The 121,896-nt window shown below is 45.4% G+C and overlaps 1 protein-coding gene across 9 annotated transcripts; it reads left to right on the forward strand.

The window, feature by feature from the left end:
- The first annotated feature begins 63,330 nt into the window (after nucleotides 1-63,330).
- PELI1 (pellino E3 ubiquitin protein ligase 1) lies at nucleotides 63,331-109,622 on the forward strand. Of its 9 annotated transcripts, none has more exons than XM_074817294.1 (10): nucleotides 63,331-63,755; nucleotides 64,420-64,471; nucleotides 76,853-76,933; nucleotides 77,051-77,215; nucleotides 100,635-100,779; nucleotides 101,884-102,013; nucleotides 103,591-103,692; nucleotides 105,691-105,888; nucleotides 105,997-106,185; nucleotides 107,146-109,622. In XM_074817294.1, exons 4-10 carry the CDS (start codon nucleotides 77,161-77,163, stop codon nucleotides 107,710-107,712), a joined length of 1,386 nt encoding a protein of 461 aa, XP_074673395.1. In that variant the 5' UTR covers nucleotides 63,331-63,755; nucleotides 64,420-64,471; nucleotides 76,853-76,933; nucleotides 77,051-77,160; the 3' UTR covers nucleotides 107,713-109,622. The 9 variants fall into 9 exon arrangements, with proteins under 9 accessions (XP_074673395.1, XP_074673396.1, XP_074673392.1 ...); XM_074817295.1 differs by having other exon boundaries at nucleotides 64,420-64,467; nucleotides 76,872-76,933; XM_074817291.1 differs by lacking the exon at nucleotides 76,853-76,933.
- Nucleotides 109,623-121,896: the final 12,274 nt, after the last annotated feature.

Here is a 121,896-nt window from a genome sequence, read left to right on the forward strand (position 1 = left end):
GCGGGACAGCGGGACAGCCCGGCCCAGCCCTCGCCCTGCCCTCCCCCAGGCTGCGAGCAGCAGCAGAGGGAGGCTCCCTGTCCCGCAGAATCACGTCCAGCGGCCGCTGCCCAGCGGGTGTCCTTGCTCGTCCGGGTGACATCCGTCCTCCCTTGGGGTGCCCAACCTGCAGGGGGACGCTCAGGGAACAAGGGAGCACGGCTCCTCCGGGCTCTGGCCGAGGAGCAGGGACCCATCTGCCCGGCTCTGGGGACAGAGCTCAGGCAGGCAGCACCTCGAGTGCTCAGCACTGTCGAAGGGTCCCGAGCGCTCAGCTCTCTCCTGCTGCAGCGTGATGGGCACCGATTTCCTCTGGCCAAAGGGCAGCAGCAACAGCATCCTCAGTTGTGCAGACGTGCCGGTCCAGGAGAAAAGAAGGCCCTCCCTGTCCTTCGTTCCCAAACTCACCTGGTGAGCGGCAAAGTCCCCCTCCATTGGTAGATGGGGCTGTTGGAGGGCCTTGCTTGGGATCAGCCTGCAAGAACCAGGCTGCGCTTAGAGAGCATCCCCGCGGCGGAAAGGGCCACCGGCGAGCGGCCACCCGGCACCAGCAGCCTGAGGGCGGCAGAGCGGGGACCCTCTGCCCTCCTGGGCTCTCTGCCTCACGCGGCAGGTTTCCTCCCAGCACCACCAGCGGGGACATGCGGCGTTCCTGGTGGCTCCCCAACCCTCTTTGCGCCCGGGGTGGCACTGCGGGACCCTCCGTCCCCCCTGCACAGGCTCACCCCACTCGCTGCACATCCCTGGCACCCCGGCACAGCCAGAGGCGGGTGAAAGGCAGCCGTTCTCACCTCTGCCTGGCCCTCCATCAGCCTCTCCAGGCTCCTGACGCTGAATGTCTTCCACTGGGCAGGAGAGAAAGAGTGGAAGGAGGTGAGCAGCGATGCCTCTGCTGCTCAGCTGGAGGGCCAGCGCTCGGGGACAGTGGCCAGACTCGAGAGACACTCACGGCATGGCGTTGGCTCAGCTCCTTCTGCAGGAGTTTGATGGACGGGACGCTGGTCACTCGGGCTCCCGTGGCTCCTTCGGGCGTCCTGTGCACCGGCAAGGGACAGGGAGAGAGCTGGCTGAGCCCCAAGCTACCTCTTGTCCCTTGTCAGGCAGCTCTGCCTGAGAGCTGCCCGCAGCCACAGCGGCAGCTCTTCCCATCTGGGGAGCTGTGTTCCCCCATCCGGCCACGCCTGAAGCACCCCCCTAGCTTACCCCAGCAGCTTGCCCAGCCACAGCTGCTTCAGTGCCCGGGAGCTGCAGAAAGAGAGGAGAACCAGCGTCAGGCCCCGCTGCCCCCCAGCCCCTGGGCCCCTGCACAGCCTTGCCCCTTGGGAAGGGCAGAGGGGCAGCACGAGGCCCCGTGGGGCAGGACAGGGGTGCTGCCCAAGCCCTGGCTCCCTGTGTGCTGCCAGAGCAGTTGCTCCTGCCCTTCCCTTCTGGGGACCAAAAGGTGACCAGGGGATGCAGGATGTGGAAACGCACCCCCATCCCTCCCTGCCGGCGTGCTGCCCGCTCCCTGCCCAGGCTCTGCACGGAGGGCAGAGGCCATTCACAGGGTGGCGTGGGCACGGTTGGGACCTTCTCCTGCCCGGCTGTGGGACGTGGCACCACGACTCACCCGAAAGTGGCAACACAGGTGCCGCTGGGCCAGATGAGGATGATGGAGGTCCTGTCCTCGTCGCTGCCTTCCTCCTCCTCCTCCTCTTTGACGTCCCCCGCTGCCTCCTTCCCGCTGCTCAGCACCCACAGCTGGTCCAGGGCCAGGCGGAGCTGTGGGCGCAGGGTGGTGCCACGTCTGCGGAGAAGAGAGACAGGCAGTGAGCTGGAGGTGGCCGCCTTGGGGTGCCCCCGGGCAGAGCCCTGCCCCCCACCTGCCCCTGTGTGGTGGTTTAGGCCCTGCCGGGACCCGAGACGACATTGCCGCTGCCCCTCCCCTACCCTCCGACCGGAACGGGGCAGGGAGTGAAATACAAACCCCGGGGCTGAGATGAGGAGAGGTTTAATACAACAGTGCAACAGCAACAAACCGAACAACAACAAGAACGATAACAATAACAGTAATAACAATAAACAGAACAAGGGATATACTGATACAGCAGTGAGGAGAGCGACCCCACACCACGCGTTTACCAACTGAGTAATCCCACACCACTGAGGGATCTTCTGAGAGGCCGGGTAAGGTAGACAATTGCTCAACCTCCTCCAGGGCAGCTATACCAAAGGCCCACCAGTACTCTCTTGGGTCTTTAAAGTACGCTCTCCTCAGGTAATCTGTACCTAGGATGCACGGGACATCTGGGCCAGTCACAATGGGGTGCTTATGCCAGTCTTTCCCAGTTAAGCTTACTTCAGCTTCTAATAGGGTCAGCTGTTGGGATCCCCCTGTCACTCCGGAGATACAGATGGGTTCAACCCCACTGTAGTTTGATGGCATCAGGGCGCACTGTGCGCCAGTATCTACCAAGGCCTTATATTCTTGTGTGTCTGATGTGCCAGGCCATCGGATCCACACCGTCCAGTAAATCCGATTATCCCTTTCCTCCACCTGGCTGGAGGCAGGGCCCCTCTAATCCTGCTCACCATCACTCACTTGATCTAAGAGTGACTCCTGCAAGAATGACTCACTTGTCCCCTCAAGAAGGTCAAGCATAATGTTGGCCATTCTATTCTGTCTGGGGGATTTCCGACTGGACACTGGAGCTGCGTCTCTCTTGGAAGACTCCCCTTTCATGGTGGTCTTCCCTTTCAGCTGCTGTACTCGTGCAGCTAGGGCTGGAGTGGGCTGTCCATCCCACCTCCTCATGCTTTCTCCATGGTCGCGGAGGAAGAACCACAGGGTGCCCCGTGGTGTGTCCCTTCCACTGCCCTTCTCTTGGGTGGGGAAGTGCCTGCTTCTAATGGCTGAGACATCGGCCCGTGCAGGTGGAATGTAGGACATGTCCTCTTCCACTTTCTGGAGCCTCTGAGACAGTTCCCTTACAGCTGAAACCCAGGCATGTTGGGAGGAAGGGAGATTTCCCTCATATTGCCAGAGCTGGCCAGCCACTTCATCCACTGTCTGAGTCTGGGTGTCTCGCCACCAGTACGCTACTGCTAGTGCTTTGGAATGTGCCTCTGGTGCACTTTGCAGGAACTTCCGCCACATCAGCTGTGTGCGAGGGGCCTGATCTGGATCTGTGGGTCATCATTCAGATCCCCATAAACCATGTCAAACACAGCCAGTTCCCTGAGGTTCTGAATGCCTTTCTCCATGTTGGTCCACTTGCCTAACCGACATAGAACATCATCCTTGTAGGGGCACCTCTCCCTTACACTGAGCAGGAGTCGCCTCCAAAGGCTGAGGGTTTGAGCCTGTTTCCCTATGGCCTTGTCAATACCAGCCTCCCTGGCTAAAGGTCCCAGCTGCTTGGCCTCTCTCCCCTCCAATTCCAAACCAGCAGCTCCACTATCCCAGCATCGGAGCAGCCAGGTGCAAATTTGCTCGCCTGGAAGGCGGCTAAAATCCTTCCGCGTATCTCGCAACTCACTGAGGGATAGAGATCGGATGGTTACCTCCGGCTCTTCCTCCTGCTCTCGTGATGGGCCTGGTTCATCATCACCCTGTACACTGCGAGGGGATTTTTTGGTATATTTGGTTTTCCGTATCGGGGCGACTCATACTGGCACTGCCTGTCCCCCTGGCCCAGCTGCTGTGCTGGTGGAGGCAGCTGGTACTGGCACTGCCTGTCCCCCTGGCCCAGCTGCTGTACCAGCAGGTTCACTTTCAGATCCTGCAGCCCTTTCTCCCCCTTGAGGGCAGTGAGCAGTGTTAAAGATGACACGGTAGGCATGGGCAAGCCCCCAGCACATCGCAACGAGTTGTGTCTCCCGGGGTTTGTCAGATTGGCAACACACCTTTTCCAAACACTCCACCAGTTTATCAGGACTCTGCACTTGTTTGGGAGTGAGATCCCAAAGCGTTGGGGGTGACCACTGACTCAGGCACTTGCCCATCTTTTCCCACACACCTTGCCATTTATAGCTATCTGCCCTCGGGGCAGGTTTCCGGGTGGTGCCATTATTGGAGAAGTACCGCATGGCCCAGAACAAGATCTGGCAGACATTCAGAAAGCGCTGTGCCGCAAACACACTGGCCTGGGTGCTCCAAGGATAGCTAAAACTCTCAAAAACCGAGAGCATCTCTTCCCCTGGCTCACCCACAGAGGGGGTGAGACCCCTAACGAAAGCCCAGGCAGCAAACAGCTACCGGTTCCCCCCCACAAGCAGTGATGCAAGCACATTATAAGCAGTCAGTAGCCAGTATAGCAAAATAAAACCCTTGACACATTTTCCACCGATAACAAACACCAGCACTGGGAACACACAGGGGATATAAGGATTAATCCAGCCCCACCACGCAAGCAAGTTGGCCAGCACTGCAAATGTTCCTTATCAAACAAATACAAATAAAAACAGAAAAATGGCACCTAACAGATGGCTCTAACACACCTTCTCCTTTTGTCCTTATCTCAACCCTCTCGTGCCACACGTTGGGCGCCAAAAAGGCTGTGGTGGTTTAGGCCCTGCCGGGACCCGAGACCACGCTGCTGCTGCCCCTCCCCCACCCACCGACTGGAACGGGGCAGGGAGTGAAATACAAACCCCGGGGCTGAGATAAGGAGAGGTTTGATACAACAGTGCAACAGCAACAAACCGAACAACAACAATAACAATGGCAATAACAGTAATAACAATAAACAGAACAAGGGATATACAGATACAGCAGTGAGGGAAGCGACCCCACCCCACGCGTTTACCAATCTTCCCGCGCTTGGGCGCCAGGACCTGACGTCAGCATGGTATTGAATAACCCGGCTAGAGCTCCCTCCCCACTGCTGGGGAAACTTAACCCTATCCTGGCTAAACCAGGACACTTGGGATGGACATTGGTGCATCCAGCACCAAGGCCCCAGGGCCTGGGGCTGGTGCCAGAGTGTCCCTGGCCTGGTGGCAGGGCCAGGGATGGGGGAAAGGCAGTGGGGCTCTGAGGGTCTTACCGCAACTTGGCGATGACCAGTTCCTCCTGGAGGAGGAGAAGGCGCCTCTCGCTCCTCCTGCGGCCCCGGGTCAGCCGCACGTCTGTGCTCAGCACCGCCTCGGCGTCGGTGAGAGCCTCCCTGCGGAGCAGAGAGCGGTGGGCATGAGAAAGGCCGCGGCTGCGGGGCCCGGCCGTGCCCACCCATCCCCGAGCCGCAGGGGGGATCCTACCTGGAGTGCCAGCAGCAGTTGGCCTGGCCCATCCTGCCCGGGACAGGAGGACCCTCGCTCTGCACCGCTCTGGGATGCGGCCCAGCCGGTCACAGCGAGGATGGGAAGCGGGGTGCCGGTGCCGGGGAGTGCTGCTCGGCCAGAGCCTGCCTCCTGCCAGCGCTGCTCCGTGCCAGCACAGCCCCCTGCTGCCGGCTCTGGTGGCTGCTGGCTCCAAAATGGCCGCCTCTGGGAGGCCAACTGAAAGTGGGCGGGGCCTCGTGCTGGGGGTTCTCTCCAGCATGGCCCTGGCTGTCTTGCGCTGGGGAGCCCAGAGCAGGACAGAGCAGAGGGGAAGGACGCCCTCCCTCCACCTGCTGCCAGTGGTTTGCCTGCTGCAGCCCGGGATGCACTTAGCCCCCGTTGCCCCAGGGGTACTTTGCTGGCTCCAAGTTGCTCAACTTCGGGTCCACCATGACCCCAGGGCTCTGCACAGCTGCTTTCCAGCTGGGTCTCCCCCAGCACATACGGCTCCAAAGGCTTCTTCCTGCCCAGGTCCAGCACTTTGCTCTTCCCTCTTCCCCTTCTTCAACGACAGCAGGCACCTGGCAGCCCCTTTCTCCAGCCTGTCAAGGGCCCTCTGGTTGGCAACACAACTCCTGGCTGCAGGAGCCTCTCCTCCCGGTCGTGTGCCTTCTGCAAGCTGTCTGAGGGTGTGCTCTGCCCCGTCATCCGCATCACTGAATGTGGACAGCGCGTGCATCGTGCGGCGCACGGCTTTCTCACAGAATGATCAGAAATTGAGGGGGAAGATCCACTTGTGTGTGTGTGTGTGTGTATTATAAATACGGTGCTTCTCCCTGTCATCCCTTCAAGCCATTAAAAGGTGTACAGGCTCTCTCGTTTTTTATTTGAATGTCACACCCCTTGGTAGTACTGACCTTACGTGCAACGTTGTATCAGGCTGTACTCTTGCCTAGGCTGTTAGATAGTAGGTAGCCTAGAGTAGTAGAGAGCAGATGATCTGCATCTGCATTAATGGTGCTAACACCAGTGATGGGAGGTTGCATCTAGCTGTTCAGCCAAAGGGTAAAAATCAGAGGTGTCTGTTGAACTCAGTGGGCAATTGACTGAATTCAGCACGTTCCAAAAAGAAAAGGTACAGGAGAAAGGCATATTCCGTCTTGACTGTTACAATGCAGGTTTTAGGAGGTATGAAGATAAACCCTGCATGCCCCTCCGCCCACCCCCTTCCAAGAGAAAGGACTAGAGAAAAAAGATGCAACTTCTAGAGCAATGGGGCTTTTAATAGCCAAGTAAATTTCCCTGTATCATGCCCATTCAATGAGCTACTTTGTCTGACACTCTGCCTTACTCGGTACCAGCATAAGACTCTTCCCAGAAAAATTAGACAAACAAAAAAATTGCTGTACAGCCAGTTGCCTCTGTTACACTATGGAAGATGCAGAATTCCTCCCTGACCCACAGCTTTCCACCTACAACCAAAACCGTAGTGAAGTTTTCCTCCATTTCAAATGGGCGCTGATGGCTCTTCCCCAGGGAAAGCCTTTCCTCTGTCACTCTGGGGGCATAGCTGCTCATAGGCAAGGCAAGCCCCGAGCCTCACGCACCATCCGAGGCCACCACCGCCCTCCTGTAGCCGTGAGCAAGATCTCAAACTCCTTTTCCGCTGCAGGAGAAGAGTTGTTAATAGAAGCGGATGCACGTGGCACAGTCTGTCCCAGAAGAGTCACAGCTGTTCAAAGCTTTCCGTGCCCTGGGTTGGTGGTTGTCAGGACCAGCTCCTGCGTCAGCTTGCACCGAGGCTGGCGACAGCTGTATTTCATGCAGGTAACTCAGGTTTAACCCTTTGTCCCCTGAGCATCCGCACAGCTCCAGCAGCATCGCAAGTCACAGTGGGCCGCGCTGGAGCAGCCTGCTCCGCTGGACTTGTGGCAAGTGTTGCGTCTGCATCCCTGCCCTTCTGTTCTCCCTGTAGGGTCCTGGTCAATACGACAAGCTGCTCTCCCTGGAAATGACCATCGTGGCGAAAGACAGACTCCACTGTGAGCCATGACCTTCACCCACCGAGCAGCCAGCACAGCCAGGGACACGTCTGTGCGAAAGGCCCTCCCCGTGGCAGAAAGGGGATCCATAGTCAGCTTTGGATGGCGTGTGTCTGGTGTAACTGTTGATACTGCGCGATGCCTTGATTAAAATAGGAGCGATGAAGAGAGTTCAAAACCTGCCCTTTTCAGGAAAAATGCAGGAAATCAGAGTCTTTGCAGGAAAAATGCAGGAAACCGGCATCTTTTGGCTATTTTACACTCCAACCAGAAAGATTGTGGGCCCGTGTTTTGCTGATTAGGAATACCAATTAAACTCAGACACCAGAGTGAAGAGAGCAGGCGTATTTTACTGGAAATAACTAAATAACGTAACAGAATAATACAGAAAACATACAGTAAGGAAAGACACAATAGTGCACTTAAACAAATAGGAAAATACAGGGTCATGCATCAAATCATTACTACCTGAGGGAGAGAACAGTGATTAAGAAAGATCCATCACCACTTGCACCCGTTCCCATCATCCAGACCCGCAGTGGCTGGGCAGCCCCGGTTACAGCGAGGATTTGGAGAGCCTGTCCCGGCAAGTGGGAAATCCTACGCGGTGCGTCCACCCGTAGGTGAGGCTTCCAAAGTCGCTGTGAGCGGGTCCAGCCTTATATAGCCCAAAATCAGCAAGCCAGAATAGCTGGCACCTTTGTTTTGAGCGGAACATCTGGTTTCACTCTCACATTAGATTCCCCCGGAGCCTGGCCAGGGCTCAAGGGAGAAGCTAAGGGAGTTTCCCTGCTTATCTAATTTATTTATGTTCTTTTTAGAACAAGGCCACACATCTGGTCCCAAGGCCGGACAGCTGGCTTCATGGCCTTGTTAACTTACCTCTATGCCAAGAAGAAGAAAGATACATTCAGGATAGACATGTTTCCATTACATTCATCATCAGTAAGGAGTGTATGATATCTAAGCTACATCTTTCATTAATGACCATACATATTTCGTTAATGACTACATACTAAGTTAGCAGCTTTGGCTCGGGGCCTGTTGTCCAGGCTTCAATACTTCAACACTTTAGCACTTTTTACATCAGGATAGGCGGTTTGTTATAACCTAGTACAATACCTACTAGCACAATGGTTATCAGATACAAAATATACAGGATTCATCTATAGGTCAACTCTGGCTTGGGCCTATTGTCCAAGCCTTAGCACTTCAGCCCGGTGGTTAACGCTTTAAGGGAAGTTCAGCACGTTGGGAAAAGGGATGGAAGACCACTCTTCTGGACACTGTCTGGACTGGGCTAGGCTGGGGTTGGAGAGCCTGGGAGGGTCTCTGGGGTCCCAGCTTTCCCGCAGTGCTGACTGTGGTGGCTGCTGCCTGTTCTTTCCTGCAGTGCTGACTGCACCCATCTGGTGGGGCTGTCCTTGGGAAGGGCACCAGAGCTGAAAAAGGCCCTGGTGGAGGGGCGGGGAGAAGCTCTTCTCCAGAGATTTGCCAGAAACTCTCCAGAGCATCCCTTTTCCAGCCCATGAGATGCTCTGTGTGACAAGGGACGGTGCCCGTTAATCCAATATATGTCAGGTCCTGCAGGGCCCCACCAGGACCATTTGACCTACCCATCCTCCCGCTGCAACTGCAGGGTCTGGAGGTCTCAGGTAGGTCTCCTGACATATCCCACAGCCGCAGTCGAGCTCTCATGCCTCAGTGTGTGCTTGCAGGGCATGTTTCCTTCCCACTAGCAAGGGCTGAATTTCAATTAAATGCCTCTGGGTGATCCAGAGCTAAGCAAACCTTTTTTTATGTGTCACATTTCTTTGCAGTTCCTGTCTGTGATTTGTCTCCTGCATGGGACCTGAGGGCACAAGCTGACCTAGTCTGGAAACTGAACCCTCTCTCTCCAGGCAACTCCAGTTCCCAGCTTTTTCCTTTGGCTTTTACAGCCTGATATTCTCCACCACCATCTTCTACCTGTTGTACAGTGAGTGTCTATCACATCTATTAGTACAGTTGCACAGCACTTGAAAAAAATGCTGATAAAGAAGAAGGACAGAGAAAAAGAAAAGTTCTATTTTGAAAGAAATCCATTTTTGACCTCCTGCAGCTACCTGTGGATGAAAAACATGGGGAAAAATTTCAGGTCAGCCACAATACTTGGTTTCATCTCTGAGCTTGTAATTGTCTGGCTGTTCTGGATTGTCTTACAGTGAAAGAAGATTTTTAAATTAAAACCAGCTTCCAACTCCCCTAGAAATGATTTTTGGTTTATTTTGATGACATCAAACTTAGAATGGTTTTAGACACCTTGACTAATTTTCCTCTAAATTAAAGAATAGAAAAAAAAAATCACGACATCACAAAAGCCTTTGATGTCACTATAAATATATCCTCTTCCACACAGGCAACAAGAAAGAGAAGTTTATCCCATTTTACTGGTTATGTCAGCCATTGAAGAGCTGAGTACTGCAGTTTCCTTTCTGGTTTGTGTCAATAAGGAACCAGAAGAGCAGGCAGCGAAGTCAAGGGACCACTAAGGGACCTGACTGGGATGAGAGGAGGAACCTGCTGTCAAATTCACAATTGAGCATGGGCTTTCTAAATGTGAGCCCAGGAGGGAAACCAGAACACTGGCCTTTCTCTTCTAGCTGTCAACTTTGAGGACTCTTTATGTTTCTCTATAAGGGATACCACAGCTCAGTACCATGTTGTGTTAGCATCAGATAGCAGTCCACAAGTTATTTATGGAACAGATGGCAAACAGCTTATTCCCTGCTCATGTCCTCCCGGTAGCCGTGGCTTTACAGGGCTCCACCACATTTCCCAGCCCTGGGTGCTACCAGGACAGCTGGGAATCCATCTCCAAAAGCCCACCCTGTCACTGGAGTGTTTCAGGGCAGCACTGTGCCCCCACAGCTGTGCCAGTACAACCAAACCCTTTAGAGATACACCCCACTGGGGGAAGAGAGAAAGACTCTGTCTTCCAGGGTTGGGGACAGCCCTGAGTTAACCTCAAATCCACCATCACCCCAGTGCCACATGTTTAACACTGTCTCCATTCATCAGCTCTGTCTGGCTCCTCTCTCCTCACAGCAAGGCAACTGATGGAGGTCAGTGGCCCAGCAAGTTACAGACCACAGCAAAAAGGAGTCCTCAGCCACTCCACTATCTCTTAGCAGGGTGCATGATGGATTAAAAACTTATTCTTCTGACAAGGATTGTAATGAGAAGAGAAAATAGCATTGCATGAATCCATTCCTCTGACAAAGATTGCAATGAAAAAGACGGGAACTTTCACCATTGCTGTGTTAGTGCTGCAGATCTGTCCTCCTTGCTCTTGTCAGTATTAATGAAGAGAAAGAAAATAACAGCTGCATCTTCTTTGGAGTAAGACAGATTTCTGGTTTGTTTTGTCATGAAGGAAGTGTAAATATCTACAGATTTCTTCCCACAGAACTGTGGAAAAGCTCCTGCAGAACAGCTGAAAGTCACTGATGTACTAGCAAGACAAAGAAAATACAAACTCCAAAGAGAAGCTACGCAGCACAGATCAAACTTACCTAAGAAGCACTGTTTGCCAGAGACGCACTTTTCTGATTGCTCTGTGATGTCATAAAATTATATGATTCAGTGAGTGATGTCATCTTTCCCTGTTGTTTCCCTGCTTGGATTGTGGAGCTGGCATCTCTCTTGCTTTCTGCAGTTCTCTTCCCATCACCATAGCTCGTTACAGACCACAAGTTACAACTGCAGCTGAGTGCTCAGCCACCTCCTCTGCCCCTGTTCGTCCCCTTCCACCACAGAAGCTGCAGGCACAAGGCCTGCCTGTGACTTCATCCAAGCTGTAGCAAGACCCAACTTGTGGCCAGAGGGACTGTAATGCTTTTACCACAGGGACTGTAATGCTTTTACCACAACAGTCGTGAGAGCTGAGACTAGCAATGGCACTCCAGGGTGTAGTAAGAACACTAGATATAGAAGAAAATAAAGACAGAAAGTGTGATGACAAGATGTGAATCCAGAATGAGAAGAATGAAAGCTAGTAGGCATCCCTACCTTTCCCCCATCTCTATGTCTCCTGTGAAACATACCCAGTTTCAGACAGCACCCAAGACACAATATATTGTAGAAACAGTGTTACACAGTTGATGATATGGGCTCCTACTCCTTATTGTCAGTTTTCAAAAAAGGCAGCTTGTTTTTCTAGCTATCAGACTATTTCAAAAGGCTTGTAAAAATCTGTCTGTGCCTGCCTGGACACACCCAGAAGCCTTGACTCTTCAATTTCAGGGAAAAACTGGAAAACATGGCCAAAGTCAGTACAACCTTTCCTGAAGTACAGACAGATTTCAGAGAAGCCAGATCCTGCTGCTGTACAAATACCTCCTCCAGACTGAAGAGATATCAAGACAGGACTCTGGGCTGCGATCAAGAAGCAACAGCACATGGGGAGTGGAGTGATACTGGTATAAATAAAGGAAAGCCCATCCTGAAGCAGTCTAAGGGAGCAGTGCCAGACAAAACTCATCTAAGAGCAGGTGTGTGGGCTGGAAACCCTTACTGCTCCAGAAAGGATATCATTCTCTCATGGAAAGCTGCCCTGTTCAGGCTCCATGACACCTTGGTTCTGCTTCAGCCTCAGACTTATTTTACAGTTCTGGGGCAGCATGTCCTGTGTGATCATCTGCTTAGTTTCCTTTTCCAATTCATTAAAATCCACAAGGCATTTGATCATTTCCACACGCTGGTCAGTATCCAAAGCACCCAATAACACCAGGAAACCTTGATCTCTTCATTGACTAATACCTTCTGGTTCAACATTGCAAACTGAAACACACAATGTTGGAGTTGCAAAATGTTGTCATTCAAAACTATACAATCAGGATTTGCAAAACTTTGACATGAGTTTGGCATGTGCTAGCATGTGATGCCACCAAAACCTGGGATTAGGTTGATACTCCTATCGAGTTTGTATAACTACACCACCTTCCAGGATAAACCATCTCAGAGCATCCAGGTGTTTGTCACAGCTTACACCCCAGCAAAATAAGACCTATTTCTGTTCATCAAGACTGTATACCCCTGTCCTGCCAATTCTTCTACCAAGAAAGAGAGTATCTTGCCTTTGTCATTAGGCAAAGGTGAAAGGATGATTTTATGTTCTGTGAGGGTCTATTCAGAGATTGCCTGTCGATTATATCAGAAATTATAGATCTATTTTTATCTTTAGCTCTGCTATCACATCCCCATGAACACCCTGGACTGTCACTTTGTCTCATTACCTCGGTGGTAAATCAGGGCTGCAGATACCCCCACTCCAGTGGCACTTCAGCTCATTGCAGACCAAGAGCACAGAAAGAAGCAGGCGAGCTGCTCGCTCAGAGGAAGACACTCCACTGGTGGCAGGAACACAGACAGGCTTTGCGCATCGGGCATTGTGCTTCAGGGTCCATGGGTGCCAGGGACCAGCACAAGCAGGGAAGGCCAGGGGGACTCCAGCGCTGGTCATGGCCTCACCAACAAGGTACAGTCCCACGAGCGAGGGGGGTCCATCAACAGCCCCAGACACAGTGAGGGGACAAACTGGGACTAGGGTCCCTGCAGGGAGCCCTGTCTGGAGCAGGAGATGGGGTAGGAAACAAGGCTATAATGTATGTAGGAGGGATCCCTCCAGGAGGCAGAGGGACCAGGGACCCAGGCCTGAGTTTAAATGGGCTCCTGGCCAGGGTACATGGCTGGAGGTCCCTGCTCGGGACCATTAAGGCCTATTAGTGCCCTCAGGGCTCTGACAGTAGGAAAAGAAATAAATATTTCTGTAAACAGAGGCTCAAAACTTCAGTTATACAGGGAGGAAAGCAAACACTGCAGCACTGGCAGAATGACACATCAGACATCCCTCCAGAGACAGGAAATCCAAACCTGTGACACTCCTTGACTTCAGTTCCTAAAGCAGAGTCATGCGCAGCATCCGGGCACAGGTGGGAAAGACAATTGGGGGCTGGAACTAGATGATCTTTAAAGGTCCCTTCCAACCCAAACCATTCTACGATTCTACAAGCTGTCAGACAGGAAGAGTAGGCAGGAGCAATGCCAACAGATCCAGGAATATGCTTCTGATTATAGGTTGCCCAGCAGAAGTGGCCCAAATTTGCCTGAGTCTTGAGCCAGCTGGTTTCTGCGGGAGCCCTTGGACCTCTGGGCTTTGGTCCTTTAAAACAAGAAAGAGTAGTAATCGTCACCAGTGCTGAATTGCTTGCCTATCAGCTGTAGTTTGCAAAAGAACTGTGAGAGGCAGGCAATATCCATGAGGCTAAATTCGGGTCAGGACTACATGCAGGAATTACTGCCACTTTCCAGCCTTGCACAGGTACTGAGCACAAGGCTGCCTGTCCATTCAGTGATGTATGGGGCAGAGGTGGGCCCTGGATGCTGAGGGAGAGGTGAGACAAGTGTAATGAGATGTTTCTCATGGCAAAACCTGATGTAGAAAGTCAGAGCAATTGTTCCCAAGCTCTCTTGTCTAACAGCTTGTTGCTGCTGCTGCTCTAGACCTGGGAAAAGCCAGATATGCATCCAACAGCTTGTCCGTCTCACCCCTATCATCAGTGTACCGAAAGTTACCACATGACCTTCTGCCATGCAATCAAAATGGTGCTGTGGCCACATACCACCTTTGAAACATGTAACACCAGCCAGCCCACAATTCCTGCATACACCTTCCAACCAAAACCAGGCAGGGGCAGCAGTCTTCCCCCAAAGTCTCTCAAGTGTGATTCACTAGCAAGCTATTTTGGTGCTCAGAACATACCTTTTTGCAAAAGTTTTTGATGACCAAACTCCAGATAGGCACTGTTTTTTACAAGCACCGAATCTTTCATGGTCATTGTTTCTTCTCCAGGAGGCCACCAGACTTGAGGTCCCCCAAGACTTAGGCCTTCTTTCCCAATTCTGCTCAGGTCCAGCACTGCGGCAAAGGCTGGTGGCTTTAAGAGACTTCCCAGCTGTGTGGATTGCCTGGGAGAGACGCTGAACACAGGGGACTGTGGGTGGGAGTCTCTTGCACACTGGTTTGCAGGCAGTCTGTGACACGTCCTAGAGAAAGGCTGCTCTTCTCAGGTTTGCATTAAAACCCACACATGGGGCAAGCTGGCTGAACAGCCATCATCTACAGGTGGATGGGACAGTTCAGTGGCTCCCTTTCTAACCATACTTTTTGGACGTAAACCCACAAGTCAGAGCAACAGCTAAAGGCAGGTTCCCATCTCCTCCTGGGAATGGGGCAGTCTTTGCAATACTCTGACCCCATCTGCACCCAGTCTACTGAGAAATGTGGAAACTCATCCCTTCCAGAGGACTTCCACTGACGGTTTGCTTAGGGACTTATCAAATCTACATAACTACATGAATACCAATTCACCTTTAATATATATTGCACTGTTCATGTCTATTGATGAAAGAGGATATGGAACAATACCAGGTAATGAATATACTGAACTGAGCAGTAGATATATCTGGAATGTATAACTAGATTCTGCTTTGACTGTTCAATATTTCTGCACAAGCATGGGAGTGCAGTATGCATTCACCATGTACAATAGAACTAATACCAAGAACTGTCTGTTTGCAACATTTGTTACCTCTGGAGAATTTAAAAATTGAGTGAAGGGAAATGTACTTTTTGTTTGTAGAGTGTCAGCTGAGTCTTTATGAATTTCAAAAGCTCAGACACAGGCAGGACCTGAACTATCGCATCTCCTGCCTGTTTCTATACCTTGTTCCTTTCTTCAGAAGTCAGATTCTTCTTTCTTCCTTTGTGGCTGTTGACCTCCTCCACTGTTGCTGATGTGAGTTGCATCAGCAAGAAAGCTTTGAATGCACCAGCATGGAGCTCGGATAGCCAAACACTCAAACCATGATACCTGTAGGATACAAGTGCCCGGCAAGAAATAGTTTGCTCCATGCAAGTGTGCATCAATCATGATACCTTGTTTTCTTTGGTTTTCAGATGTTCTTTTTTAAAACAATGAGCTTTTTGTCCTTTGGACAAAAAAAAAATAAAAAAAATGTTCCTCTGTTATGAAAACAGAGTATTTCCTAAGCAGCTTCCACTTAGCTGGAAAGCTATTTACCACTGAGCAGTATTTAGATGGTCATCTGTCCTACTCAGCCAGAGAGCTCATGGCCTGGGTTTTTCATGAGCTGCTCAAGCACAGCAGTTACAGAAAGAAAATTTGCTGCCATCTCTCACTGACCCCAGGAAGGAGGATGAACTAACAGGCTCCACTTGCTGTGCCTTCCCTCCTGTGAGACAGAGGTGGGGAGAAGCATATCTGGGGAGGACGCCAAAGCAGTACTTCCCACCCCCCAGCCTGAGGAAAGGGTGAAGAGGAGGCTTTGTAAGTCATGCTCACAGGAGGATAAAGAGAAAAAGGAGAGAGGATGAGTGGGACCAAGGGCACTCTGTCCTTGGAACAAGCACCTCAGTGCCTTTAAAGACTCCAGGGAACCTCAGTGGGGCTTGTATCAGTTTTGCACTACCACCACCAACCTGAAGTACTAGGGACTCTTCTGCAGTTGTCTCAATTTGGATGAGGCACTAACACGTCAGGCAGTGCTGAGCATGGCCAAAGTAAGATCAGGCTTGATGCTAAAAACCCTGCGTAGCAGTCTGGTTCCTGCTCTCTTCCCTGACCTTTGTCTCTCGCCTTCATACTGCCAACCACAAACCCACAAGATGGGTGCTCTGCTGCACACTCACCTGTGAGCAACACATGCCAATCTAATAGAAATAAGAAACATCACTTTGCCTATGGATTTGGATCTGGTCATTTAAGAACCCAAGGTACCAGTATTTGGGAAAAACAAACAAACGAACAAGGAAACTTAAAGACAGCCATGTAATAGTGGGGCTCTAGGAATCCTGAGTAAACCGTCTAGTATCAGACACAGGGAACCAGCCATCAGCTCTGTGGCAAAAAGTGCAGGGAGCTTCTGGCATCCTTATATCCTGAATGCTGCAAATTCCAAAGTGAAAACAGCCCATACTTGCAGAGGGCTTTGAAATGCTCTTTTTTATTTCCATGCACTTGTGCTAAGTGATTTTACTCTTTAAGATAATGGCTATTCATCCCAACACTACTTTGTAAAAATCCAGTCATAGGAGGCAATCTTCTTATCTCCTAGGATACATGGGTTTTGTTTGAATATGATAAGGCTACAGAGAAATTAATTTATTCTCTTGACATAGTCTCTCCTTCTGTGTATGTACGTGCATATATATATGAATGTATGTATTTTTAGCTAATGAAACAAAAAGTACAAACTTAGTTTAAAAATTCAGCTAACAGCATTATATGGTTTTATGCAGAGACAGAGCTTTTCAGTTCCTGCTAATTAGCCTATCTCTGACTCTGATGGAGTTTAAACTGGCTGAAAATCTAGCCCAAAAAGTGGCATTTAATTTTCTAACTTAATTTCAAGCTACAAATGAGACTCTTACGTTAGGTGATTTAATTTTATTTTAAAATGCTAAAGAAGTATTAACAAGTCGTGTTTTCCAAAATTTGTGGCTGCAAAAGTTCCTGAGACAAGGAGGTCTGGTTTTATCTTGATTCCTTCAGGCTTTGCTTCTTAAAGGTAATCAAAAAAAAGAGAAAAAAGACACAGGGAAATTAACCTATTGAGGATAAAGCTTGAAGTGAAAATGAACTAACAGCAAATGCCACAGCAAATAAGTGGTCTGGCAAAGAAACTGTCAAAATTGACTTCTACAGATCCTCAGATTAAAAAAAAAAAAGACAATTTTTTCATCCTTACCTATTTTTTCTCTGTCATCCACATGGTGTTCCATTGTGACCCAAAGTTATACCTCTCAAAAGCTAGACAAAATAACATATTTCCCTAACTTCCACAAAGGTTTCTCCAACCTTGGAGCTGCCAAGTAATCCTGTTCTCAGTATTAGATAAATCTGGAAGTTTAAATACTTGAAATCATACAGTTCACCACGATTTTGTTGCAAAACTTCAAACTGCACGAAATCTCCAAAACCCTCTGGTAACAGACCAATAGAGGGGAGTGTGGACCCACCAAGACCTGAGTGCTTGGTTCTGTGTATGTGTTTAGTAGAGACCGTATCTTCCTCTAAATAGACAGGAAAATCATGATGGATCCAAGGATTTCATACCCCAGCATCGGGGTTGGAGGCTTGGAGGCACCAGTCACAGATACACTTTTCAGAAATACAAAGTTTGAAACCAAAGCCTCCTTCCCAACAGGAGGCTGGTTCAAACAACACCAAACAAAACCTCTGTCTCAGTTCCTGCAGTAAAGAGCAACCAGCTTTATGATTGCTGTGGGGACCTACAGGTGCAGCTCCCTTCCCAGAAGTATTTTTAGCACTTCCTAAGCAAGTCCTTCATAAGACTTCCATAAGAAGTCCTTCAAGAGCCTACCTGGATGAGGTGCCCAGCTGGGCTGCAAACCTCCTCGCAGGCACTTCCAGAAGTGTGTAGTAGCCTCCTCTGACTGTTCGACACCCTGAGGCTCTAGTCCTCAGTCTCAGGAGCCTGGAAAACAGAGACTCCAAAGTCACTCAGACTCTGCTGTAAAACATCACCCTGAAGTTTTCCTCCTCTGATTTATGCATATGCAACACAAACATGCTGTGAAAACTTCCAGTCAAACCAATTTCACTATAAAAACCAATAATATGAATTGTGAACACACTCATATTCCCCCACCTTTCTTTGACTCTGATGAAAGTTCATAAAGGTCTAGTTGTACAAAGTTGGGCAAGCAGTTGCTCTACCACACAGTTTCTCAGTATTGCTGCCAAGAAAACAAGCAGAACTCCAGTTGTTTTGGTTAAATCATGCCTTTCTGATGCCAAGAGACACTGCAAATTAGTTAAGCATCATTCAGAGGAAATTTATATCAATTTTCCATCTCCAATGAGACCTGTGTGAGCAGTTCCAGCTACATGAAAAGCATGTTTGGCTGATAAATATTGTGAGAAGACAAGGTCCAAATGGAGCCGGCTCAGACACCAGGTGAGGTGGTAGGAATATCTTCAATAATACAAGCTAGCTGCAGTCCTGCCAGGCTTTTAGCCTGGTTGTAACAGCTGCCGTAGGTGAACACAGCAAGGGGCAGACCCTGTGTCAGAGTCACGGAAGTAGACAAAACACTTAAGAAAGAAGACATTAGCTACTGTGCACTGTCAGAAGTTTAAAGAGCTGTCACAGATTGGGGCAGGGGGAAGAGGGACATTCTAAGCAAGGACAGTCTCTAGATTTGTTCACACATGGTGGTAGATATAGTATAAATACTACAACATCCAGGTATCTATACAGATATGGATATGAACACAAAACACAGCTTAGCTGCTGCAGGCCTCCCCCCTGCTGCCTGAGGGCTGAGAAAAGCCGTGTCCCCTCTGGTGCTGACACCCAGCTCTGATGTACTTGTCCACCAAGGCTGGCTGAAGACAGGCATGAAGCATTTAACAAGAGAGATGACTAGTCATTTGGAGAGAGTTGTAAAAAAAAGGTCAGACAAGGAATTTTAATTCACCTGCATCTCTGTTTCCTAAATTAGTCTTGGGGAAAGTGGCTAAAGTTGCAGTTACTGTGTCCACAAGATGAATGAACAGGACTTCTGAGGTTGAAGGCAGGTGGTTTCTGAGGTGTTACCTACAAATGCCAGTCTGTTCCCCTCCCTCCAGCTCCACTCTTTCCGTGGGGCAGATTTCTGCTAGGTGAGAGATCACAAGCCAGGGAAGAAACCTGGATGTACACGGGTACATGACAGGGTTAACCGGCTGGAGCCATTGCTGACCTGCAATTTTCAGTAATATCCACAAACAAGAATGAAAATGTGTTTTAAAGTCCTGGTCTGAGGCACCAGCCTCAAGTCATGGCACTGTAGCTACCGCAGGAGGAGGAGAGCACGGCTGGTCAAATACCTTGTGCCTTGGGGGTGGCTGCCCCCATTTCAGCCATCCTTGGTGGCATGTTTTCCTCTCACGTGTTCTCTAGATCTGTTGTTTGTGACTGCTGCCCAAGTTATGACATACAGGTCATTAAAACTGAGCTCAGCATCATCAACGTAAACTGTCTGACAGTAATTTAGGCCATATTCACCAGTGGTGGACAACAATTGGTCATGGTCAGGTTATGTCTCACCCTGCAGACAGGGTGTCTTCTGCAGTCAAGTGCCTTTCCTCTCTCCCAGCCTCTCCCTATGCACTGTGGGAAGCTTTGCTACTTCTCAGCTCCTTGTGACACATCCTGTTTGCTGAATAGGTCAAACTGGGGAGGACTCTGCACTGAATTCCATCACACCACATCCCGTTGCCTCTGACTGATGCAGGATAAGCCACTCATCACTCCTCACCTGTGATGGAGCACAAACTCCTCTCATCCCTCCAAATGGCGTGGCTAAGGCCACCTGTATGAGACAGACCCTCTCCATCTAACGTGTTTCCACCTCTGTAAGTTGGCAGGACCTCTTAGAAGGGGTTAGAATGGACCTCAGCATTCAGGTCTGACCTAGCCCACCTGATCAAGCTACATGTGAAGTTGAATAGCAAAAGCATTTTGCCTCCAGCATGAACACCAGCCCCAGTCTCCAGTACAGCACTGCTGCAAGATGTTGCCCCCTAATGTCTCCTCTACTGTGAGCCTTTCTCCTTCTCTAAGCTGCGTATCTGCAAATTTTGGCTGCTCACTGGCAATGAGAAAAGGTTGCAACACACAAGACCATTCTATTAAATATGATGAGCAAAACCTGACCTCCTTTTGACAAACCCCCCCACAAAGTTCTTCTATGGAAGACAGCCCTCCCTGGTCAGTCTCCTGAGTGTATTTCCCCCATAGCATCTTTTCCCCTCCTCTGACTGAAAGGTGAACATACCTGCCTGCCCTGCAGCCATTACATCTGGTCTCCAGAGACTGAAGGCAGCGACAATAAGGAGGGTGGTGAGAAACTGCTCCACTTCAAGCAGCTGTGCTTAACATCAGCTTCCGAGCTGCTGCTTTCAAGCACATCCGTCTTCTTCATCATTTTAAACATTGTCAGTACAGTGAGGAAGGCAACCTCTCTGCTCAGCCCTGAGAGACATTATCCCAATGCCAGCTTTTTATGTAGCTTGGGGAGTAATCCAAAAGTATAACATCACAGATGGACAAAATAGCACATTGGAATAGGTCAGATTAACAAGGGACTTACAGAGGAAGCTGGGAAAAAAGACATGGTCACAAGCGAACTTAAGTCTACACAGTAACAGAGGGGTATGTAGACACACCAAGCCTCCGTATACTGCTTATCTAAAGCTGTCTTATATCAGACAGGTGGGCAGTCTGCATTGATTGGGATATTACTTTTGAACACGCTGTGATTTTCCCTGTCTTACTATCCAGCAGGCAGCCAGGGAGCAGATTACCTGTAAGGCATTACAAAATGTAATCTTTATTGACAGCTCTTAGAGGAAGGTCTCCTTAAGGCTGGCTTCCCACTGTCACTGCTAATGTGTTGGGCCTGGCTTTATTCTGAGCAGGTAACAAAGGTAAAGATGGCAAGAATCTGTATCTAATGCCTTGGTTCTCATCAAAGTGAGCACCTTTATCTGGGTTTTTCTGGTTCACCCACTCCAGGAGACTAAGGGCAGCTATAAACTGAAGAGTAGTCACACTCAGTTGTCTATACTGCAGACCCATCACCCCCATCCCAGCCCAAAGCTCCTGGGTGCTTAGTGCAATAAAAACACATCTCTGAATTTGCACTTCCCACAAGACAATAGGTTTCAGATTGGTTCCTTTCCATTTTTGGTGAGCATGAAGCAGGTCAGATCATGATTCCTCTGCCTAGCTAAGCCAGTCTCCTGATGCATCTGTTTGTCTTTCTGAGTGTCAGTTTGTAGGTTATGTGACAAAATCTTGCCTCCAGCTCACAGAAGAGTGGCAGGTAAGGAACACTGAATGATACCCTGTTCCAGTTCCTCCCAGGGCTGTCACAAGAGAGCCATCAGCCCCATGGGGCAGGGGAAAACCATCTCTAGGAGTCATAAGGGGTGTTACTGCCTAGGGAGAAAAAGCATTACTTGCTCTGCCACCTGGTTCCTAGTGTCTTGGTGGGAGGTGTCCCTCAGGACACATATGAGGATGGGCCATTCTTGCATCTGGAGGATGCTGTCCTTCAAGACCTGTCACCTTTCCTAAGCTCCTTCGCCTTTCAAACTGACTCCCATAGGTTCCCTTGTTCCCCTGCTCCAGGCACAGCTGGAGCTTCTGTCTTCCCAGAGCAGCACAGTCCACCCAGCAGCCTCGGAGGGTAGTAACATCTTGTCAAAAACACAAGCAGAGTGAAAGGGATATGTAACATCAGTCCAGGACAGTGTTGTAGAAATCTCCATACAGGACCCATTCTCTGAAGAATTAAAGAAGGGAACAGAACAAGACAAATCAATTTGTTTTTACTGAAAATAGGGCTTGTCAAACAAACCTTCTTTTGCTCTGTGATGAGATTACAGATTTGGTTGATAAAGGGAACTGTCCAGATGTAATAGGCTTAGATCTTCGGAGGGCTTTTGACTTAGTATCAAATGACATTTGGTTTTAAAAAATTTGTACTATATAGCACCAATAAGGCATGAACTAAACAGATTAAGAACTGCCTACCTGACAGATATCAAGCAGCAATCAGTCAGGGGAAACCAGCATTAAACAGGAATGGCTCTAGTGAGGTGACACAAGGAGCAGGACTATGCCCAGAATGGTTTGCTACTTTCAGCTGTGCTCTGGGAGTTGATGCAGATAAAATTGACAAGTGACGTAAATGCCAGCAGCTCAGTAGAGAGTGATGAGGATGAGGCTGCCATACCAAGACATCTGGGTCACTGAGGGAGCAGGGACTGCTCACACAGAGTCAGATGAATATACAGTCATGCATCTAGCAAGGAGAAACACATAGAACAGTGACAGTACCCCAGAATGGGGGTTGCATGGCCACAGGACTGAACGTGGCCTCCCAGTATGAGGATTTGGCAAAGAGACACAGTCCTTGTCTACCAATAGACCACACGTGACTTTTCACGCTGTGATGAGGAGGCCAGTCCTGGGATACTATGCAGCCTTCTGGCATCTAGAGATCAAGAAAGCACAGAAAAGTCAAAGACAGTGAGGAAAAATGCTACCTAAACTATCTAGGGGCTGTGGGGCGGGGAGAGGAGTATATTAGCAAAGAGACTTAGAGAGTGTGACCCGCTGAGAGCTTTGTGGCAGGCCCTCACGCTGACCCTACACATCCTCATTTCTTCTGAGCATTGCCTTCAGCTTCAAGAACTCCTCTTTCTTCCTGACAGACAGCCAAGACGGTGAGCAAAGGCCACGTCCACCCACAGCCTGGCTCCTCCGGGCTGACACTGCCCTGAAGACCAGACCCAGCCTCTCACACACAGCTCCTCACTGCAGGTAGGGGAGATCTGCAGACGTCACTTGGAACGTCTCGGTGATATTCAAGCTTCAGCAGTGCACTGTGTCATACAAGCAGGACTGGGAATAATGGGCTGTGCTACCTTCTAATTTGCAGCATCGTAACCATTCTAATTTGCAATTTTCCCCAAATGAGACACTTGCATGTCAATTGTCTGCTACCAATTACAAGATGGGCAGTATATTCCTTCAAAAAGTAGCATCAGCCTCTATTGGGATCATTAAAAGATAGCACTGTAATCTCACCCAGGCATTTCAGGTGCTTAACAAACCAAAAAGGGCAGAGTTTCCTTAAGAAAAGCAGCAAGAAGCTGCGAAATGCGTCCTTTAACTGAGTGGAGCTTGCCAAGGTGAGTCTTGAGACTGCCAGGCTGAATTACTTTGAGGATTTTGTTGTTTCTTTGCTTTTGTCACTTTTTTAAGAAAATAAAAAAAGCTAAGATAAAAGAAGAAATACAGTAAGGAAAGAGAAGGAAAATAGCAACCTATAACCCTTCACTAAGAGAGCTGAAGCTCCTTGCTAAAAATCCAGGCAGGAAGCTTTCTGCAGGCTGCACAACATCATCAGAAGCTTAGAGCCTGCAGATTGTTAAGTGTCCCTTATGCCACTCCATCCTGACGTCCAGCTATTTGGCTTTACTTTCCCAACACCCTCTTCATACCCTTGTGCCCTTCAGGAAGTGTTTTCCCTGCCTCAAGCACATGAAGAGAGTGAAAAAAGAACACTCGCTGCATGTAGCAGCAAGATTCCGGGCAGGCAGGATGGTGTGTGCTTGGGTCCTCTTCCAACACACAGCCTGCCTGCTTTGGTTGTTTGGGATGTTTCCCTTTCTGCTAGAGAAAAACTCAGCTGTGACGAGACATCCACCTTCCCACATGGATGGCCCTACTTGGGGGAGCAGCCTTCTCTCCTTTCCCAGCTGCTGCAGAGAACAAGCCTTTAGGGTCCCCATGTGCGAGGTGGATCTTCCATGCCACTGGGTAGACCTCATGGATGCAATACACTGCTCCTGGACCCTTGCCCTGCCAGAGAAGATGACATAAGGGAAATGAGGACCCCCGGAGCCGCTGGGGACAGTGGCTCTGGAGCAGCCGCAGAGAGGGCTGGGGCCCCCCTGTCCAGGCTGGCCTACCTGGATGGGCCGGGGCAGCGTGCCGGCCTCCCCGCAGAGGGCAAGTTGTTGTTCTAATAAAAACTTGAGCTTAAAAAAAATGGGCATTACTGGAAAGTATTTAGCTTAAGTGACCCATGGCACAAATTATATTCATCCAAGAGAGAAAAAAAAAAAAGTGTGTGAGTGAGTGTTTGTGCCTGTAGTTGCTCTTGCTTTCCCTGGCAAAAACACGTATTTTGCCACACATTTTGCAGGAACAGAATAAAGGAATAATTTGCTGTGAGATGTCCCCAGGGCTGAGAGAGCAGCAGAGGGATCACGCAGAGATGTCTGAGAGCTATGCCAGACCGGCACAGGAGCCAGAACCTGGGCTTCTTCACCCCGATGCTTTACCTTAAACCCATTAAAAATTCAGTGGAGAAAACATCTGTGTGCTGTCATTGCTTTGGGCTCTGGTCCCTGCCAAAAATGCAGCCTCCTGGGAGATCCACTGCATGTCCCCTCATTCAGGGGGCACCTTGCCCCCTGCAAATCTGCTTCTGTCCCATCCTACTATCCTTGGCATGAGAAAATTCCCACCAGGCATGGCAATGGTCTCTGTATGAAAAGTCCCATTGGAAAAATCTCATCCTGGACACCTCTAAAGAAGACTAGAAATCGTAAGGAGACACCCACTGCATGTCTGATAACAACAGCAGGGACAAAGTCATGGTCCGTTTCCAGCATGCCTATATATTTTTTATCCTTGTGAACTGAGAATGCTGGAAGAGAGCAGTATGATGGGTTTTGTGCATATCTCCCGGCAGGGTCAGGAGATGGTCACCACCATGGTCACCACATAACCATCAACTGGGTCTGTGGGAGTCAGAGTGATAGGCTTGGGGGGTCCTGGTGCTCTGTGAGGTCTCTAGAGCAGAAGTGCAGGATTGTCCCCGTTCACAGGAGGGTTGTGTGGCTTCACACTGGGAGCTCAGGAGTAGCGCAGGCATAGCTATGCAGTCTTAAAAGTGTGATGAGTGCTAAAGATTTGGTCCCTGCTTTTGCATGAGATGCGAGCACACCTTGAGTGAGAGCACCACATCATCTTCATTTAAAGGGCAAAACAAGAAGAGCAGGAAAACGTGCTGAGAGCACATGCCAAGTGAAGCGCGGAGGAGCTGTGATGGTTGTTGAAGTACAGTGACTGATGCTGCCAGAGGCATCGGCCACGGCACCAACTGTCCCCTCTTCCCTAGCTGCACCATCCCCATCCCCGGGGCAGCCCCTTCCTGCACCACACTTTCACACCAGATGGCAAAATGCTCTTTATGGGGAGAGGAATTTTTACTTAATTTAATTTATTGCCAACTAACGCAAACGTCTAATCATTGGTTTGATAACGAGAAAACAAGTAATTACATGCTCAGGTAAACAGTCATGCACGAGCTGATCAGACACCCATGCATGGACTGAGTGCTCCTGTATAACTTAAGTGGGTGCTCAAGCATGATCAGAGAGGGTGCTCAGGCATGCGTGGGTTGGGCACTAATGCATTAACTCCTCGAGCATCCATGCGTGAATTAATGGCTCGCTCATGCTTGAGTTGTTTGGGTGCTCATGCATGAATTAATTGGGCAATCATGCATAAATTAATTGGATGCTCTTGCATGAATTAATTGTGTGCTTATGCATTAACTATTTGGGCTCTTGTGCATAAATTAATTGGGCACTCATGCACAGATTAAATAGGTGCTCATGCATGAACTACTTGAGCACTCGTGCATAAATTAATTGAGCACTCATGCAAGGACTAATTGTCAACTCACAGGTGGGTGCAACAAACCCCAGAGTTCATGCCCGATATGTCACTAACCTGCAGTGGCCAGACTGGTTTAGGGCTACACGTGTCCTCCATCACCCACTGAGGTGTTGCATGTGGTGTTATTGTCTGATCGCTCCTTGATACCCAGGACAGGCCCTGCACACCAGTGATGCTGTGGACATTTCTACACCTACACAAGAAGACGCTCTTTGAGTGCTTCTGATGTCTCCTTGGGAGGACACCACCCAATCTGCTTTGGAATATGGTATTTATGTATCTCCTTGTGCTATCACTCCACCAGGCACACCAGTTCTCTGACAGGGAGCACTGGGTTCACCTAACCAAAATCTGATGGGCAGTGACAGGCATATTGTCTTCATATATAACACTAGCCAGAAGAACGCACCCTACTCAAAATAGTAGGAAGAAAAGCTGCTGGTGTGGTTTACAAGGATGGCTGGAAAACCAGGAAAAACACTGTTGTGGTTCCTCAGACAAGAACATCTTGTTCAGCCAAATGCAAAGGCGGTCCTTGAGGACTCCTGCAGAGACAAGGAGACGGGGTGATGGCAATAATGTTGGTGCCTGGCTGGGAAAATGGGAAGGAAGCGTTTGATAATTATCACAGTGTTACCACAAACCATATGCAGGCAGTGCAGCAATGAGGTCAGGACTCCTACAGCATCTGATCCTTTTCCTTTCCTTCCAGCACCAGCACTGCATGGAAGAGGGTCAGGAAGATGGTGGCTGAGAGCACTGAGCAATGCGATGCTCCTGCCTGTATCCTGGGCTGGAGCCAGAGAGGATCCCTGCCGCCCTTTGCGATATTTGACCTCACAGCTGCCACCAGCCCAAGGTGTCCCCAGTGCTGGAGCAGCTCCAGCCCACAGTGGCAGTGGGGACACTGATGCCAGGCAGCAGCTGCTGCCTGACCCTGCAGCAAAACCAAATCCTGCAGTGCCAGCGTGGCTTCTTATGGATTTCTCTACTCTCTGCAGCAAGTTTTTGAGTGCAATATCGGTTCTACATTATCAGCTTATATAAGGAAGAGCCGAAGCAAAGCAAACAGTCATCCCCAAAATGTCCATGATACAGCGATGCAGCAGTTTGTGCTGCTGAGCTGCCCTGGCGATCCAGCTCAGATGCTCGTGCCCATGTCCCTGCATGGGATGCCAGCCCTGCTCACCACCCCATTTTCTGCCTTCAAACATGTCCAGAGGGCATAATCCAGGCAGAGATGTTGCTGCATTACAAATGTGCAGGTCTTAAGCAGCCCGGAATTGCAACCTGGGCCTTGGGGTGCATGCCCCAAGCATCACCCCGTGGAGCCTGCATTAAAATCCTGCCAGGTTTCAATGTGCTGGCTGCATATCGAGGGTGACTTGCATGTAGACATCCACTCATGGGTGCAGAGTGCTTGCTGCAGTCAGTCGAGATGATTTGAATTGGCATGATGGTGCAGAGAGATGGGTTTATTTTTTCAGTATTAAGGAACCCTTACACATTTCATGTCTGTTAAATGGGAGGTAGCAAGCGGCATGAGGTGTCCTGGGGCTGGCTCACACCAGCCCTCACACTACATGAAACTCAAGCACTGGTGAGATTAATTTTAGTCCCACCTAAAACCTCCAGCATTAAGTTAAAAAGTGCTTTCCTCCCCCCCACCTTGGGGAACGCAGATGTGTTGGTGGGATGGGCAGGCAGCGGTGCTGTCAAGTGGATGGGGTTATCCGATGCCTGAGGGCAGGGAAACAACTCCCAGCAAGCTTTGGACCTGGGCTGGCATAAAGGGAGTCCACACCAGGAAAGACCTAGAGCATCTCTAGGATCAGACCAACTTGTGGGATTTTCTTTGACATCTTTGATGTGTAGAGCAGAGAAGCCCATGGGGGAAAAGGAGCTTCTACTTCCTGCCCTCTTCCACTGATGATGTCCACATGCAGAAGTGGTTGAGCCTCTCGGAAGGTGCAAGACTTGGCATAAAGGGTTCAGATAGCTTCCTCACTGGCTCCAGCAGCCTCCTGAAGGCTGTTTCCTCATTACTCATCTCCTTACATCCCTCTGTAATCCTCTTGATCTTCAAACGTCTCTCAAAAAGCAAATATACGTGGTGTCAGATGAGACTGGAACAGCTTCCAGCACACTACCTTCCATGGTGTTGGGATGGAGATGGTTAGGGAAATTACTCCAACTCAGCTGGTGAAGCAAGTATTTCTTTGTTTTTTCCTTTTCCTTCCTCTGATAGAAAGGCAGCTCTCTTCCTCAGCCATGATGGGATCTCCCATCTTTCAACACCAACTGATCACAAATCAAAACAATGCTGGGTCTTCAGCTTCTGGAACAGCACTTGTTGCTGCTGGTTGCTGTGAGTGGCATCTCTAGTGGTCGTTATCAATATTCTGTAGATTGGCTCTGCACCAGATCCCAGGATCAGTTCTGGCTTGAGCCTGGTGTCTGGACAAAGCTGGATCACAGCCTGTAACTCTGAGTGTGATTCCCAAGCCTTGTTTGCTTCTCCTCTGTGTGCCCAGGAAATTATTTTTTAGGAGGCCTGAACAGTACCAGGATTTGAAGGGAGTGCACAAAGAGACATGGTCAACCCAGGAAAAATGGGGGACCTGTTGCCTCAGAAGAAAGACCTACCTGAAACCTTATAGAAACAACCCCATTCCCCCATGGCAGCAAGGCTTAAGATGCAGTTTGAGATGCCTTTAAGTCTGGGACCAATTATTTTGTTACACTGATATTATTCTAACGGAAGTTGGGAGGGTGGCAGTGCCTGAAACCCCATGTTGGAGCAGAGGACTGGCTTTTGACTCTTGAAAAGCCAATCTACTTACTTAAGCTTTCTCAGCCAGAGTGTGTAGAGCAGTAAAGAGCCTCTTGAAAGCTCTTGACAGCTTGTCAAAGGAGACATCTTACACTGTGTATGCTGAAAGTATTCATGGCACGGAGTACATGCAGCCTCTCTGGGGGTTTTGTCCTGCAAAACTGGCTTTCAGGGAAGACTTGTTGTTGGGCAATGTTTTCTATCTTCCCCATGGGGGCTTGAACAGGCTTCAAAAAGGGCAACAAATGCAAAAACATTGGCTTGTGGTTTGGAGGTTTCAAGATGAGGAGCCCTCCTTGGCAAAAGAAACACAGGAGATGGCAACCAGGCAAGAAAACTCATCATTTAAACCTTGAAAATCCTTTTTCCACCCAAAGCAGCCCCATTTCTGTTGCTGGGTAGCTCTCTTGCACAGTCAGAAAGCCTCTTCACTTCCACGCTATACATAAACACATGTCGTATTCCCTATCAAAGGGTGATAAACACACTCTAAGTGTGTTTATCTGTTGGCTGACAAGCTCCGCTTAAGAGCTTAGTTGCTAAGCTTGAAAGAGTCATATTCTCTCACTGCGTGCCAGTTGGCACACCAGGCTGATGCCAGGAGGGTGCTGGAGAGTGTCTGGTGCTCCTGAGGGGCAGAGCCTGTCATTGAGCCCACATAGTGCTTCAGCTCTCTGAAGCTCCACGATCTCTGGCTGAGACAGCAGAGGTTGCATTTTATTTGATACAACAACCTGTCCGAGTCCACGGCTTTGGCTGGGGGAGGGAGGACTGGCTGGGGCTGGCACTTGGGTTTTCTAGTGGGCAGGGAGGAGACACACAAGCACTGTGGTCCTCTGCTGTGACCAGAGGCGCTGAAGCTCCCAGGACACTTTTGGAAGAGGTTGCCCACAAACTGTGTGCCCACAGCCGTGGTTGGAGAGGGGTAAAGTGTCCTCCTTCAGCTAAGTTGGCAAACCCATGCAAACCAGGAACTTCCAGGCAGGGGACAAATGGCCTTGCCCTTCGCTCTGTCTGCTCGACCTCCTCTTCCTCTAAACATTTCCCATTGCGTTTCAACACAACCTGAGAGACAGCTGCTTCTCCAGATCCCACTGCCACCGTGAATCGTGCTTTGCCTTTGCAGAAAACATCCCCTGAAGAGCCCTTTATCCTCCCACCTAAGACTGCAGCTGAAAACGCAGCACACGAGAAACACGCTCTGGCTGCCAAGGGGCTTTCAAGGGAGGGTGTAGGGCACCATCTAGTGAAGATTGGTGAGAAAACCATCAGCTGCAAACCGTGAGGAGCTGCTGCTCCTGGGGAGCCTGTGGCACAGCAGGCTGGTGCAAGCTGGGTCCCGCTCCTCTTCTCCCAGTGTTTGCATAGGGAAAAGTGGTCCCAGGGTCAGAGCAGGTGGAAATCAGAAGGGAGTGCAATTTCTTGTGGGTCTTCTTTTTCTAGCTTTCCCCCATCCCTCCAGAGTGAACCAGACAGCTAGGACTCATATGCAGACCAACAACTCAAAGTTTTGGTCATCTTTCCAACAGACACCACCTCCTCCGGCTCCACCACAGCTGAGCAGAGTCCTTTGTGAAAGGGCCTGGGGAGAATTTCAGGAGTCCTACTACTTCATGTGTTTGGACCTCAAATTATAAGGCAGGTTTTGTTCTCTGAGACCTTAAAAGCACCCAAGCCCTCTTTCCCGGAGCTCTTTTTTGATGCTTGACCTCTCTCTATCTGCAACTTTGGTCCAAGCAGCTGGAGAGCCAAGATCCCCTCTCAAAGGCTGTGAGATGCTGCAGACTTGCCTACCTGCCACCTACAGTCACTCTAATTAAAGCCTCGAGGATGAGTTAACATGTCTCTTTTATTTTATGGATGTGTTTGAAGTGTCTCATTGCTTTGGGCAGTCTGTGCTGTAATGAAGTTATTAGCAATGAAACTTAAGCTTTACGATCGCCCTTTATGACAAAATATCTCAGAGGGTTGTCAAGCTGGTTTATTAGAAAGTGAAAACGCCTTCTGATGCAAGAGCAGCCATAGATGTCTGAGGACAAGTCAGTAACGGTAAATTGCTGTCTCCACTCCCAGTCAGGAGCAGACTGGCTGGTGATGAGCTGCATTGTATGTTGCTGGCTGGGTCGTCCTCCAAGCCTGCTCCTTCACGGCAGCACAGCACCACTCTGATGGTAAGTTTATCCTGGTGTCTGAAACTGGGAGCTTCCTGGTGAGATGTGTCTCCTGGTATAAGCCCCTGCTCTGAATCTCATTGCCCATCAAAGCCTTCCTGCCCCAGAGGTGCAGGCCAGCTGCCTTTAGAGACATCTCCTGGTTGTAGCTGAGCTTCTCTGACCTCAGGACATGGTGCTTGGCCCTAAATCATTCCAACCCCTCGACGGGATCTCCAAGCATGGATTCAGCTTTGCCTGCACCAATGAAGAGAAGTCACTTCCAACAACCCTCTCCCCAAATCCTGCTTGGCTTAAGCAATCAATGTAAACAACCTTCCTGCAAGCCCAAGTGACACATGGCCCCCAGATACTTCATCTTGAAGGCTCTGCTGTCTCCAGCTGACCAGAAGCACCATGGCACCAGCACTGTCAGTGCCAAAGCCTTTGTGAAGGACAGACCTGCAGCTCACACCTTGTGCAGCCCCAAGGCCTGTTGGCAACTGGGCTCTGTGCTGGCAAATGCCAAGACTGGAGGCAGAACCAGGGACATACTGGATCTCTGCCTCTGCCATCCTCCTTGGCAAAGCTTAAGATGCTCGCGTTGGATCAGGGCAATTTGGGAATGCTCTTAACACCACGCTATCCAAAGCAGGACCTCAAGGAAAGGAAGGACTGTGCTCTGGGATCCCATCCCCTCCCCAGAGCCATGGCGTGGCCATTTGCTGGCTGTACAAAACCCTCTAGAGGGAGCCCCGATCCCAGACATTGCTGGCCAAGGCCCCACAAGGCCACAAAGATACTGTGTGGCTGTCCAGATGTAGGTTTTGTGGGGTTCTTTTTGGATTTTTTTGTTGTTTTTTTTAAGCCTTCACACTACCTTAATGGTTTCACCCACCACAGCTACAGGCTCACTTGCCCTCTCTGAACATTTCTGCACATTCCTGTCTCCCCAAGCACCTCCTCACATACCTCCAGCATCCCCCTCCTTTAGATCTTGCTGACAGTGGGATGAAGCCTTCTGCAGGGTGGACACTGCCCTTGCACAGGGAAACCTCCTCCCATGATGGCCTCCAAGGGCACTGTGCTTGTAGAGGGCTAGCTCCGTGCTGCCCTGGCCCTGAAAGCCAGCCATGGTGGTTGCAGCATCTTCAGCAACCGGCTGGATGCTGCTGAGCATGCAAAGCCCCCCAGATGGCACCAGGCCAAGGGGAGCCACATGCATTCGGGGTGTCTGTTTACCAGGCTGTTTCTCTAGACTGCATACCAGTGGGCCTCCCGAAAACTAACCTCTGAGTGAGGGGAGGTGAAGGAGATTTCCTCTGGCCTGAAGGTAATGGACACTGAAGCTCTCTGGTCCCTACAGCCCTGAGCACAGCCGCAACTGGACCTCTGGAGAGGTCCACCAGCTCTGTCCTATGCATGACATCCCCTCTTGCCATCTGTGGAGTTCAGTGGCACTGAAATAGCCTGAGAAACCCTTTTTCTCTGCTCACTGGCCACTTAGCTGAGCTCCCATGCCCAAAGCTTTGCTCTACTCCATGTTCTTCCCCTCCTAGGCCCAGCAGCAAACTGCATCAAATCCTCTGGTCTGCTTGAAGGTGGGTTTTTTCCTCTTGAGCCTTATTCTACCTTTAATGAATTGCAATCTGTTATGTGGTTATGTGGTGTTATCACTTCAGGGAGACCATAGGCACAGAGTAAATCCCATTAAGGCCAAATTGCATTTTCTAAGTGTTTGTGCTTTTTCCATTTCCCTTCCCTGCCTCCAAAGCATCCAGGATCCTCTCTGGAAGGAGACATGTTCCTGTGCAAGCTTTGACCTGAGGAAAAGCTGAGCTAGACATCCTCCTTGTAAGCACAACCTCTCCTCAGGGCTCTGCCATAGCAGATTTCCCTACAGGACCCCACAACCAGAGGATGAACAAAGGAGGCTGAAAATCTTAAATGCTTTCTTAGATGTGATCCTTCCTCACTGCTTATTTGTTTGCAATAGCCAAGAGATTTGGCTTTAAAAGCTGGATGCAGTGGTATATTTTGGGGAAGGAGGATGGAAGAGGAGCACTCTGCTAAATAGCAAGACTGGGTGCTGTGTAACAAGTCCAATGTTGTTCAGCTTGCTTGGATTTCTTCCCACTAGACAGCGTGGGGTAGAACACAACACTGTGGAGCACAAGCGTTCGTCGTGGCGACCAAGGATGCTGTTGAAACCATTACATCTTTAATCTTGTGGATCCTTGAAGCTGGTGTTTGGGGATGCCCATGCCTGTGGTCAGCGTTCTCATAACTTCTTGTATTGGCAGATCTGGCCTAAAATGTATTTGTCTACTTTGTGCTAGTGTTCTCCCCAGAAAGATGGAGGACCTCTGCTTTGCAGAAACGATGATCCTTGCCCTGCACTCAAATGCTAATGATAGAGGTTGCATGTGGCCATGACACACACAGAGTGGAGGTGGCAGGAAACGATCCTGCATTGATCAACATGGAAAACGCTCCAGCAAGCAGGAGGTGTGACCCCTATCTCATGCCAGAGTGGGTTTTGTAGCATTTTGGGACAGCAGACATCCTTATCAGTATTTATAGCTCTTTGCACAGCAGGGCCCTGGTCCATGGCTGGCTATTAAGGAAGCCCTGCAGTGCTCCTGTGCGAGGACCATGGCTTTGTTTCCTTACAGAAAGGGGCCCTGCAGATCCCAGCGCAGTGGCTGCGTTCCCAGCCCGTGCTGACAGCCAGCCCAGGGCAAGCAGGAATGAGCTTCCCACGGCGAGTTGCTGGGAAATGGCAAGGACCAGCCTTTTGTTCCTGCCTGGCAGGCAGAGCACAATGCATGAAAAAGGATGCTCTGAACGCTGTGTTTCCAACCACTGCCCACCCGTGGAACTGCTCGTTCAATCCAGCGATGGGTTGATGTGGACCACTTCAGCCACTAACGCAGGAGCGGGTGTGAGGCAGGTCCCATCCAGGTGTTCAACCAAGAGCAATTGTGAGTAGTTTCAGGCTGAAGTCTCTAAGCATTCCCCTCTTTAGGATGGTTGAGACAAGGCTTACAAAGGTTTCTTTAGCTGTCCCTGCTGCTTCTTGTACCAGTTTCACCTTTTACCAGCTGGGTACAAACAGGAGGGCCCGAGTGAGATGCTGGATCTAGTGCTATCCCAAGCGAAATAACCAGGCCAGGACTTGTGTGTGCATGTGTATAATAAAGGCATGTGCATGGACAACTTCTTCCATTAACCTTAGCTTGTGTACCATGGTCTGACTGCACACCAAACGGCAAAATCTGCTCGATCTCCGAAGGTGGCTGTGCGTCCATCCTGCTGCAAGCTGTCCCAAGGCAGTGTCCCATTTCTTCTGCCACCCCTCTGTCTTCCTCCTGCCACTCTGGGCTTCAGGGTCATCCACTCCCAGCAGATACCCTGGCATACCCAGGCAGTGCATCTGAGCAGCAGCTGAGTGAACTGGGAATAGCAACAGATGCTGTTCAGTGCCACTGGAGCGGCTGTCCTTACCAGCTGGCCTCTGCCCATGGTAGCCCATGGTACAAACAAGGCTTGCAATGACTTTCTTCCCCATTCTCACACCTCCCTCCTCCTCCTCAGCTACTCACAACATCAAAGCTCTGAATTCTCCACTCCTCCTTTCTCAGATCTGGTTTAGCCATCAATGAAGGATTTACGTTGTGATAGGAAGCTCACTGCTGCCTGCAGGAATAAGTCTCACGGATATTAACCATATCGGGATCAAGGCCCTGCTGGATTGCCTCCTCCAGCCTGGCTGGATCTTCCCTCCTTTCCTGCCCAGTCCTTTATTAATTTACAAGTCTTGTGAAGTCCCAAGGCGACATCTGATTTCCATCCAGTTGGACAGTAAACTGACATTTTTCTCACGGTCTCTGTGCTCTTGTGCTTTGGGTCTCTGCCAAGCACTCCACATCTTTAACTTGCCTCTTTTTTTTTTCTTTCAGAGCGAGTTGTCCCAGTCCTCCCTCCCTCCTGCCCCCCAGCCTTTAAAGGAAGTAAAATAAAAGGTCTACAAGAAGAGCTGGGCTCCTTCCAGGACTTCCCAGGGATGAACCTGCTCTGTGCCAAGTGGCACCAAAATGCTTTCCTACAGTCCAGGTGGTGGTAGATGCTCAACTCTCTGCTCCAAAACCAGCAAGTGTAGCAGCTGGTGCTGATAAAAGGGGTGGCTCTCCCTGTCCCTCCCATTTTGCTAAGGGCTCCGCTGCTGCTCAGTCACAAGTCGCTGCCCCCAGTCACTTCTCAATGCCAGACAGACACACAGATACGCTGCATGTCATTTCTGCTTCCCAAAATTCTGGGTAACTGCTCTCATTCTGGAGGCAAGTGGGTGTTCCGCTCCCCACGGTGCAGCAGACAGTGGCATTTTGCTGCTTGTCCACTTCCACTTATCATGGGAAAGCAGTGAATGCAGTGTATACCCTCAAACTCCCTTCCTTTCCCACAGCCCTGTGTATTTTTGCTTTCTGCTATGTTGGCTAGCAGGGTGGGAAGGAGAGAGGAGCACATACTGCTTTCCCCCTCCCCAATCCTCTTTCTACCCAGTACATCATCCCTTTGACACCCATCCAGCCAGCTATGGATACGGGCATGCCAGCAGAGATGCTGACCCAAGCACCAAAGTGATGGCCCCAGTAACCCAAACCCAGGGTGGTAGAAACTAATGCTCATAGCAAAGCCTTGCAGCTGGCTGAAGGCAGCAGAAACTAAGGCAGCTTCCCCAAAATAGCCTACAGTATCTTAGAAAAACAACCAACCACAAGAGCATCCTCCACTCCCACTAGCTGCTGGCATTCAAAAGCACCACAGCTACATTGTGGTTGGGGCTACGCTAATGATTCGCACTGAATTGCGGTGCTGTGAGGGCTTTCTTCTGCCTGGAGACAACCTTGAAACAGAGTAAATCTGAAGTCATGGTGAAAATATCTGAATCAGCTGCTGCATTTGGGCAGGTACCATGGCTGCTTACAGTGACTCTCTTTCATGCCCAATGAGAAGACATTAGAGTGAAGAGGAACCAGCACGAGCATTTGCTAGCTTCTTCCTCTGTCATCTGCCATGCCGCTGCATCACTGTCTTATCACTTCAAGTGTAATGTAATTATTAAGTACTGCTGGCTGCTACTTGCGTGCCAAATTCATTTAGCCAGTGAAAATTGAGCTTTGTTAGCTGCCCTGCCGTTCTCCTTAGCGTTTCTCCAGTCCCGCACGGATGAGTCACTCCTAAACCCACAGCTGATGCAGAAGTCATTAGAAATGACTAAGCACTTTAGGAGACGAGCCCTCCGGTTTCTCAGGAGGCAATTTTAGCTCTGCTTTAACATCCCAGCACTCATCTGCCATCATGGCGGTGGGGTAGCAGGGCTGTGCGTCCCCTCCTTGCGCACAGGCACGTGTGTGCAAATTTGCTCTTGTGCAAAGACTTATTTTGACCCCAGTGAACTTTGATCCTTCTTGATTTCCTCTGGAGGAAGCAAAGTCCCTCGGGTCAAAAGGGCTCTCTGTTTTACGCAGAGGAAGTCTTACGGCAGCATAGATATACAGCTTTGCCTTCCAGACCCGACTGATTTTTCTAGGAAAAATGATTGATTTTTGAATTGCGTCATGATTTGAAACATCAATAGAGTCTTTATGTAAGCAGTCAAACGCTAAGCTTGCCCTCCAGTTTTTATTAAGGGCATGATGAATCTCACCATTCAGTAATGATTTAATACAGGCTGCTCGCCTCTTTAGGTTGGACGTTTTCAGTTCCTGCTCATAAAGACGCTTATTTGAAGCCAGGCAATTGCAGAAATGTCTGTCATGTTACAAAACAGCAAAAGATCTGCTTGATTTTTCTTTTAAACTGGACTATTTGATTTCTGTATCCTAGAGGTCAACAGGAACCTGTTAAGACAGCAACAAGTACATTTTAATGAAATAAAGAAGCATTATTTTCTCATTTTCTTAATTGACAAAAACTCTTAAATGTGCTGGATATATGACCTTACCTCTTCTCCTTACCCCAAGCTGTCCCCTCACCGTTGGGATAGGTTTGTGGAGGGCCACCATGACACCCTTGACCCAGCCTTTGCCTTGGTCAGTCTTGCTACCGCATTAAACAGATTCCTCTCGACATTTTCCTTTATTTTAGGCAAAATTGCAAATACAGCAGGTTTCATCCCATCCACCAACACCTCCTGGTAGCAGATGGGACTCCCATGCAAGCCTTTCAGGAGACGCTGTTGAACTTGCACATGATGGTCAAAGAAGCGTTTAAGACTTTTAAGCCTGACTTGTTTCTTTCCCCTCTCTCTCATAGATCAGTTTTACTGCTTTTTGCTGTGGTGCATGAAATTGTTGTCTTTTCCAGACAAGAGGGCTGAGATTTATGCAGACATCTGGGCACTTGAGCACTTGCACTGAAATTGGTGGGACCTTGGTGCCTACCGGGGCAGTTGGCTCCTGCACAGCACCTTGGGCCATATATCAGCGATGTTATTTGGTGTCTTCTGATTTTAACACATCATCAGGAAAGTCTTCTGGCTGTGTCCTGTGGAGACTGAAGGGAAAGGCTGTGTGGGTTACGCTGGAGGAACATTACTTCCCACCTGGGCAGGTCGGTGCAAGGCGCTGGTGCAGCTTTGAGGTGCCAGATTACCTTAGCTTAACAATGTCTCTGCTTAATTACTGGGGCACTTATAGGGAGAGGAGCCTGTCCCTTCATGTCCTTTACCTGTTATCCTCCTTTTGTGAACATCTATGGAGTCTAGACAGGGCTGGGACCCACACATATGGCTTCGCCTCATTTTTAGCTGTCTGGATGAAAGCTGTGAGTGCTCCATGACTCACCCTGATCCCTTGCATAGGAGGAAACTCATTTCTTCCCTCTGTTATACCTTCTTCATGCAAAATGTGTCCTACTAGAATGCACCAATTCCCTGTTTCAGGGGATTTTGTGCATGGGACAGCCCCCAAGCTTTGCCATGTTGTAGCTGATGGGGACACCAGACAACCCTCTGTTTTTCCATCTTTTTTTCCCGCCCTTGCATCCGTGCCACATCTCTGCTCCACGAGGGCACCTGGAGGCCATGTCATGGCTCCAGTGTGGCTGGAGTTCAGTTTACATCTGAAATGGAAATAATAATAATAATAACAACAATAATAATAATAGTTGTTGTTGTTGATAGTAATAAGAATAGAAGAAGAAGAAGAAGAAGAAGAAGAAGAAGAAGAAGAAGAAGAAGAAGAAGAAGAAGAAGAAGAAGAAGAAGAAGAAGAAGAAGAAGAAGAAGAAGAAGGAGAAGAAGGAGAAGAAGGAGAAGAAGAAGGAGAAGAAGAAGGAGAAGAAGAAGGAGAAGTAGGGAGACAAGAGAAGGACATGGAGTGAAATGCTGGAGGAACGTGGTACACTAGGGTGAAGTTGCATTTCAGCCCCTCTCTATCTATCCTCCATCATTTTTATTAGTGATCTTGGAAAGAAAATGGAGTAGAAGTATGAACCTGAGCTTGAGATGCTTTTCAGTAGTGAGCTGCTCAGTGTACCTAAAAGCCTGGTTTTCAGGAGCTCTCTCATGTGGATTCTGTGATGCCTGATATGAGCTGGGCTGACCTACAGTCTTTCCCACAGTGGAGCTATCGGTAGGGTTATTTTTTAATTTAATAATCACCCACTGCTCTCTATGAAAACCTGTGGAGCCTTAGTAACAATCTTGGAGAGTGCTACCCTCTGCAGTGGCTTGCTGAAATTAGGCAAGAAGTGCTCCAACTTAATGGGGACAGTAGGACCATGCCAGCAGGTACATGTCAGGCAAGTCATAACTCTTAAAAGAAGCCTTTGCAACCAAAAATGAAGGCTGAGGCCGATGCTTCCCCGGACTTGAAGCCCTACAAAAGAGTGAGTGATGCAGTCCCTCTTAAGACAGGTAGAATAAGAGTCAAAATCTTTGGGTTTTGGGGGTAGAGGTGGTTTCAGCCACAAGCTGATCCCTGATACTCTTTACAACTTTAAACCAGTGCTTTAAAAATAGGTCCCGTGGTGATGGAGCACACTGTCAGGAAATGTCACGCATCGTGTGATGTGGCAGATAGAGATTTATATGGTATCACGTAATGATTTTAATGGGTTCTGCCTAAAATGGGACTTGGTGCTAAAAATCAAACTGTACAAGGTTACACTGAGTGCCGGGCTCCCTCCATCAGAGCCTTGGGGGTGGAGGAGATTCACCTCAACAACAGCAGTTAGGCATTGCAGTGGTAAAAGCACATTCCCAAAACACAACATGGGACTTTGCAAGAAAGACTGGGCAGGATGAGCCTGTGGCACCATGAGGGTCTGGCCTGGGGATGCATATGGCTCCCATCCCATGAGGGATGTTACTAAAAAGGGGTTAAGAAAAGGCTTATTTTGGTTGCAGACAAACAACTAGCAACTGAAAATAAACAGGGAAGACATCAGCTCCCACTGAGCTTTAAATAAAATGCAGGATTTTGAAAAAAATAGATGTTTGTTTCAAGAACAGCTTCAAGGAAGGTAGAAAAACCTTTGATCTCCTGAGCCTCTCTGCAGAGCAGCTTTCAGTTTCAGGTGTCTGTCTTGTTGGGCGTAGATCTTAATATAGTTATTTTCTTACATACTCGATGCAAAAAAAAAAAAAAAAAAAAAAAAAAGCCGGCCTGCCTCATCTGTAATAACAGCTGAGATTTGATTTGATATATTTAATTATGGCAGACGGCACAACCAATTCCTTAGTCGCTAATAATGTATGAGGAACATATGAATAAATGAGCTATTACACTAAAAAAAGTCCAGCCCTGAGAAAGTATCAGAACAAAGATGAAAGTCTTTCCCAAGGCACTTGTGTGACACTCATGACATTGGAGGAACAGCCTCACTGCAGGTCACGGCTTTGCTGCAAGACGTGCAGGTACCAAGAGCTCGGGAGGTGATGGGGGCAGTGGTCCAGCAGCACCCAGGAAGTTTTCCTTTGAGGGATGTTGCTTCATCCCTACCTACCTGCTGTGCAATTCCTAATGCCTTGGCAAGCTGCAGCCTCCCATGAATGTGAGCCCTGACACCTCCAAGATCTGATTTTTAGAGGAGGGACAATAGGGATGGATTTTTTTCCAAAAATACTTTTGGTTCAATATAATGCCACGAAGCAATATGACGGTTTTGAGCTCTGTTTTCTCTTATTCTTCCTGAGTCTCTGATTTCAAAGTCCTTTTTTTCCCTTTAAACATACATAGATTGCTTTAAAGACAGAGTGGCGTTTTCCTGCTCAGCTAATTAAAGCCCAAAATTTTGTGTTCACTGTGTTAATGCAATAGGCTTCTCAGATCCTTAATGTGCACAGAGCTAACTCCGTGTCGCAGTGCTTTGATCATGCCTGGCCACCTCTGCAGTGGCGGCACCAGCTCCCACTGTCCTGGCACGAGTCCAGGCAAGGAGAGAGGACTCCCACAGACGGACAGGACCTCCGGCACCCAAAATGGACCCTGCCTTGGTTAAAGGGTGCTGCGGGTGCAAGTCCTCCTGCACAGCTGGTTGGTGATGATCAGCCCTGGTTGCCCAATGGGGATCTGGGGTGAGGCTCTGCTTCGGTGGATGGAGGAGCATATGATCTCAGCCAGAATACCCCCAAACCAAGGCTGCACCATCCCCATTCCCCTTCCCTTTCTACCAACCCATCCGTGCATGATGCCTGTCTGCTGTTTCTGCTCTTAAATACACGTCCTATCTCCTCATGTGAATTTTGGGGGTGACACCCTTGGGAAAAGGGTTCAGGATGTATAGCAATGACATCCATAACTGTACAACTGACAGCCACCAACAGGGTTAGACCATGGCACTTGGGCTTTCTGGGCAGGGCACTTTACTGGGGAGAAGAGGAACATGTAGAGGAAGGAGAAGAGTGAGGAAATTGTTGTGTGAAAAGAAATGGATGGGAACAAATTCAGTGTGGCCTGAAGAAGTCACGAAAAACATTGTCCGAGTGAGGCTTGGGGCGGGGGGCAGGGAAAGGCAGGGAACCCATCACTGCTTGGGGGACCACTCCAGAGAAGCCGCCAGCCTTGGGGGAAGCAGGACTTTAGCTTGCCCCTCTAAAAAGTAAATTGCACTGAGTCCTTGCCCTCACTGGCTGTGCTGAGACTCTTGGTGTCCAGACGGCTGCCTGGGTCAAAAGAGCAAACAAGGTCCATGGTCATCTCTCTTTCCTGCCGCTCCTCATGCATGCAACAGAACCGGGAAATTGCCCCAGTTTCCAGCCCCCAGTGGTTAATTCATCAGCCCCTGGTGGTTAACCTGTTCATCAGCCCTCAAGTTTTTTACCCTGCTTGATCCCACCTCGACGGCAGCAAGCAGAGCGTGGCTCCCCATCACCTCTTCCAGCTTTGCCTGCTCCAGCCCAATCTGTTTTGCATTGATGCAAGAAAAAAGCTGCACAATGTTGTTTAGAAACAGGCCCCTCTGGTTATTTCCAGCTACTCCGAAGCCGTTTGAAACCATACACCAAGACCTCCTGGTGCTGCTTCTTCCTTGCACGCCTATTTTTTTTATCCTTGCTTCCACCCTGGTGGCCTATTTCTACAGCCCACTGGTCGGATGAACTGCAGCTGTGCTGCATCCCGGCCATGCACCCGAAGCTGCTGGGAGGAGGCAGCACCCATTGCAGCCCCCAGCTTCCCACCCAGAATCTTCTCAGCCAGGCTGCAGCACAAAAAGCCAAGCCCTGCAGCAACAGTGGCAGCAGGGTGGCAGCAGCAGTTGCTGTGTTCAAAAAAAGTTAGCAGATTCTCTGCTGAGACAGAGAATTTGCTCCCCCTGCTTGAACACTTCAGTCAGCTATAATAATTATATATTATTAATAATTACGAATATAATCATATTATTATGTCTAAGAATAATGTCACTTTGCCACTGCATCACTGCCTGTCACCTCTCAGCATCGTGGTGTTACAGGTCCCTCTCCTGTGGACCACCTCTGCTGCAGCTGATGGATCCCAGGAGCTGGTTTTGGGGTGTCTAAGCTAAGAGCTGACAGTGCCATGAGTGGGGCTCACTGGGCACCGACTTGCTGCAGTGCTTCAGGGACAGGCCACTGCCTCCAGGGTCGCCATGGGGTGATTCACCTGCGTGCAAGAGCTGGGGTTTAAGATGCTCCAGAGACCGCAGCATGAGCGAGGCATCCAGAAGAAACCTTCACCGTTGGCTTTCTCTTTGCCTTTGAACAGCACTAGCATGGTTTTCACCTCCCATTCTGCCACTGAGTCTGAAAACTCAGCAAAAAATCCCTAGCTGCTCACTAGCTGCTTGTGGCTCAGTGCTTGGCAAATTCAGGTACCGGTCCAGTAGTGCTCAGGGACCTGCTTGTCTTGAGAGGAGTCCCAGCGTCTCCAAGTGGGGAAATGCTGCGTAATGTTGACGGGTCTCCTTCCTTCACTAAGAAATAGAAAAGCACTTATAAAAAAACATATGTTTGATGTCTTTCCTGTAGGCATAAATTCTCCAGATGCTCTGTTTGCTCCCTCTTTCTCATGTCCTTTTATTCTGGAGGTTAAGAAATATTATATTTTTATCTTCTTTGCCATCTACTCCCCCTCCTTCTTGGCTCCAAGTCTAATATCAGTAGCCTGCTCTAATAAATAATGTAGCATAGGTCTGGGCAGTTGTTTGTGGTCTGATCTTACGTGATGGATCGTGTTAGTGGAAGGCTTGAGTTGAACCTGCTTTGCTCTCTCATGTAGAAGAGCTATGCCAGTGTCCGCTGTGATAGATTCTCCATTCCAGGTATTGATCCCATATCAGAGGTATAAGCTGGATGAAGCAACATTTTCCCACCCTATACATGAACATCCCTGCTCAGCAAGTGGAGAGAGCGTATGGGGCTTAAGGGAATAAAACCTCTGGGATTTAAGTATATGCCTACGGTTTAACAAGTGCTTAAGTGCATTCCTGAGCCAGGGCCTGAGGGAATGATGTTATTGTATTATCCGGCCTTTATGGGATTGCCATGGTCTGGTGGGAGCAGCCAGGTAGCCGCGGAGGTTTCCTGGGGCACCAAGCACGTGGCTCTCGTGATTTCCCTTCAGCGTTAATAGAGTTGATTTTGTCTCTCGGGAGAAGGAAAGCACAAGGAAACCTGTGTTGCAGATGCTTTTGTGGCTATGTTTATACTGCACATGTTGAAATCTTGCTTTACTTCCTGATGTTCCCTCTTTGGTCTGTGGGAAAAGGGACTCTTACCTGCATCAAAGCAACAAAAAGCATCTTTTTTTGGGCTGTATATGAGGAGATGCAAAGGTGAGCCTATGGCAAAGGTGTATTTTCATACAGGTGGAACTCCTTAAATAGGCAGCTTTACATAGGGGCTGGACCCCACCAAGTGCTGAGACCCCTCTTCTTCCAGCCAAAAGGAGCCAGGTCATAGGATTTAATCCTAAATATCAGAAACCCTTTCTGCAAATAAGTCTTTATTCTCACTCCAAGAAAGCAGCAAAGTGCTGTACCACATACACAGGAGCGCAAGCCCGCTCAGGGGGAAGGAAGCCATCGAGGCTCAGCGGGCTGGAGGAGCAGAGGAAACCCCCCCACCGAGTAGGTGCTCACTCCGCAGGGCTCCCCAAAAACTCCTTATGTCTCCCCCGGACATTTGTGTCGCACTGGCACAGCAGCTGCTGTGTTAGAGGCTAGCTGAAAGGAAAGTTTCAGGAAAAAAATGAAGTCAGGGTGAAATTCAGTATTCAAGAAATAAAATTGGGTGCAGAACAGGGCCATGGCCAGCAAATAGTGTCCATGCAAAGGGTGAGAAATCCCCAAATGATCCAAGTGTGTCAGTGTGCCTTCTTTTTCATGCTACATGGCTTATATTGATATTTTCCATAACAAAACAATTTTGGAAAAAACATATTATTAAAATTGAAATGTTTTTAAGCAAAACATTTTCAAAATATTTCAAAATATCTTTGCTTTTGAAATCTCCACTTTTAAAAATTACTTCAATCCTAATTGAAAAAGAGAAAAGTTGGTTTTCAAGGGTTAAATGACTTGGAAACAGAGTGAAATAACTTTGTTTCAAGTTATACACAAGTGTCTGAGCCAAAGCAAAAAAGTGAGGGGGGTTGCATCAAAAAAAGTTAAACCAAGCTCAAGATGGGGGTTGTGGGTTCTTTTCCTGCAGCACCAGAGGAAGAGGAGGATGAAGAGGCTCTGAGCATCCCAAGAGATTTTCTGCAGCTGGGGAGTTTTCACCCAGCCACACGTGGCTACCTTGCAGTGCAATAAACTCCAGCGGCTGCAATCTCAACTCAACTTCAATGGCCTTTTAAGTGTTTTATCTGCTGTCCTGATATGTGTCGTTTATTGTCAGAGCTCTCGTAAAAATCTTTTGAAGCCTGTCCTGCTGAGTGGATCCCCAGTTGAGCGGGTCAGCAGTTGTGCTCTTTGGTGAGGGCGTACATGTGCTCACACACCCTCCAAAATCAATGAGGAATGGCAACCTGTCCCCTGGAAATGCTCCTTTGAAACCATTTCAGAGTCTTCAGCAAAGGCAGGAGGAATGGCAGAGTTGCCTTTGAACACTTGGACATCTCACAGCAGGACAGATCTACTTAAGGCCTATTAAGATCTAACAGCAAGTACAAAGTGCATCTTGATCCCCTCCCTCCCTAAGGGAAAGGATGAAAATCAGTCATGCCCCCTCCACTGTGAAATGATGGATAGCGTCAAGGAAGCTGCGAGTGATAACTTTTCTTGTGAAAGTTATTTGAAGCATCTCTCCTGCTATTGCAGCTGAGACCAGCCCAATGGCTTGAGCTTTAAGTTTGGTGTTGGACTAGCAGTGAAGCCCCCTCAGGACCCACCAGCCTGCACAGGGACCATCTGCCTGGGGCACAGACAATTTTTAAGTCTCATCTTTTATTACAGAGCTCTTCAATCCTCCCTCAGTGGTGGAGTTTGCTTCAGAGTATTTAAGTTTTCCTCTTCCCACCTGGTGAATTATTTTGGCATTCACAGCCCTATTCCTTTCTAGCTTTTGGTGACCTCTGAGTAAACAGCCACCACCACTGCTTTGCAACCCCTTTCATGCTCTTTAGACATACCACGCTTTTTAATATGTGCAGTATTACTGGGCCTGCATGGTCTCCAGATATTTGTGTGCACCAATGCATATGAAGAGGTGTCTTTGCTTCAAGAAGAAAGTGCATCAAGAAATACCTGTTCTGGCAACCTCCAAGTCCTTCCCCCAGAGCGCTCTGGAGCTATTTGAAGGAATGCCACACCAGGCAGCATCGGCCTCTTCCTCTGGTTATTGCTGGGACTCACTGTGACTTTGTCAAGTAGGAAATATTTCCAAGGCATATGAAAATCGTTCCTGAACATGCTTGAAGCATGTGAATTTTCCTACTGACTACTCCCCTCAGCCACCTCCCCTTGAAGTGTAAGCTAATCCTGTCTTCAGGCAAAGCAACCCCCTCCCGCTGCCTTTTTCAATGGGAAGCAGATACCTGCCTGCCCTCAGACTTCCCTCTATTACCATAACTCCTTCTCTCCCCATTAGAGCTGATTTCTTTAAATATAGTGAAAAGAAGAAATTTATTTTTGGCTCACCCATCCTTAACGTTCAGCTTTCCCAAGCTGCCCATTCCTGGAGAGTGAGAGCCTCCTCTGTGCAGGGCACAGTGACTGGGGGCAAGGGATGGGCTATATCCTGCCACAGTGCACCAGGTTGTCCTCAAGGCTTGTCTGAGGCCAGTCAATGGCTTTCCTCAGCAGGGTCATGAGGGAGGCTTTCAGAAACTACCCAAAGACCCCATTTTGTTCAAATGGGTGTGTTCGGGGACAAGGTGCCAGTGGCATCAGGCAGGAGCACACCCCAAAGCTCTGCCTGCAGGTTTTGTAGATGTTGCTGAGATGAGGACATGCAACTTGTTGAGCAATTCACATATGGAGGAATTCCTCCCTGGGTATTCACATGGAGTAACCCTGCCATGAGATGTGTTTATGTATGTGATGTATTTATGGCTTCTGTAAACCATTTTCGGAGCCACAGAAGAAATTATTTTGGGATGCTTTGCACTGAAGGCTGCTTCTCCATGGTGATAATTTCACATTTCTGCTGTGCTTGGTGATCGCAGCTTTGAAATAATTCCAGTTTTCAGATACAAGCCCCCGTGTTTGTATCTGCAATAGGGTGGGTTCAGTGTCTTCTGGTGCTGTCACCAGAAGTACAAATCTGGAAGCTATGTTGAACTCCCACTTGTGATGCTGACTGTATGCTGCCCTTTGGCGAATGGTTTAGCTCACGCTCATCCCAGAGGGATTAAGGGAATTAGCTGTTGTGTTGTGTTGTGTTGTTCACTGAGAACAACATGTTCAGCATCACACACAGTTCACAAGAAGATGCAGACCAAGCCTTGAGGATTTTCCATCCTACAGCCCTAACTTTGGTACTAATGTCTACCTGCCATAATCTGACTGGCTTGCCCTTCTGGAAGGACACCATCTTTCTGTTAACAGACCACCTCCAGGCCCCTCAACCTCCTAAACCAAGCAGATCTGGACCAGAGATGTCTCTAAGTCGGCAAGAGATTTCCTCACCTTTGAAGCCCAGTGGTGACTTGAGCACCACACGTCCCAACCCCAAACACTTCTGCTCTTGGACAGCCAGCAGCTGAGGAGCCACCAAAGGTCGATGTCCTCGGATCACACTGACAGAGGCTCAGATGTCAAGCCCTTCAGATGATGTGTTGGCTGTGGTCCAGGCTGGAGGGTGTGCTCCAGAAGGAAAGGGTGCATGAGTGGTGCAGTCCAACATGGACGGATCCCGCTCCCATCCCCTTCCGGCTTCTTAGCATTGCTTCAACACCCGTGTGCTTCCAATGACGGGCCATGTCGTGACTGCAAGCATCTGCACTGACATCTGCCAAGCAAGGTGCTAACTAATGTGACTAAAAGAATACAGAGCTGGCCCTGCGATTGGCAAATCTCTGCATTTGACTAGAAACATGTAGTGATTTTCAGTAATGTCACGTGCCCATGGAAAATATCACCCAAGATCTGATACCTCAATCCCTTCTTGCCTATGAGGGTTACAGGAGCTTTGGGGCTCCAAAGAAGCCAGTGAAACACCAACAACATGACCTAAAGCACAGGCTGCGGGATGTTGGGGCTGTGCTTGCAGACACAGCAATGTGAGGAGTGGGGAGAAGAAGACACATGGCCCAAAGTACAAAGTAGACCCACTGCTGATATCGTCAGTTGTGCAAGGCTGGTTGCTGTGCAACCTCTGCTCATGCTGTGTGTAAATGGACAGGTCTCTTATGTCCATGCAAGAGCTCCCAACTCACTTATGCATGAGAGCCCAGCAAGTTTGTGCTTTCACATCCAAAATAATTTATGCCTGAGCGCTCAGTTCATTTACACATGAGCACCTGAACAACTTGTGCATGAGCGTAAAGAGGCATTAACAAGTGCTCTGTGCAAAAGGAAGGACCTTGGTGGGCAAAAAACAGCTTGTAGTGCTGAGCTGGGGAGCTGGAGCAGGAGAAATCAAGTTGGTGACTTGGGAGAACAGAGCTCTGGGGACACAGAGGGCAAAAGTGTTGCATTTGTAATGGCATATATTTAAACTGCCATAATGACCTTGGTTTTGTCTTGCAGGGGCAAGGCCTGATGTCTGTAATAAGTGCAGGGGTGGGGTTTGCAATGGATATATCTTCAGACTGCTGGGGCCTTCCTGGCTAAGTGTTTTGCAGGAGCAAGGTATGAAGTTTGCAGTAAGTATTGCATTGAGGTTTTTACAACATTAACTCCTCCAGCCTGGTCCTCATGGACAAGTGAAGTCATGAAAAGTACATATATTTGGACTTTGATAATGTTGACCCTGATAATCTAGTCCATGGTGCAAGGGGTGGAGCTTGTAACAGATAAAAGTTCAGGCTGTGATTCTGATAACCCCCAAACCCCTGTTCCTGGGGGCAAGGAGTGAAATTTTAGTGAGCATATGCACACATTGCTTCACTATTAATCCCTCTGTCTGGTCCACAGAGGGAAAGAGTGGAGCTTGTAATTGATGTGTATTAAGATTATGACGATGTTGAAAGTAAAGTTGATAATGGATTTGTGTTTGAACACCTTTTAAGGATGAGCTTCAAGTAGAGGAACGAGTTGGGCATGAACTGCAGGGATTACTGCATTCACCCATGGGCATTAATTAGATCACACAGGAGCACCCAATAGGTTCCTGCATGAGCAACTGATTAATGTATACATGAGCACCCTATTAATTCATGCATGAACACCCAGTTAGCGCCTGCACGAGAACCCACATAATCCAAGCCTGAGCAACCAATTAATGTACCCACGAGTGCCTGGTTAATTTACGCATGAATACTCTTTCTGTTCATGCATGAGTACCCAAATGACTCATGCATGAACGACTGATTAGCTCACGCATGGGCACCCAATTAATTCATGCATGAGCACTAAATTAATTTATACAGGATCACCCAACTGGTTCACGCTTGAGTACTCGAACAGTTCTATATCCGAAAAGATGATGAGAATTTTTATTAACTGGCAGTAAAATAAATAAAGTCAGAACTCTCCAGGTTGAAGCTGTACTACCTGCAATGCTACTGAGCCCTGCTCACGTAGCAGCAGTGCAGCATCACATAGGACCTGTTGCTAGGCCATGGGAGTGGGCTAGAAAGAAGGAGGCAGGGGCAGGTTTTGTCCTGATGGTGATGCTGGGATCACTGGGTGTCTTGCTGTGTAAGGGGGCTCCCACAGTGTGACAGTGGGGGATGGGACCTTCTGGAGCATCCTCTTTTTCACGCCTTTTTTTCCACTCTAAGTAGCTCCCAAGATGAATTTGGTGGCACATCCCATGATCTGAAAGTCTTTACAAGCCTCCTCAGCCCAGACTTTTGGGGGAGTACAAACTCCAGCTGCAGGCAAATATGGTCTTTAAACAAGCTCTGGGCTTTTTTGACTGACAACTTTTAATTGCTTTGTGGTAAGCACATCAATAAGAGATAACCTGTCATTACCTGGCCGCTCAGAAACCAGCCGTTGGACCAAGATGTGAGTCTTGGCTACTGTGGATTTTAACTCACAGTGGTGAGAGCATCATGACCATGACTGCCTCTGCCCCACGAGAATCATATGGGGGTCAGCTAGTTCACCTGGGGCTTTCTGCATGGCACAGCACAGCACAGCACAGGATCCTTAACCAAGGTAGATGTCGGGTTGGATAGCCACTTTCTCACTCTCCGCAGACACGTGGAGGGTGAAACTGCTGGCTCAGGCAATTGGCAACCCACAGCTAACCATTGACATTGGCCTCTATTTACCTGTTTGGGTGTTACTGCCGATGCTACTTATTTGGTTGTCGTTTTTTGTTCTGTATTGCATGACTTAATAAACATAAATAATTGACCATGGCAGGGATGAAATGACAAATAATGACCAGGTAACCACAGGCATATTTGCACATGGAAGAGACAAAGTAGGTGGTGCTGACATTGGAGGTGTTAAATCAGGTTGGGAGCAAACGCAAAGCAAGGCCCATTCATTTCCTTTACTTCGATGTGGACCTGGTTCCCACTGATCTCAGGGAAACCCAGCTTAAGCTTAGCAAAGCACTTACAGAGCTTCACAGGACCAGTTTCAAAGGTCACGCCTCCAAAAACGGGCAGTGCTCAATGCAGACACAGACCCTAGAGGCCAAATCCTGCTTCAGGCTTTGCCACAGATGCTCCCAGAGAGGGAAAACCAGTTTGGTGTGGTTGAGCCTGTGCATGTCCCTCTTTGCCGGAGCATCCAGCTCAATGCAGCAAAGCAATGGGGCTCAAACAGGGTGCAGGAGGAAGGGGATGTGTGCTTGGGTGCTCCAATGGGTGCTGAGCCACCCTGGGGTGTCCCCTGCAATCCATCCCTGCCTGTTCACACTGGAGCTCCCTTGTCCTGGCATGGGTGTTTTGGGACTGGTGCTCCAGGGGAAGGTTCACTTGTAGCCTCAACCTGCCTTGCTGATGATGGCTGTCACTTTGAGGATGGGGTGAAAGCCGGGCTCCCCATTCCGCTCAAATGATACATCCCATCTCACATTCAGGGAAGGATGTGGTGTTCCTCTCTCTCACATCTGCTGCCCACCTGGGATGTTGGAAAAAAACCCAAACTTTTTCTTCTCCCCTTTTCTAAGCTTTGTTGTAGGAGAAAGATTGTGACTTCAAAGCAAAAAGGGATGGGGAAGCCTAACTTTAGGAAATCTTAAAAAATAAATTTTAAAAAAGCTTTTTCTCTTCCCAAAGCCTAAGCTAAAATGTTTTGTTGTGATTTTTTATTTTTTTTAAGTTAGGCCACTGCTCTGCTGTCCCAGAGAGATGTGAGCTGGCCACAAGAGCTGAAAACCTTTTGCAGCAACTGTCCAGCTCCAGGATGGAGCACAGGGAGGTAGGGGGCAGGAGGCTCCATTTGCAGAGCAAGCTTTGCACGAGTGCCCTGGTACCTGCTAAACACCCCTCTTGTAGCTGAGGTCGAGGAGAGCTAGCAAAAACATTTTCTCTTCCCCAAGCCAGATTTGTAACTGCTCTGCTCCAGGTTTGCCAAGCACCGTTGCAGTGAGAGCTGGCAAGCCTTTCTCAAAACAAAAGCTCCATGGGGCCGGATGAAGCTGAGAAGGGTCCTAAATTAATAAATGTAATAGTAAAAGAAACCCACACCAGGGCAGTGACTTTAATGGAAATAAGCTGCTCGACTTTGCCCTTGAAAGTTTATGGCGTTTAAAACAATTGTAAACATGTCAGTGTACATGGATACGGTTTCTATAGCAGCACAGCAACAGTTAAGGGCTTGCTCCCAAACATACCCCAAAGGAAACTAAAAATAGTGTGTCTGTTGTATCAAAATCTGTATACATATTCAGGAAGACATACAGAATCTAGGAGTTCGTAAACCTCCATCAGCTTTTTTTTTTCCCCCCTTTTTCCCCTTTTCTGAAGGGGGACTGGGAAAAGGGTGCTGGATTAAGCAGCAGCATGTGGGGAGGGATGAACTCGATGCTGGCGGTTCCCTCCCTGGTCCTTCCCAGCCAGTGCCAAGCTGGGAGGATGCTGCATCCTCTCCTCCCTGCCCTGGCATAAACAGACTGGCTGGCCAGCGGTCGAAGAGAAATCCAGTTTTCTCCTCTCTACTCTGTCCTCATCTTTGCCCAGTTGCAAGCCATGCCTGCGCATGCCCGCTGCTTTGCCACCGCCTCTGTCGCAGCCTGGAAATCCAGTACAACTGCAGTTTTCTACTGGCAGCACCAAAAGGCTCGGGTACACGGTGTACATCATGCACCTCACGTACCCCTTCCCTACCTGCAGTGCAGCAGGGTGCAAAGCGGGCTGCAGTCCTGCCCATCACTGCAGTGGGCTGGGAAGGGCAGTGCCAATGGGGTGCAGGCTCATGTGAGTTTAGGACTTGGGGGAGCTTTCTCTTGCCTTTGAAACAGCATTTAAAGAAGCTTGGGAAGCTGGTTGCTCTGCGAAGCAGGACCCTGCTGCGGGCAGAAGTGCCTCCTCACTTAGCCAGCTGGGCCCACGTCCTTTTCTAGGGAGGCTTTTGCCCACCAGCATTGTCACTGGCAGCATTTGCTCTGGCAACCCAAGGTGACCTTTGAAGCAGAGGGAACTGTGTTCATGTGGTTTCGCAGAAGGAAAAAGGCAGTGAATGGCCTTTCTGGGAAGGAGGGCGTATGCTGCCCAAGAAGAGCCTTCAGAAACACTCCTGTGGCTACATGAGAAGGTTTTGCAGTGACAACATCCTTCTCAATATGAGTGCAAAAGTCCATTGCGTTCCTAAGAGACTATGTGTTGCGTGTCCTAGCAAAAACCAAGGCACGCAACAGAGAAGCCAGCCAAAATAGACAGCAGATATAGCCCGTCAGAGCTAGCACTGCGAATAACTTGATGCAAAGCAAGGATTTTCAAGGTAGAGATAAGCACTCAGGACCTGCCATGGGCCATCTCTTTCCCAAAGAACATGGTTTTAACATTACCTTTTTTCCATGTGCTTTCACAGTCAGGAAAACATCAATTATAGAGGTTGAATGAAATGCAGGAAAACTTAAATCCCACCCTTCATAGTGCAACCATCTCACTTCTTCCTTAGTTTCCTTTTTTCCAAAGCCTCAGTCATTTCATGGCAAAGTACAAAAGATACAATAAGAGTTAATAAGAGTCAACTACCCCATGGCAGCAGTGCCAAACCCAGTGCATCGTTCCTAAACACAGCATCCCCCAGGCATTCAGGAGAGCCACCGGCACAAAGAAAGAACGTTATTCATGCCCAATATCTTGACCAGCTCTACTCATGCCAAAATGATGCCACTTTTACAACACAAAAGCCTTATGCTTTTATTTATTCTTAATTATAAACAGGTGCCTTCCTATGTTTTAAAAAAGTATTGCATGCCATAGCAGTTAATGAGTGACTGGTCCCTGCTAATAAAATCTGAGTGAGTGGATTTATTGTGGGCATTAGTTTGCAAAATAATACTTTCATAAAGAAACATTGCAGTGAAAGGCTTTTGGGCTGTGGTCAGTATTGGGGGAAATTGTTTGCTAGCAGCCTGAAATCATCCTCCTCTTCAACTTTTCGGGGTTTATATTCAGGATCCCTCAGAGAGAAGTGAGCAACGGCACTTAGCATTGCTGCAGCATCTTTAACTACAAAGCAACAGTATCTCACTTCTCTGTGTGCTTTTATTTTGCAGAGCTCAAATTCCTCTGCTTTGAAAGATGACATCACTGAAAGTTTTGTTTCTGTGTTCCCCAAGCAGCATAACCAGTAAAATGGGAATCGCAAGCTATGAACAGCACATTAAACCATAAGGAAGAAAAAATGAAGCAGCTGCATCACAGCACCTAATTGCCTTTGCAATCTGCCTGGGATTTTGTGATTTTTCTACATTTCACCCTGCTTTAAGGCAAGTAAAGTGCACTGCTGGGAAGGGCAGCATGACTGCAACAGTGGCCTCAGTGGCTGTCGTGGGTGTGGGACAGGGTCTGGTTTTGGTCTAAAGCCATGCTTCACCCTTCCAGCTGTCACATCCCCTGCTTTTTAGGATGTGACTACCTGCAGGTGCCCTCAATTTCTGTTTGTTTGGGGAAAACAGACGCTGGTGCAAAAATACCCTTTGGTTGAAGCCTGGTTATGGCATCAACTGTGTTTATGCAACAGGGGGTGTAGTAATGACACCATTCCTGAGCCAGCTGGGAAGACAGTGCCATGGACTGAATTTGACTTCACCTGGTCCTCCCTGCACATCATCCCTCTCCCTACTTGCACTCAGTCATCACCCTCAATGCCAAAGAGAAAAAGCTCTCCCCACCCAAGACATCAAAAAAGGTCATGCCCATGCTCAGCCAGAGTTAAACTGCAGTTTTGGCTTCAGTCTTGCATTCCCAGCCACCTCCATGCAGGCTATGCCAGAGGAGAGCCCAGACACACTGTCTCCCAGCTGATTTTACTCATGGGTTATTTAAAGCAGACATTGATAGCTCTGAAATCGAGGCAGCTGAGCACGGCCGCCAGTGGCTAATGAAGGTGAATGTCAGGAGTCATCATTGAAGTGATTAGTATAATTAAACCAAGCCATGAAATGCCAACACGAGCAGCAGCAAAGTCCCTCTGATGAGAGGTTTCCTTCAGCGGATTGAAAACTAGGTGCTCCCTTTGAATCCTCTAATGCGCTACCTATGGGTGTGCTGGTTTTACTTTGCATTAGCCCTCTCGCCCTGACACAGTCACTGAGCACTGCCCACATCTTGGCAGCTGCTATTGCCACAACCGTGGACAAGCTGCTTCACTGTTTTTGGTCTCGCTTCCCCAAGCTGTAAAGCATGGATGAAAATATTTAGCTGCCTACCTGACAAGTTGATGTGCAGATTAATTAATATTTCTCAAGTACCTTGAAAATTGCCAAGTATTATTGCTACATAACAACTGTTGCTACGTAGGGAAAATTCCTGCCGCCGGATTCAGGCATGGACACCGCACCTACATTTCCTGGCCGTGCAGAGGTCAAAGCCTGGCTTTGCTATGATCATGCAGCCAGAAAAATCCTCCTTTTGGCCTCTCTGATGCTTTGCTCATATTGCTTCTGCAGCTTTTGTTATTCCCTTTGGTACGTCAGGCTGTGCAAGATAACACTGTCGGATGTCTCTGTGTGCCCCATCCCAAAGCAGCACAAGGGATGGCTTCTGCCAGTGCCAGAGCCCAGGCAGCAGCTGGTCTTGGCATGGCCAGGCTGCGTCAGAGCATGGCTCGCTCTTGCCAGGATTTACCAGGCTGCTGATGTCAGGCAGCCCTGGAGCAAGCCCGTCTTCCCTGGGTGATCGACTGTACCCAGAAACAGCATTGACACCCAGCCCTGAAAACCTGCTTGGCTCCTGCCGCGGAGGCAGCAAAGCAAGGGTGGACCTGCCAAGCTCTGCAGGCTGTGATACCACACCTTAGTATCTGAGTGACTCACGAGGTGCTCAACAAGCAGACGGTTTCATTTCTCTTCCCCTTTTTGCACAACCAGGAGTGGAGTTTTTAAAAAATAGCATGTTTCCCCTACCATTTCCTAGTTTTCCTGTTGGGAAAGCCTTGCTTCCCATGACTGTGAACCTTGGCTTGGTGGGCATCATGTTGGTCACTCCCACTGAGGAGCATCGGTGTTGCCAGCGTGGAGGAAGTGGGGTGAGCTTGGGCTACACCAGTGGTTCTCAGACCATCATTGAGTGTCAAAGACAGATAGATATATCAATAAATTAAGTATGTCCCAGGAGGTTTCCTGCTCCTGAGGCCAGCTAGAAACATACTATTGCTGTAAAAGTCTCCTGCAGCCCCAGACAAGTTGGCCTCATCCAAACTGCCCCCTCTGAGTGGTCCCCAGCTCACGTGATTTCCTAACCGTGCCTGCACAGTGCTTGAGGTTGTTGGCCTGGGCTAAAATGATGCTGAGGCCCTGGAATGGGTTATTTTATTGTCGCAGACACAGCCAACATGTTTTAGGAGCTGTTTATCACCAAGACATTAGACCCTGTTAGGTGATGGGGTTGTGGCAAAGACCACCAGAGGTGGATGGAACAGCGCCACGTCTTCCTCAGGATCATGCAGGACCTGATAGAGCCACCAGAGCACAGGCTGGTGGGCAGGCAGGGCTTGGCATTTGCTAGGAAGGTGGGATGCTGGCTCCTGTTAGTGAGCCTGTGCTTTCACAGCTCTGATTCATTCTGGATTTCAGCAAGCTGCCATACCCTGAGCCTGCACACACCAGCCTGGGACATGGTGTTCCTCATCGTCTGGATAATATTCAGAGCAAAGCTTTTTCCTCACCAATATCACAGTAATTTACTTCAGCAAGCCCAAGTAAAACAGGGGCTGCAGGAGGGGAGTTTTCCCAGATGGAAGGATGAGATCACGTCAAATGAAGTTCAACGACAATAAATGCAAATTAAAGTGCAATGACAGGAAACATTTCGATCTTTTAGGTGAAAGCAAGGGGATTTGGTATCAGCTGTATCAGTCCAGGAATGCAATATGTCTATGAACAGCCAAGTCTTGACTCCAAAATCCAGCACTGTCCCTAAAAGCAAAAAGAAACCCCAAATCAGTGGTAGGATCCAGATGCAGACACCGAGGAAGGGGCAAACACAGTGGGCGCTGTCTGGTCTAGAGAAGAAAGATCAAGAGCTGCTCTAGCCCGGTCCTACAGGACCCTTCAGTTAAATGGCAAAAATGAGAGATTTTAAGTGCTTGGCATACAACCCCTGAAGCTCTTTGCCCAACGCCTCTGCAGGCAGTAGGAGCCTTTCAGTTCTTTCCCCAAAGACGTTGCCCACATCACTGGTGGTGTCTGAGCCTCCATTCAGGTAATGCTGGAGGTACCCAGAAGAGACCTAGTGGGTCCAGTCACAGCCAGACCACTGTGGGTCTTGTTGTAGGCATCTTGCCATCCTCAAAATGGGTGGAAGGGTTGAAGGTGGCCATGCTGGCCTGGCCCTGGTGGTGCATTTAATCAGGTCCTGGCTGCAAACCCCTCTTGAGCAATAATTAAAAAAACTTTGCTTTGACAGAGCCTGTGGTGACCTCCTTCCCTTTAACTTCTTCCTTGGACAGCCAGCCTTCAACCAGACAGAAGACACCATGTTAATAATATTTTTTGAGTGGGAAAGCCGAGGAAAGAGTATTACTCTGTTACCATACAGTCAGCTCATGTGGCTTAAATCATAGCTACAAGGGGCCTTCTAGCATATGAGTTCCCAAGCAGAAAGCACAGGATTTTTTTCCATAACATGTGGAGGGGGAAAAAAAAGAAAGCAAAAAAAAAGAGCTTTGGCTGCCTATATTGAATGTAAACAAAAATATATCGACATCTGTGGTTTTGTGTGTTTTCATGGGATTCGAGGACTCAAAGCTGCTTTGGTTTTTCAACTAACCCTTGGTTAGACAGCGTGGACTTGGATGTGGTGTGAACTGGTCTCTAAGTGGTAAATTGGCAAAGTAATGGTGGCTGCTCCTCTCAGAGGAGGGTAGGAGAGGGGAGGCTGAATCATCGAGATGGGAGATGGGTGCTGTGGGTGTGCCCACCGCTTGCCAGTCCTTTTAAAATATGGGTAAGGTACCATCTCAGCATGCCCATCGCTCATGCTCCTGTGCTGGCTCTAACGCTGATGACGTTCTGGGCTAAGCCATTTTTCTCTGCCTCAGTTTCCTCATGTGTAAAAGGGGCTGTGGAGGTGACCTGAGAAGTGGACCCATCCTATGGGTGCCAGGAGCACTCAGAAGCTGATGTTTATGTGCTGATTTTCTTATTACTTCAGCCTCCAGACTGATACACCAGCTCTAACGAGCAGCGTGTGGTGTTTTCATTTCGCCTAATTATGTATTTAAATATGCCTTGCTAAAGTAACACCTGCCTCCTCCATTTTGCTGGTTGTGTCGTGGGTTGGGTGAGGGGGAGATGCTACCACATCCTCCTCTCTGGGAAAATGCATGGGGCTGATGTCCTTGATGTCCTTCCAGCTGACAGCTTCAGAGATAGTGCTTTAGAGAAGAACAAAAGAAAAAGAAGAAAAAAAAGACTTTAATTTTGGGAGTGGGTGTCTAGAAAAGCTGAGATGTATCTTTGCATGGTCCATGGGAGGACCACTGTTAGGCTGAGCAGCAGCTGAGCGCCTTCTCCCATGAGTCAGCGGTGACATGCTCCTGGGGTGCTGCTGGTGGAGGGCTGACTGCACCTAGAGAGGTACAGTGGGTGGGGAAATCACTGCAAATGCTGAACAAACTTTCCCTCTAGACCCATGTGTGAGGAAAAGCAATGAAATGCACACCAGAGCCCGTGGGTGCAATCCTGTCCACAGCGGAGGGACGGTGGAAGGCTTCATGTGCTGCTTAAGCTCCTCTTTTGCAGTTGTCTTCAAAGGGAGGTCCTCTGAAAGGGCTGCAGGTTTTGTCCCTCGTTGTTAATTAGTGTACATCGGTGGGATTGATAAATGTCCATTCAGGTGGTCAACTGTGGTGCAACTGCCAGCAGCATCCTCCCTAACATCTTGCTGGTGCGACAGCTCCATCCCTCCCTCCTCTCTGCTGTTATGAAGTGCCCCTTGATTTTACACCTTTACAAATACGCTTTGAGAGGGTAGATGTTTGCTTATTAACTTAAAGCAAATTACATTTCTAAGAACCTGTGGAAGAACATAATTTAATCGGTGCACACAATCGGCCTGACTGATTGCGAATGATTGCACAGCCACCTCTTCACTCTGCTGAAATGCAGTGCAGGTGCAAGTGCACATCCCCACTGCTGGGCATGGAAAGGGTGGGACTGGCTGCCAGGCTTGGGGTGGTTTGTTTTTTCTACCATGATTTAATGTTGAGTCTTTAATGGACCAAAGGTTGAGTTTGTAATGGCCTGGAGGAATTAGCACACTGCTTTCGAAGAACCCAAAATCTGATGATCAGAGCAATGGCTGTGCTCTGGGTTACAGCATCATGTCTTATGTTTGACATAGTCTGATCTCCTGTCAGCCAGCACTAAACATTGATTTGCTAAACCCTTCCAAAAAGGAATTCAGCATTGACTTGTAATCTCAAATATTTTCACGTGACTGAAGTCTGACTAATGACTTAATCACAGCTCATGGCACTGAGCCACAGTGATTACCCACGCAGACATGCACAGCAGCACGTTGTGGCACCAGCAGCCACCCAGCGTGCTGTCATCACACTCAGTCCCAGCAGCTTCGGCCTCCAATGAAGTTTGTTTGGGTGTAGGTTTGAATCCCTCCAAATCTTACGGGCTGGATAGAAAGGCGATGCTAACCTCTGTTTCGCAGCCTGGGGAGGCGGCTGGTTTACAGAGTGTGAGGACATCCCTTAGGGACAGAGGTTCTTCCCCAGGAATGAGGGGCATCTCCGAGGTTCTGGGGAGGACTTGGTGAAGTGTCATGGCAGGTTGGACTTGGCAGCCCAGGTCTAGAAGATGATCTGGATATGGCCAGGAGATATGCTAGAGCCAGAGGGGGAATTTTGGACCAGCCACATGCTTTCGGGGACTCAGGGTGTTTTAGCTGCATGGCTGTGAGCCCAGCCAAGCCACTCTGGCTCAGGGTCATTTCATTTAATAATATAGACAGGAGCAGTGTGGTGTGGATGAGCTGTTGCTGTTGGGGCCATAAGCAGTTTAGAGCAGCACAGAAACTTGGCCAAGAGCCTTTACTGCTTCTTTGTCACTGCAGAGAAATCACAGGACCATACGTGTTCGGATGGGAGCATTAGAGGAGACCATGTGTTGTTTTATTTTGCATCTGACTCAGAAAGCCTGTTCGACACGAACACTGGAACAGTATGTGGCTGTCAGAAAACAAAAAATAGTTGTTTAAATATCAGAGATGATTTCAGAGGTCTGCTTTGCTGGGTGGCAGCTCCAAGTTTCAATGCTGGGATGGAAAAAATGGTCTGAAACAAGATGGATCAGCAGAGGTGATGCTCTACCTACCTACCCTCCCTTCTCCAACCAATTATCCATGGTGCTGGGTCATCTCAGGCCAGCTTGGCTCCCCCAAAAGACCGAGTCTTTCCTGTTTCAGCTCCCCGCCTCACCACGGGGTGGTACAAACTAACGGACATGGGGACACGGTGGGATCACAGGGAAAACCTGCCCCTGGGCTTGCTGCTGGCAGGTAGCTGAGTTATGAAGTCCAGCTTTTAGTACCAGCTTCTTCTGGACATGTCACAGAAGACTGTAAGCCTCAAGTGGTTGTTGCTTTTTTCCATAGCAAGGGACATGTGTTAAATATAAGGAAATGCCAAAAGCAGCCACTAACTCAGCTGTTTCCTCTTTTTTTTTTTTTTCAAGTGGGGAAAGAAAAGCTTTCTGAAAACTGTTCCTCCTACAAGAGGAATGCTTTGTAATGCTGATTTGTCTCTTAAGCTTCCTCTGAACTGTGTTACAGAAAGAAATGAACCCCGAGGCAGGATGGAGATTGGAAAGGGAACTGCAGTCAGGGCTGAGCCAGGGGGTTGTGTGAAGCATAAATGCACGGGTTTAAGAAGGCATCGGGCCAATTAATGAAACAGAAATCCATCAAAGGCTATTCATCACGAAGCTGCTAATTTAGAGTTAAATAAAAGAGGGTCAGTGATGGGATGTGAGCCCTGGTCCTGCTGTGAATGCTGCAGATGCTCTCCCAGGACAGGGCCAGGCACATGGCACCCAAGAGTCGTCCCCGAGGCAGCAGGGACAATGCTGCAGCAGGGATGCTGGGATACTGGAAATCCCTCATCGGTGCTTTGGCTTCTGTGGGAGGGTAGCTCAGCCAGGTGAAATCAGGAAAGAGCCTCCCATGGGTCAAAGGGCTAAACCCATCAGCTACAACAGAAGAGGGCAGCAGGTGACAGCAACCTGGACCAGCTCTTGGGAGTTGAATGGGACCCCATTCAGCATAGCAAGAGGCTAGGGCAAGGCTCTATACCGTAAATGCCAAGCTCATCCTCTCCCCCCAGGCCTTCTTCAGCATCCTCCATGGGTGCTTCTGCCAGCTGCACCTAATTCCTATATGGTTGAGTAAAGTAAGCATGGGACTGTACTGTGAGGTCTCCTGTAATCTAGCCCCAGTATGCCGCGGGCATAATATTCACCTCTTCATGCCTCAGTTTCCCCTAGTAAATAGGATAATAATGAGACCTATTAACACTGTCATGTTACATCACATGTGTGGTAAGTGATTCGTTACACGCAAACTCTGAGGATGTAAGACAGCACGCAGGGGTCAGGCAGCACCGGGCTCATCCTGGCATGATGCTTGCCTGTGATTGCGGCAGCTTTCCACCTATCTCACCTTCTTCTGCATCCCATCTCCCCCAGCTTTTTCCCCACATCCCAGGGAAGGAAGGGCTTAGTCCCTGGGAGGAGAGACATGACTTCTTCCCAGGCAAGACCCAGTGGGATTTCAGTGCCAGGGCTCATGCCAGGAGCTTCTCCACCCACATCCCTGCGCCACCGTCACCCACTGCCCATCTCCCACATGCCCACACGTGTGCTCCTTACTCCCTCGTGGCCGAGTCCCATGGGAAGTGACACCTCTGGCAGCTATGGGGAGATGTGGGGTACGCTCTGGCTCAAGGGTGAGGGTATGACTTGCCCCATAGCAAAGGACTAGGGGTTGCTGGTATCGGTAGCTCAGCAAAAAGGAGATTAAAGGATGCCTCGATCAGAGGGCTATAAATACCTGGGTTGGAAATAAAGCAGAGATAATGGGCTGCCGAGTGCAGAGAACAAAGTTACAGCAAATGCAAAGGCAAACCAATAAATGCTCCGTGGAGAGATCAGTTTTAACACCAGGCTTTGTTTGCAGCAGTCACCAAAAGCAGGGGTTGATTTACCATCAGGGCTATTTTTATCTCAGGTGTCGATGTTTCTTTGAAAGAAACACCATCTTTGAGGCAAAAGCTGTTTTCAGGATACCCGGGGTTGCATGTTGGAAGTCAGAAGGGGTGATCGCCCTGACCCTTTTGTTCTTATACTCTGGGAGCTTTGAGTTATATATCTCTTTATCTCTCTTTAAAAATCCCAGGGCCAGTGAAACTTAGGTTAACGGCTAGTAGAGGTGTGCTTACGCAGGCCAGCACTACTAATATTCTAACCTTTGTTAATTCTTCAACAGCTCTCAGTGTGACATCTCCATTGACTTTGCATGTCATGCTGGGGCAGGACGAGGTTGTATTCTGAGTGATGTGGTGTTAAAGGCTCCCATTTCCCTTAAAAATCTGTTTGTTTGTTTTTTTCTCACGATGTCCAAGAAAACAAAAATAAGTTTGAAGGCCACATCCAGGCTGTGATTTCCCTTAAGCAATGGAAAACATAGAACAAAATCGATTAAAGTAGTCTTTCTTTCCATTGCTCAAAAGGTCTTTCAGCTGAAGTAGTATTTCAAGGTATTTATTTCAAGAATATATTTTGTGTAAACAAATGCTCTTGGTGAACCACTATAACAGTCATCACTGGCAGCACTGCTGGAGCAGCCTATGATACAGAGCAATAGCCCTGCCTTGCTTCAAATATGTTTTTATATATTTATTTAAGCACACACACAGACACACACATAGCAAGATGTATATGGACAGGATTGAGGCACCACGGGTTATAATATCCAGGATTATTTATTTCACTCTGGCAAAGAAATGAGGCTAAAAATCCACCAATTGACACCGGGTGTGAGCCCGAGCAGTGTCGGGCTTTCACACCAGGCAGCAGCCACTCACTCCATCCAGTTCATATTCAGCCCTGAGCCCGTGTCACGGCTGTTGGGCATCACGCCCGACTCCAAGCGAGTGGGTTTCTTATTCTGAATTATATTAAAACCTAGGGAGGCTCTGGTTTGCAGAGATGGGGAGGGGTGCTCAGGCAGAAACATTCCGGTAACAAATATTTGGGAGGTTTTGTTGTATCTGTAAGGGATCTGTCAGCTGAAATGTCCCTCATTCGAATTCTCCGAGCGACGCCAGGCTCCCAAGCTTTCAGTCACGCGTGTGGCTGCGGCCGCCGGCACTGACTGCCGGCCGGTGGGCATGGCTGTCCCACCGTCCACCCCCGAGATACTGCCCCGGCATCGCGCCGCGAGCACCTGACGGCGGGATGGGGGTCCAGAAATCCGCACGGATAGTTGGAAAAGAGGAAGGGAGAGCGCTGGCGGGGGCCCTGCCCCGGGGGGAGCAGCAGCCCTGCGTTTGGGGATGTGGCTGCTGGAGCTGGGCTCAGGGATGGCGGGAGCCCCCTGCAAATATGTGATATGTGCATATAGACATACATGTGTCACGTATACACACGCGGATTTATGTACAAGTGTGTGCGTGTGCGTGCATTTATACACACACGAATATATGCCCATGCATTGACATATACATCTATACAGAGAGATATATACATAGACATGCATATATACATACATAAACATATACATACACATACACATACACACATACATACATACCCATATACATGTATACACACATATATAAACATATACAGGCATACACACACATATACATATATACATGTATACATACACATGTACATATGCATATGCATATACATGCATATATACATATATACACACAAAGATATGCATACATACACATACACACATGTATATATACATATATGCATGTACATATGTGTATGTATGTGAATATATATGTATACATATATACATGTGTACACATATGTATATACATATATAGACACATATATACATGTGTATATGTATATATCTACATATATGTGTGTATGTGTATGTATATATACATGTGTGTGTGTATATGCATATTTTGTGTGTATGTATATACACATGTATATGTATATGTGTGTGTATATGTATATATATGTATATATGTGTATGTATACGCATATTTTTGTGTGTATATATACACATGTATATATGTATATACATGTCTGTATACATACACATATACACATATACACATACACACACATATACATGCATATATATAGCCATATACACACAAAAATATGCATGTGTATATGTACACACACATGTGTACACAAACGCACACACACATATACACACACATGTGTACATGTACACGTGCATATACATACACACATACACATACGCGTACACATACACACGTGTACACATACGCACACACACACATATACACACACATATGTGTACACATACACATGCATATACATACACACATACACACACATATGTGTACACATACACACGCACACACGCACACACACATATGTGTACACACACACGCACATACACACACATGTGTACACATACACACGCACACACACACACATACACATGCATATACATACACACATACACACATATGTGTACACATAAACGCACATACACACACATGTGTACACATACACACGCACATACACACGCACACACACACATGTGTGTACACACACACGCACATACACCCCCCACACACGCGGCCGGGGCACTACAACTCCCGTCATGCCGCGGGGGAGGGGGCGTGGCCTCTCCGAGGGCGGTGCCCCGCCCCGTCTCGCCCCGCCCCCGCCGCTGGGGTGCACGAGCGCGCGGCGGTGGCGGACCCAGAGGGCGGGCGGCGCGGTGAGGCGAGGCGGCGGCGGCAGCGGAGCAGGAGGAGGAGGAGGAGGCGGAGGAGGCGGCGGCAGCGGCCGTTGTGAGGGCGGCGGAGCCGGCGCTGATCGGGTTGTTCTCTGCGGCCGCTTTCCCGGCAGCTGCTGCCGCCGCCGTTTCCCGGCCTGTCGCTCGCAGCGCCGTTCCGCCGGAGCCCGCGAGGGCGGCGGGGAGCGCCGCGGAGGCTCCTTCCCCTCTCGCCCGGCCGGGGCTGTGGTACCTCCGCGCGGCCCTGAGGGCACGGGCACGGAGGCTGAGGCTGCCCCTTTCCCTTAACCCGCTCTCGGCATCCCCCGCCGCCTCGGGGAGTTGCGGCTACCGGCGAGGGGTGCCTCCTCCGCCTGCTTCCTTCCTCCTTGGGGTGAGTATCGCGCCTGTCGCGACAGAGCCCATCCGTATCGCGAGGGGGGCTGCGGGCTGAGGGCCTGCCAGGGGCTGCTTCCCCCCTCGCCCCCCTCCCCGCCGCCCTGCGCGCTTTGTGCTGCGCCTCGGCAGGGCTGTCTTTTTGTTGCTGCTTTTAAAATAATTCTCTATTTTTATTTTTTTTCCCGGGGGTTTGGGGAGTTTGTTAACCTTATTTTTTATTATTTTTTTTTTTCTCCTTTTTTTCTTTCTTCCTTCCCACCCACCTGGAGTTGGCCGAGCCCCGCTCTGGGGCTGGATGTGCTGGGGAAGCTCTTTGTCATGGAGCGGCTGCCGAGCCGCCTGCCCTCGGGAAAAACATCACTTTAAAAAAAAAAAAATAGAAAAAAAAGTCGTTTAGTATTTGGACTCCGAGGTTTTGTTGAATTCCGGGCGTGGGTTTTTTTGGCGGTGGTGGTGTTTTATTTATTTTTTTCGGGGAGGAAAGAGTCCCCCCTGAAGTCCAGGTTCCATTTATCGCAGCCCCCTGTGCCGGAGCGTTGAATGGGAGCAGCACGCAGGCGGGTGAAAACAAAACAAAGGGGGATTTTGTTTTGCTGCTGTTAACCTGCAAAATCTTGGTGGGAAAACTTGCCTTTTTTTTTTTTTTTTTTTTCCCCTAGCTCATCCAAATTTGATGTTGCTTTACTCGGGAAGAACCCAGTTAGCCGGTAGGTAAGTTGTGTCCTTTTAATTTTAAGCTTCTTGGGAGAATTGCAAGGTTTCTCTCCCGTACCCGCAGCCTTGGCTCTTTTGTGAGCAGCCTGCCATCCAGCGCAACTTTCGTCGGGTTTTTCTTTTCACTCTTTTTTTTTTTTTTTTTTTTTTCTCCACGTAGTTCAATAATGCGGTTTTAGGAAGATCTAATAGCAGGGGGAAATTCTGCCTGTAACAGCCACGGAGAATATATTTTTTTTTTTAAAGGCAGGGGAGAGGAGGGGCAGTTGTGTTCTCTGCACAATAATTTTTGCCTCTTAAAGGGGATATTTTAAACCAATTATTATGTTTTTGTGCTGAAAGCTTGTTTCTTCCCCCCCCCCCTTTGTTTTTGTTGTAACTACCCCCTCAAAAACTGCAGCTACTTCACCTCTTCAAAATGCAGCTTCTAGAATACATGCAAGCAAAAAGCAGTCTAGCTGTAACGCTTGTGTTTCTGGCCTTACCTTTTAAAAGCCACCCATTTTTTTTTTTATGCTGGGACTCCTCTGTCTTGAAAACACCCTACTTGACAAGTAAAATTACAAAGCATTTCAGCTAGGCAGAGCTGGCGGTTCAGCATCCGAAAGACGATGGGTTTATTTTTTGCATTTTGAACGCGTTGGGGGGGCGGGGGGAGAGCCGGGGGAAAAAAAGGCTGTTTCCGGTTTCTGTTCAGCAGCTTTTCGTATTTTTTTTTCACAAAGAAGCAGGCAGATGACCTGTTGATGATACATCTTCTGTCGCTTTTTATGCTGATAGGCGCCGGTAGGTTAGTGGATATGAAAGCTTCAGTCGAGCAGGCTACCCAGATTTTAGTTTTCATGTGTCGTCTTGCGGTCCGTGTGGCTTTGTAATGTTTTAGGCCAACGATTTCGGAGTGAGTAATGTCGTGCCGAAGTTCAGATGTCTGCACGCGACACTTCTCCCCTCTCCTCTCCCCCACCCTCCTTCCCCCCAAGAAAATGCCCGGTTGGTAGAAAATTGAGCACTTGTAGTTGGAAAATTATACCCTTTTAGTGCTGCGTAAGAGAAGTGTCCTAACTTTTTTTGAAGTCGTATGAATGGCCAGGCTTTAGGAATGCATTTTAGTTGTATATAGGCACCTACTGGGCACCCTAAGTGTAAACGTCTCCTATTTCAAATGAATTAAACTTGTAGGAGCACTTACGTTATGCTGAGTACAGTCTTGTGAAGTGTGCCTAATAAAAGTTTCTGTTCTTACTAAACACTGAAATGTATTTCTCAATGCAGCAAGTCACCATGCTAGTGTTCATCTTCGAAATTTAAAATTTTGAGTAACTATTAGTTTTAGCAGAACTGGTATAAGCAGAACTTGGTATAAAGTCTGTCTGCTACAACTGTTTTGTATTTTGGTGTGGATACTGGTTTCTATTAAGAAACTAGGCATGGAAAGCAGGATCCTTTCACTTCAGGATTTATAGCTAGTGACTGTGTGTTTGTAGACACAAAATAGACTATCATCTGCTTGGAGCCAGTGGTATTTAAAACCCTTATTTGTTTGGAAGGAACTAATTACAAGTATATTTTGATATAAAATGTCTTCTCAGACAGGAACTGTGAAATACAGGAAAGCAGAAAACCCAGTGCTGTTTGTAGATGCTAATCCGTGCCCTGAGCTAAAAAAGGAGGAATGAGGGTGTTTCATGAGAAATCAAAGTCACCTTTAAGGGCGTACTTATAAGCAAAATTACAGAGTTGATTAGGAATTCCTGCAGGATGCCAGTAATTGGAGGTACTTGTTGCTGGCTGGTCACTATGCGCCTTGCTGGTTGGATTGTAAGAGTTTTGACTGTAGGTGGCATCAAGAGAAAAAAGTCTTTTGCTTCCCAGATGTTCGTTCCTTAACCTCCAGATTCACAAGAGTGCTGACAAACTGTCAAAGGAAGTGACAGCACGGAGATGGTGTAGGAAGTAGGTCAAGCGCTGCTAAACACTGCTGAGAGAGTTTCAGTGGAAAAAAGTAAGCTTGTTTCCATCTGATCTAGTTTCTGTTTCCTTTCGATCTACTGGTTAACAGGAAATTTTATACTCCTACTGTAGTCCCCAATTTTACTGAAATTAATATTGCATCTCTAATCTAGCCCAGTTAGCCCACCTGGATAGAAAGATTAATGGGAAAGAAGGTAAAATAGCAATTTAGCTCTAATCCCGTGAGGTGCAAATTGTGTCAGTTGGGCAAAGATGAACTGGCTCTGTGTCTCCTGGGAGCCCGTGGGCAGCTGGTGGAATGGATTTCTCTCTCCCTGTGCTGCTGTAGGCTCTCCAGTGGGCAGCTGGGGGTCGGCTGGGGTGGTTGGGTAGCATCGTGGCATGTTCTTTGTGGCCATAATGTTTTGCAGTGGATGCAGCAATTAATAGTCACAAGTGATTGTAAGTGTTTCTTGTTTAAAATGTTTGAATTGATGTATTCAAAAACCTGCCTTCCAGGTTAAAAAAGATGAAAGTTCTTTGGCATGCTAGAAATCATCCTTAAACTAAAAAAAAAAAACAACCAAGCTCTACCCTGTTGCTGCTTTCTCCTAAAAGCAGTAAAAACTATTGACAATAATTTGATTTGCAGAAAAATTACAGCCTTGCACTATGAATATGTTCTTTTCCAAGTAATCCTGTATTTATATTGGTTTGAAAAGGAGCTCTTGCTTCAAGTAGAAGAGATGCTTCAGTGCTTTGCACGAGTGAGTGCACGGCTTATGGGCTACCTGGGTGAGCCCTGTGCTGTGAATTTCTTTTGCTGACCCATGTCATGTGATTTGGTGCACCAAATGTTGCTAGCTGCTCAAAGTGACCTTTCTGGAATAACCCTGTAGTTGTGAATGGATGTAAAATAGTTGAGTGGAAACGACAGGCTCTACAGGAAAAATCTGTTGTCCTCTGCTGGCACCCTGTGCTGAAGGTAGGTGGTCATCAATACCAGGTTGCTCCAGCAGTGTCTCCTGGCTGACATACTAGGTGTAAATGCCGTGAGGCCTTTTTTTTTTTTTTGGGACGTGGGCTCAAGTGTGAGCTAGTCAGCAGCTTGTTTGATTCAGACTGAACATACTGCCTGGGTGGAAGCGTTTGGTTAAAGATTGATGGTATACTCTGGTCCCTGCCATTCAGGAGCCCAGTTCAGTTCATGAATAGGTAATAAAAGTTAATCTGCTGACCTTGTTTCTTAATCCATGCTGCTGAATTCAATCATAGTGACTTGACAGCCACCCATGGTACGTACTTATATAAATGCTGAATTTTGGGCTCAAATCTCATGTACTCGAAAGCAGAGTGGACTGAACCTTGCAGTGCATTTCTGGCTGTGGCTTCAGGATTGGGAGTGTCCTATAATTTTACTCTTCTAATTGAAGGTATATGGCAGTTGTAAGAGGTTTTGAACGCTCCTACTCTGACTCTGGTCCCGTAATTATATTCCTGTTGGGAAGAGGATTTGTTTGATTCACACTCACATTGCAGCACTTTCCTTGTTCACCAGTAGAGTATGTTGTAGAAGACTTTGGATACGTGTCATGCTGGCTCAAAACACTCTTGATCTCCCTCAGTGTTGGCTATACAGCTATGTCAACCAGATGTTTTTCTGTGCCGACCCTGTTTGTAGCAGATTAATTGCATAAATGTGTGTTTAGAAGGGAGAAAAGTGTTCCTGATGGGAGAAGGGGTTTTTTTTTTTATAGTACAGAGGTATTTGGGCTGGAGAGGTGCTTGTCTGGCTATATTAGGGTGGGCATGTATGCGTTGGGGGGAGCAACTGCACCAAAAGTTAATCAAAGTCCCAGATGTAGGCATGCTTTTGCTGATAGAGTGCTTTTGTCAGCCTGCTCGTTTACATATTCAGTATTCAGGGAGATAAGCATGGCCGTTTCGGCAGAAAAGCTTTTGTCACTAAACGCTGCATTTCCATTTGTGGGTCTGTAACATTTGCTGTAGTGGCTGAGGCTCTGCGTTGTAGACAAGTCTATAGCATAGCAAAGAAGGCAGGAAAAAGCTGAAGTTAAATAGACTCAAACCAGAAGTGATCTACAGAGTATTTTATTATTATTACAATAGTTGATAATATGAATAGCTACTAGAGAATGCTGTTTTGTGGATTGAGGTTTTGAGTGAGTGGGATTTAGCAAAAAGTACTTTGTAGATGCTTGTAAGATACGGGATTAGAGCAAGTTGGTCGGGTAAGATTCTTTGGGGGATAGTTTATTGGAGCTAGGACTTGAAGAGAAAATGGAAAAAACCCTCCAACCAAAACCCAGGAAAACAATAAACAAAACACAAAACCCTGCCTAGCCAAAATTGTCTTTAAGTAGACCACCATCAATGGTGTTTTGTTTCCATTGTCAGTTGATTCATCTGCCTGGATGTACTTAGCTGCTTGTATTTCAAGTATGCAATGTTTCTGCAACTATATAACCCTTTGGGCTTCATTACAAACATTTAAAAATACTATTTCCTGAGCTAGGATACCTATTTTCCTTACTTCAGGAGCAAGGTGGGGGATAGAGATCAAATCTGAAGGGACTGATTTGTTTTCTGTTAAAGAAGACTGGTAAGGTTTGCTGTTGGTATTGGTAGAGCTTAGGGCCTGCAAGAGTTTCTGAAGGCATAATGAGAGCAAATTTGGTAATCTGGTTTGAGCATCTCACCCTGTCCTGCTTGCCTCTTCAGTGCTCCTGCTTAATTGTCTGGTTTGTCTGAACAAAGTAGCGAGCAACTGGGAAGTAGCAGCTATTGAGTTAGTTTCTCCCTCCCTTCTGCCAGCTTGTCCTCTGGGATGGTAACCCCTTGATCTGTGTCAACAACACAAATATTTTAATTGTTCTTTGGGTCAGGGCAGGCATCTCTGGGTTAGATCTAACCTGAAATGTTTCTGTCCAGCTGGTCATCTTTGCCTAAGAAGTGATCAGCAAGGACTGGGGCAGCTCATGAAGCACTTAGGTGGAACAGTGGGCTTTAGGTTTGGGAACCAGTGTGCCTGTGTAGCCTGCACATATGGCCCTCTTAACCATCAAGTCCATTGGAATACCGTAAGAACATTAAACTAGTAGCAAAATTAGGTTTAGGGTTTCATGTGTTTGTAGTTGCTTTTCTTGTGTTCAGATCATGCCTCTGATGGTTACAGATCTGCCTCAAAGTGCCCACTTTCCCTGCCCTCAGTTCCTTCGGCTTTTAATAGTATTAAATAGAAAAATATTGATTTTAGAGTATTAAATAGTAAAGCATTTATTTTAAAGAGTATTAGATAATAAAATATTAAATAGTAAAGACTTGATTTTAAAATCGTACAAACTTGAGTACTTCATCTGTATTTTCCTTGTCCTAAGACAAATTATTCATGTTAAATGGTAGAAGTGGTCCCTGAGGAATTCCAGCTAAGAAATCTCAAGGCTCCTTTTGTTTTAAGTGTTAATATATATACTCAGATTTTTGTCCAATGCTACCTTGGTACCTTTTCCACTTATCTGAAGCAGTTGTAGTTCAGCACAATATTTTTACAAGAATAAATATTACCTTAAACATGGTTTAACACAAGGTTCAGTTGGGAAAATGAGTAATGGTTCTTTTGTCATATCATGTAGCTGAACTATTTATTTGGTATGAGGTTAGGGGAAAAAATCCAAAATGCATCACACATGGAGGCTTACTATAAAATAATTTGCTTCCTTTTAAAGAACTTGTTGCTCATTTTCCTTCTTTAATGCACCTCTTGGGATAAACTGCTAATTTTAAAAATATGTCAGTTCCACCATTTCCCACTAATGTATTTTTTCTTTGTTTGGCTTGATTTGCTTTTTCCCTGAGCCACTTTAAATACTCCCAGGAATGTTCAACGTGGAAGAAAATAAATGCACATAAGTATTTGAGTTGCCGTATTCAGATTGCTGCTGTATTTCAAGGCTAATGGAAGATGACTATGAACTTCTGTTGTACAGGGGTCTCAACCCTTAGCTAATGTCACAGGTAGGGTATCTGCTTCCTCTTGGATCTGGCTCCTTTCTGCTGGGCAGGTGCTCTTTTGAATTTAAGAAAGAAAATGTAACATGCCACTAAGGATGTCAAAATCTTCTGATGGAAACTGGGAGAGTTCCTTGTGTAGGAAACGAGAGTTGATGACTATTCATGTATGGGAAACCAGAGTTATGGACTGTTCAGTCGATACTGCTATTTCCATCTTCATGCTCAAACTTTGATAGTAATTTGGCTTCAGATTTAGGAATGCTGCTTTCAGAACTCCACAAAAAGCTGAATGCATTGGATGTCTGTGCACAGCTTCCTAGGGGATGTTTTTGCTTAAACTCTGGTATAATGTCTTCTGTGCTGGAGTGGTGGGTGGCCCAATCTTATCCCTAGGACACAGCCCAGGCTTGAATGGCCAACACAGATGAGGCTGGTAAACTTGGACTGGAGAGGAGGAAGAGTATCGCTTGCTATACACTTTGTAATGATTTGGTATATTCAAGTGGCTTCTCTTTTGTCCTCTTTTTCACCTTCAAAAGAATGAGTTAAAGCCACATATAAACACCATATCTATTTTTATGTAGAAAATGTTCCCAGCTTGTTCTCACATTGGATAGAGGTTCTGTTTAATTGGCATTGTAGTGTTAAAATATTTTTAACATCTGTAGTGATGAATAGAAGTTGAATAGTTAGAGGGGAGAAGATAATAGTCAAACTGTAAAACAAGTCATTGTGGTAACACCTAACTTCAACACCTGCTATTTGTGTGTGTTAGGGGCATATTTGTTTAATGTACCTTCAGCAAAGAGCTGGGAGAGATGCAGCTCAAATTCCCTGAAATTTATGGGGGCAATCAGTAAAAACTGCTTTTTAACAGGGAAATGATCTAAACGTTTTTTTCAGTTTTTCAGATGGGTAGTGCAGAGAACCAGAAGGCCCAAAAGTACGCTCTTAGAGTGTTTCATTTGTTCTTTTTCTAGTGTGATAATGTTTAGGCAAATTGTGGTGGTAGAGCTGATACTTAAGGTAAGGACTGCTTCCTGCTCCAATCTGCTGTCCCTGCACCCCTTAGCATTAAACTATTCTATGCTTTTATATACATAGAAATAAACCATACACATGTATATATATAATGGTGCACTTCATACCCTGGGATTAGCAGACCAAGTTTAAGACAAATTCTACTGTAATGCGTGTTAGTCTGAAGAGAGTTGATCACCCCTTTGTGCTTAGATGACTTTCAGGCCAAGTCATCTCTTGATTCCTGTGGTAGGTGGATCCATTATACTGGATCTTTGTTCTTTGATGTTATTTTTTTTAATAAGGTAATTACTATGCTGCTTATAGCCCACATCAATTGTTTTAACATTCATTTGGTGCTATATGTGGTGGATGTGAAATATCATTCCAGTAGAGCTTTCCCTTTTGGTGCAGCATGAACTGTTGCCTGTTGGTTAAGGTTTCTGTAAACTACCCGAGGTTGTTTCAGAGGGCTGGAGAGTGTACCATGGTGAGGGTAGCAGCTGGATGATTTTTTTCTTTTGTTTTTTAAAAGAAGTGATGTGTTATTTAGTTGAGGTGGTCAGCCACCTGCTGAAGTTGAGGAACTCAACTTGATCATGCAAACAAATAAATGCACGGGTAGCTTTTATTTTTATCCTTTTTTTTTTTCTTGCACGTGTGTGTATTTTTACAGTCAGTACTGTGGCCAGTGTATTAGCGTTGTTTGAGGCTTTCTGAGCAGCAGATGTGAACATAGAGCAGATCCTTGTACCTCTCACTGCTGGCTGAGAAAGGTCAGGATGCTGTAGTAAAATGTGGGGGCTTACAAGGCACTTATAAGCCACTTGTGACTTAGGTACAGCAACTGCTTTTGAATTTTTATGCCGATATATATACAGTATTTAATTTTTATCCTCATTGAAGTAACTATTAATATTTCACTGTTCTGAGATATGCATAGTTTGCAAGGGAAACTCCTACCTCTAGAGGGAAAGTGTTACAAACATTTTTCCTGCAATCTTTAACTTTGGGGAGGAGCTCGTTTGAGTTGGCAGTGTCTAAACAGGAGCAGAGATAGAAGCCTGATCCAAAAGACGTGCAAAGACTTAACCCTTTTACCCTAAAGCCAAGAGGGACCAGTTGCAGGGAGAAGTGAAGAGCTTATTTATCGTCAGTAAGCATGTGTAGCAAGTGTCTGGTGTCTTTCAGTCTCTTAGAGCCCATGATAGCAAGTATTGTAGGCATACTGATATTATTTTATAGCTATTAATGAGGAGGATTAACAGTCAGATTTATCTGCCGGTTTTGTTATACATATCAAAACCTCTGTCATCAAGAAATAGCACTTTTAGAGATCTAGAGAGTGTTTGGCTTATATGTAGAGTGAGGCAGCATGAGAAGTTTCTTGCCTCGCTCTGCAGATGTCAAGTGTAGCATCGCCTGTTTTCTCCTGCTCTCCATTTTGCCAAGGCAGGGCTGGGGCTGCGATCCTTCTGTGCCAGCACCTCGTACTGGCCTTAAAGACAGGAGGGGTGTGTTCCCTCCCGAGTCCCTGGGAGATCTGGGGAAGGATGTGTAAGCCCTCCCACATATAATAGCAGAAAACCTAACAAAGCTAGAATTGCACTCCACTCTCCTGCTCAACTAGGAGTTCAGCGTATGGGCGGTGATGGGGAGAGGAGCCTGTGTGCTGGGATGATGGCTGATGTCTCCAAAGCCCCAGATGGGTTAGTCTTGTCTCCTTTTTTTTTTCCTCCTTATTTTAATAAAGGTAAGGAACTCACAGGTGTGTTGATGCTTAATTTTCTGATGATTGGAGGCTGCTACAGAAATGCGAATTAGTATTCAGTTACTAATCAAATCTTATTCTACACCAAGGCAAGTAAACTAATGAAGTACCAACAAATGTGAAGGTGGGTGAAAAAATTGATAGTGCAGCATGAGTTCCCTGAGTTCATGCTTCCCATTTCTTTCTTCTGCTTCCACTGTGTCAGATGTTTAGAAGTGTCAGTGTGACCAAGGACCAGGTACAGAGCTTATCTGAGACACAAGCCTGATGTTAAGGAGGAAGGCATAGTGATTTGGAGTATGAGGGGGTATAACATCTGTTTGTAACCTTTGTCACAAGTGGAACGGATTATAAAATGACAAATACTGATTCTCTGCCAATCGGCATATGCTCAATTCACTATTGCACAAAGCACACCAATTAGATTTAATACAAATGTTCCCTCAGAAAGATCACCTTGATTTAATTTTTTTTCAGATGTATAAAGTAGAAATGATCAGAGGCTCTCTGTTTGTTCTTCAAAGACTAAGTGCTGTATTTCTAGCTCTTGGCAGACATTGTCCACAAGTACTTCATGTTCCATTGGGCGTATGCCAAATTTAATGTACTGTGTGTACTGAAAGCATCAAAAACAGACTTACTTTAATTTTAGATTTTACAGCTACCATTATTGATTTTTCTTAGAGCTGTTCCATCCAATCTGCTAGCGTTTTAATTTCTTTTCCCTGCAGGAATTTGGGGAAGGATCTTGACAGTCTTTATTTGTGTGGCTAGGGACTGTTTATGTGAGTGAGAGCTGTAGATCAGACGTCTCTGCAGTGGCCAAACTCTCCATTTATAGAAGCTAAATCAGCACACTGCATTATTTTTGAACTCCTGTCTTTAATACTGACTGATATGCTGTGACTAAGGATAGTGCTATAAATGGAGTCCATCAACTGTCTTTCAAGAAACTTGAGTTTTATAAAAACCTGTGATGGGAAGGGACTGTTACAATCAACTATACATACGAAAAACTGTGAACTTTCATTTTGCAGTGCTTGTGTGCTGTATGAATAGAAGTCTGTCCATAAGACCTTGGACTCTGAAGAGACAAAAAAGCGAAGAGGTAGGGGAGAGAAACAGCACAAGTAGGAGTTACAGTAGGTAGACAAAGAAAGGAAGGAAATAACTGAGGGAAAGAATAGTATAGTGTGAAACAGGCAACCAACATGGGCTGGAGCATTCATAATGTTACAGTCGTTAGGTCTGTTGATCCCTGCCTGACAGCTGTGTCTGTTGGCCTCATATTTTGGCTATTCATCTTTTATTTTCAACCCTCAGGGCCAAGTAGCTGTGCATAAGCATGGCTTCTGGCCAGGTGGCTCATAGCCCTTAGCGTGGAGCAGGATTCCCTTCCATTGTGGTGGTGTGGAAGAGCATGGCACTTGGTGGAGCCTGGTTTTTTTCCCCCCTCCACCTCTTTTATTCGTTCTGTGAGCCTCCTTTATTAAATGATAGTCTGTTTTGGTTTCTGCTTTGAAACTTTACTTTCTGCTAGTGTTGCTAGAATAAAGTTGCTCAGCTCTTCAAAGACATGCATCTTGAGTGGGGAGGAGAGGTGTCTCTTGATACAGAGACACTTAATAGGGAGTGTAGAAGTCCTTGGGATTAATAGTCATCATTGTAATTGAAGTATGTGGGAATTCCTAGTTAGTCTTCATTGTAGACTTAACCATGGTACTCAGTGGTTTTTGTTAGGCCTAACTCTTATGCCAAAGGATTGAGCATGGTTTTAAGTCTAACTTCAGTTGCCCAGTCCTCAGCCGTAGTTAATAATTCAGACTTTACTCTGCCTTAAGGGTGGTGATGAGTCTTCGGAAGCATTACTTAAGCTTTGGCAATCTTCAGATACTCTTCACAGTCTTCAGAGACTGTATTTTCTGTCTTCCACGTGTCTTGTTGTTCCAACTTAGCACACATGTGCTGGAGTCTCTATTGGGGCTTGTTCAATTTCTGCAGTTTACCTTTGCCAAGCAATGCTAGAAGATGCTTTCCCAGCATGCAATCAAATGACCAATTTGGAAGAATTATTGGTAGAAGAGGTCTTGCAACTGGACACTAAGATGTGTTAATGTTAGTATACCCCAAGTTTTATTGTAGCAACTGGTTATGGAAACAACTTGCTTTAATGTTAGCAGACAAACTGTGCCTCACTTTTGCCTCCCAAAAGTGTTTTGGTAACTTTTATCTTGGTGTTGTTCCTCATAAGAAAAATTGGTGCTACATCATGCGGCAGAATGAAGTAGGCTAACGGTGCTGCTTCTTCCTCTTGTCTCTTGAGCTGCCTCAAGTCCTAGGCCCCCAAGCATAACAAAAACTGTAATAGAAAAATGGTCCTATGGAGAAATGTGCAGGAAGTGACTAAACCCGATGAAGACAGAATAAAAAGTTGTTGCAAGTGTGCTTTTGTAACTGAGACAGAATTTGAAATTTTTAGTTTATTGCTGTTACTGTGCTTGTTTTCAAGCTTAATTTTCAAACATCCTTCATATAAGCTTAGTATTAACTCAGTATGCATGCTAATAAGATTACTGCTGTACTAAGCTGTCTTTTGCTGATGAATGTAGCTTTTGTTACCTAAAGGAACAAAGTAAGTTGAATAGAAGAGTGAGTATAAAGAAAACAAAATTAGCTCCAAAGTTAAGAATAGGAGTAGTTGTGTTCCCTTGTTTTTCAGGATTAAACACAGCTTTTAAGTACTGCTCAGGAGCAAACTATTTCCTGTCATGTCACTATTAATTCGTCCATGCATTTAAAAATACATAATTTTGCTCTTTTTCTGGAAATGAACATGAAGTCTGCTGCATGAAAGGTGGTCCCAGCTCTCTGTTCCTGTCCTGTGTTCAGATGCACACGTGGAACCTGGTAAATCCAATTGAGAAACAGATTGGGGCATCAATCTGTGGACACCATGGTTGTGCAAAAACCTTATGTTGTCTAAATGCAGGGCAGCAGGCAAGACCGCTGCTTTTGCAGGCAGTGATATTTTACGCTGCCTTAAAATTTTTTAACCACAGAATGCACTCCTGCTGCATGTTAGTGGTTACAACTAAGTGCAGGCATTCCTGCAGGTCTTGAGAATAGGTGATAAATAGTTCTGTGATGCAGTGCTAATGTCTTTGCATGCAAAGCTCCTGCCTCTTAGCTAGTGGCCAGGTTTGTCAATGAATAGAATAATTTATTTTGGAAGAGAACTCTGGAGATCATCTGGTCCAGCTCCCCCTACTCAAAGTAGTTTGAAGTAAAAGCCAACTCTTTCATCCCTTTATTTTGCATGGTCTTGAATAGCATACAGCCAGGGTGTCTGCTGACAATACTTGTCTGATGCTTATCTGCAACTGTCAATCTTCTGTAAATGTAAAACTTAGACTTATCCAGTATAATTGCAGAATGTGTTCTTAAATTTCAGTAAATCTTGAGTGTGCTGAAACCAACTGTCTGGTAACGGAATTCCTTGTATAATTTTGAATGACTGAGTACTTGAGTTGCTCTGCACTAGGTATCCTGACTGGACACAAGAGTATATGCTGTATTCAAAGACATGTTATTTGTGCCTTTCTCAGAATGCGTTTATTCCAGCAGACGCTGAGCCAACCTTGATAAACCTCTACGAAAGCATTCTTTGCACTGGCTGTGAGCAACAGGTAGACTTCCCGCCTCTTCCTCTCCGAGCTGACAGTTCTCAATTGCTGATGCTAGCTGTTTGGTGCTGATGTGGATGGAGCTTAACCATATGGTCTCGCTCTGACTTTCTCTCGCAGTGTTGAAAAATGTTGTCCTGTCTGCACTAGCAGCTAACTGATCTGAACCCATTGTTGACAGCCACCATCATCAACAGGTCATTTTCCCTCTGCGAGTGTGGCTTTTGATTATGTATCGTAAATCCAAGTGGAAGTGCGGTTACAATCTCGTGGTTCTTGGACACGGTGAGTTTACATCTACACAGTTGCTTTAAGAGAACAAACTTTTCTACTTGCACCTGAACTTCTTCTCTAGATGAGAAATTTGAAGGAAAAATTCAGTAACTACTTATACAATTCCCTTAAATAGACTTTTTTATTTACCTCTTTAAGATTTTGGTTGCAATTAGTTGCTAGAAGTACAACTGTAGAACAATACAAACTGTTAGTGTTGTCTTGCTGTTACTTTCTGTAATGGTGTTTGTTCTCTGAACATGTGTCTTTTTTTAATGTAAGTGGAGAGTGGTTTAAGTTGTTCATTGGACAGCATCTCTCTATAGCAATCACCCCCAGCTTTTATAAAACTGCAGATGATTCTATTAGAGAGATGCCTCCTAAGCTGTACCAAATTGTACTTTCTCATGCCCTAATGTTAGATTTCTACTGAAAGTTGTTTCCAGAGGCTCTGAGCTGATGTAATATTTACTGCCCGCTGAGAGCAATGCCATCTCCCTGGCCTGTGCACACACATAGCCCCCCCCCGCCCCAGATCTGACTTGTGCACCCCTGCACCCTTCTTTGCTCCAGACCTGCTGACCAGAGTTTTTCCACGAGCTGACTTTTCTAACTAACTTGACAGAAACAAATTTAATTGCAGGAGTTTTCTAAGAGGTTCAGGGAGATGTCTTAAGTTTTGTCATTAGACTGACTATATACTCTTCTGATGTGGTAGGCTTAAAATTCTTGGATTGCTTTCCATAGCTTTGTCTGTGAATGTATCTGTGGCTTTTTCTTTTTCCTTAGCCTTCTGGTTTGAGGACAACAGCTGCTGCCTCCTCTGGCTATTGCTTGAACCAAAGTAGTAATGTGGTGTTGTGAGAACATCAACTTTTCCGTGCTTGGACCGGTTTTCATACCAAGTTAATGCTAGTGAAATTGAGAGCACAACCTCAAGTACAATGGGTGTGATTAATAGTGAGAAAGAAGACTCTTGGCATATAACTTGTAAAATAAAACTGTAAACATTTTCAATCTCAGGGGTTTGGAGCAAACAGGCATGAGATGCTAATCGTAATAATGTTTTTCATGATCAAAGGTATCAGTACTTCAATGGCTGCTATTTTTGTTTCAACTGCCAAAGTCCTAAAACTAGTTATGAGCAGTCAGTATTGGTGGTTAACAGCCTGAAACATTTTAAGTATAGAAAACACCACTGCATTACTTATTTCACATGAGTTTGCTGACTTGAATTCATGCTGCATATTTATTTTAGTTTCTGATCAGCTGTGTATTCCACTGTGCCTCACGATTTTCTGTCAAGTTTCTATCGTGAGTGAATTCTTATTTCAAAATTACTTAACTCTGCCAGTGCATTTCAAGGTGAAGCTCAACAGATAGTACAGTATGGTCTGAAGCTTTAATAGTAGTGTAGCTTTTAGAGCTTTGTTTTATCAACTCAGGAGTCTCATCTGGTAGGAAGAAGTTTCCATCTAATGAAATATGGTGGGTCAGAGAGGACTTACCATGTTTCAAGTACTTGTGTATAAGCCAAAATACTTGCAACAAACTCTTAGAGTGTAATTCTTAAAGAGTTGTGGAATGCTGTTGAAGCTGGTGGCTTGAGAAGCTGGAAGGTACCTGGCATTTGAGTGCTTCACCTCTTCAGACAAACACTACACAACTTAAATACTATAACTGACATCGAGCATTGTGTCAGACAGCACTGTAATTATTCTGAAGGTCTGGGGCTCATCCAAAATCAGAGTGGTAAATTAAATTACATGTCCAGCCCAGATCTGCTCTAGTACAGTCTTGCTTAGGTAGGCTGATAGCAATCTTGCTTACGCAGGTTAATTCAGTTGCCTTCAATGCAGTTGAATCCTTACTTGCACCTGCGTAATTGGGCTCAGGTATCAGGTTTGGCGAGGTGACCTGGCAGATGAACAAAAACAGAATTTGGACTTCAGTTTCTTTTCCTTACTAAGTATGCTTTGCTTTTTTTTTTTCCGCACCGTACACCTAGAAGCAAAGTCCTGCTGCTCAATACAATTGATCATCTGTTAAACAGATGAGCTACAAACCTCAGTTTTATTGTTGTGAAACATTTTGAAGGCTTAATGTAATAATAAAAAGAGAGAGAGAACTCAGTCTGTTGCTACATTACTGTGCCAGGAAATAATCCTTCCTCCCTGACCAGTTCCTTAGCTGTTCTAGCCATGGTATGATGTAGTTTTATTTTTTTAACAATGTCTTTATTTAGATTATCCTTCTAACTAATGGTTTTGGCATGCTTTAAAAAGACACTTAAGCAAGAGGATCTTGTTGCAGTATTCGAGTCTGGGCTAAACTTACAGGCTGCAAGTAGTTTCTTTTTTTTTTTTTTTTTGTTTAAATTAGAGATTCTTCATTTGTGCCACGGTAAAAACTATCTTTGGAGCGTGTTGAGTTTGCAAGCAGTTATTCGAAAGGCTGAAGTTTTGTCAAAGGATGCAGTCTTCTGTGTGCTGGAGCTGTTTTAGATTACTCTGTGCATTTCTGGTTGGAAAGAGATTCCATGTTGCTTCCAATTAACAAGAAAGCTTTTCTTACAATCTTTGATTTCAGTTGGCTGCCACTTCACTGGGAGTTTCAATTATAATATTTCAGTGCTCCTTTGTGTTAGGTCTCCTGCTATCTTTGCTTAACTTCTGTATTCTGGACCTTTATTTTTGCAGGTAAAGACAAGTCTTGCTGCTTCAGTGCATACAACTGTAGTGGTACTGGTTTGGGGGTGGGGATTCCAGCCTTTCTTTTTCTTTTTATCCAATTCTTACATTTTAGGTAGACTTCTATATCAAAAATTAAGGAATAAGCACCATGCTATAACTTTGGGAAACACCGATATTAAATCTGTTAATTAAAAATTGGTAAGTAACATGTGAGGATGTTGGGATGGAAATCATGTTTCTTGTAATTGTATTAACATTTTAATTTTGTTGAGTGAGGGAGGGTGACCTGAAAAGACAGATCTAGATATAAAAGTCTAGTAATTCCTAGATTTGCATGCCTTAATGCTAGGCTTAGTCCTGTTCTTAAAAGAAGGACCTAGGACAAGTAAAACACACAGTTAGGCCCACAGTTGCACTTTTGCAAATCCTAATCCAGCAAATACGAGCATGCTTAGTTTTAATCCCAGAAGCAGTAGAACATAGCACTCTGTTGCAAAACTAGGAATGTGCAGGTATTCCCAGAAGTGGTGCTTTGCTCCACAGGTGCTGAGCTCTAGCTCACAGTTCTTGTTAGGTGAGTTTCAGGACTGAAGCTTTGTGTCAACAGTTGCACTCCTGCTTTTTGACAATGATGTTTGTATCCTTCTCTGAAGTAATTTAAAATTTAAAAATTCTTATTTTTAATATGAGATAGGTAGTCTAACTTTGTTAGATTTTAAATATGATGAAAATTATATAGCTGTATATCTAATGCTATCGATACAAGTTCTTTCCCACCATGTTATTAAACTATACTTTCAAAATAAAAAGCTTAGGTCACAGATTGGTTTTAAAGTGAAAACTTTTTTGGAAAATAGGGGGGTTTGTTTTTTAATTTTGTATTTGCCTGTTTTTGTCAGGTTTTTTTTTAATTTTTCTGCAATTAAAATGAAGTGCCTCCCTTCTAACAAGGGGGAAAAAAGCCTCAGTCAGCTTGGAAGTGGTTATTAAAAGAAAAATGCTTTACCCCAGAAACTAATAAAATTATTGGAGCTGATACAGTCCTCGTTATGTTGGTTTGGAAATGTTCTATAGCGTTGATAGCATTTCGGAGTTGTTCAGTGCTGCTGAACTCACATCTTTTTGTCCTAGCAGTCATGTTTACAGGCAAGGAATAAGCATTATAAAAGAGGCTAGAGCAAGGTGAGCTTGTGATGGTGCTGTATTTATTTGTATAGTTCAGAGTTTATTTTGGGGACGTGTAATTCACATCAGTTGAATGATAAAAGTACAGAACTACTTTAAAGAGTTTTAAGTACAATAGTGACTACAAACTCAGAGAAAGTCTTTTCCTTCCTTTATGTTTAGAGAATATGTATTACTTCTACAGTTGGTGTTGAAGTTGCTGAAGTGAGACTGAGCATGCTAAAATGTCTGCCACTAAGTTGTGTCAAGGCAATACATGCTGATAAAGGCAGCAACTTGCCTGTTATTTGTCTCAGCTGATCAGCCTGACAAACTTGTAGCCTTTGTCCCACTTGCCTCACACTTCATAAACTCATTTTGGTTGTTTAATGTCAGATTGGCTACACTGACTTTGCCATTTTGGTAGTTCTTTAGTTTTAGTATGTCTTTTGTATATTTAAATTTATAAATTCATTTAAGTTAATTTTTTAAAATTTATATAAGTTAAATTTAAATTTATACATTTATATAAATTTTGTATAGTTAAAACTTGAATGGGCTTCCTTAAATGTTTTTTTTTACTTTGAATTTGCATTGGTCCAGGAGCTTGAATGTGGTCAGAGATCTCTGCTGAGTCAGGGTAGCAATTTCTTAGTGTGCCAACTTGGTTGCCTCTGACTGTTTGTACCCTCTGTAGCTGTATGGTGTTCTTCTGCTCCTCAAATGGATGACATGAGGCATCCTTGAGCAGGAGGGTAGCTAATGAGAAGCAGCAAATTGAATGTGAGCAGGACTTCTACAAACCTTTATGAATGTGTGTGAACGAGGCACCACTGTGCTCAGTATGAGCAGCTGTTAGTAATTTGAAGAAATGTTCATAAACAATGTCAGTCCTGAGAGGGCCGGTCTACCCCTAAAAACTTGCAGAGATTTCTTCTGAAGAGTCGAATTTCCTGGAATGAATCAGTCTGCACTGAACGGCTGACTAAAAAAGGGCAAGTGAAACAGCTCCTCTATACTAGATTATTACTGTTAACTTTGCTATACTAGAAAAACAGGACTTGATGTTTCCATGGTATGCAGAGGTGCACTTGAAGATACCCAGACAGTAGTCCATTGGTAGCCTGGATGGATATCTGGAGTGCACACCACGGGTTAAAGTGGAGGCTTCTCTCAACCTCCTTCTCAAGGTTCAGAAAGGAAGAAGTCTGTATTATATTAACCAGTCACTTTGGTTAATAAATAAGTGTGTGCTGTAAATCATGTGAAATTGATTTCAAAACTGTAAAGTACTACTGTGTTCTGAATCGTCTGGTACTGTTTAAAAATTACTTAGTTGTGGTGCTGTCAAAACTGTGACTTTTTGTGGCTATATGCTCTTTTTGGTATATTTGCCCAACGGTGTTTCCTATTTCCTGAATGGAAAAATTTTTCTTTGAGAGAAGGCTTTACTGCTTAAAGCCTGCCTCTCAAGGCATACAGGTACCAAGTGCAAAGCGAAGGTAATTACTAGAAGTGAGTTTGCAAGTGTTCAGATACTTTCGTGTTTATCTTTGCTTGTCAGAGAACTGCCTGAAATGGCAAAGAAATGTAGATTCTCTTTCATGGGTGTGCTAATTCAGATGTAGCCCAGTCTGTAACTGCTCTACTACACTTGGTTTTGAGGCTTCTTCAGGTAACTTTGAAATGTGAGCTGGTATCTACAGACAACCAGAGTCCTAGCCAGGATACAGCTTTAAGCATGTGTTTTTTTTTCAGAAAAAAAATTATTGAGCTATTTTGCTTGAGAACATTACATAGGAAATAGTGAACTTGCATTAGATGATGAGAAATACCCTGAACCTAGTGGCCCCAAACCTTAGTTTTAGGCATCATCAATTTCTAGACCAAATCTTGAAGGTTTGTATTCACAAAGAATTCTGAGTGGTGGATCAAGGAAGGATGTAATTTTTTTTTTTGTCTTCAGGAGCACTTTCCTCATGTATAGAATTACTAAGTCAAATTTCTGACTTGCTAATGTAGTTTCATTAGGGTTAGTGATGTGACTTAAACATCATTGAAAATGAGAGGGCAATCCATGAAATTATCAGCTGAACACTTTAATGCTGCCTAGCAATGGGTGCACACTTTGACTATTGCTGGAAAAGTGTTCTGCCACAGCGACCGTCAGTATTCCTGCACTCTACTAATTTAAAGTTACTTTTGTCTTTGTATGCTAGATTTTTGTCTGATTTTTTTCTTTCCTCAGTGACATACTCTGAGAGGACAAAAAGCAATACAGGTTCTGGAGAACATGGCTATTTTAAAAAGCAAACATGCCACTATCTTGGTACAAAAATAACTTGGTGTTTTTCAAAAATGTATCTTATATGACCCACACACTTGAAAATATTTTTCCATCAGAGTTCTGGTTGTAACTGAAGACTATCCTAACTTAAAGTTGCCATATTCAGCTAGATACCTTCTCTTACTTGAATGTAACAGTTTTTTGTTTACATAGCAAATTGAAAACTTGAAACTAGCGACACCTTGAAAACTTCCAACTATAAGTCAAATGTTAAGCATGACAGTTTCCTTAGCTCTTAATTGAAATGGGACCATATGGTCAGACCAAAGTCCTTTGGGTCCCTATAGAAGTAGTACAGCTTCATCTCCATAGTTGTGGTATTCTATTCTTGGCTTTTTGGTGAGAATATATTTGGCACAATAATGCCAAATGTTGTATCTGGCAAGAGCCAAGGATGCCTCCCAGTGCTCTCCTTGTACCTGTAAACAAGAAACTGGATTCCTGTCTCAACCAAGGGCTAAAATTTAGAGATGGCATCCCTAGCACTGAATTCTTACTACTCTTCAGGAATGACCTTTTTGTTGTTAGATGTTAGTGCCTGCATAGAGGTAAAGTGTTACTGCCTGTTTATTTTTACAAGCAGCAAATCTCTTATCCAAATTGGATTAGAAGTGTGGGAAGTAAAGAATTGCTGCTCTCTAGATACACTAAATCATGCATTGCCCATGGGGTTATAAAGGAAAGAAAAAGATATAATTGAATAGCATGGGATTTTTTTCTCTGAGCAGTAACAAACTAGGAGCAGGTAGGTGGTCTAACACGAGGAGGTGGAGGAGATATTTGAACTTTATCCTGTTTGAATTGCTGGCTGTAGGAGGCGATTAACATGGAAACTTAGGTGTGCAAAAAGTTCGTTTTGTGTTTATGTATAAATACAAATTGTATTAGCATAAAACCTTACTCATTAAGAGACAGCTTTTAATATATCTGGAGATATTTCAGTATACCTCTATTAGAAACCTATTGCATATGCAGAGTAATCAATTCTTGTTCTCCTGGGTTGTTGCCTAAAGTAACCTTTGTTCTGTACCTGAGCTCATACAATGCTATTTAAAATACTCCTAAAAAGACATGCTTGAATGTCAAAAATACAGGACACCGAGGTGCTGAACCAGCCATTTATGTATAGGGCTGTAATATATCCTATCAGGCCACTATAAAAACCTGACACTTGGTACAAGCCAAGTAGGCAGACCTCTGACAGATATCCACAGGTATGTAGGTCATATGCTTTTATATGTAAATGTTGGAGGTGATATGTGTAGAAATGGGCAGGTTTTGTACTTTGTGTAACGACTGTCCAAAGTTTGAAGTTAGGAGGAGGAATATAGTAAGATGGTACATTTATTAGCAATGACTTACAAAATATTCAGGTATGAACTAGACTTGGGACATTCACATGCAGAGGTGAGGAGAGCAGTGTGGAGGTTATCTGCTTTTTTTACTGGAATTGCAGATGAAGTATAGTCGAAATGGTGAGTGTCAAGAGTGTAATAACAGTGCGGTGAGGAATTTAGGATAAAGCAGAGGGAAACTATTGGATAAACTTGGCTTTTGTGCTTCACGACCTCTTCTAGTGAAAAGGTTATTTTAAGATACCCATTTGTGTGATGTGGGAGTTGAATAGAAACTGTACTGAACAGTTTTTAAACTTTGTCCCTCATAAGATCTTTTTTTTCCTAGAATGTGAGTGTGGGGAGCCAGCTGTTATAACTGAATTTCTGTAACTCAAATACTTTTTCTGCCCTTTTTTTTTTTACTAATCTATGTGAAATGTTTTTCATCACTGAAAGTGAGGCAAAGATGTGTTAATACTTCTAACAACCATCTGTCTTAACTTTCTCTGAAGTCGTCCATGGTCAAAGGATCTAGCTTTGTGGGAATGAAAACTTTCAGGTAATGCAGGTTCAGCTAGTTCTGCTAGAAGGCACCTTAAGTTTTGCAAGCAGGAAAACTACGTCTTGGAAGTGAATTCAAATTGGGCCTCCCTTTCTTTATTTAGGGGAAACCATAATACCTGAAGCTCAGTGAATCTGAATTCTGCTGTTCAAAGAATGCAAAACTACAGCTGAAAAGTTCTTTGAGGAAGTGCTTGTGCGTAGCCTAGGTTAATTGAACTTGCAGATATGGTATTTGGCTTGCAGAGTTTTCAAGATCCAAAAATGTTCCTGGAGAACTTCAGAAAAAAAAATCTTTCACAATAGCTGTTTCCAGCTACCTGGGAAACTCAAGTTTACTGTCTTGGAAAGAAGCCTGGCACAGCTACATCTGCGTGTTTCTGACTTAGCAGATGGCTTACATCAGTCTGAGGTTTTGGGAAACGAATGTGTTTTCTTCAGAATGATGCCTTACCTATCATCCTTTCAGCCTTGGATTTTTAGGAATCCAGCATGTCTGATGCTTCAGGCTATTCTTAAGAAGCCAGGGGAAGGATCATCTCAAGTGCAGCTCAATTCCTGAGTGTCTTACTTGGGCAACCATTGCTGTGAATAGAGTTCTGTAGTGTCAGTGCTGAACTGCTTATTGGGACACATTTCTCTTGTGAAGCTGTTGTAAAACATAGGGTATGCTTTGGGTCTCACCCTTTCAAGTGTTTAATCAGCCCAAACAATCTTTGGTGTGGCTACAGCAAGCTCTCTGCAGTAATTTTTGCCAATTGTTTTATTTTAAGCAAATGTTGAATCAAACAGTCATAGGAAGGCTGGGAACAAAGACGAAGCTCCAGACTGGTCTGTAAGACTGCTTGTCATCTGCAGTTCTCCAGCGTTCAGTACGCCTTTCCTATTTCCTGAGGCAGCATGCATCTTGAGAGGCCGTTTCTTACTTAAAGCTCCCAGTCTCTTGCTCAGTATCTGGGAAGCCAGCTCCTGCTTTGAGCAAGAGTTTGGACTAAATGACCTCCTGGATTACCCTGTGATTCTGTGAAGTCCCTTATGAGGAAAGGGGTTGACTCAGCCTCGTGGAAATGCATAAGCATGTAAGAGTCAGTATCCCTGCTGTCCTGTAGGTGTTTCTTTATTCCTGCCTGAGATTCATTCAGCTCATAGTAAGGTTAACTATGAAGTACGTTCTCAGTCCAAGGATCAGAAGTCTTGCGTGCAGTTTCCTTGGTGGGGGTCTCTCCCTTAGGAAGTTGAAAAGACTGAGTTGGTACGGTGCTAAAAGCCATGTATGCCTACTAAAGCAGAGATCAAACTGAAGACTGAGGGCCAGTTGGTTTTTTTTCAGTCTGCACGATGGGATATGCATCGATGGTAACATGCTGTAGAAGAGCTTCCCTGGTGTACCTGAGGAGCAGGCACACAAAGATCTAAGGGTGTAATAGGACTTTGTAAGAAATGCTCGTTAGGTTTGTCCGATGACAAAGTATGACTCACATCACGGGAAATGCCTCTCTAACTAGGCTACTGCAGCTTCAGTGAGGAATTGCTCCACGGTTGCCTAAAGATCACCATGGTGGTTGGATGACAGACATTTTAGAGTTGGAAGATCCCTTTGAAGGAGAATTTGCTGTGCCTTAAGAACTTGAGATTCTACTTAGATCTCTTACTCAGCTGTGCTGCAAATCTAATTAGCCTCTCCTACCCCTTCCAGAAGTGGTCAGTGTGGAAGAGTTCGTCAAGTACCATCTACCCTTCATGTTACAGAAACTTGAAGTGCAGAAAAGTGTTCTTCTCTGGAAGCTGTATCTGTAACAATGGACCTTTGTTTGCTCGGCCCTTACAAGAATTTTCTTACTACTTGCCACAAGGCACCACACAGTAGGGCAGGGGATTAGATCATTTCCTTCCCTCCTCCTCTTCCTGCAGATTATTTGATTAATATTTCTATTGTATACTCTAATTAGCATGTTCTTGGCTTCAGTCAGCTCCCCCCACCCCATAATCTCCTTAAAACACTATAGTATGACTTTATTAACTGTATAACATGGGAACTCCTTGCACAGAGATTACATGTGACAGAACACAATGAAAGATTAAAGGGGCTGGCAAGTCAGTAATCTTCCCTCCTTTCGTCATCCCCCGTGCACCTGGGGTTAGACTTCTAGGAACCCCCTAACAGGTTTAATGTTTTGCAATGCATGAAATATTTGTCTTTTTGGGGTATTGCTGGCTTTGGTCAGAGTTTAGCCACTGACTTTGTGGGAAACAGTTAAGGTGGTGTATAGTGTGTGTTCAGCCTTCAGTATTGAGTGTACAAATATACTTCCCCTTTGGGACCATTACAGATCCTAGTCTTCCACGTTTTTGTTCTTTTCTGTTTTTCCTTCAGTGTCTGCTCCGCTGTACCCTATGTGCAGTAATTGCAAGCACTTACCCCGTATGGTGTTTTTATTCTTCTCCCTGCCTGTTTTGTTAAATAAAATTATCAACAGACATGTTTAAAATGTCCGTCATAAAATTTAGCTGTAATATACTGATCAGGTTAACTCTAGGATGAAGAGCTTGCCATTCAAGCTTCTCGGCTGTCTGCACGCTAGAGAACATAGCATTGTCCTTTGCCTGTATCTGCAAGGCTCTTTAACTGATATAGCTAGAAATGCATTCCTCTTCAAAGCTCATTTTGAATGTCATGTGAAATCACGTAATTATATCAAACTGTACAGCATCTGCTCGTGAGTCAGATGGAAGAGCATGACGATACAGCCCTTTATTTCTTTTAACAACTTCAAGGAAAGAACCTCCCCTGCAGTTAAGCATCACTTCATGAAATTAGCAGTGCTACAGATTTCATTGTTTTAGTCTGGCATGGTCGGCAGCATCTCTGCTCCAGGAAAAATCACATAGCTTGCCTGGAGACAGCACACTTGAGGCATTTGCTTCCAGTCCTCGAGGCAGAGCACGGTTCTTGTGTGGAGTGGAAATCATTAAACCATCCTCCTAATAAAAGTGAGGGACAATGGTGACACAAGAACAGATGAGTAGAGCATGGCTGTGAGTAAACATGAGCAGGGAAACAAAGTCGTTCAAACTCTGTAGGGTGAGGTTCAGAGGCAGCCATGCAGCAGTGTGGCTAGGGGCAAAATAAACCCTCAAAAAACCTGCTTTAAGACGGAGCACGGTTAGCTATGAAAAGGGCATTATGTGGAGTATTTGTGTGATAACAGAAGGCTATCGTGGGTCAGTAATACGAAGGCAGGTGGGATGTAGAGATAAGGATTGTTACCTGTGGGAGGCTGGGCTGGACAATAGAAGGCATATCCACCTGCAGTTGCTCACTCTGTAGCTTCTTATGTGGCTCCAGCATAAAGTAATGCACAAGTTTATTAACGTGGAATCTGAACAGTGGCACCTGTAAAATGAGAAAATGAGGGAGCTCTAGAAGCAAATTAGTCTTAAATTCTGCTTTTCAGAATGAACACTATTGAAACAGGGTAACTCAAGTGTCACAGCTTGTGTGAGAAAAGTAATGCAACCTAGAAGTGGTCATACCAATGTAACTTATCACTACAGTTAAATACCTGAATACAGAGCACCTTCTGTACTCTTGTTGCCATATCTGTATGTTAAGTGATACTCATACAGTCCTGATGTGGTTTTCTTTTTTTTAAAAAAAAAAAAAAACAAAAAAACCAAAAAACCCCCAAAAAACCAGAAACAACAAACCACAAAACCAAACCCTTAGCCCTGGTTAAAATATTATTAAAGCTGCCAACCTTGTATAGGCCAGGATGAAGTATAAAATAGTTGAAGATGATGGGGGAAGTGGGGTTAGGTGACTCTTCCACCCCAGTAAAAAGTGCCATTGTAAGCTTCTGCAGTTTACCAGTGGAAAACCTAGGTTCGTGTGCCAGTGGTGTGAGGCTATTGATTTTTGATACAGAGGAGTGCTCAACTTTAATCTCAAGATGTGGCTTGATGACTCTGGCTTTACTGATGAGATTGATTCAGAAGGTTCCTGTCCCCTCACTTGCATTGGTATAGCGGGTTTACAGAATAAACCCACAAACAGATAAGTAAAATGATTTGCGTTAAAATAGTTGGGCTTTTCGTGTTTTCCCTAAGTCCTTTGCTAGTTTAGTAATCTGATAGCTGTGATAATGACCATACCATCTCAGATCAGTATTCAGTAGCAGGGATATTTTTTTTGGTGGCCAGAAGAGTGGAAACAAGGGAGCGCCTTACATCAATGTTTTTCCAAGCACTTCTCGGTTTCAGCAGCTGTGGCTCAATAACTTCTGTGGAGCAAAGTGGTATCTTTGTGCCTAGTAATCTATGATGGGAGAAAAAAGGTGTCTTTGAGCCTATGTATAGTTTTATTATCCAGAATATCCTATGGCAAGGTGTTCTGCAGTTGAGTTTTTCAGGTGGGTGCCAAGATCCTGTAACAGGACAACCTTACGGTATTAGGGGAAGGTTGTCTGTGGGTCAAGGAGAGAGAAAACAGGTATGCATTTACCTTGTTTCCTGCAGTGAGGCTGCCTTACATGGAGTTGCGAGTTATGTTGTGTTCTGGCATTATGAACAAAAAGCTCGTTCAGCAGCGCTTAGCTTTGAGTGCTGCTGAGTAATGTGCCTGCCCTTCCTGCCTTCGGTTCTACTGGTATGACTGCACGGCCATGCCGTGAGCTCAGCTGGGAAACAGATCCAGCTGAAAAACAACTGAGCAGGTAAACCAACTTTTAAAAACATGGACAGATCAGGGAAACCAGTTCATAAAGTTGTGATTGCAAAAGTGAGGTGGTAAGCCAAGCAGCAGAAATGGGAGCAGTAGTCACCTGTAGCATTTGAAGATGTCAGGTACCAGCCTGCATATAGATCGTTTGAGCCAGGGTAATCGTGCACGCCTTCTTGGCCCACTACAACTGTGATGTAAAACTTGATGTAAAGGTTAAGCTACTGCGTCATACACATGCAGCAACCTCAGAACATTTGCATGATCAGTTCTAAGAGGTGGTAACTTGGAAGCTGTGGTAACTTGATCACCATTTTATGGCTCAGACATTTAAATTATCCCACCCACTGGCTTGATGCAGTGATTTTGATGTTAGTGGAATAAGAAATGAGCTCAGAACCTGGTCTGGCACATGCAGATTTGCCTTTCTAAACGTGCATCCTACAGGAATGAGCTGTTACAGCGTGGTTGGCCATGGGAGTTCAGTACACACAGGTGGTGTCTGCAGGTGTATTGTGTGTCCAATTCTGGAGCATTAGTGAAAATGGGGATGGCAGTGCCTGAAGAGTTGCTGCTGGTTTAATTCTCACTGTATTAAGAAACCACTTTTTGTGTGGGAGGTGAGGAAAGCTAGCTGGGCTAATAAATTATGATGAAAAAAAAAAAGGAAGAAAGAAGGTATAGCATGCATGGGTACAGTTATGTAAGAGAAGCGAAGAAGGAAATAGATCAGTGTTTCTCCGAGAACCTCATCCACAGAGCTGCTGGGGAATTGGGCTGCAGGATCATGCTCAGCACACCCTCTGCTTCCTTTTTTCCTTTTTGGGGCCAGAGATGGATGAATTTATGGAGCGGTGAGCAGGATGCAGGCTCTGACTCCAGCCAATGGTGTGTGGCGCAGTGGTGTTTACCTAGCTTACGCAAGGCAGAGCCAGCCCCTCTTTAGTCAGAAGGCGCTACCCACAGCTTAAGTAAAAGCACACAGAGCAGAGGCACTCAGTCTGGCAGTTGCTGCGGGTTTAAAGGAGTTGGTGGATTTCGGCTGGTTTTAAACAAGATCGAAGGAGTGGTTTTTTTCTTCTCTACTGTGTAGAAATACTGAGAGGACAAAAAGATACTGGTAAGTGCTCTATATGCCACTGCTTTTCCGTTCTAGTGTTGTAGTGTTTCAGTCTCTCTTCTAAAAGCCTCCTCAGTTTTTCAGTGTTTTTCGGTGAGAAGTTGAAAGATAGTTCAGTACTGTGGTTGAAAGGAAATCTGAGAACAGGCAGTGTGTCTGCGGGCTGCCCTTCCGCCTAAAATAGGAAGAGATGTTGAAACTGTATTATAGTATAATAAATGCTTTGTGTTTGTAAGCAGTGTCAGTCACTTCTTATTTTTAGGGTGCATTGCAAGATGCCTTGATACTGTCCTCGTTACCTAATGAAATCATACAAAGGGGAATTTCTCATAAAGCAGTTAAATATTTGTGTTGTCTAACAAAAAAGGCTTTAAATGTAATTGTAACTCCTATTTTTGCAAGATGATAGAGTATGCTCTGTGAAAAAGCTTTTGTGTCATATCAGCACCTATTTAGCTGATACTTTGGTACATAAATGCCTCATCAGGAAGTCAGAGAGGCTCATAAAAAACTAAACGGTAACTTTCAGATCTGTAGAACAAGAAGTCATTGTGGTTTTCTGCAAGCACGGAGTCCTCGGCTGTGTATTCTGGTTCAGGTGCATCAGACAGTAGATTTCCTTGGGCTTGGACATCAAAGCATAAAAAGCTCCATCTAGATGCGTAATGGCCCTTTTAAAAATAAAATGCCTCTGGTTTGGTATGAACTCTTAATCTGCGTATGGAAGTTGTGCTTCTGTCACCCACTTGCAATGAAAGTTGGGACTGCTTATTTTTAAGGTAATACTGTGTAATTTGTCTGAAGGCAGTAAAGGGGATAATTTTAAAGGATCATGACTGCAAAGTTCTCTGTATCAGAACAGCACTTTTGCCATGTTGTACCACTGTTGTACAAAGTTTTTTCTTTTCCTGTTTGTACTTTTGCAAGTCACTCCCCAAAGATACAAATAGGTAGTGCTATGGCTAATGAACACCTAATGTTGTTCTACCAGCATACCTCTGTCGTATTGGTTTATGGCTTCATACATTACAGTTTATATAAATGATCTTCATTTGATAATCTGAGCACAAAACCAAAACTATCCCTTTTTAGTAAAACATATACTGAGTTTGTAGTAACAGCTGAAGTGCACATACAGCCAAAAACTGATGTAGAAAGCTGCAAATTAATCTTCTTAAGTAGCTTGTGTGAATAACTTTCACAGGTAGCTCAGCTGATTGAGCAAGTACCACCTGTAGTGTTTGGCCCCCATGCTTCAGGGGCGGTCAGCGGAGGAGCTTTGCCTAGCACGAGGTTGTGTGCATCGTCACTGGTATATCCGAAAGCTGACGTGGAGGACATGGGTGGTAAGGGGGTGTAGACTGCATGTAAATGTAGCTGTTTAACTGGTGAAGAACTTTCTCAGCTAATTAAGGTTATAGATAATATTGCAGTGACAGCTTTAAAATAGACACCTTGTGCTAAAAGACAAATGTTTTCAGCTTCCCACACACAGTCTGAATTACATCATTTATAACCTGTAGGAGGCTATCGTGGTTTCCTCAGGGGAGGATCAGCTGTTACTTTTCCTAACTGAAAAAAAATGCTGGATTTTATTTTTTTCCAGGGGAATATTTTCAGAATTGATTTTTGTCAATCTGAGTGGATCATTAGCAGTTACATAAATCTTCCAGGTTTAATATGCCCAGCCACGTTCTCATCCCATTGGTGGCGTTCAGAGTAACAGCACTGAAGTTAGCAGAGGTCTGATTGAAATCAGGCCCCTGTGCTTAGATGATTTTTTCCGTCTTCTGAACAGGAATGCTATTTTTGAGTACTGTCATAAAGTACAGATTTTCGTATAGGTGCCTATAATAGAAGTCTTGTTCTAAAACACTTGCCTTGTTCATTGAACAAGGATGCTTGTCCTCACAGTGCTGTTCCTGACTTTCCTAAAATTGCTGAGAACTGCTCAGACTTGCTTCTGAGGCAGAAACAGAACTTGAAGCGGGACACTGGATGCCAATCTGGCTAAAACTGCTGTTTCTTAGACTGGAAAAAGTTAGCTGTAGCCTTAGTGAAAAGCATTAGGTTTGCTCTTGTGTATCAAGTTAATGCCCCTTTGAAAGTGTCTACAGGCAATGTGCTTTTTTGTGTGTGTGCTGTGACTCTTGCATGACTTGTTTCCAGGATGCCCAGCCCAGTAATGGCAGATGTCTATGGTAAAAAGATGCTTTCATTCTGTTTCTGAGAATGAAAAACCCCTCTATTGAGTTTTTACAGATGTTCTCAAGGCACAGCAGTAGATAGTTGTTCGCATTGTTTTATGCTTTGTATCCTGTGCAGGAGATCCTGCTTGCTCGTTTCAGAGCTTTGGCCTTGTTGTCTCATTTTCAATGCTTTTGTACCATAAGATGCTCTTGTGTACATAGTGGATAACTAAGCTTATTCAGAGGTTATAAAAGAAAAGGTGAACAGTATAGACTAGAGGAAAGAATAAGCCATACAAAAGCAAAACACTGGACTGGTTTTCCACACTCCCAAGGCGCTTTTTTTTTTTGGTGCTGAAAAACTCCCTTTTCTAGAAGGAGAAAATCAATTACGCTTCCTCAGAAAGGTAAAGTTGGGCTACTGATCTGAAGTGACAACACAATTTGAAGGCATAACAGCTGCATCACTATACCCTTCCTGTGCATCTGTAGTGAAGGATGCAAGCTGTAGACAGAATCTGTCTAATCTCAAAGATGGCATATGAAACCTGCTGAATTTAAAGTTCCAGGTATGTGTGTGAAGGAAACGTAAGCTTGTTTTTCACTGGAAACTGGGAGAAGTGTGAAAACTGTGGTTGATAAACACATACTCTTCTGCATGCTCCTTTACCCAGGTGATTGCTTCAGTAAAAACTATTTTAATAAAAGCTTCCGAAAAGATTGCTAGGAAAAACAGTTAAAAGAGAATAACTTTCCAGTGGTGATTTAACCATCATGTAGAAGAAGGGGATTTCTCAATCTCTGTCTCAGCTTTCAGAAACATAGTGATGCAAGGAGCTGATTTCTTGTTGCTCGCACCAGCGGAGATCAGCAGTGACATCATTGATACTGTTTATGAAATCTGGCAACCTGGCCTTGATGGGGACTCATAATCAAACAAAAAGTCAGTCTAGGAATTACTTCGGGTTTTTTCACTTCTTTCTCATTACTTACTGCCTCTTCCTTCTTCCATGCTTCCAAATATCTTCATCTGGAGAGACAAGTATTCTGCATGGATCCTTTGTGTCTCACGGTGACTTAACTTTGATATTCTGGTCCTTTAAATCTGGACGTCAAGACTTTGCCTTTGAAGAGATGAGACAACCACAGAAGAGAATATGCAGCACTGAAATACTGTGCATGCATTCAGAGGAGTTTGGTTTCTGATCTTGCAGTCACAAGATTGCCTAGTGGAAATTGGAGTGCTAATGAGCTTAAATGTGTAAATGGATGTTGGCAAACTTGGGTCCTACTTGTGTTTTGTCAGGTAACTGCACTGTTCAGTGTGAATTCTTGCTTAAAGAGCAGTATGGGGTTTTAAATACAAATAAAGCTATAGACAGTAATGTGTAAATCTCAGAAGGGTAATGATAAAATTTTGTTTCATTGGTAATGGAGTTGTGCATACTTCATGTCTAACTGATCAAAAGTGCACCTCAGGTGTATATTCCAGTTAATTGATAAAATTGTGTTGGGCTTCCTAAAATTAATTGTATTCCTAGAATAATTCAGGTTGGGGTGTTGTCTGGTACAGTCCCCCAACTCAAAGTGGGACTGGACTGCCTTAGATCAGGTTGTTCAGGGCAACATGTAGCAAAGGTTTGAATATCTCCAAGGATGGACATCCCACAGCCTCTCTGGATTGTTTTTTTTCCCCTAATAGCTAATCAGGATTTTCGGTGTTGCAGTTTGTTGCCTCTTGCCCTGTCACTGTATACCTGTCAGAAGGACTGGATTATATTTTGTCCATATCCCCCCAGTTTAGCACAGAATTGCTGAGGGAAGAACTGGATATGAGAATTGCCAGGATAGTAAATGGAGAACTACAAATAGCAAATTGTATAAAAATAAAAACGTCGGTAGACAAGCTGTCTTGTGCTTTATTTCTAAAAGCCAAAAAAATATTAAACCTTAAAATATGTAGATGTAGAACATAATTAAGATAATATTACAAAAATGGGGGAAAAAATCCAATTTTTGCGTCTGATTCAGCATATTTTTATTCTAATATACTCATTGACAGAGGACTTCTTTTTATGCTGTGAAAGTGGTTTTTTTAATGCAGTATTTTAGAAAAGGGCTAGTCTGGCACTAGCTACAGTTGCTAGCAGCCTATAATGCTGGCTCTGTGTTTAGAAAATGATGGTAATTTATTACAAAGAGACTTTTATTCTAGTATTTTTAGCTCACAGCCGAGTGTTTAATGAATCTCTGCTTGGGCTCATTGAATTTATGTTCTCCCCTCCCCCTGCCCCATTTTAACCATTAAGACACTGCTATTCTTGCTGCAATTCCAAAAGCCATACTTGGTCTATTAAATAGCAGAGTTATTCACAAGGTGCTGTGCCTTACTGCAAATAAGATGTGCAGACTTTCTGTTGAAGCCACCAAAAACTAGTCGTGTATGAGTCTCATGATCAGAAAAGGCAGCTGAACCATTGAGGGTGGCTGGTATGCTAAAGGTGATAGTTCAGAATCAACCAAAATTCACTCTATCTTTGTCCCCCACTGAAAATGGTGTGTTCAGTGAAAGTGGACAGACTCTTAAACTCTTCATCTACTCTGAAGCATGGTTTGTGAGGTCCTCCTGGAGAATAGTCTGTATTTGAATGTGACAGGAGAGATAGTACAATGATACGGCTTTTCCTTCTACTTGAATGTAATCAGAAATCTGTGGCTTGCTTTCTGCCATAGCAATCTTTGCCTTCTGTGACTCAAGTGAATATTGAAGAACAAGGCTTGGATTTCCATTCCTAAAACAAATTTTAAATACTTTTTTCAGTTTAGATGTTGTCTCTTTCCAGTCTCTCAAAACAGTTGCACGTGTGGAAGTTACCTTTATTGAGCTTTCTCCTGCCTCCAGAGAAACCAGTGTTAAAAATAAAAAGTTATTAGGTGTTCATGAGTTCTTCCTGTTCCAGTTTCCTATTTTTGAGACTGAAAGATGCTAACATTGTGGTTTTGTGCTAACTGCAAACAGTTGTGCTCACCTCTTACCCAACCGAGTAATGCCTTTCCAAAACAGGTTTTTCTGTGTGCAAGTTGCTTTACTCGCAAAATCTTTTCACTTCTGTAATACAGGACTGTGCACAGGTAGGGGTTTTCAGGCTTTGATCTCTTCTCTGTAGCAGAAGCAGAGATCTTGATGTGAAAAACTTGTCACTGCCAGTTCTGTGATTTTGGAAGAATATTGGATGGGGTGAGATCTTGTAATTAACACCTTATTCTTCATCAGTGTTGATGGTTCTTGGAGGAGTTTAGAGCAGTCTGTTGTTCAGAGCCTAATCCAATGAAGCCTATTCCACCAGGGTCCAGAGATGCTGCTGCAAAGGGCAGCAAAAAGTCTAACTTACGTATATTTTGTTCAAGCAGTCAGTTCCTTGGTTATATACTGGCACTTTGGGGCCAAGCTGTCTTTTCAATGTTTTTGAGTAGCTGTTCCTAACACTTCCAAGAAGTTTCCTGTAGTATTCTAGGAATAAAAACTGGTCAGGTTATACTACAAGTGAAGGCCCATTATATAAATTAGTGGATTCTTCCTCTCAGTTTGAGAGCATTCCCTCCCATAAGTTCTTAAATGATTTCTCCAGCTTTAAATGATCTGTAAGCCTGCTCCATTTTAGGAGTGGACATGTTATCCTGTCACCTACTAGACTTGTCTACGGTGGATCAGCACTTGAGTTTTATTTGCAGATGTCAGATTTCACTTGGACTAGCCTTTGGGGCCTCATTGGAAGAATATAATTAATCTTTGTTATTTTTGGGAATGAAATGACTCTTCCTTTTGGGTACAGTGCATCAGGCAGATCATACTGGGTGAGAAGTAGTGTGTATGTTGTACCGATTTTTTTTAGGGGCACTGAATTTTACATGTGCTTGAGTTGGAGTTGGAGTTAACTGGGTGGTGTTAGTAGTTGTGAAAGTGGTGTGTGCAGTTCTGAGATGTTTTAAAAAAAAAATCAAGTTCAAATATTCAAGCCATGCTTTTGAAAATGTATGAGCAAGCTGTTTTACTAATGATAGCTCTAGATTTCTAACTCCTGAACCTTCCTTAACTCAAATAAGAAGTGGGTTTCCATCATATGTGCTGGTCCCAAAATAAACTTGGCTGGATTTCTTTAAATGTGAAACAAAAAAATGTATTGAGGGCGAGCTGAGTGTTAGGTGTTGGACACTTTTCCTTACACTGGCATTTTCTAGTTAACTTCTTGTATTGCTGAAGTCTGCCCCTTAGAACTGTTGGCCCCTCTTACGATTTTTGCTCAGTTATCTCTTGAGGAGGTTACTGGCCACCTCTTCAGGTAACTCTTTAAAGCAGAGTCACTTTTAACTGTTCATGTGTCATTACTTTTAATGAGACTCAGAAGGTGACTGGGAGATGTATTCCTCAGCTTTCGATGAAATTGTTCACTTGGGTGAACAGAGGAGGAGTTATACCAAACCTTTTCTGGTACTAATGGCAAAAGTTAGTTATTTTTAATGCTTGCCTTCCCACCTTCTCTTAGTGAATGGATTAGCTCTTTATCAAACACCATAGTGTTGCGTGGATACTATTAAAATCTTTTTTTACCCTGTCATGGTATTTACTAGTCCTATGCTACTTCCTAATGGGCGGTGCTGTAGATTTCATAGCAGTATTTCTTCTGAGTTGTTAAATGTCAATTCAAAGGACAACCATTATGTATTCTAGCAGAGAAGTGTGAAGCATTGCATGAGAAATGCAATGGCCAAGATGAAATTATTTGTATGTGGAGAAGACTGAATTGCAGGGGAGTGGCTGCTGAGGAGATCAATACTCAAGTAGAAAATAGGTTAATAATTTGGGGAGGAGATTAAAACATGAGGAGCTGTTTTTAGAAGAAATATATAAGCAGCTATAATGCAAGAAGATTTTAAAAGCAAAACAAGAAATGCTGAAGTTGATAGTAAAAATACTTTATAGAAAATATATCATTTTTATGCACAGATAAATACTTAAGATTTATACTCACTTCTTAAGTAGTAATACTTCAGAAAGGAGATGGAGCTAGAGAACAAAGCGCTATTAAACACTAAGAGCTAGGTAGTTCAGTATTAATGTCAGTAAACCACTGCCTGTGATACCTTCAAAGGCACGTGGTTTCAGGGAAGTGCTGGTGTGGTGCTCCAAGGCAGGTTTGTGATGCCGGGAGGCAAGGAAGACCCCAGATGGCTGTAGCAAACATGAAAACTTTGAACACAATTAATGTTGTGGGACTCTGTTTATCGAACGGGACAATCTCCACTTCGATGTGTTATGACTACTGGCATGATAGGAGTTTAAGGTCAATTTTCATTAAAGGCAAGACTTTGGGCCCCACCTACAACAGCAGGTACCCTCACCATCCCCCTTAAGTTACTGCTACACGTGGATCAGCAATCTAGAAATGATTCGGAGCAAACTATACTGCTTTGCTCTCTCCTGTGGCACTGCTGCTATTTCTGTGTGACAGACAGGGCCCGTTGGATCAGGATAAGGCACTTTCTGCACCAGCTAAATGACGGATATCTTAAGGCTTGAACTAGGATAGGTGCCTACTGAAAATGCACACTGCTTTCTATGCAACAAAACCATATTGGTGTAACTGTTGTGTAGTTGGGATGCAGGCGCTTCACAGGAGTGTTGTGCAGATCAGGTGTATTACAGCATGCTCGTGCGTCTAGCAGTGGGTCAGGATACCATTGTGGTAATGTTACATGTGTGCTAACCACAAAAACAGTCTTCAGTCAACTTCTTATTTCAAGCACTATGAAAACCACAGTACCCAGACTTGAGAGCAAAGGAGAAGAGATCTGGAAAATGACGAGAAATGCAAGGAAAAAGAAAGTTTTGATTTAGCCACCTGGTTGTGTTCTGCAGGCATCACAGCAAAGTTTGTAGGACAGTAAGATGTCTTTGTGTGTACCTGTGTGAAGCCCTCCTAAATATGTGGGATAGAATGTAAGAAAGCACGAAGGAGCATACTGAATTTTCAGAGCACTGTGAGATGATTGCAGGTGGGAATCAACATATCCGTGCTGTACAAGAAATTGGTAGATTGAGAAGAGATGTTGAAGGCCAAGTTTTTCTGTGAAGGAGCAGAGAGGACTGGGAGAGGGTAAAGATCAGGTCAGTAAAGGGATCTTTGCATCAGCTTCTGAACAAACGTGAGCAGGGTGTCAAACACTGCCACATCCTTTTCTCTGTTGTTAGGGCATAAGATGGGGGTAGATAAAATCTGCATGATGACATCTTTATGCTAATATCTACAGTCTAATTGAGGTAGAAGAAAATGGAGATACAGCATTGTAGTCATGATCAAAGTGGATGACAGGATTTGAGAAATGTTATATGGGACCAAAGTGTGTATTTGCACAAAGGCAGAATGTTATCCATCAGTGTTAAAAAAGCTTAATACCTTTTTGAGTTGGTATGAAAACTTACCTGGAAGGACCGAGACAATGTTCTTATTTCTGTTAAAGAAAGCCTCAAATGGGCTAGCATCTGATTTATTCTTTATTGAGCAAGTGCTCTGTTGGGTAGGTTTTCTTGATAGGAAAGTCAGAGATGGGTTGGATAGGTCAGGGATGTCTGGAAATGAGAAGCTTTAAAAAAATAGTGTGAACTGTCCCTCAAAGGAGAAGTATGACGAAAAATTGCACTTCAAGAGACTGTTTACATAAAGAATTACGTGGAATTCCCTCAGGAAATCTCCTTCAGACAGCTGTTTGTATCACTTGTGTCTCTGAACATGAGAGATCGCATTGCACATCCCAAACTTGTATGGTAGACTCGATACCAAATTGTCATACAACTTCCTTCCATCTGCAAATTCAGAAATTCTTGGAAAGCTCTGAATCAGATCCTTTTCATGAAAACTTCTACCTCTCTAGCTAATGGACTGGTCTTGCTTTTTTCTTTTTTTTTTCCTTTAAATTTAATCCCTACCTGGCTCTACTTCTTGATAGTTGAACCAAAGCTAGATACCATTTATACTAAGAACTAGCATGAAGGAAAACAATGTTTATCATGGCTATACTGAAATCTTCTAAATTGACTGTGGTTTTTTTTGTGATCTGATAGTTCTTTCAGGCAATTCAACCTTAATTGATGTGGTTTTATATGTATGTTTTTAAAATTATTTCAGGCAAAATCAAAATATGGAAAACAAAATATTGTAGCTACTGTATCAGACAGGCATGCAGGTTTGTGTAATTGATGGATTTGAGTATTTTCTAACACTTAACTTTATCTTTGTTTTTACAGGAAATAATGAAAAAAGTGTGCCACAACTCTTGATCAGAGACCTGAAATTTGAGAAGAAGTCATTAGCTAAGCTCATGTTTTCTCCTGATCAAGAAAATCATCCATCAAAAGCACCAGTAAAATATGGTGAATTGATTGTATTAGGGTAAGTGTTTGCGTCTTGGCTGGAAGTGAGAATGAAGGTAGAATTTCAGGGTGCACTTTGGATAAAATGGAGGTTGCTGTGAGGTGGTCCCACAACCTACCACTTGAACTCCCTCTTTTGCAGTGTATCTGGTGAGCGTGCAAATGAACAGTGAGCTGGTCAGCTTTTCTTTGGTAGTGGATCTCATGTAAGGGAAGGAGTGGAGGGAGGGCTGCTTTTTTCCAGTGGCAACTAGGTGTCATACGTAATGGGATATATTGGAGAATTGCACCGCAGTGTGCATACTTTTTTGTGACAGTGTGAGCATGGAGGTAGGGCTCTAAACGCCTGAGTAGGTGTAAGTTGGCTTTCAGCCCTTGTGTTCTTCCCAGTTAAGTATTTCATGACAAAGGTAGCCAATTCGTGAAGGGTTTCCCATTGGGTTCCAGGTTATGCGGAGACAGATGACTAATGTGATAATGTGGAAGGAGAGGTGCCCTAGGATTTCAAGTAAAATAAAAGGAGTTTTATAAGAACGTAGTAGCTGACTAATATTCAAGTGCAAACAGAAGATTTTAATAAAGCAAGTTTGCCAGCTGGCCTGTTTATGTTGACATGTTCAAAGTGAGAGTCTGAGAGTTTTCTAATGAATTAAATGGGAGTCTCAGAGGACAGCACATCTATTTCCTACGGGTTTTTATTTCAGTCAAAATTCTCTGAAATACTAGCTCTCCACCAGGGTTGATGAGTATTTAGAATCTTTCATTTACAGTGTGAACACATCACTTAGAGATAAAGCTACAGATGGGCATATAACCTTACTTGTTTTCATGTTTGGGACCTGAGTCTTTCACATGTCGATTAGTAGCTTTGAGATTAATCTGGGTAGCATTCCTTGCCCTACAAGCTTTGTGTGTATATGCTGTAATTCTGTGGGCATGTTTCAATATTGTGTTTATCAATTCTCAGATTTAAATGTGATTAATTGGAAATCTGTACTTCTTAATACCATACTAATTAAGAAGACTTTGTGCTTAGAATGAAGGTTCTTGTGCGTCCGTATCTCATGAGAAGCTAAGTAAGACAGGAAGATGGACTTTGTTCTTTTTCTGTGCTTTTTGATAGGTACAATGGGTCTCTCCCAAATGGAGATAGAGGAAGAAGAAAAAGTAGGTTTGCTTTATTTAAAAGGCCCAAGGCAAATGGGGTGAAACCTAGCACTGTGCACATTGCCTGTACCCCTCAAGCAGCAAAGGTAAGCTTTGTTTGTCTAGTTAAGTCTTATTTCTACTGGTGTTGTCTAAAGAGTTCAGTGAAGTTGTTACGCTGAGATGAATGATGTAAAAAGCATGAAGTTCTGGCTGTGAAAAGAATAGTTCATGTTTATCCAAGGTTTTTTGGTACCTGTCAGGGTTAGCAAGAAACCGTTCAGCAAAACAAATCTGGTGCCCAGTTCTTGCTGTGTCCGGAAAGAAAAATGTTTATTTTTGAAACGTGAATGCTCAGGGCACAGGCTAGTCATGTAAAACACTTTCTATTTTGTTTTCCTTCCAAACTCACTACAGACATCTGTTCTAGACTTCCTGTTTTCGCACTCACTCCTGCTTTAGGGCTAACTTTGCTTCACGTGAAGCTGACTTTTAAATGATCCTTTGCCAAAGCTCTGTGTATACTTGCTACTCCATGCAGTGGGTAGGAGTTCCCAAGGGATGAGGACAGGTGGGTTTTGCAGGGCGTGTTTTATAGGGCTTGTAATCAGTTTCAGAGTTCCCATTAAGGAGCAGTAAAGGAAGGGCTTAGGTCCTGAAGTTGAATTGTATTTCATGTCAAAACTAATATATTGTAGAGAAGGTATTACCATGAAATAATTCTGTTATTGTGGTGATTCAAGTGTACGTGCAATTATGTTCAATAACAAATGGAGCATTTCTATTAAAACTAATGGAATTTGAGAATGCTTAGGGGTTGTTTAGAGATCTCCAGTGTCAAGATCAGGCTCTTAAACAAATACAGTAGTGTTAAGTGTCTGACTCCCTAAATATCTTAACACTTAAGAATATTGATTCTTAAATTCAGGGAATGGTGTAAAATATTCTCAAAATATTTGCTGAGCAAAGTTCTTGTAACAGAATCACATCTATAGGAGATCTGTGAAAAGAACATTTATTTTTGCTAATTCTTCATGGTCTTCAAGTAAGTACTATTTAGAAGTGTGTTTGTTCAGTTCCTTGTAGGTAGTTGCAGAATGAAAATCTAGACTAACAAACTGAAACCTAGGTTACTTTGCTGCTACTTCTTCACCCTGTGCCGAGTTTCTCCATTTTACCCTATTTACCACCACTACTTGTTGACTTTTTTGTCTATATCTTCTTAATCATCACTGATTTCAGTATGAATGTGGATCCCATTTTTAGAATGAAATTACTAAGTTTTTGTCCTCGCTTTGTGGTTGGAGAAGTTCAGGCTGAGAGGGCCATGGAGGTGTTACATTCAGTTTTAGCCTTTGCACTCACTTGTTTTGTTCTTTTGTGTTAAAGCAACACTGGCCTCAACACAAAGCATGACTAATAATACGTCTTGGTTATGTGTATTTTGCAGCGTGTGGTGAAGAGACCAGTTTGGTCTGTTGCTGAATCAATCCTGCAGCCTCTTTTTAATGGCCAGGACTGGTTTTTGTGAAGTTTAACTACAGGTGTGTCACTAACGACCATCTGCCTTAATGCATTAATTGAGTAGAACAAGAGCCTGGTTATATGTATTGTCTGCTTTGCTGCTGTATTCAGTGGAGTTGTTGTTCACTGGTTCAATAATATTTGGCATTTTTTTCCTTAGGCAATAAGTAATAAGGACCAACACAGCATATCTTACACTTTGTCTCGGGCCCAGACGGTAGTAGTTGAATATACACATGACAGCAACACAGATATGTTCCAGGTATGTGAAGCAAATATGATCTATAAATGTATACTCACTTTTGGTAGTTTCTAACAAGTCAACCTCTTGACAGGCTTTTTCCCTCAGACCCAAATGTTTACATGTGTCACTTCACTCTTCTGTTCATTCCCAAGGCCATCACATGAACGAGGCTGTATATCTGTGCATCTCTTAAGCTTGGTCAGGGGTGAAAGTTGTTGGGTTTTTTATGACTAATGCACAGGATTACGGTTTTGCCTTTGGTTGCCAGTCTGTAAGTCACGTAACCTGTCTCCTAGTCCCTCCTTGCAAAGTGAAAAATAAAGTGCACATTTCTCTAAGCACTTGGAACTTTGGTTCTAGCATTTACAAAGGGATGCGGGATCAGCCAGTTGAAGATGGGTAGGAGAAATACAGTGTAAAAATACAGGAAAGCTTTTGACACAACTGGTGTGAAAAATACCCCTAACTCCTTTAAGCAAACCCAGAAATAGGTCTGAAGCGCTGGGAAATGCGGAGAGGAGGAGGCCCAATTCTGATGTGCTGGCAGTTCAGAGCAACTTTGCTGCAGTTCCTGTATGTATGAGAAGGAACCACAAACGCATTTGCAGCTGTGGTGCACACTCATATCTTATAATTGTTTCCTGTTTTTGTCAAAAGGAAGGGTTTTGTTTTGGGGTTTGTTAATGTGCTTTGTTCCTTCTGATTCTTGGACTGATCTTGCGTTGATTTTTCTGTTGTTGTTGTTGTTGTTGTCGTCGCTAATTTATGGCAAGGAGTTTTGCTGTCACAGCATTTAGCTGTGACGCCACTGCAGGATCTAAAGAGGTGGGAGGTGTTGGTGAGTGGTGGAGGAAGCTGCTATGCAACTGCGAATACCTACAACAGAGCAAAAGGGCTGTAATGAGCTAACTGCAGCATAAGCTATTGTTTGTGTAAGTGTTCTCTCTTCAGGCGTGCTGTGGCATGTATGCTGCTCTAAAATTGCCAGTGGCAGTCCCTCTGTACTGATGGGTTATCCTGCACAAGAAGCAACAGAAAAATACATTCTGACAAAGCAGTTTCAGTCTCATGAAAGCTCTCCAGCCTTCACCAAAAAGCACCTCAGGCTTTTGGGTCTCCTGTCCAGCAGTTAATCAGTCTTAGTATAACCAGCTATTTTATAAGAGGCTGAATGCTCTGGAAAGGAGTGAAAGGAAATAGTGTGTAAGTGGGCTTTAAACCTGGCTACGTGGATGTTTGGGAGAGGAGTATAACTTCTCTTCATACTTTATAAGGAAAAGGACCAGATGAGTTGCTTGGAAAAGCAGTGAAACCCATGCAGTTCTATCAAACCCAGTACCGTTGTGTGGGACTGTAAAATTCATTCTTCCATGCAAACAGAAAAGAAGGCATAGCTAGTACAAAAATCTAATTGTAGTCAGATGTTGCATTCTTGTTGTTCTGTGCATATTAATGTAACCCCTCCCTGCCACAAACATCTTGTACCTGGTTTTTCCTGACAGATTTGCTGCTTCTCGGTGCCCCACCAGAGCTGGAGAGTCAGCTCACATAATCTAATTTTCCTACATCTGCACCTCCACCTAGTCCGTCATTGTTCAGAATATTCTGGGCATGCAGAGTCACTGAATATCATTTTTCTTCCATCTATCTGCTGTTTCCTAGCTGTTTTGGCGCTGCTGCAGCTGGTCCGGCTGACCTGAGTGTAACCTTTCTGATGAGAAGGCCTTCAATGGGAAACTGTCTCAGAATTGACTTAATTACATCATTTTATTTCCCCTTCCTTCAGTTGGCTGTACTCAGCCTTCAGAATAACTTTGGTCACATGGAGGTGGAATAACTCATCAATTCAGATTAGGTGGTAGAAACTAAATTTAGATTGGTGGAGGGGAATGCTTCAAACTGGAATGTCATGATTTTTTCCTGATCGCTTTTAAATGTTTTGAGCTTGAATATTCCTAGACCCAAAGACAAACCTCTAAACAGGCTGTTTGTTTTTTTTTTTAAATCCCTTTCCAGATTGGTCGGTCAACGGAGAGTCCTATAGACTTTGTCGTGACAGATACAGTTCCTGGAAGTCAGAGTAATTCAGATACGCAGTCTGTGCAGAGCACTATATCGAGGTTTGCCTGCAGAATCATATGTGAACGTAACCCTCCTTTTACAGCAAGAATATATGCTGCAGGATTTGATTCCTCAAAAAACATCTTTCTTGGGGTAAGGGAACTCATCTTTCCTCTGAGTTCAGTGGAGGCTTATTTTTAAAGTAATTCATAGCTCCACTTCGGCCAAATTAAAAGTTTTCATTGATGAAATTTCTCTTAGGAGAAAGCTGCGAAGTGGAAGACATCAGATGGGCAAATGGATGGACTAACCACAAATGGAGTTCTTGTTATGCATCCTCGTAATGGATTTACAGAAGACTCCAAGCCAGGGGTGTGGAGAGAGATATCTGTATGTGGGAATGTGTTCAGCCTCCGTGAAACCAGATCAGCTCAGCAGAGGGGAAAAATGGTAAGAGTAGTGACCGATGTTTTATGCAATGTGTTTAAAATGGGGACAACCATAAGTGGTGAAGCTTGGGCATAAACAGAGGCCCTAATCTGCCTCATCCAGTGTAGCTGTCACCTCTGTAATTAGTTACACTGACTTCTTATGTGTCTGTCTTGATACATGAAGGTGTCTTGTTCAACCTGAATAACTGACAGAGTTTATCTACAAACTAGTACTTAACTGCAGAACTAGACTGCTCTCCTAAACTGAGCTGCCAGTCCAGTATGCTCTTCTGCAAACTCAGTCATGTGCACATTTGAAAGAGTATTTTCCCGATTCTCCCTCTTGAGTTCATGATTTTAAGGTTTTCCCACTTTTCCTTTTTTTATAGAATAATAGTTTTGTTGACACACACCTATATACCTGGATGTCCGTTTCCACCTTGGCATTCTGAGTTTTCCTCTTCCTCTTGCTTTGAAAGCATTGGCAACATTTCCAGGAGGTGATTTGGTTTGGTATGACTCGGGGTCTCTTAGCAAAAAGAAACTAAAAGAAGCTACACAAACACTTAAGTGATGCATTTCACTAGGAATGCTAACAGCTGATTTTTCCTGGAGGAGAGGAAAGCCCGTGTGTAAAGGTGTGTTTGAAGAAAACAAAATGTGATGGAGGTCTAAACAAAACTTGCCCTGTGCCATTCCTCCCTGATGCATTTCAGTAGCGTAGTGGGGAGGATGGAGGTGAGAGTAGTTGTTACGGTTGGAGAGGGGCTTTTCATGCCTTAATTTGTTTTTTTGAAGTACACATTAATGTTGTCTTAAGGTGTTTTTTTTTTTTAAAAAAAAGAGAGAGAAGCTACACCGGACTCTCGATGTGTATCTTGTATAGGACGATCAGGAGATGCTTGAAACTTTTTGTCTGGATCTTCCAGGCAGATTTGTAACTTTAGGTGACACCTCCTTTCTCTTTGCCCATCACAAGGTTGAGAACGAAACGAACCAACTCCAGGATGGCTCTCTCATCGACCTGTGCGGAGCAACACTGCTGTGGCGCACGGCGGAAGGGCTTTCACGCACCCCGACTGTCAAGCACCTGGAGGCGCTGAGACAGGAAATAAATGCAGCCAGGCCCCAGTGTCCCGTGGGGTTTAACACCTTGGCCTTTCCCAGCATGAAGAGAAAAGATGTTGTAGACGAAAAGCAGCCGTGGGTGTACCTGAACTGTGGCCACGTCCACGGCTATCACAACTGGGGAAACAAAGAGGAGAGAGACGGGAAGGATCGCGAGTGCCCCATGTGCCGCTCTGTCGGCCCCTACGTGCCTCTGTGGCTTGGATGTGAAGCGGGATTTTATGTGGATGCGGGACCTCCAACTCACGCGTTCAGCCCGTGTGGACACGTGTGCTCGGAAAAGACAACTGCATATTGGTCCCAAATTCCTCTTCCTCATGGTACTCACACTTTTCACGCAGCCTGTCCGTTCTGTGCACATCAGCTGGCTGGTGAGCAAGGTTACATCAGACTCATTTTCCAGGGACCTCTTGACTAACACACGTGTTACCGAGGACTGCACTAAACTGATAAGCTAAGCGATTCTGATTTTTAAACCGACTGTTTTTCGTATTCTCTGGGCTTTGCTGGTTTGCATTAAGATGAAGAATTTTTGGTTTTTTTGTTACGACAGCTAAATCCCTCTCTATTGAGAAAAGTCTGGAAATGGAAGAAATGGGGGGAGAAGGGGGAAGAACTGCTATTTTTAGTTAACTACTTCTGAAGAGGTGAAGGAAGTGTTGTAGAGAAAACTTCAATGCCTTCCCTTTAATGGTTTTGAGTCATGCCCACGGTGTTTGAAAGTTGTTTCATTCTTTTTTGTATATGGAGGGTAAATAGTTCAAAGAACATTAGTTTACAGCTTGGATGCAAACGTTGTAAAATATAACGTGTATATTAACTCTTTTCTATTTATCTTTATTATTGAAAATACGTAGAATGTTTAGAGTAGCATGGTCCTAGTGTGTTACATCCAGCAATTGGATGTGTAGAGTAGTTCTGGATGGAGAAGAACATGAGATGGAAATGGTAGAAAAATCTTTTTTAATCTAAAGTACTGAGTTCTTAGAATAGTTAAAATGCTTTTTAAACAAAGCTAATGCAAATTATGATGGCATAAAGGTGTGCTTTAACCATGTTGAAAGGTAGCTAAGAAGGACTTCTTAAAATGTCTTTTTGGTAGGACTGAACTTAAGATCTGGTTATGAAGAGAATATTTACCAGACTCTTTGAATATGCAACTTAGCCTAGATTAAGGATTTTTTTCTCCCTTCATGCTAACACATCTCTTGATTTTAGCATTAGTGACATTTGTGAGAGTTTTCCCGATGTTAAACATTAACAAACCTGAAAGACGAGGCTCGCTTTGTTCCTTGCTGTTCGGTGCAAGGGGTGAGGGGAGAGGTGGACGTGCCTGTGTGCGTGGGTGGGGAACAGGGAGTGATTTGTGAACCAACCGCAGTCCCAGCTTGTGACGGGCTTGTCGGTCGGAAGTTCTGCCTTTCGTCTGGCGCGTGGGAGCCCTGGGCTTCGCGTGCCTGCCTTGACCCCGCTGCGAGGTGCGAGTGCTCATCGAGGCCATGCACGGAACAAAGTTGCGGCCCCTGGTAGCCGAGGGATGCGTACCTGCATCCCGGCGTCCTTCACGGCTTGTCACCGTCAGCGGTCTGTTAGGGGAGGGCTCGAGCTGGGACCAGGCTGGGCTCGTGGATCCCGGCGCGGGCTGCTCGTGTGAGCTCTGCTCATGCTGCGGCGGGCTCCAGTCCATCGTCTCTCTCTGCTCTCCCCTCCCTACCCTTCCTTTTTCTCTCTCCACCAGAAAAGGCCAGTGCACTACATCAGCTTTGCTGCTAACCCACTGTGCTTCATGGCAAATACACAACCTGACCTTTTTAGGATTGAGTTGAGCTTCTCTGGCCAGCTTCATACTTTTTTTTTTCCAAAATACGTACTGTATAATTGACAGTAGCAAATTTCTGTACTTTATAGCATAGCTTTAATTTTTCCTTTTGAAGCTGTTCTAAAATTTTCTTGGTTTAAAAAGAGACCTATGTTGCTTAGATGTCATGAATTATTTACTTTGACTGTCAATTCTTTCTCCATTTTTAAAAAGAAATTATATATATTGTTTGGTTCACTCAGGAAATGCATGTGTCAGGAAACCTGTATGATAAGTTCAGTTAGCTGTCATGTACAAGTAACTGCTGTTACTCCCTTTCCATAGAAATATAACTGATTTTGACATTTTCCAGATTATATGCATTAAGTAATGAAATTTATGCAGCAAGAAATCCCTGTATTGTAGTTGTTCTAATCATTTTATTCAAACTATAGTATACTGTAGTTTAATTTTTATTTGCAAATTAATTTATTCAAACTACGTGAGTAAACACTTTTCAAAAATAGAAATTCTGGGATTGTCTGTTGCTTTGTTTCCAAGAGAAGGGACAGGTGGCTGGAGATGGCCCTTCTGCTGTCACGTAAATTGTCTGTTCTGCACGTGTGGATTAAGATCACAAAAAAGAAGCAACTGTGAAGAGTTTGCGTGTTATCCCAGTCGTGGATTTGAATGGCTCCTTTCAGATGTGACCTCTCAATGTGTTTTATATTTCACCCTACATTAACAAAGGCAAGATTGTTGTTCAAAAGACATAGTTTAAATGATCTCTTCATTTATAAGTCTGTAAGTTACAAATAATGAAATGTAAGCAAAAACTTTTAACTAAATGGCTGGGATCTTCTAAAATGTCAAGAGCTCTTGATTCCATCTTCCACAACACTGGATTGACACTTCTCTGGTCCTGATCTTGTTGACTCTGGGGATATGAAAAATCGGAGAAGGCCATGATGAAAGCTACAAAGCAGTGTGAGGAATATAGAGCCAAACTGTGAAAATAGATTGAGAACTGGATGGTAGCAGACACGGAAAGCAACGTACTTGCCCCCAGGTTGGAGGCACAGCTGGGTGCTAGAGTGGAGCCAGCAGAGCTGTTGGGTACATGCAGAGGGAAAGAAGAGAGGTTCATGCCCAACAGACAACCATCGTTAAGCCTCTACCCCATTACAATGACACGTTAGGCTTTTGTTATACTTCTCTACCCCTGCTCCCTCCCACCCCCCCAAAAAAACCCCAAAACACCACAGAAGTGTAGTCTTGGCAGAACTGGCTGCTTCTCTGGGTAGCATTATGCGAAGATAACGCTTCAGTCTGCCCCATGCTCTCTGCCTGTTGGATACTTTTCTTGGCCCAAGCTGGAATTGTTAATCCCATTTTTAAAAGGGCAGAATATGGACATTCAAATGCCTGAGGCGTGGAAATCCCACTGTCGAAAGCAGGATGGCAGCGGTCGAGTAGTTCAAGGAACAATTTCCATACAACATGCAAGCTAACTAAAAGCAGTAGCTTTGACTGCGATTCCCTATTTGAGTTCCCCCTGGGCTTCTGTTCTTTAATAAACAATTTAAGTAGGAGGTCTTGTGCTCTGTAAACTGTAAGATGAATGTCAGATTAAAAAGTAAAATGGTCCCTTTGACACAACCAGCTGACTGAAGCACTCTGAACTTTAAGGCCTTTGTTTCTAAACAAATCTGGGAGCTGGGAGAGGTGCAAGAGGTTGCACTGTGCTGGCTTTGAGATGATTACAGCTCATCTTGTGTGCAGCCTAAATCAGCCCCTTGTACCTGCAAAAAAGCCCTGAAGGAGATCTGTGGCCTTAACTTGCTTTCAGAGGTTTGTCCAAATGGAAAGAGGCATTGATGATGCAACCAGCCGATGGGACAGGACTGTTCCCAGGGAGATCGCCACAGGTATGTGGAACTGATGAGGGAACGCATGTGGAAATGGAGTAAGTGTAGGCTCTTGTCTAGCCTTAAAGTTGTGTGAAGATCTGCAGAAGTGCCTCTGGAAATGAGGAGCCGACTTTCTGCAGTTGGCTTGCGCGTGGCTGCTCTGTTCTGTCACGCAGTGTGTAATGCAGGTGATTTAATGAGCTAATTTGCTTTTTGGCTGGAGGAAATTGCATGGATTTAACACTGGTAAAAGGCAGCAGCTTGGCACAGCAGCTGGCTAATGAAGTGCTTTGGTTTGTTGTGTGTGTTGTTTTTTTTTCCAAAGCAGAAGTGGGGCAGCTTGGTGTGTTGACTCATAGCAGGGCAGGAGCGTGCTGGCAGGGAGGCTGCGGGGGCTTTCCCTGTGAAGGTGGTGGGTAGCCCAGTGCAGAGGGAGCCCTCAGTTCCCTTTGCTGACTCAGCCGTTGGGTTGAAGCGATCCCACGAGCACGCGGTGTGGCTCTGAGATGCGTGGTGCAGGCTGGGGATGAGGTTTTCCAATCCCATCTCTGCTAGGTTTGTGACACCTGCAGGAATGAGGCTGGTGCCCTGAAAGGCTTAATGACATGATGAAGTCACCCCAGCAGTCTTCCTGTGTTTGAAGGTGCTCTGCAAATCCCATCATGACCCTGCTGTGGCGTGCTGGATCTCTGTCTGAAGAGACACTTTCCAAATCCAATTCTAAAAATACATTTTCAGTTTTACAATATAAATCTATAGTGATGACTACAGCTACCTACCTGCACACTTTCAGCCTGGATTAGGCCTGCTTGGTGTTGAATTCAACCAGGTTTCCTGGTCTTAATCTTGGCTCGTGCAATCCCTGCTTCCTTTTCTATAAAAAAACTGGTGAATCTCATCTATTTTTAATTGTAGCACTCTGCTTTAACATAAGGGCTGTGATCATCCTGGAAATGCAGCTTCTAAGGCTTTTTCGGGGCTATAGGAGATCACTTGTTACACGTGCTGCCGTGCATCCTGTGGAAAATATCTGGGAAAGCATCCTGTGGGAGCTGTGATGGTTCTTGTGACATGTGTCAGGGGCTCTCTGGCAAGTGTGGCCACTGCACAGGCAGCAGCAAGCCTGCCCCTTCCCAGCTGCTGCTTCCAGGGCAGCAGCGAGAGCTCAGCACCCCATTTTCTTGCAGAGAACAGCACTGTGTCAAACTGTGCTGTATGGATGCAGTATCCCATGGTAACGTACCCGGTGACACAAGCCAAGCTGGGGAAACACCGATGTGTGCTATTGCACAAGAAACAGCCGGCTGCTTCAGCTGTGCTGGGAGCTACTGGTTGTCAGTCTGGTCCTGTCTCCCTCCTGTGAGAGCAAAAGGGTGGCAGATCTAAAGAGCAGTGAAAAAAAGTGCTTTTATTTCCCTTAAGCCTAAGCTAGGCCTGTGAGAGCAGCCATCCCAAACACGGCCTTGGTCCCCCTGTGAGCTGCTGCCTGTCCTCCTCCCTCCAGCCCTGGCAGATACAATCTTCCCCCAGCCACAGTGAGCAGGCAACTTGGCAGAAGCAGGCTCCGTTTGGGTTAGACTGGGGCTGCGCTCCCTGAGACTGAGCCCAAGGGAACACAGCTGACCAGAGGCAAAGCTTCTGGCAGTCAGGAGCTCCCTGCCACTCCTGATTTTGCTGCCAGCATCGTTGTCCTACTGCCTCTCCTGCAAGGCTGGCGGGATGGAATGGGAACCAGCACCAATGTTGCCCTATTTTCTGGTCTGTGACATTTGCCTGGCTCTGCAGGCGAGGATGTGTTTGTGGCAGCAGTGAAGGCACCAGCAAACACTTGGTTCTGCCACCCCTTCTGAGGGCCCAGCACTACCACGCAGGGGGTTGAGATATCTTGTGTCCTCTGTGTGGGTGCAAATGACCTTACGGATCAACTAGAGAAGCGCGTTCCTGCTGGCAGAGGCAACTCCTTTGTAATTTGGCAACGCCTGCAGTATTGTGATGCCTTTATTTTGAATGCTTTTGCTGATTTAGTGTCACTAAGCAGCTCTGAGGCAGGAATAAATTATTAATCTGCTCTGACTTCCTTCCTCTACCCTGTCTATGTAAATAATAACAGCTCTGTACTGAGATCGCTACTGGAGATCTGCTGCCTTTCCAAAATACGATGAGGGTAGAGTCCTTTGGAATTACAACTCGTGCCAGGATTGTCTATTTTTCCTCTTCCTAGTTGGAAAGGTGTCGTTAAAAGGCTTCCCCTCCACAGCACTTGCACAGCACATGACGGACTCCTAAGGATTCCCTGTGAGTGTGTCACATGAAGCGTGAGCGGCACGAAGAGGGTAGGTAATAAATGATAATTTACATTTTCAGACAGTAGATGAAAGTGTAGTGCACAGTTAAATCACTCAGGGAGCGAGGGGGGAAGCTTCCTTATGTGTATTCTTTACTAGTAACTCCCAAGATCATCCTGTTGTCTCGTTGATAGCTCATTGTCCTTGCATTTGCTCCTACTTTAAAAAAAAAAAAATTAGATTCACTTTTCCTCTGCAGTTTTATCTGACGGTTTCTCAGTTGTGTTCACCATTGTTATGATTTTTTTTTTTAGTGTTTATATTGAAATATGTGATTTTTAATGCATCTAACCAATGTTGGCTGGACTCAGGCCCTGCAAAATGTGTTTTGGGGTTTTTTTGGTCATCTGTTCTATAGCCTAGACAGGGTTTCCCTTCAGTCTCTCCTGGACAATACTGGAAATGTGAGCTGGTCAAGGATAACAAGAGAGTGATGGCTTTGGACTCCAGGGAAGAAGCAACGTGAAGGATGGGCACTGTGGTTAAGCCCAGCGTTTCATCTTTGGGCTGAGGTGATGCACTTCTTTCCCTGGATCATCCTCAGATCCCCAGCACCTCCCATATCCCAGCCCTCTAACACCTGTAAAATAACTTTTTAATGTGACCACCTTACAAATGGGATCTACCTGTGCTATTCCCTTTGGTTGGCCGCAATTTAGGAGCTGAATGAACACAAAGCCTTTGGTGCTTCTATATCCTCTTCTCTCTAAAATAGTATTTTCAGCTGATCACAGAAGATTTGAAACAAAACAAATGCATGCAGTGATATTCTAAACTTGCCTGGATGCAAAGCTAAAAACTGCAGCTTGCTGTCATGCGCTGTAAGAAAGGATTTGAGTCAACTCATCCTTTCCAAAAAACCCATGCTTTTTTTTTTTCCTGTCATGTGGGAGGAGGAGAGAATTAGTTATTCAATGGAACAAGGACAATTAAAAGCAAATGCAGCTTCCAGCGATGCCATCATCTGTTCTGTGTTAGCCCTGAGCAACACAGAGACAACCTGGCTTTTTAATTGGCCTCTCTTTTTCTCTCTGGCCTGTGCTTCCAGTTGGCACAGTGGCTGACACTTTGAAAAGTCTCCATAGGACTGAGGTGCAGGCATGCCTGCCTTTGTTTTGCCTGGACAACCACCTAAAATACAACTTTAAAGGGGATGAAAGGCTCCAAATGGCAGTGGATTGAGGTCACGGTCTCGCCTGCCCAGCTTGCCTTTCTGTGGAGCGTTGCCTTGTAACGGGGACACGTTTGTGGGTCCCACCACGGGACGAAGCTGTGGGGCCACCCTCCACCATTGCCGGAGGATAAACATTGTCCGAGATGGGTCGCAGGGACACAGGCACATCTGCTGCCCCTGCCCTGCAGCCTGTGGTCACGGTGTCCAGCTGGGCAAAGCAGGTCCCAGGCTCTGCAGAGCAAAGCTGCCAGGGCCTCAGTTCATTTAATTAGCTTGCTTCATTTCTAAAGGGGAGCTAAATCAATCAGAAGGTCTTTTAAATGCTGCATAACAGTGCAGAGCATGGATATTTAATGCTTTTTCAATTATTTGTGTTAAAAGTGGATTCAGAGCAGCTTTCCTGAGAGGCAGGGTAAGCAATGCTGAAGACCTCGGCTCCACCATTGCTCCGGGTGTTTTCAGTGTTACTCAGCGTTTCTGCCAGCGTCACTCTTTATCACTTGGAAATCTCACTCCGCCTGTTCTCGAGCAGCAGAAGCAGAAGGTGTGTACAAGCGCCTTTGGGCGTCGATGAATCAGTGCTCATGTCACACTCCTTGGCAGCTCCTGGCAACTGCCTGCCGGGGAAAGCCATCGCCGGAGCTGGGGCAAGTGCCTTTGCAAAAGGGGGGCTTGGCTAGAGAACTGTGACAGCCCTAAAGGAAAAAAGCACCCCAGCCCCCCTGTCCTTAATACAATATTGCCAAATGCACAGTATTTATACAGTGGAGTGTTTTTCATACCACGGAGGCCTGGAATTAGTGTTCCTTAAGACAACATAAATATATTTATAGACCATGTGTGTCTGCATTTTGTTATATTTTTATCTTTATAGGCTAATAGTTAATAAAGCCAGGCTGTACTTATGTTTCTGCAGTGAAAAATATGTTGAATGATATCATGCTCTGCTGGCCCCAAACAATCTTTCAGACTAATTTAGGGACTAATTCACGCTACAGAAGTATAAAGGATGTCAGAGGTTGGCTTCCCCAGGACACAACAGAGGAAGAGAAGAACAGTTGTGGGAGTCCTCAGGGTGGAGGTATTTAACCCACCTTTGCTCTAGGTACTCAAAAAAAATAGCAATGCATTCAGTATATTCTGTGTAGCAGCAGTTCCTAAATGACTTTCCTCAGCCAGCTTGCCACCTGGCTGATCCTTATGTCCTGTATACATCCTGCCAGCAATCACTTTGTTTGCTTCCAGATCCTGAGCAGCAACGCAAAGCAACGTCAGGTCCGGGCACCTCCTGGGTGATTCTGTCCTGTCTGTGGCAGAGCCTCCATGGGGGAGCTGTCAGCTAATCCATTTAATGGGGGCTTTTCTGACAGGGGAGAGTGCTAATCTTCTAATCATAATGTTGCTCTGTACTGAGTCTAATGTCTTACAAAACTCCATTATGACTGCCCTTTATCTGCCAAACTTGTTATGTCAGAGGAGGAAAGCAGGTTTGCCAGATGTGAGTTTTTCTTCCAAAAAAAACCCATGTTGATTGGCATTATGTTTTTGTCCTTTACGTGTGAGCTCTGATCAGCTTTCTCTTTATTTTGCTCAGTATGGATGTCAGATGAGATAGTCTAAAATTGTAGTTCTGACTCTCTTTTGATTACCAGATCTTAGTGTCTCTGGAGTTACCCTACTGTTTCAAAGCTAAAAAAAAGAAAAGAGGAAAAAAAACTAATAAGAGTTCCCAGATTGCATCAAACAATTCTTTTTTCACAAATTTTAGATGCAAGCTTCCGTGCATCAGCTGACTTAAAAATGTATTGTTCATAATGTAATTGAGGATCCATGCGAGGTCCTCTCCTGGATTGGTCTGCGCCGTGGCAGTGTTGGTTCTACCCAAATCCTGCTTGCAAGCGTTCATCTCGCCTTTTCAAAATCTGCAGTGATGGAGACTCCACAGCCTCTCCACGCAGGGACGCGGGCATATCTGCTGCCCCTTCCCCACAGCCTGTTCCTTGGTTCAACTATCCTAGTGAAAAATTGCCCTTCATCTTGAACCTAAAGCCCCCCAAAAGGAAAGCTTTATCATGTTATTGCTTGTTCCCCTCAAGATGATGAGGAGGCAATAGTTTTTTCTCCCTCCTTCTAGCAGCCTTTTACATAGTTGAAGGCTATGGGCATGTTGCTTCTCAGCCTTTTCTTCTCTACGCTAAAGCAGTCCTTTTGATCTTTCTTCATAGGTTGTGCTTGCCAGACTGCTGGGGTTCTTGCTTCTGTTTCCTGAATTGTCTTCAACTTCGCCACATCCTCCATGAGGTCCTCCACTTGCTGACTGAAGTGAGAGGGTCCATGTCCTGCATGCTGTATGTTCCTCCACAGACTCTTACCCAACTCTTCAACTGGGGGAAAAAAATCCTTCGGTACATTTCTGCCCATTGAGAAGCATTTAAATTTTGGGTGCCTGAGCCCCAAATGCTGAGCAATTCAGATCTGCGACAGCGTTGTCCTTTTCAGGTTTTAACCACAAGGTGAGGGGAGTGATCCACACTAAAAGAACCCCATGCAAGCAAATATTAGTGCTGTTGACAGTGTTGTTGCTGCACCTGGGAGTGGGGCTGTGCACCCCTGGGATGCGGGTGAAGGAAATTCCATCCTGAAAATCATGGAGAGGCTCCCTCCCTACCATGGGCTTCTGTGCCTCTCCCAGAGCACCCCCTATTTACCGTTCTTTGGGGGACAGATCCTGCGTTAGCATCGGTCCTACGTAGACCAACAGTCTTACACAGCCAAGCTGCTCCCACCTTCCCTGTGAAATCAACTCGTTAATGAATGAAGCTAGAACTCATCAACTCCTGCTCAAATAAAGTAAACTGAAGAACAAGTTGAGACCAAAGATTTACCTACTGTTTGGCATCTTTTTTTGTTTTCTTAAAGAAAAAAACAACTCAAAGCAAAAGCTTTTGTATTCCAAGCACTTCTGCAGAGTTTGGAAATAAAGATGTTACAACTTTCTGTGATTGACAGCTTCCCCTGCATGACACTGAATGAACTTGTCCAACAAATAGACCTAGAAGGAAAGAAGAAAAAAAAAAAAAAAAGAGGGAGAAAAGGTGCCTAACAAGCCTTAAACCTCTGATATTCAATTTATTAAAATTTAATGATGAGCTATTAATAATTAATGCAGCCAGGAAGATGGGAAAGCTGCAGTATAATGGCCTCGAGATTTTTAGTTAGCCAGATTTCTCTACAGAGCTGGGAAAGAAGAGAACAGCTTTCAAAAGGATGAAAAGGCTCCTCTGAGGGACAGATGTAAGCAGCAGTCTGCAACAGTCTCTGCGGGCTGGGTAGATTGGTGGAAGAGCATTTTAAGTGTTTCTTTCATTAAAAGCTGAACTGGAGGTGGGTGGTGCGCATGTCTTGTAAGGAAAAGATGCTCATGAGTGCCAAGACCTTGAGTGTAACATAGGGAATTGGGGTCATTTCCTCACTGATGGTGATTTCCTGTGTGAAATTAACTCTTTCTCCCTGAGTATGTGCACAGAAATACAGCCTCCTGCCTCTTCTGCCAGATTCTGGGAGCCAGCGTTCCCATGGCAGTGGCTGTCAGGGACATACAGAGCCAGGGGTTGTGATGAACGTTACACCTTAAGCATAAACAACTCACTCGCCTGTTCACCTCGTAGTAATGTTGTCTAGACCGTTTCCTTTGGTGGCTGCATGAGCCAGCGTTATTCAAGTGAAGATGCAGCACATCTGTGACTTCCCTTTCCTAGCTGCCAGGCCAGCTGCCTTATCAAAGGGAGAAATGGTGTTGGTTAGACACGGATTGTTTTTGTAAGCCCAGAGTGGTTGCTTTAGGATCATGTGGGTCTTTAAGATTAATTAATGCTGTATTTGGATGTCCCCCTAGATAGTGATAATATGTTCTCCGGTCCTGTGGGGACCTCTCCTGTCCCCCAGAGTTTATAAAAGTCATCCACTGACGAGCATTTGATTAGTTTCTTGAAGGCTCCGGAGTAAATTTTACTTGGCCCTGCTGACTCTGAATTCTTCTCATCTCTCTTAACTATTGTTTAAGCTGTTCTCTTCCTCATCTGGCCTGTATTTCCTGTCTCTGGTTGTTAGTATGAAACGTGTTAATAAGCATCTGGATGCCATTAACATATTTTGTGAGAACAGAAGCAGGATAAAAAGTAGAAATTGAAGGCAGAGCCTACGTAGAAGTAAATCTGTGGGGTTTTGTATGGGCATCAGGAGCAACCTCCCAGAAGAAGACATCTTTGCACCTTTCTTGTGCTTGTGAAACAGACCACTAGGATACCAGTCACGTAGGTATAAAAACACAGGATGGACAAGGGAGTTGCTATGTGGTAATAAGAAATGCTTTCACAGGATCCAGAGGGTATTAGAAAGAGCTTGGTGTGCCTGTGGTCATCTCAAAAAACCCTGTCCCAGGAAGCATTCCTATTCTGGCTCCATGAGCAGGTAATAAAAAGGTGCAGGACAGAAGAGTGCTCATCACTTTTCTCTTTGCTTTTCAGGACTGGGTGAATCCCCACAGAGCGTATCTGAGGCTCTTTTGAACAGTCACCAGCAGATGAAGTAATCTGAGGCCTCACCCACACCACAGTTTATTCAGTCAGCTGCTGTAGGTCTTTTAACAGAGGTGCTTTTTAATACGGCCAAAAAGTCAAGCACTGAAAAATGTCACTTTGATTTTTGACATGCTACCCACAAAGTATGGTGTATTTTCTGTTATGTGTTGTTGTCAAGGTGAAGAAATGAATTAGCGTGGATATCTAATTACTTTGATCTTGAACTATGATATAAATTGGAAGGAAAATATTGTCCTAGATGAATAAGGAGGTGGTGCAACAGCTGATCAGACCTCTGGTGAGGAGCCAAGCCCTGAAAATGCAAGGAGGTGATTTCAGTTTCGTTTCTGTGTCTATCTTCTGCGATGGTGTTGCTCAGTTCCTACAGAGGCTTGTGCTGGCTGCAGCCAGACACCAGGAGACAAGACAAGACATGTATTGTCTGAAATCCAGGTACTCTTCATTTCTGGAAATCTGGGGAAAGGCTGCCATCTGCTGTAATACAAAGCAGTTGCTGGAAATAAATCTGGCCTAAATCAAATCATATTCATCACATCGAAGCTGTGATGAGTTTACGGTAGAAGCAAGGTAAAACAAGCAAAGATGAACTGTGCGCTTAAAGGCCTGTTGACGCTTTCCACACAGATCGCTCTCTGAATAATGGCTATCACCTACCCATCCCTACAAAATCGTGCCCTTAGAGGAAAAGAATCATCCTTGTGTTCCCCACCTGCTTTAATCCTTGGGATTTCCAGTCAAGGTCAGAGATGGGCAGAGGGGGACTGAGGCACAGTTCAGAAAGCTGCTGGCTGGAGGAGCCCGCTGGGACATGACAGTGTGCTGCTGCTTCAACTTAATCTAGGCACCCATGTACTTCTACAGACTGTCAGATGTAGAATTTTAAAATGCACGAAGGTATGTGTTTTTCCTCTCAGTGGTATGTGTGTGATACCTAAGATAGCAACAAGCTATCTTGGCTGCTTCTCCATTACTTGGTTGGGATTCCTGTGGCTGTATCCTCTACCAGTGGACCTTGCAACCTAGACCAGAGCAAAAAAAAACATCAATAATTTAGGGCATTTATCTCTGATCTTTAAAATCTATACTGAACCCTGTAGTAAAACTAGAATCAAATTCATATCTCTCAAAGTCTCTAAGATCCCAGACCTGCTTGCTTGATACCTTCTTTAGACATCACCAACTTGGTCTGATTTTTCTGTACTTTTTTCTTTTTCTCACTCCACATCATCACTAGCTTTGAAACTGCACATTTTGACTCACAAGTAACCTTTGAAACAAGAGCTTTTAGTTTGCCTGAGCAAAGACAGACTGAGAGGCCAGAAAGGATTGTTCCAAATAAACAAGTTATCAGAGGTAAAGGTGTGAGTAAAGGACAGGAGCTACTGACACCCTGCTCATTTTGTAAAAAGAAATTTACTGCATGGCTGTGGGGTGGCAAGTCTGGCCAATGCATGTTTCTGGAGTCCTTTAAGAATCAAACACCTCCTCTCACGCATGCTCAGATGAAAAGGATGCACTTAGAAAATGTAGTTTTTAAAACATTTGGGTTGTGTGTTGTCTGCCTGCTTGTAGGCAGGCATCCGTCCCTCTGCCAGACAGTGCCTAATACACTAAAATCCAGTAAAGTCAAGATGTTTTGCTGCTTCTGGGATACCAGGATGGTTGGAAACAGTGAGATCTGGGAAGGAAAATAATTTATTTTTCTCTGTGTTTTGCTACAGTGGTCAGGAGATCTAACACCAAATATTGTTGAAGAGATGGTCAGCTCAAGGTGGTAGGTACTCAAGCCTAAATGGGGGAAGAAGACAGAGAGAGGCCAATAAAAGAGAGGTAAATATTTGTCAGCAGTACAAAGGTGTGAGTGATACTGGTGAAAACACCCAGGATGTGATGTAGACGGAAAAAAGAAATGAGAGAGAGGGAGGAACTTCTTCATGAGTATCTCAAAGAGCAGCAGAATTAGAGAAAGAGTCTACAGGCTTCAAAAGGAGAAGTCTTACATAGACCCAGAAAAGTTGGAGGGCTTGATAAGGCATCTTAATCCCTGTGGATGATTTAAGTAAATGCTATAGGTGAATTCCACATGCATCAGACACGCTTGGTCTTTACGCAGTGATTCCTTGTTGCCAGACAGGAGAATCTCCTGTTGTGTTTTTCACTAACTTCCCATGTCACTGTTTAATTTAAAAGTGAAGCCCTGTTTGAGTCCATGGTTGATGATACTGGAGTTGCTGCTCAGAGCAGACTGTTTCCCATTACACTTCCCTGAAAGCATCCCACTAGAATCCCTCCTTTTGTAATGTCAGGGTGGCAGTGGCTCAATTCAAAGGGAGCGCTGCACATAACAAAGCTAGCCTGGAAAGCTGACATAAAAAAAAACCCAGAGCCCCTGATGACTCAGGTATTAACGTACTCCATCAGAATAAGCTGTTATCTGATAAAATGTGCTCACTCCAGATACAGAAGCAAGAGCTTTTAATTTTACACAGCCTCTTTACTGGAGATTGACAGTACCAAGAAGAAACTGGGTTAAATGCAGGTACATCTGCAGCATGTCTAATGTGCTGAGGAATGACTTAGAGCCAGGAGGAGCTCTGCTACCATTGCAGACATGGAGGAATATACGCCGTATCATCTAGGAGCAATGGGAGAGATTTGGCATCCCTGCTTTATGGGCTGTCCTTGTGTTGTGACAACGTCTTGATGAGTCTATTAAGAAACTGTCCTAGACAAAGGCATTGGCCTCCACCACCCTGATCCCACCACTTTTCCTT

Source organism: Strix aluco, chromosome 3 (assembly GCF_031877795.1).
Source record: "Strix aluco isolate bStrAlu1 chromosome 3, bStrAlu1.hap1, whole genome shotgun sequence".
In the NCBI taxonomy this organism is placed as follows: domain Eukaryota; kingdom Metazoa; phylum Chordata; class Aves; order Strigiformes; family Strigidae; genus Strix; species Strix aluco.

What these genes read in the sequence shown, in the direction of transcription:
- PELI1 (XM_074817294.1), top strand. Translation starts at nt 77,161, where the DNA reads ATGTATCGTAAATCCAAGTGGAAGTGCGGTTACAATCTCGTGGTTCTT. An exon ending in GTACCCCTCAAGCAGCAAAG is followed by an intron (nt 102,014 to 103,590) that starts GTAAGCTTTGTT and finishes TTTTTTCCTTAG; the next exon opens with GCAATAAGTAATAAGGACCA. An exon ending in GCAACACAGATATGTTCCAG is followed by an intron (nt 103,693 to 105,690) that starts GTATGTGAAGCA and finishes ATCCCTTTCCAG; the next exon opens with ATTGGTCGGTCAACGGAGAG.